At 59.5% G+C, this 107,386-nt stretch overlaps 3 protein-coding genes across 3 annotated transcripts; 2 read left to right on the top strand and 1 right to left on the bottom strand.

Annotated features, from left to right (window-relative positions):
• The first annotated feature begins 3,274 nt into the window (after positions 1-3,274).
• SPNS3 (sphingolipid transporter 3 (putative)) lies at positions 3,275-38,428 on the top strand. Its single transcript, XM_029082446.2, has 12 exons — positions 3,275-3,634; positions 9,002-9,067; positions 9,403-9,539; positions 12,912-13,063; positions 13,792-13,858; positions 14,826-14,968; positions 20,178-20,330; positions 20,726-20,915; positions 30,590-30,655; positions 33,736-33,834; positions 34,994-35,168; positions 37,335-38,428. Exons 1-12 carry the CDS (start codon positions 3,451-3,453, stop codon positions 37,418-37,420), a joined length of 1,518 nt encoding a protein of 505 aa, XP_028938279.1. The 5' UTR covers positions 3,275-3,450; the 3' UTR covers positions 37,421-38,428.
• Positions 38,429-51,262: 12,834 nt separating this feature from the next.
• SPNS2 (sphingolipid transporter 2) lies at positions 51,263-91,815 on the top strand. The gene is given in 17 exon segments (XM_029082447.1): positions 51,263-51,334; positions 51,336-51,642; positions 70,553-70,618; positions 76,253-76,320; positions 76,322-76,369; positions 76,372-76,392; positions 79,808-79,868; positions 79,871-79,948; positions 80,379-80,449; positions 81,794-81,936; positions 82,186-82,338; positions 82,469-82,658; positions 82,972-83,037; positions 85,931-86,029; positions 86,733-86,896; positions 89,167-89,212; positions 89,884-91,815. Coding segments are annotated over 16 exon segments (1,650 nt in total). The 3' UTR covers positions 89,210-89,212; positions 89,884-91,815.
• A 643-nt stretch (positions 91,816-92,458) lies between these two features.
• Positions 92,459-107,054, bottom strand: MYBBP1A (MYB binding protein 1a). The gene is made up of 27 exons (XM_029082309.1): positions 106,869-107,054; positions 104,392-104,487; positions 103,417-103,500; positions 103,018-103,092; positions 102,739-102,846; positions 102,153-102,343; positions 101,417-101,584; positions 101,184-101,301; positions 100,796-101,085; positions 100,597-100,704; positions 100,243-100,368; positions 99,362-99,568; positions 98,997-99,105; positions 97,772-97,868; positions 97,370-97,524; positions 97,107-97,196; positions 96,622-96,759; positions 96,343-96,507; positions 95,761-95,918; positions 95,450-95,584; positions 95,231-95,339; positions 94,802-94,933; positions 94,636-94,704; positions 94,239-94,352; positions 93,902-94,003; positions 93,677-93,801; positions 92,459-93,042 (listed from the first exon to the last, which is right to left on the bottom strand). The coding sequence occupies exons 1-27, from the start codon at positions 107,037-107,039 to the stop codon at positions 92,553-92,555; spliced, it is 3,930 nt and encodes a 1,309-aa protein (XP_028938142.1). The 5' UTR covers positions 107,040-107,054; the 3' UTR covers positions 92,459-92,552.
• Between the last annotated feature and the right edge of the window lie 332 nt (positions 107,055-107,386).

The following is a 107,386-nucleotide window of genomic DNA, read 5'->3' as shown; positions in this document are numbered from 1 at the left end:
GCCCCAGGGACTTTGGAGATCTCTGGCAGATATATCATCTTGAAGGATTTTGCTTGAACAATAACAATAATAATAATAACTGAGGGTTTAAAACTCACCTCCTCCACGAGGCCTTCCCAGACTGAGCTCCTCTTCTCCCTCTACTCCCTCTGCCACCTCCGCTTTACCTCTCCGCAGCTAAACCCTCTTTTTCCCCTTTTCCCTCTGCTCCTCCACCTCTCCCTTCCCTTCCCCACAGCACTGTACTCGTCTGCTCAACTGTATTTATTTCCATTGCCTTATTTATTTTGTTAATGAATTGTACATCGCCTCGATTCTATTTAGTTGCCATCGGTTTTTACGAGATGTTCTTCCCCTCGACTCTATTTATTGCCATCGTTCTCGTCTGTCCGTCTCCCCCGATTAGACCGTAAGCCCGTCCAACAGCAGGGACCGTCTCTATCTGTTGCCGACTTGTTCATCCCAAGCGCTTAGTACAGTGCCCTGCACATAGTAAGTGCTCAATAAATACTATTGAATGAATGAATGAATTAAGCACCTACCATGTGTCAGTCACCGTACTAAACACTTGGGGTGGATCCGAGCAAATCGGATTGGACACGGCCCCTGTCCCGCGTGGGGCTCACAGTCTTGATCCCCATTTTACAGATGAGGTAACTGAGGCACTGAGAAGTGAAGTGACATGCCCAAGGCCACACAGCAGAGAGGTGGTGGAGCCGGGATTAGAACCCACAACCTGCTGACTCCCAGGCCTGGGTTCCATCCACTACGCCGGGCCGCTTCACGACGTGCCATAGGTGAAAAGTTCTCTGCCCCGTGGTGGAACCCTTCTGGACACAGTAGGTGCCTATTAGAGAAGCAGCATGGCTCAGTGGAAAGAGCACAGGCTTGGAGTCAGAGGTCATGGGTTCAAATCCTGGCTCTGCCTCTTGTCAGCTGTGCGATTGTGGGCAAGTCACTTCACTTCTCTGTGCCTCAGTGACCTCATCTGTACAATGGGGATTAAGACAGTGAGCCTCACTTGGGCCTACGTGATTACCCTGTATTCTACAGTGCTCTGCACGCAGTAAGCGCTTTACAAATAACAACGTTATTGTTGAGCTCTCCTGGACATCAATCTATCATATTTATTAAGCGCTTTTTTGTTTCGGTGGTATTTGTTGAGCGCTTACTATGTGCAGAGCACTGTTCTAAGCGCTGGGGTAGATACAAGTTGATCATGTCGGCCACAGCTCACGTCCCACATGGAGCTCACGGTCTTAATCCCCATTTTACAGACGTTGGAACTGAGGCCCAGAGAAGCGAAGCGACTTGCTCCAAGTCACACAGCAGACAGCGGCAGGGCCGGAATCAGAACCCAGGTCCTCCTGACTCCCAGGCCCGGGCTCTATCCGCTAGACCAAACTGCTTCCCACGTTGCTTACTGTGTGCGATCGATCGATCTACGGTATTTATTGAGTGCTTTACTACGGGCAGAGCACTGTACTGAGCGCTTGGGAGAGTACAAGAGAAGCAACGTGGCTCAGCGGTAAGAGCCCGGGCTTGGGAGTCAGAGGTCATAGATTCGAATCGCGGCTCTGCCACTTGTCAGCCGTGTGACCGTGGACAAGTCACTTCACTGCTCTGGGCCTCGGTTACCTCATCTGTTAAATGGGGATGAAGACGGTGAGCCTCACGTGGGACAACCTGATGACCCTGGATCTACCCCAGCGCTTAGGACAGTGCTCTGCACATAGTAAGCGCTTAACAAATACCAACATTATCACATTCTTATTATTACGAGAGGAGGGGACACCGAGGCGGGAGACCCCAAGCCGGGACGTCGGCTCCCCGGAAACGCCAGGGTGGGATCCTGAGGAGGAACTGCCCCCGCCCACCACGCAGGAAAGGGGCGAGAGGTCACCGTATGGCGTGGGGGACACTCGGCGTTCCCTCCTCAAGCAGGCCTCGACGGCCTGCCCCACCCCGGCCTCCTCCACCCCCTCAACTCCTCCCTAGCATCAATTCCCACCCCATCTGCCCGGGCTTTCCTCCAGCCCCTGGAATAATAATAATAATAACAAAGACAATAATAATCACGAGGGGTGATTGTCAAGCGCTTCCTACGGGCCGGACGTCGTACTAAATGCCGGGATGGGCGCAGGCAAATCGGGTCGGACGCAGTCCCGCTCCCAGTCTCACCGTCTCAATCTCCATTTGACGGAGGAGAGAACCGAGGCCCGGAGAAGCGACTTGGGCGAGGTCGCCCAGCAGACAAGTGGCGGAGCTGGGATTGGAACCCGTGATCTCCCGCCTCCCAGGCCCGGGCTCTAGCCACTACACCATGGAAGCTGGCCAAAGCTCCTTCAAGGTGGCCCACGTGGCCACGGAGTCCCGGTTATTTCCTGTTAAACCCTCTAGACTCTAAGTTCCACCTCTACACTGTCAACGCCTTGCGGGCAGAGAACTTGTGTACAAATTCTCTCTCCCAAGCGCTTAGTACAGAGGCCTTGAACCCAGCAAGTGCTCAATAAATACAACCGATCGATCGATTGATTACAACACCCGCAGAGCACTGTACTAAGCCCTCGGGAGAGTCCGAAATAAGAGTTGGGACACCCGTTCTCTGCCCACGACAGGCTTACGGTCTACGGGGGGAGGCAGACCAGACAATAATTTAAAGAAGTAAATTTGGGGTAGGTTGCTGGTGCTCTCCAAGAGGTTGCTCACTCCGGTGCTCCCCAGGCGAATGCTCACCAAGGTGCTCCTCAAGAGATAGTCACTCCAGGGCTCCTTGGGAGGATGCTCACATCGGTGCTCCCCAAGAGAACGCTTACGTTGGTGCTCACTGAGAGGAGGCTCACCCCGGCGTTCCCCCAGAGAATGATAGCGCTCCCAGAGCGGATGCTCACACCGGTGCTCCCCAAGAGGATGTTGCTCGCTCCAGTGCTCTCCGGGACGCTCACACCAGTGCTCCCGAGGGGTACTCACGTGAGTGCTCCCCAGGAGAATGCTCACGTCGGTGCTCTTTCCTCCCAGTTGACTCACAGGACCTCCGAGGTCGGAAAAAACGGGTTTGGGTGAGGGTGGGGTGGGGGCCAACCCTCCTGCTCCCCATCACCCTATCGCCGCCCGATCTGATCTTTCCTTTCTGATTGCTCTGAGGTTTCCCTTCCGAACCCCCCTCTCCCCACCCCCGGAGACCTCCCGATTGGTGCTCGACCCGCTCTCGGAACCCGGCCCCCCTCCCCTCCACACCGCGGCCCCGGAGCAGGCCCCACCGCCGGGCGTGATGAAATCCGCATCCCGACGGGCGCGGAGATAAGGGACCGAGCGGCCTTCTAGGCCAAGGGGGCCTCACACACAGGAAGTGACTCCGTACTGAGCAGAGAGATCCTCCCCGGCCTCTCCGAGGGCCCGTCTCTGGACGGCGGCGATCGGCTGGGGGGGGGCGCGGACGGCCCCGGGACGATGTCCGACTCCGGCCTGCTGGGCTCCCGGCCCCTGGCAGAATACGGGACCGCGGCCTCGGGACCTGGAAGGACACCCCCTCCCTCGGCCACCTGGACCATCTCCAACAGGAGACTCCACTTCGCCGTAGCGGTGCTGTGCTACGTTAACCTCTTAAATTACATGAACTGGTTTCTCGTCGCAGGTAAGCGTCTTAGCGTCACTTGCTACTCGCTGAGCGTTACTCTGTGCCGACCCCTGTTCTGTGCTCCGGGTAGACACCGGGCCGTCGGACCGCAAGCGTCTTGTGGGCTGTTTATTCTCACACCGCACTCTCCCAGGCGCTCAGTACGGTGCGCTGCACACTGGAAGCGTCCGGTAAATGTGACTGAAGGAATGAATCTGGTTGGATGCGGTTCCTGTCCCACATGGGGCTCACGGGCCGAGGAAGAGGGAGAACAGAAATCTAATCCCCATTTGAGGAAACCGAAGCCCGGAGAAGTGAAGCGATTTGTCCGAGGTCACACAACAAGCCAGCAACGAAGCTGGGAGTGGAACCCAGGGCCAGAAGCAGCGTGGTCTAGTAGACGCAGCGCGGCTTAGGGCAGAGAGCCTGGGCCTGGGAGTCAGAGGATCTGGGTTCTAATCCCATCCCCGCCACACGTCTGCTGTGAGACCTCGGCCGAGTCATTTCACTTCTCTGGGCCTCAGTTCCCTCATGTGTGAAATGGAGATTAACACCGTGAGCCCTACGTGGGACAAGGACTGTGTCCAACCTTGTATCTACCCCAGCACTTAGTACAGTGCCTGGAGCGTAGTAAATGCCTAACCCATATTATTATTATTATTATTTTTAAATGGTCCTTTTAGTTTCAGGCTCACTCTCTTTCCCCTAGGCCACGCTACTTCGGCTCTTTCAGGCCGCTCTTCCAGAGGGAAGAGGAGGTGATGTGTGTGTGTAAGCACAGAAATGGGTGTATTTTGGAGGGATGCGGGGGAAAGGGTGTACACCGACTCTGCGAGTGTACCGGATCCCCGATCTTCAAATACCGCGAGTCGTCGCCGGGTGACGAATAATAATGATAATAATTGTGGTATTTGAGGCAAGCACCACACTGAGCCCTGGGGGAGATACAAAGCCATCAGGTCAGACACAGTCCTTGACCCCACATGGGGCTCACAATCTGAGGGGGAGGGAGAACAAGGATTTCACCCCCCCTTTTACGGATAACTGAGGCCCGGAAAAGTTAAATGACTTGCCCAAGATCCCTTAGCGTGCAAGTGGCAGGGCTGGGATTAGAAAGATATTTTCACCACACAGGCGTATGCACACTTATCGTACCATCTATCTTTAATCATTCAATCGGCGGTATTTATTCTTTTAACAGAGTGAGTCTTGGGAGAGCGACTGTAACTTCACCAGGGAGACACACACCCACATAGATGCAGATGCAGTGTTTATTGAGCGCATACTGTGTGCAGAGCACTGTACTAAGCGCTTGGGAGAGTACAATAGAAAAATATAACATTTACGGTCCCTGCCCACAGCAAGTTTACACCCTAGAGGGCTTTAAGACACGGACACAGATGTGCGCGCGCACAAACGCACATACACTCTCTCTCTTTTTCCGGGGGCCAGCGGGAATCTTGACAATGGAGAGAGGCAACGTGGCCTGGTGGCTAGAGCCCGGGCCTGGGAGTCGGAAGGACCTGGGTTCTATTCCCGGCTCCGCCTCTTGTCTGCCGACTGACCGTGGGCAAGTCACTTCACTTCTCCGGGCCTCAGTTACCTCAGCTGTAAAATAGGGATGGAGACCGTGAGCCCCACGGGGGCCAGGGACTGCTGGGTCCAACCCGATCTGCTTGTATCCAGCCCGGCGCTTAGTACTGTGCCTGGAGCATATTAAGCGCTTAACAAAGACCACAGTCATTATTAGTGGCGGGAGACTTATCATTTGTGGGTCCTTAATTCCCCCGGACATCGCTCTTTGTGGTGATTTCCATCTTTCTTGTCCCGTCCTGCCCCTCGGCCTCAGAGAAGACGGTACCACCGGGCAAGCTCCCCCGTCGGGGTCTGTCCGGCTGGACGGGTCACAGCCCCATCCGGCCCCGGGCCATCCCAAGCTCACCCCTCTAGACTCTAAGCTCAGAGAAGCAGCGTGGCTCAGTGGAAAGACCCCGGGCTTGGGAGTCACAGGTCAAGGGTTCCAATCCCGGCTCTACCACCTGTCAGCTGTGTGACTGTAGGCAAGTCACTTCACTTCTCTGGGCTTCAGTGACCTCATCTGTAAAATGGGGATGAAGACTGTGAGCCTCACGTGGGACAACCTGATTACCCTGTATCTCCCCCAGTGCTTACAACAGTGCTCGGCACATAGTAAGCGCTTAACAAATACCAACATTATTATTATTATTATTATTATTATTAAGCTCATCTTGGGCAGGGAACGTGTCTGTTCTATTGTTCTACTGTCCTCTCCCAAGCGCTCAGTCCAGTGCTCTGCACACAGTAAGCGCTCAATAAATGCAACTGACCGACCGCCACGGGTACCCATGCCCGGACTGCTCCTCGAGGCCCTGCCCTGCTTCGCCATTGGCATCACCCGGGTCCGTTTTCGCCTCATGTGAATATCGTCCTTCCGTGGTGTCATTACCACCGTTCATAGCAACAGTCTGGTTTGATAAAGATAGCGTTTCTCTTTTCTTTTTTCTCCCTTATTTTTACCTCCCAGGCGCTTGAGTTTATTCCGACTTTATTCTTCACGACCCAAGTGCACGGTTTCGAACAGAGCCCGGCTCTAAGTGCATCCAGGACAGAGCTCTGGGGGAAGCGGGTGACCTAGTGGGAAGAGCCGGGGCCGGGGAATAAAAGGACCTGGATTCTAATCCCGGCTCCGCCCTTACTTGCTGTGTGACCTTGGACAAGTCCCTTCTTTTCTCATTCATTCGTTCAACAGTATTTATTGAGTACTTACTGTAATAATAATGTTGGCATTTGTAAAGCGCTTACTATGTGAAGAGCGCTGTTCTTCACTCTTACAGGGTCATCAGGTTGTCCCACATGAGGCTCACAGTCTTCACCCCCATTTTACAGATGAGGTAACCGAGGCACCGAGAAGTGAAGTGACTTGCCCACAGTCACACAGCTGACAAGTGGTAGAGCCGGGATTCGATTCCATGACCTCTGACTCCCAAGCCCATGCTCTTGCCACCGAGCCACGCCGCTTCTCTACTGTGTGCAGAGCCCTGGACTAAGCACTTTGAGAAGCAGCGTGGCTCAGTGGAAAGAGCCCGGGCTTGGGACTCAGAGGTCGTGGGATCTAATCCCAGCTCTGCCACTCATCGGCTGTGTGACTGTGGGCAAGTCACTTCACTTCTCTGGGCCTCGGTTCCCTCATCTGTAAAATGGGGATTAAGACCGTGAACCCCACGTGGGACAACCTCATCACCTTGTATCTGCCCAGGGTTTAGAACGGTGCTTGGCACATAGTAAGCGCTTAACAAGTACCAAACTTTTTTTTTGTGCGGGGTAGAGTAGTCACTTCATTTCTCATTCATTTATTCAATCATATTTATTGAGCACTGTGTGCAGAGCACTGTACTAAGCATTTGGGAGAGTACAATATAACAATAAACAGACACATTCTCAACACGTCAGTACCCTCGTCTACAAAATGGGGATTCGGTACCTCTTCTCCCTCCTACTTGGACCGTGAACCCCGTGTGAGACTTGATTGCCGTGTGTCTACTCCGCCGCTTAGTAGATAGAGGTGCTTATCAAATGCCACAATTATACGGGTCAGACACGGCCACTCTGTAAATACGAAATGGCCAGAGCTGTGGGACTGTCGTCTGGGGGTGGAATTCAAGACGGTAAAGTGTCCTGGGGCATATAAAGGGTCCCGAAAAATAAAGTCACGGACTGTGGGAAGAAATCGGCACCCTCAGCTCTCGGAGGCCTAGTGGAGAGGGCCCAGAGCTGAGAAGCAGCGTGGCTCACTGGAAAGAGCCGGGGCTTTGGAGTCATAGGTCATGGGTTCGAACCCCGGCTCTGCCACTTGTCAGCTGTGTGACTTTGGGCAAGTCACTTAACTTCTCGGTGCCTCAGTTCCCTCATCTGTAAAATGGGGATGAAGACTGTGAGCCCCACGTGGGACAACCTGATTCCCCTGTGTCTACCCCAGCGCTTAGAACAGTGCTCGGCACATAGTAAGCACTTAATAAATACTAACATTAAGTCAGAGGACGTGGGTTCTAATCCCGGCTCCACCGCTCGTCTGCCGTGTGATCTCGGGCAAGTCACTTCACTGCTCTGCGACTCAGTTCCCTCATCTGTAAAATGGGGATGAAGACTGTGAGGACTGTGTCCGACCCAATTAGCTTCTATCTACTCCAGCGCTTAGTACGGTCCCTGGCACATAGTAAGTGCTTAACAAACACCAAAAAAAAAAAAAAAGACAAAAAAAACATAGTCCCAGCTCTGGTGCGTAGCCCTGACCCTCCCTGAGGTTCAGAATCTTCCTCTGTATAATAGGGATAAGATCTCTTCCTCTCCCTCCCTATTAGAAGCGGGCACTTGAGCTCAAGTTGATTCTATCATCCTGCAAGCTCCTTGTGGGCAGGGAGCGAGTGTGCTAATTCCGTCGTCTTGTACTCTCCCAAGTGCTTAGTACAAAGCTCTGCCCTACATTAAGAGCTCAATAAATACCATCGATTGATTGGTTGAATCCATCTCGCGCAGTGTAAACGCTTAATAGGTAGCATCATCATAGGAGCACTGAGGATGGGAGCGTGAGCAGTAGAAGTGGCCGTCGGGTTCCAGGACTCGGTTTTGTCTGTACTGATCTGGAGGGGGCAGAGGCAGCATTTGACAATCAAGCAATCGGCGGTATTTCCTGAGCGCTTCCAGTGTGCAGAACGCTGTACTAAGTGCTTGGGAAAGTACAATACGCCAGAGTTGGTAGACACGTTATCCCTGTCCCACATGGGGCTCACAGTCTTAATCCCCATTTTCCAGATGAGGAAACTGAGGCACAGAGAAGTTAAGTGACTTGCCCCAGGCCATACAGCAGACAAGTGGCGGAGGGGGGATTAGAACCCATGACCTTCCGACTCCTCGGCCCGGGCTCTATCCACTAGGCCGTACTGCTTCCTCTAATGGGTTCTCATCCCGGCTCCTCCACTTGTCGGCTGTGTGACTTTGGGCAAGTCACTTCACTTCTCTGGGCCTCACTGACCTCATCCGGAAAATGTGGTGAAGACTGTGAGCCCCTCGTGGGACAACCTGATTTCCTTGTATCTACCTCAGAGCTTAGAACAGTGCTTGGCACATAGCAAGCCCTTCACGAATACCATCGTCGTCATCATCATCATAGTAAGCACTCAGTAAATACAATCGGCTGACTAAATGAATGAACCAACTTGGTGCCCGCGGAGACAAGAGGGACCTGTCCGGCTGGGTGGGCGGCCTGCTGGCCCGTTCAGGTTGAGTGGCCACTTGCAATGTTCCTGGCCCTGGCTGGCGGCTCCATTTCCCGGGGGCCGCAGCTGAGGGTCTCTCCCTGGCGGGCAGGGGTCCTCTTGGACATCCAGAAGTACTTCCGGATCAGCGACAAGAACGCGGGCTCGCTGCAGACCGGTAAGGAGACAGGCCGCCCTGTTCCAGAGAGGCCGGAGGCCCACCCGGGCCCTGAGGGGTAAAGGTCCTACTGCTCCCTTTTCCTGCCCCCCGCTCCTGTACGCAGCCCTGTCCGTCCCCCCGCCCTCATCCCCGGGCCCGTCCCTTCCCCTGCCCTCCCACCCCGCGGCCCCGGCCCCATCCCTCCCCCTGACCCCGGCATTCGGAGGATGCAGAGTCTTGAATAAGCGGGGCCACGTCGAGGGCGGTTCTGCATGCCCACCGTGGGCAGGGGTCGGGCGGGAGCGGTGGTCCAGAGACGCCCCCTGACCGGGCCGGCTCCCGCCGGGTCGCAGTGTTCATCTGCAGCTTGCTGGTGGCCGCGCCGCTCTTCGGCTTCCTGGGCGACCGCTACAACCGCAAGCGAATCCTGAGCTGCGGCATCGTCCTGTGGTCCTGTGCCAGCCTCGCCGGATCCTTCGTCTCCGAATGCGTAAGGCCTCGAGGCCTCACGGCCACGCGACCCGTGACCCCACGATCCCCCGCCCCCACGGCTCGGGCGCTGGACCCGACCGGTCTGGTGTCTTGGACGCCGGACCCTGTGGCCCGGGGGCTCGGACACGTGACCCGCTGGCCTGACGGCTCGTACGCGTGACCCGACGGCCCGAAGGTTCGAACACGTAACCCGACGGCTCGGACACGTGGCCCGATGTCCAGATGGCTTGGTCACGTGACCCGACGCTTCGGGCACGTGACCCGATGGCCCAGTGGCCTGGACACGTGACCCGCCGGCCCGATGGGTAGCCCTCGAGCTGAGACGGTTAGCCGGGCTCTGATGTCCTTACGCCACCGAGTTGGGAAAGACTCTCACTTCATCTCTCTGTCTCTGCCTCCCTATGCCCGTCTCTCTTCGTCTCCGCTGCCTTGTGTCTGTCTCTGTCTCTCCATGCCCAAATCTCCATCTCAGTATCTGCTTCTCCGTCTCTTTCTGTCTCCCCGTCCCTATCTCTCACAGCATCTTCCTTGTCTGGCCCTCTCTTTCTGATGGCATTTGTTAAGCGCTGACTATGGGCCCAGCCCTGTACCAAGCACAAGATCATCACATCAGAAGAAGTCCCTGTCACACGGGCTAAGTAGAAGGGAGGACAGCGATCCAACCCCCATTTTACAGATGAAGAAGCTGAGGCACCAAGAAATTAAGAGGTTTGCCCAACGTTGCAGAGCAGGCAAATTGCAGAGCAGGGATTAGAATTGCCAGGCTCGAGCTCTTTCTACTAGGCCACACTGCTTCTCTCCCAGCCTCTCTCTGTCTGTTCCGTTCATTTCTGTCTCTGCTCTCTCTCCCGGTCATCTCTCACCTGGACCTAACTTTCTAAATTGGGCAGATTCTCCCAGCCAGTCGGGACCCGTTTGCTCGGTTCTCGGTGCCTTCAGCCAGCACTGAGCGTTCACTCCTCCCCCGTGGCTCTCATGCCCTTGAGCCAGGGCCCCTCGGGACTGTGGAGGAAGGGTTTGTGGACAGGGGTCCAAGGGGCATCCTTCACGGTGCAGGAAGAGGAAGCAGCGGGGCCTAACGGGTAGAGCGGCGGCTTGGGCGTGAGAAGGACCTGGGTTCTAATCCCGGCTCCGCCACTCGTCCGCCGAGTGACCTAGGGCAAGGCCCTTCACTTCTCCGGGCCTCAGTTCCCTCAGCTGGAAAATGGGAATGAAAACTGTGAACCCCAGTGGGACAGGGATTGGGTCCAACCTGATTAGCTTGTATCTACCCCAGTGTCCAGAACAGCGCTCGGCATATTAAGTGCGGTCGAGTCGTTTCCGATTCACAGCCACTCTGTAGGTAGATTTTCTTCAGGACGTTCTGCCATAAACTGTGACTTTTCTAACGGTTCTTCCGTTATCGTTGTTACGATCTCTATCCATCTAGCTGCTGGTCTACCTCTTCCACATTTCCCCTGCCTGGCACGAAGTAAGCGCTGAACAGATACAATTTAAAAAACCAAAAAACAAACGAGGAGCCCTCCAGGACAGAGTTCGAGCGAGCAGGGCTCCTTGACTCCAGGAAGCTACCGGAAGACGGAAATTAGGAGCAGAGCCTGCAATCCTGGGGCAGAGCCCGAAATAGCTTCTGTTGCAACGACTTCCCCTGTTGCGTCCCCGCGCACCCTTAATCGGAAGGGGGAAATGACGGGCCCTCAGAGCGGGGGGCTGCCGGGGCCGGGGGTGGTTAGCAAGGGGTCACTGTGTTGGTGAAATTCCTTTCCGGGAATGGAGGAGACCGAGCAGACGGCAGGTGCTTTTCCAGGCACGGCTGGTGCCTGCCATTTGCCCTTTTTTGTTGTTATTTTTTACGGTATTCGTTAAGCACTTACTATGTGCTTATTATAGGCATTGCTCTGTTGCCGAACTGTCCATTCCAAGAACTTAGTACAGTGCTCTGCACATAGTAAGCGCTCAATAAATACGATTGAATGAATGAATGCACGATTGCGTTAAGCACGGGGGTCGATACAAGCTAATTAGGTTGTCCCGAATGAGGCTCGCAGTCTTAATCCTTTTTTATTCATTCATTCAATTGTACTAACTGAACGCTTACTATACTAAGCGCTTGAGAGAATACAACAATAAACAGATACCTTCCCTGCCCACAACGAGTTCACAATCTAGAAGGGGGGAAGACAGATAATACTTTTACAGATGAGGTAACTGAGGCACAGAGAAGTTAAGTGACTTGCCTGAAGGTCACACAGCAGACAAGAAGTGGAGCCAAGATTAGAACCCAGGTCCTTCTGACTCCCAGGTCTGTGCTCTGGAACCAGGCGAACTATTTTTTTTTTTAATGGTATTTGTTAAGCACCTACTACGTGTCCAGCCACTGTTCTAAGCGCTGGGGTAGAAGTTAAATCAAGTTAGTCAGGTTGGTTGCAGTCCTAGTCCCAAAGGGGGCTTCCAGTCTAGGGACCGGGGTTCAAATCCTAAGTCTGCCGAATGCCTGTTGTATGACCTTGGGCAAGTCACTTCATTTCTCTGGACCTCAGTTTCCTCATCTGTAAAATGAAGATAATAATAATAATAATGGTGGCATTTGTTAAGTGCTTACTATGTGCCAAGCACTGTTCTAATCGCTGGGGAAGATACAAGGTCATCAGGTTGTCCCACTTGGGGCTCCCAGTCTTCATCCCCATTTTCCAGATGAGGAAACTGAGGCCCAGAGAAGCGAAGTGACCTGCCCAAAGTCACCCAGCTGACCAGTGGCAGAGCTGGGATTCGAACCCACGACCTCTGACTCCCAAGCCCGTGTTCTTTCCACTGTGCCACGCTGCTTCTCCAATTCAGTGCCTGTTCTCCTCCCTGCTGAGACTCGGAACCCCTTGGGGGACAGGGACTGTGTCTGGTCTGATGATCTTGTATCTTGTACTTCATCATACTCTCGCAGTTTCCGTTGTATATGTTTTCACTCCCGCTCCCTCTGGGGGGATGTTATTCGTGTCTGCCTGATTCCCTTCTCAGGTCGAAAGCTCCTCGAGGCCAGGGACCTTTTATTCTTTCCTTTTACTTGCCCTCCCGAATGTAGTGCTCTGCACATAGCGGGCACCCAACACAGGGCTCCGCACACAGTAGGAGCCCATCACAGCACCCCGCCCACAGTAGGCACCCAGGTCAGGACCTAGCCACAGTAGCTCAAAGTCTTCCCCGTCCAGTGATTCCCTGGGATGAATCCCGTCGGGTGGACAAACAGGCGAACCCAGACTCGATCAACCCACCAGTCGTTGCCGCCATTTCCTGAGCATTTACTGGGTGCCGAGAGCACTGTTCGAAGCCCCGGGAGAGTCCGAGAGTGACTTTGCTCTGGTTTGACCCCGTGCAGTGCTCCTGGCTGTTCTTCCTGTCGCGGGGAGTGGTGGGAGTCGGGGCGGCGAGCTACTCTACCGTGGCGCCCACCATCATCGGGGATCTCTTCGTCAAGGACAAGAGGACCTGGGTGCTGTCCATCTTCTACATCTTCATCCCTGTTGGAAGGTTGGTGTGTTTTGGGGGGGTGGGGTTAATAATAATAATAATTTTGGTATCTGTTAAGCACTTACTATGTGCAGAGCACCGTTCTAAGCGCTGGGGTAGATACAGGGTAATCAGGTTGTCCCACTAGAGGCTCACAGTTAGTCCCCATTTGACAGATGAGGCCCAGAGAAGTTAAGTGACTTGCCCACAGTCACACAGCTGACAAGTGGCAGAGCTGGGATTTGAACTCATGACCTCTGACTCCCAGGCCCGTGCTCTTTCCACTGAGCCACGCTGTGTGGTTGTGTGTGTGTGTGTGAGAGAGACACCCTGACACCACCCATTTTATTTTCTATGGTATTTGTTAAGCACTTACTAGATGCCAGGCACTGAGAAGCAGCATGGAATACTGGATAGAGCCCGGGCCTGGGAGTCAGAAGGTCATGGATTCTAATTCCGACTCTGCCACTAGTCTGCTGTGTGACCTTAAGCAAGTCACTTCTCTGGGTTTCCTCACCTGTAAAATGGGGATTCCCTCCCTCACCCAGAGCGGGGCGGTCGCCTCTCAGGCCCCCCTAAACACGGACACTACATCTGAGGCCCAGGACTCGGAGCGGGGGGAGGGGCAGGAGGGGCCGGGGAGGGAAGCGGGCGGGGGACATAAACCCCAGAAGACCAGGAGCCTGGATCCGTGTCCAGACCAGCCGCCCTGCGGAGAGCTAACCGGGGTCTCTGTGCTTTCGTTCCAGCGGGCTGGGCTACATCTTGGGCTCCACGGTGGCCCAGGCCAAAGAAGACTGGCGCTGGGCCTTTAGGGTAAGTCTCGGTTTCGTGTCCACCGCGGCCAGGGTGCCCCGTGCCGGCCGGTGATGACCCCCGTCCACCCTAACCCTGCTGGAGTGGGTGGGACGTGTCCTCGGCCGGCTCTGGGACCAGATGTGACCGAGGTGGCTTCCCGTCTCCACCTCCCTGTCTCCATCTCCTTCCTTCTGCCCCCTGAGTCTCTTTCTTATGTGTCTCTGCTCATTCATTTATTCGGTCGCGTTAACGAGCGCTCACGGCGTGCAAAGCATTGTACTAAGGGCTTGGGAGAGTACAGTAGAACGATAAACGGACACATTCCCTGTCCACCACGAGTTTACAGTTTAGAGCCTGTCTCTGGGCTCGTCTCCTGTACCTCAGTGACTCTTTCTCTTTCTTCCTCCTCCCCACCAGTAGCACATCTGACCAATATGTAGGTGCTCTGTTCCGTCAGTGAGCAGAAAAGTGGGATTTTTCTAACCTTCAAACAGCCTCCGTTACAAAGCCGTAGTCCTCTTGGCCACGGAAGTGGAATGAAATCGGATGGAGGGACCGTTGAGGAACCAAAACTTGGGCCTGGAATGGGTTCTTGCATGGCACGGAGGGGGCTATGACACCCCCTTCCCCCGAATCACCGGAAGGACTTAAGCACGCCCCCGACACCGTCGCTGGAGCTGGGGCACCCCTCCCTCTTGAGTCTCCGGTAGGAAAATCAGAGAACAGCAGGGCCTAGTGGAAAGAGCACAGCCCTGGGAGTCAGGAAGTCATGGGTTCTAATCCCAGCTCTGCCACTTACCTGCCGTGTGACCTCGAGAGAGTCACCTCACTTCTCTGGGCCTCGGTTGCCTCATCCATAAAACGGGGCCCAGAAGCCGAGTCTCTGGATCTTGAGCCCTGTGCTCTGTCCAGCTGGCCGGGTGGGGAGGTGGGGGAGGACGGGGGCAGGGGCCACGCTGGCGAGCCCCGGGCTTTGTCCGCGCAGATCATGCCGTCCCTGGAGGTGGTGGCTTTGGTCCTTCTGCTCCTGGTGGTACCAGACCCTCCCCGCGGGGCCGCGGAGAAGCGGAGAGCGTCCGGTCCTTCCCACAGCTCCTGGGCGCAGGATGTCAAGTACCTGGGGCACAAGTAAGTGGTTGGGCCAGACCTCCTTCTCTCCCCTCCCCGAGCCTGCAGGTCAGGGAAGACCCTTCCGAGGGGCTAGGGGTTGGGGGCATTCTGGTGGCGGGGGTGAGGGGCGGTCTGTGGCCCGCTAGATCCCCTGATTTACAATTCAACCGGAGAAGCAGCACGGCCTAGTGGAAAGACGGATTCATTCATTCAATAGTATTTATTGAGCGCTTACTATGTGCAGAGCACTGTACTAAGCGTTTGGGATGTACAAATCGGTAACAGACAGAGACAGTCCCTGCCCTTTGACGGGCTCACGGTCTAATCGGATGAGACGGACAGACAAGGACGATGGCAATAAATAGAGTCAAGGGGAAGGACATCTCATTAAAACAATAGCAAATAAACAGATGAGCCTGGGAGTCAGAGGACCCGGGTTCTAATTCCGGTTCTGCCAAATGCTTGCCGTGACTTGGGCAAGTCACTTCACTTGTCCGCGCCTCAGCTCTCCCACCTACTTAGACCGTGAGCCCCATGCGGGACAGACACTGCGAGAGAACGAATTCACTCGTATGCACCCCAGTGCTTAGAACAGTGTCTGTCACATAGTAAGTGCTAACAAATACCACTAAAAAAAAAATGGGGAAGACAGGCCAGCATGACTTCTCCCGCTCCCCCAAACCATAAAGCTCTGAATATATTATAAATATGTTATAAATTCTCCACGGTAATGTCTGCCTCCGCCTCTACACTGTGAGCTCGCTGTAGCGAGAACACGTCTGCCAACTCTACTGTACTGCAATAATAATAATAATAACGTTGGTATTTGTTAAGCGCTTACTATGTGCCGAGCACTGTTCTAAGCGCTGGGGTAGACACAGGGGAATCGGGATATCCCACGTGGGGCTCACAGTCTTAATCCCCATTTTACAGATGAGGTAACTGAGGCCCAGAGAAGTGAAGTGACTTGCCCACGGTCACACAGCTGACGAGTGGCAGAGCCGGGATTCGAACTCATGACCTCTGACTCCAAAGCCCGTGCTCTTTCCACTGAGCCAGGCCGCTTCTCTAAGTGTACTGTACGCTCCTAAGTGCTTAGCACAGTGCTCGGCGCATAGTAAGCGCTCAATAAATAGTATTGAATGAACGAAGCAAGAGCGACAAGGTGGGCAGAATGTGCCGCCAGGGGGCGCTGTTCCCCCGGGTGAGATTGGCTCGGCTGTGTTGGCGTTTGTGAAGCGCTTCCTATGTGCTGAGCACTGTGCTAAGCGCTGGGGGAGATCCAGGCTCATCAGGTCGTCCCACGTGAGGCTCACAGTCTTCATCCCCCTTTTCCAGATGAGGTCACTGAGGCGCAGAGACGTGAAGTGACTCGTCCGCAGTCACCCAGCTGCCAAGTGGCAGAGTGGGGATTCCAACCCACGACCTCTGACTCCCCAGCCCGGGCTCTTTCCACTGAGCTACGATGAGCTGTGTCATCGACGACCGACCTCCCACCAGCTGCCTCCAAGGGCAATCCATCAATCGATCATTGCTATTTATTGGGCGCTTACTATTACTACTAATAAGAAGTAATAGTAATAGTAATAGTAATAAGAAGTAAGAGAAGCAGCGTGGCTCAGTGGAAAGAGCACGGGCTTTGGAGTCAGAATCCCGGCTCGGCCACTTGTCAGCTGTGTGACTTTGGGCAAGTCACTTAACTTCTCGGTGCCTCAGTTACCTCATCTGTAAAATGGGGATTAAGACTGTGAACCCCACGTGGGACAACTTGATTCCCCTGTGTCTACCTCAGCGCTTAGAACAGTGCTCGGCACATAGTAAGCACTTAACAAATACCAACATTATTATTATTATTAAGAGTATTTCTTAAGCGCTTACTATGTGCCAAGCACTGTTCTAGGCGCTGGGTAGATACAAGGTCATCAGGTTTGTGCCACGTGGGGCTCTCAGTCTTAATCCCCATTTGACAGATGAGGGAACTGAGGCCCAGAGAAGTCAAGTGGCTTGCCCGAGGTCACACGGCAGAAAAGTGACAGAGCCGGGATAATAATAATAATAATACTAGTGTTAGTATTTGTTAAGCGCTTACTATGTGCAGAGCACTGGTCTAAGCGCTGGGGGAGATACAGGGTCATCAGGTTGTCCCACGGGAGGCTCACAGTCTTAATCCCCATTTTACAGATGAGGGAACTGAGGCCCAGAGAAGTGAAGTGACTTGCCCACAGTCACACGGCTGACAAGTGGCAGATCCGGGATTCGAACCCATGACCTCTGACTCCCAAGCCCGGGCTCTTTCCACTGAGCCACGCTGCTTCTCTGGGATTAGAACCCTCGTCCTCTGACTCCCAAGCCCCGGCTCTTTCCGTTAAACCGCGCTGCTTGTCACACGGCTAACTGCGTGCAGAGCGAGGGACTAAACGCTTGGGAGAGTACCCTTTCCCTCATAGAGTTTACATTCTGGTTGGGGAGACAGATGCTAAAATACCTTACAGAGCGGGGAATAATAATAATTAAGGTATTTGTTAAGTGTTTACTACGTGCAGGGACTGTACTAACCGACCGCGTGTGTGGATAGGAACGTAAGTGCCGAGAGACTCAGGGTGGGTGAGCATGATTAGACTGCGAGCCTGTCACTGGGCAGGGATTGTCTCTATCTGTTGCCGAATTGTCCATTCCAAGCGTTTAGTACAGTGCTCTGAACATAGTAAGTGCTCAATAAATAGTATTGAATGAATCAAAGTGCTTGGGTGCGAGGTGGGAGGCGGTGAGCACTCACATGCGTGGGCGACGCAGAAGGGAGGGAGAGTCGGGTTAGTGTTTAATCATATTTTTTGAGCTCCTACTCTTTGCGGAGCACTGTACTGAGCACTCGGGTGAGTACGACCTGACAGAATCAGCAGACACATTCCCCGTCCATAGCAAGCTTCCAGGCTAGAGGAGATGTGTACGGTCAAGCGCTTAGTACAGTGCGCTGCACATAGTAAGAGCTCAATAAATACTATTGAATGAATGAATTTTAGGGGGGCTCTGAAGATGGGAGGAGCAGTGGACTGTTGGGTACAAAGCGGGAGGATGCGGGCAAAGGTCCAACAGCGAGATAGACAAAATGGAGGCACGGGGAGCGGGTCGGGATTAGAGGAACCGAGTGCGCCAGCTCGGGGAGAGCGGATAGGTCGGAGGGAGAGAGCCCACCCAGTCGCTTACAGTAGGTTGGTGAGGAGCTTCTGCTTTTTTTATGTATTTTTTAAGCGCTTACTATGTGCCGGGCACTGTACTGAGCGCTGGGGTCGATAAAGCCTCATCAGGATGTCCCTCATGAGGCTCACAGTCTTCAGATGAGGGAACTGAGGCCCAGAGAAGTGAAGTTGGGGGCTCCGGGTCTTAATTCCCATTTTTCAGAATGGATACCTGAGGCAAGGAGAAGTTAAGCGACTTCCCCGAGGTCACGCAGCGGACCCGTGGTGGAGGCGGGATTAGAACCCCGATCCTTCTGACTCCCGGGCTCCGTCCGCTGCCGTAAGCGGGAATGATCCAGTGAAGCTCCCTCGAGCTGGGGCGGCTGAAGGGGTGGGGGAGAAACCTGCCTGAGCTTGAAGCCGCTGGGGGTGACAGCGTCCGCGCTGACGTTTATAGGATGCCTCGTGAAACCGTTGGAGAAGAGGATGCCCGGCACGGCCCGAACAACGGTGCCTTTGTCCTTCCCCGCCGGCTCCGGGCTTTAATTTTACAATCAAAACCATCTCACACCCAGAGCGCTCTCCCTCTCTCTCACCCAGGCTCCCACCCGGCCGCCTGGCCGACTGCCGCCCCCTTTTTTCTCTTTATCGTATTTTAATAATAATGGCGTTTGTTAAGCGCTTACTATGTGCAGAGCACTGATCTAAGTGCTGGGGAGGATACAAGGTCATCAGGTTGTCCCACGTGGGGCTCACAGTTTTAATCCCCATTTTACAGTTGAGGGAACTGAGGCGCAGAGAAGTTAAGTGACTTGCCCCAAGTCACACAGCTGACAAGCCGCGGAGCTGGGATTTGAACCCATGACCTCTGGGTCCCCAGACAGTGCTCCTTCCGCTGAGCCACGCTGCTCCTCGTTTTACATTTTATTTGTTAAGTGCTTACTATGTGCCAGGCCCTATACTAAATACTGGGGTAGACATAAGATCATCAGGTGGGACACGGTCCCTGCTCCCCGTGCGGCTCACGGTCTCCATCCCCATTTTACAGATGAGCAAACTGAGGCCCAGAGAAGGGAAGTGACTTGCAGTCACCCAGCTGACAAGAGGCGGAGCTGGGGTTAGAACTCAGGTCCTTGCGACTCCCGGGCCCGTGCTCTATCCGCTAGACCACACTGCTTCTCTGCCCCCTGGGAGGGGCAGCAGGATTCTGGTGGGGCAGGGGGCAAACCGAGGCAGGAGGCGGGAGCCGCGCAAGGTCAAGAAGGAAGTGCCGGAGTCCTGCCCTGATCCCGACGAGCTCCAGTGCTCAATCGATCAATCGGTCGGGAGGCCTCGACCGAGCGCACGGGATCAGCCGAACGGTGGGATTTATCGAGCACTTGCTGGGTGCGGAGCCCGGTACCGAGCGCTCGGAGGAGTCCAACACAACAAGCATTGGAAGTTCCGAGTCCTGCCCCGGAGGGACCAATTTCTAACGCGCCGATTGACGGCGATCGGTCCCTGTCCGGCCCGCCAGGCGCACCGTGCTTGACGGGCAGAAGCTCTCAAGCCCGGAACCCCCCCGAGGGGTAGGATGAACCCACATTTTCACCCCCATCACGGGGGCTACTGGGGAACCCCCTCCCCTCTCCGTTCCTCCCCATCAATCTCCTCAACCCAGGGGGGTCTGCGGCCTCCTCGGGCCCCTCCCTTGAACTCTCCGGTCCGGCTCAGCTCCCCTCACGCACGAGTCGCTCAACACAGCTCTCTTCGCACAGTAGCTACCCTACTCCCCTCTCCGCACCCAGTAGTTGCCCTGCTCTGCTCTGCACCCCCCGTAGGTGCCCAGCACAACTCTCGTCACCCAGCGGAGGCCCAGCCCAGCTCTCAGTCAATCATATTTATTGAGCACCTACTGGGAGCAGGGCACCGTACTAAAAACTTGGGAGAGGACAGGACAATATAACAGACTCATTCCCCGCCCACGGCAAGATCACAGTTTAGAGTCTCCGTGTCCGACGTGAACGAGTGAGGGAGGGGGTGGCCTTGACGTCTGCCCCTCGTCTCTACAGCCGGAGTTTCATCTGGTCCTCCCTCGGCGTGACAGCGATGGGCTTCGTGTCCGGCGCCCTGGGCTTCTGGGGGCCGCGGTTTCTGTACCAGGCCCGCTTGTTCCTCGGCCTGGAGCCCCCCTGCCTCCAGACGCACTGCGACTCCTCAGACAGGTGAGGTGCTCTCTCGGACGGCCGGGCGGGTAGGGAGAATGAGGAAAGGCACGAGGCCCCTAGAGGATTCTGCGACCAAGGTAGGGTTGCCCTCCCAGAGAGGGGCTAGAGACCCTCTTGGGCATCTAAGGCCCAAAGATTCCCCTTCCCACTTTCCAGGTGGGGAAACTGAGGCCAGAGAGAAGGGGCCGGCCCCGGTGTCCCCCAACAGGGAGGGGGCAGAAAGGTGGGCTTCCCGATGCCGCCCTACCGTCTAAGCGCCCACCACCCGATGACTTAGCCCCGTCCCCGGGGGGTCGTAGACCCGTCCTTCAATTGGCCACCGTTCGGGTGAGCGGACATCACTACGCGGTGACTCTTCCGTGTCCCTGACCTGCCCTCTTTCCCACCTTCAGCCTGATTTTTGGGGGGCTGGCCATCGGGACCGGAATCGTCGGGGTGATCCTGGGGGCCCAGGTGGCCCGCTACTTCAGGAAGTTCAGCCCCAAGGCGGATTCGCTCCTCTGCGCCATGAGCCTGCTGGCGGCCGCCCCCTGCCTCCTCCTGACCATCTTCTTCGCCTCCAAAAGCATCGTGGTCACTTACGTGAGTAATAATAAAAATCGTGGTACTTGTTAAGCACCTACTTTGTGCCAGACACTGTTCTAAGCGCTGGGGTAGATACAAGTTCATCAGGTTGGACCCGATCCCTGTCCCACCTGGGGCTCACAGTCTCCATCCCCATTTTCCAGCTGACACACAAGGTCACACAGCAGACAAGCGGCAAAGCTCGGATTAGAACCCAGGATTTGGGACTCCCAGGCCTGTGCTCTGGCCACTGAGCCACGCTGGTTCTGTGACCGCCGGGGTCGGGGCGAGGAGGAACCCCCGGAGGACCCGGCAAAGTGGGGTGGGCCGGATTGCCCAGGCCGGACCCTATTCAATCGATCGATCAATCAGTGGTATTTATTGAGCGCTTATTTTGCGCAGAGCACTGGACTAAGTGCTTGGGAGAGTACAGTACAAGGAGTTGGTAGACACGTTCCACTTATTTTTTGTGGCATTTGTGAAGCGCTTACTCCGTGCTGGCCACTGTACCTCGCGCCGGGGCAGATTCCCTGAATCCACCAATCCACACCCTCTGGCAGAGCGGCCCGGCGGATGAAGCTCAATCCTGGGGTTCGGGCCGGGTTCGAGCCGAGTCGAGTCTAGTTCTGGCTCTGCCCCCCGGCCTGCTGTGCGACCTCGGGCCACTCACCTCTCCTTGCTGGGCCTCCGTTTCTTCTTCTGTAAAATGGGGATAAGGAGCCCCCCCGCCTCTGCCCCCTGAGACTTGAATTCAGAGCCGAGGGTCTTCTCCCAGGTCCGCCGGGCACCGTCCGCTGGGATGGGCCGAGAGGTCGGCGGTCAGCTGGCATGGAAGGGGCAGACCCTGCTGGGGTGGTCATGGGGTTAATACCCAGAGGCGGGGAGAGACTGTCCATCAGTGAGTGATTATTTAATAATAATAATAATAATAATAATGTCGGTATTTGTTAAGCGCTTATTAGGCGCAGAACACTGTTCTAAGCGCTGGGGGGAGATACGGGGTCATCAGGTTGTCCCACGTGAGGCTCACAGTCTTCATCCCCATTTTACAGATGAAGGAACTGAGGCCCAGAGAAGTGAAGTGACTCGCCCACAGTCACACTGCTGCCAAGTGGCGGGGCCGGGATTCGAACCCGTGACCTCTGACTCCCAAGCCCGGGCTCTTTCCACTGAGCCACACTGCTTCTCGACCCCAGCCCCGGCCCGTCTTTTTTACGATCTTTATTAAGCATTTACTATGTGCTGGGCACCTTATTAAGTGCTGGGGTAGATACAAGGTGATCAAGTTGGACACAGTACGTGTCTCACCTGGGACTCATAGTCTTAATCCCCATTTTCCAGATGAGGTAACTGAGGCATGGAGAAGGACACACAGTGGACCAAGTGGAGGAGGCAGAACTAGAACCCAGGTCCCTCTGACTTCCAGGCCCTGGCTTTATCCACTAGGTCACACTCTCTCTTTACGGAGTGAAGGGTGTTTACAGAGATCCGCTTCCCTGAACCTCGGGAGCTCCCGGCTCTAACCGGAGAAGCAGCGTGGCTCAGTGGAAAGAGCCCGGGCTTGGGAGTCGGCGGTCATGGTTCGAATCCCGGCCCCGCCACTTGGCAGCTGTGTGAATGTGGGCGAGGCACTTCACTTCTCTGGGCCTCGGTGACCTCATCTGGAAGATGGGGATGAAGACCGGGAGCTTCACGTGGGCCAACTTGATGACCCCGGATCTCCCCCAGCGCTCAGAACAGTGCTCTGCACAGAGTAAGCGCTTACAAATACCAACATTATTATTATTATTAACCACGATTTTCTCTCCGGCTCCCCTCTCATGGGTTTCTGGGTCTGCCTGCCTCGTCAGAGATCTCTGAAAGCCCCTCCGGGGCAGGGACTGGAGCCTTGCGCTTTCTTTGGACGCTCTCAAGGCCCTCGCACAGTGCTCTGTACCCAGTGGGTGCCCAGCGCAGTGCCCCCACCCCCTTCTATCCCCCTTCCCTTCTGATCCTGTCTCCCTGCCTCTCTCCCCTATCTCTCTTCCCTTCTCCATCTCCCTTCCTCCCTCCTCCCATCTCCTTCCCAAATTTCCATCAATTCCCAGAGTGCCCTGGGAGATCGGTGGCTGACCTTCCACGCCTCCCAAGGACGAGACGGGGCAGGGCCGAGAGTTAATTGGGATTAATCTCCCCTCCCGGGGTGACCGGGTGTTCCTTCCCAGCCCATCTGGCCGGGGGGGAGGGTCCCCGAGGACCGGAGGCCCGGCAGAGAGAGGCGGCAGTGTCCCCTGACTACAGCGGGGACGACCCCGGCGGGGCCGGCTGGACGGCGGGGCCGAGCGGACGGTTGTCTCGGGTCAGACGGGCCCGGTAGTCAGAAGGTCATGAGTTCTAATCCCTGCTCTTCCACTTGTCCGCTGGGCGACGAGTCACTTCACTTTTCCGGGCCTCCGTTACCTCGTCTGCAAAACGGGAATTGAGACCGTGAGCCCCAAGGGGGACGGGGACCGGGTCCAACCCGCTTGGCTTCTAATCACCCACAGTGCCTGGCACGTAGTAAGCACTTTACAAATACCATAATTATTATTATTATCATCTGCATTTCCCCCTCCCCCAGGCCCTCCCCTCTCGACGCCTCCTCTCCCCTCCCCCAACCTCTCCCTTTCCCCACCACAGCCCCCCACCGTCAGCTCCCGTGTTGCCAGCTCAGCGTTTCTCTCCCCATCGTCCCCGCAGCTCCCTTCTTCCCCTCCCCCAGTTGCCGCCCCTCCTCCCCTCTGTCCAGCTCCCTTCTGACCCTCCCGGTTCCGTTTCCCCCCATCACCGGCGGGGAGGGGATCTCCGGGCTGCTGTCCCCCCCTCCCCGCCTGGCGAAGAGATGGGCATCAGGAGGGTCTCCCCGGGGGCTGGGGCTCTGGGGGAGGCCGTCCCTCCGACCCGGCCGACGGGCGAGGGCTCCCGGCCCGTTCCGTCCGCCTCCTTGCCTGCCCATTCCTCAAATTAGCGAAGTGATGGGGTTGGGAAGCTTAATTACAGTGATTCCCACTCCCCTATAACAACAGCGCTCTCCGCCAGCCTTCCTCACTCTAAAAATACCCCCTCCTTGCCAGGCGGGGCTTCCCCTGAGCAGCCCGGCCCTCCTGGGTCCAGCTTCTCCGGGGCCGGAGTCGGGGTCTGGGCCCACGCCTTCTGGGGGCTGGCTCTCCGGCCCCGGCCTCCTCGCTCCCCCCTTCAGCCGTGACCCTCGGAGGGTGGTGGTCCGGCCTGGCCGGTGGAGAGATTCCCGGCTCACATCGTGGAGAAGCAGCGTGACTCAGTGGAGAGAGGCCGGGCTTGGGAGGCCGAGGTCATGGGTTCGACTGCCGGCTCTGCCACGTGGCAGCTGTGTGACTGTGGGCGAGTCACTTCACTTCTCTGGGCCTCAGTTCCCTCATCTGTAAAACCGCGAGCCTCACGTGGGACAACCTGATGACCTGGATCTCCCCCAGCGCTTAGAACAGTGCTCTGCACATAGTAAGCGCTTAACAAACACCAACATTATTATTATCTAGGTCTGGGGCTCTCCCAAGCGCTGGGCACAGTGTCCCGTCCCAGCCGGTGCTCGGGCAAGGCTAGCGCCGCCCCGTGACCTCTCAGAAACACCAGCGCTGCTCCACTGGCTGCTCAGTAAATATCACGAGAAGGAGCAAGACATAGTGGATAGACCCCGGGAGTCAGAAGGTCGTGGGTGCTAATCCCAGTTCTGCCACTCTGTCCGCTATATGACCTTGGGCAAGTCACTTGCCTTCTCTGAGTCTCAGTTCCCTCATCTGGAAAATGGGGATTGAGACTGTGAGCCCCACGTGGGACTGGGACTGTGTACAATCTAATTTGCTTGTAATAATAATAATAATAATAATGTTGGTATTTGTTAAGGGCTTACTATGTGCAGAGCACCGTTCTAAGCCTGGGGGAGATACAAGGTCATCAGGTGTCCCACGTGAGGCTCCCAGTTAATCCCCATTTTACAGATGAGGTAACTGAGGCACAGAGAAGTGAAGTGACTTGGCCACAGTCACATAGCTGACAAGTGGCAGAGCCGGCATTCGAACCCATGACCTTCTATTCATCCCAGCACTTAGTACAGTGCCTGGCACATAGTAAGCGCTTAACAAATACCATAGTTATTATTATTACTATTACCAACACAGCAATCACCCAGTAGAGGGCTTTACATATGATAGGCACCCAGGACACGGTTCTGCAGGCTGAAGATGTCCAGTACAGCACTCTGCACACAGTAGGCACCCAGTCCACATTGTAGACACCCATGAAAATGCTCTACACAGTACAGCACTCTGCATGCAATGGGTGCCCAGGACAATATTCTGCATATGGTAGGCACCCAGTAATAATAACGTTGGTATTTGTTAAGCGCTTACTATGTGCAGAGCACTGTTCTAAGCGCTGGGGTAGACACGGGAATCAGGTTGTCCCACGTGGGGCTCACAGTCTTAATCCCATTTTACAGATGAGGTAACTGAGGCACAGAGAAGTTACACAGCTGACAAGCTGTGCAAGTACAGAGCTCTGCAGGCCTTAGGCACTCTGCATACACAGGAGGCATCCAGTACAGTGCTATGCGTGGAGTAAACACCCAGGACAGTGCTCTTCACCCAGCTGGTGACCAGGACAGCATTCTGCACACAGTAAGAGCTCAATTAATTATACGGAATGATCCGTTCTTGAGGAAGACGTTAAAGCCACCTGCCCTCGGCCTGCTCTTCCCCCGAGCCAACCAGCCCCTTCCCCTTCTGGGGTCACGGGCTGGGAGAGAGGAAGAAGAGGAGGAGGAGGAAGAGGAGGGAAAGGGGAGACCAAAGGGGGTGTCGCTGGTCTGTTTGGTGCTCCTGGCACCGTCTTGGTCCATCTGGGAGGCCGAAGCCTGGGCGGGGATCGTGGCCCGCACGGGCCGAGTTCAGGAGGGCGGGGATCACGGGCCGCGAGCACGGGGTTGCGGGGGCCGGATCGCGGACGAGACGTGTTCTTGGGGGAAGGGGGACGGGGATGGTGGGCCGTGTCCGCCGGCCAGGCAGGAGAAGGTGGGCTGGGCCGCCGAGGACTGACCCCGTTATCATCTCTCTCCCTACAAAATTAGGGCGACCAAAGGCGTACGGGCTGGCACGCGGCCCAGGGGCCCTCCCTCCTCCCCCGCCCTAGATTTGGAGGTCGCAGGTGGTGTGGCTCCCTCCATTCCGGGCCCCAACCCAGCCCCGGGGACCCCCCCGGCCCCCGGCCCCGTCCGTCCGGTGACCCCGGCCTTTAAGAAGGCCAGCCCACCGTATCCCCCCGCTAGTCCTCGGCCGCTCTCTCCGCCGATCAGCCCGTCTACAGCATCCATCCCCTGAGTGTCCGTGGCGTGCAGAGCACTGTCCCGAGCACTGAGGAGTGGACAATAGAGTTCGTGGACGCGATCCCCGCCCTCCGAGAGCTTACAGTCGATTACATGCGGAACATCGGCCCGAACGCTGGGGAGAGGACAGTAGAGCTAGCGGACACGATCTCTAGCTTCGAAGAACTTACAGTCTACTGAGTGCAGAGCACTGTGCTGAGCAGTGGGGAGAATACAATAGAATCAGTAGGCATGAACCTGGTTCTCAAAGAACCACTGAGAGTATTCGGGGATAGTAAGATCCAGTTAGAAGTAATCCCTGCCCTCAAGGAGTTAGCAACCTAGCACTCAGATAAGTGTTCTACGCTTATCTTAATTGATACAAATTGATTTATCTATTCAAGAAGGCTGGCGGGTTGTGAAAGACTTTTGCCTGGCTGACTCTCCCCCGTTAGATAATAACTGTGGTATTTGTTAAGCTCTTAATAGGTTATTCTCCACTGAGGTCATTGGTGTCACCTTTGAATATTAAGGGCAAATATAAATACATCAAAGTTTTGTGTGACTATATATGTATATAGTAGAGAGGGAGAGATAAATACTATGTGCATATATTTGTATGTGTGTGTATGTATACACACATACACACGTAAATATGTATATATGTATATATAATATCTGCATGTATGTATGTATATATAAATTCATTCATTCAATCGTACGTATTGAGCACTTACTGTGTCATATATACTTATATAAATATTGAAGCAGTGTGGCTCAGTGGAAAGAGCCCGGGCTTGGGAGTCAGAGGTCGTGGGTTCTAATCCCGGCTCCGCCACTTGTCAGCTGGGTGACTTTGGGCAAGTCGCTTAACTTCTCTGTGCCTCAGTTACCTCGTCTGTAAAATGGGGATTAAGACTGTGAGCCTCACGTGGGACAACCTGATCACCCTGTATCTACCCCAGCGCTTAGAACAGTGCTCTGCACATAGTAAGCGCTTAACAAGTACCAACATTATTATTATTATTACTTAGAACAGCGCTTGGCACATAGTAGGCACTTAACAAATACCATTATTATTATTAATAGTGTTAATAATAATGTTAATAATCATTATTAATATTATTATTCATAGTGTTCCAACCACCGGAGGAGATAAAATACAATCATATCAAATCCAAGCCCTGACCCACATTGGGCTCCCAGTCTAGGAGTTGGGAGAACAGGGACCTCATCCCCATTATACAGATGAGGAAACTGAAGCCCAGAGATGTTAAGTGACTTGCCCAAGGACACACAGCAAGCCAGGAGCAAAGCTGGGACTAAAACCCCCCTCTCCCGACTCGGGTCCTCCTCACTAGGCCACACCGCTTGTGACGTTAGAGCGAAAGTCCTTGAGATCTCACTGTAAGTTCACTGAGGGCAGGGAACGTGACAGCTAATTCCGTTGTATTGTGCTCTCCCAAACAGTAGTCTGTATATAGTAAGCGCTCAATAGATACCACCGATTGATTGAGCAGAGGGCAGGACCCCAGCCTCAGTCTCCCCACCTGTGACACGGGGGCCTCATCCCGCCTCTTGGAGTGTCGGACGGGTGAAGGGGAGAGGCGGGGTAGAGCGCGCTCAGCCGCTGCCCAACACCGGGCCCAAGAAGGCGGGACTGTCCTCCCGCGGCTCGCCCCGGCCCCCGCCCCCACTGCCGGCCCTCCCCAGAGGGGACAATTATGTCCTCTGTGGCAACTGGACCGTCCCATCCTCCCTTCCTGGCATTCCAGCTCGCTGAGCCACTCCAAAAATAACACGGGGCGTCCGGATCGGATTCCTTGTTTACAGATGGGGAACTTTCCCACCCCTCTGCGGCCTTCCCCGTCCCCCAGGAGTGGCCCGGGCTGCAGTCGGGCCTCCGGACGTCACGCTGCTTTTTTGACTGGACTCTGCCAACCCACGGTGGGGAAATGGGCTGGGCGGCGGGCTGGGCAGTAGGAGCAGCGGGGGGCAACAGGCGGGGCAGGGGGGCAGCACTGGCAGGGATGCAATGAACGGAGAAATTCTCCCCTTCTCCCCAATTCCTCGTCCTTATTCCAGGCCGGGTTTGGCCACGCAGCCTCATGGGGGTGGGAGGGGTTCAGGAGTGTCTTCTTGGGGTGGGTTGTCAGTTGGGGGTGGGAAGTCAGACCCCATCGTGTTGGGGTGTCAGGTGGGGAACTCGGACCCCGCAGTGTAGGGTGTCGTGGGGGGCTCAGACCCTGCAGGGTCGAGGGGTCGGAGAGGATCGGACTCTTGTTGGGTTGGAAAGGGGCAAAGAGTATCCCATTTGGGCAGGGTCACCTTTCCGAGAGCGGCAATTCTCCGCCGGCCCCCCAACTCTCATCGCAGCTTCTGCTTCTCCAGGGTCGGGGTGGGGATCGAATGCTCACCGAAAGCTAGAGGTGTAAAGGGGTAGGAGGGAAAACTCTCCTTCAAGCCCCTCCTCCACATTCCCTGGGGCTGATGGGTGTAGCCTGGGCCACTGAACGGAAGGCTCCTCCTGAGCAGAAAACTTCTTTGGAACTCTTCCAAAGTCCCCCCTGCCCTGAAAACTTTCTTCCGAACCCCTCCAGAGCAAAAAGCTTATCTAGATAGAGCCCCCCGAAAACTTCTGCATAAACCTTCCAGGGCGAAAAGCTTCTCCAGAGCCCCCCAAAAGCTTCTCCAGGACCCCTCCAGAGCATAAAACTTCTCCAGAGCTCACCTCCAAATCTCCAGAAACCCTCCAGAGTCCCTCCAGAGGAGAAAGCTTCTCCAGAACCCATAGAGCAGAAGGTTCTCCAAAACTCCTCCAAGGTGTGTCTCAGGAGCAGAATCAGCCCCCCACTGGGGCTCCACGACACTGGTCCCCCGTGATAAAAAGTGTTTTCCAGGCCTGGTCAGCGGGGCCCGAAGTCATCGGAGACCAGAGGCGGCGGGAGTCTCTTCCCTCAATGCCAGCCCCCTCCTTAACTTGAAAGCCCAGAGACCCTGGGCTTCAGGAAGGCTGCGCCGGGCTTCCCCCTCCAGGAGCCCCCAGGGCACCCCCAGCCCCTCCACCTGGCCAGAGCAAACGGGACCGACTTTCACGGACACGCGGGCCCGCGGCCGCGGCTCCGGACCGGTCATCCCCGGAGGGGAGAGTGAGGAGGGTCTGGGATACCTGGGTCTGCGGAACCACTACGGCGTCTCACCCCCGGACCCTTGGAGGTCCTCCGCTCCTTCCTCCACCTGGAAGTCTCTCCAAGCCCCTCTGAGCCCTCGGGGAAGACACGAGCCAAGCCCCAGTTTGGAGTGGCCACTGGGGAAGAAGGGGGAAGGTTACGGGAGTCGGGGACTTGGCTCCAGAAGGGTGGCTACCCCCTGCCCCAGTCCCCAGCCCCCAGCTTCCACCCGCAACCAGCTGCAGCTCCTCCCCCTCCACCGCCATCCGCAGTATTGGCTGCCAGGCTGACAAGATAATTAGGGCACTAATTGCCGCGCTGCCATCCAGCCCAGCGACGAGGGGGTTGGCAGAGTAATTGGCTTTTCTGCTCGGTGCGGAGCCCGGGCCCGGTGGCTAATTGGGGCCGCCCAGGACCGTCGTCTCAAAGGGCTAGGAGGGGAGGAAGGTCGGGAAGGGTAGGGGGTTTGGGAAAGGAGGAAGGCCAGAGGGTCAGCGGTCACCCAACCGTCCCGGGGCAGTGGGGAGCGGGAAGGGGACCCCCTCGGGGAGAAAGAAGGGGAGGCCGTGAGAAAGGGAACGCTCCCTTGGCAGGGGGCGAGGCTGCCCGGGAGCCAAGGGGATTGACCTGAGGCCCGGAAGGAGTCTCCAGAACTCTTCTGCGGCCCCGCTCCTCTCCTCCGTGCGCTGTGTGATCTTGGAGCTAGTGCTCCCTCTCTCTGGGCCTCCGCTCCACTTTTCCAGCTATAAAAGAGGGCCGGGGAGGGAGGGAACAGCAAAGAGTTTTTCCTGAGTCACAGGTCTGGGAGATAGACTTGGGAGGCAGGGGGTGGAGGCAGGGAGGTGGCAGGGGGACGGAGGTGTGGGGGCCTTTCTTCTGAAGGCCTCTTTGCCTTTCTTAGAGAAGCAGCGGGGCTTAGTGGAAAGAGCACAAGCTTGGGAGTCAGAGGTCGTGGGTTCTAATCCCAGCTCCGCGACTTGTCAGCTATGTGACTTTGGGCAAGTCACTTCACTTCTCTGTGCCTCTATAAAAGGAGGATCAAAACTGTGAGCCCCAAGTGGGACAACCTGATTACTTTGTATCTATCCCAGTGCTTGGCACATAGTAAGCGCTTAACGAATCCCATCATTATTATTATTATTATTCTGAGCTCACTGTTCTCCCTGCAGATCTGCCTCGGCCTGGGAGAACTCCTTCTGTCCTTTAACTGGGCCGTCGTGACCGACATCCTGCTGGTGAGACCTGCCTCCCCTCCACCCCAGTTATTCCGTGGGCGCCCCCCGACTAGGACCCTTCCATCTCCCATTCTGGGGGGTTTTTTTCCAGCAAAATAAGATGTCAGAAGGTCGGCTCCGGGACCGACCCTCCCTGGGCAGGTGCCGCCACATACCGGGGGCGCCCGCCGGCACACAATAATGGCGTCAGGAATTTGCTGAGCGCCTGGCTGATATGGGGTTGGGGGGGGAGTGGCGATGCACGGTACTGAGCGCTTGGGGAAGTGCCTCAGAAGCAGAGGCCTGACCACCCGAGGCCCCCACACTGGAACCGGGGAGACGGACTTAGCGCTCTCGGCCTACACGGCCGCCTCTCGACGCCTCCAGCAGGGAGCTGCGGGCCCCAGACCCCCACCCCGCCTTCACGCTTCCGGGACTCTCCCGAGCGGCCCGCCCGCTCCGGGAAGCCTTCCTTGATTCCGGCCTACGGTCCCAGGTTGGGTGGTCCCGGCAGCCGCCCTCCGCCATCTGGATCCGGTGACCGATTCGTTTATTTAGTCACCTCTTCATTTCTCCGTCCCCTGGCTGATGCCAGCTGGCTGAAAGCTTTTCCTCCCGCTCCCGCTGGGAGGGGACGCGTGTGAGAGAAAGTGTGTGTGGGATGGGGAGGGGGACTGGCGGCTCCTCTAGGATACAGTCTTTTAGTCACTCTGTACTTTTCCAAGGGCTTGTACAGCGCACAGATGGCACCCACTACATCATTCTGCACACGGTGGGCAATCAGTACAGCACTCTGCACACAGAGGGAGGTGTTCGATACAATGCTCTGCACATAGCAGGTGCTCAGTACAGTGCTCTGCACACAGCAGACACCCAGGACGGTGCTCTGCGCCCAGGATGCACCTAGAAAAGCACTGAGTGTCCCGCACAGCGCTCTGCACACAGAAGGGGCCCCTCTCAGCACTCTGCCCCTTGTAGGCAGAGTAGCAGTATGGCAGGGTGACTTCAGCACAGGCCTGGGAGTCACGAGTTCTAATCCCAGCTCTGCCACGTGTCTTCTGTGTGACCTCGGGCAAGTCACTTCACTTCCCTGTGCCTCAGTTACCTCATCTATAAAATAGGGATTGAGACTGTGAGCCCCACGTGGAACAGGAACTGAGTCCAACCAAGTTGTACCTAACCCAGTGCTTGGCACATAGTAAGCGCTTACCGAGTACCGCAATCGTTATTATTATCACTAGGCACCCAGCACAGCATTCCTCGCGCGGTAAAGACTCACGGAATACCTCCAAAAGGATGAATGAAGCTCAAAGAGGGGGAAATGAAAAGGGCTGTGTTTCTGTTTGAGTAAATAACTGTTTTGGCTTCTTGGAAACAAAGTATTTTAATGCTCTTAAAATTACCCCTTCTCCAGTCCCCGCCAAGCCTGAAGATGTCCCAGCTCATTGCGGTGGAAAATAATAGCAGCTTGCACAGGAAGCCCCCTGAGACAGGAAAGCCTGGAGGATTGGCAGGGGGCGGGGGGGACGGGGACACACCCTTCTGTCCTCCGGCTCCCCCTCCATCGCTGTCTTCAAGTCCCCCGCACCCCCATCCCACGTTCATTTCCGTAAAATCCGTGTAATTACCCCAAAGCCTTCTCTCCCTCTCCTTGGCCCCAAGTTCACCTTGGCATTTCAAGCTGTTCGGCTAAAATGTGCCGGATGTGTAATTACTGCACATTCCACGTGCCACCCAAGATAGAAAAGAACACCTCTCCTCGGCTGGCACCGGGCAAGCTGGAGGCTTCCTTTAACTCTCTCGTGCCCGGCCCCTGCCAGGGCAGGGTGATACCCCGCTGTGGGCAGGGATTGTCTCTATTTGTTGCTGAATTGTACTCTCCACGTGCTTAGTACAGCGCTCTGCACACAGTAAGCGCTCAATAAATACAATTAAATTGAATGAATTGGATTGAATAGTTGAATGAAAGAACTGAGTGCCCACCTCAGTGAGCTTCGGGGTTGAATGAAATCAGCTGACTGGAGCACCGGAAGCCTTCTTCTCCCGGGAAAATAGTCGGAAGAGAAAGTTCTCTGGGCCTCAGTCTCCTCACCTGTACAGTGGGGATTTGACCCCTATTCTCCCTCCCGCTTATTTTATTTTTTCTTTCATGACATCCGTTAAGCGCTTACTATGTGTTTCAAGCGCCGGGGTAGGTACAAGTTAATTAGGTCAGACACAGTCCCTGTCCCGCCTGGGGCTCACGGTCTATGTAGGGGGAAGAACGGGCATTTAGTTCCTATTTTACAGTTGAGGTAACTGAGGCAGAGAAGTGAATTGACTTATCCAAGGTCACACACAGCAAACAATCGGCAGAGCAATTGGCAGAGGTGGGATGAGAACCCAGGTCATCTGACTCCAAGACCTGTGCTCTTTCTACCAGGCCACACTGCTTCTTGCTTAGATCGTGAGCCCCATTGGGGTCAGGGACTGTGCCCCACCTAAGGATCCTGTCTCCGTCCCAGCACTCAGTACAGCAGATGGCACATAGTAAGCGCCTAATAAGTACCACCATTATTAGTATCAGAAAGTTGAGAAGCAGCCTGACCTGGTGGAACGAGCACCGGCCCGGGAGTCAGGGGATCTGAGTTCTAATCCAGGTCCGTCACTTATTTGCTGTGTGAGCTTGGGCAAGTCACTTCACTTCTCCGTGACTCGGTCATCTGCAAAATGGGGATGAAGACTAAGACCCGTGTGGGACACGGGCCGTGTCCAATCCGAATAGCTTGCATCTACCGAAGCGCTTAGTACAACTGGCACACGGTAAGCGCTTAACACGTTCCATAAAATAAAAAGGCAGAGTCCAGGGCAGCCCCCACCGGGGCACGCTCTGAGCGTCCCGGGCGACGGAAGATGCTCCGACCCGGAGTGGCGGTGGCGGGGGCCGGGGGCCCGGCACCAGGCAGGCTGGCCGGGGACGTGGCGGACGGAGCCTGCGGGCCGCTCCCCGGCTGTGACCCGTTGCCAACCGGGGTCAGGGGATGGAGGCAGTGGAGAAGCGGGGAGGGTGACCCGGCCCCGGCTGCTCCGGCTGAGATTCCCGAGTCCCCTCGGTGTTCCAGGCGGTGGTGGAAGCCAGCCGGCGTGGGACCGCCGAGGCCCTGCAGATCTCGGTGTGCCACCTCCTGGGAGACGCCGGGAGCCCCTACCTCGTCGGACTCGTAAGCCCCTGGACTACCAGTCCCCTCCCACCCCCGCCTCTTTCCCTGTCTCTGCCTTTCTGTCTCTCTGCCTCACTCTCACAGAAAAAGGTGAGCTCCATTCATTCATTTATTCAATCGTATTTATGCAGCTGCGTGACCTCAGGCAAGTCACTGAACCTCTCTGGGCCTCAGTTCCCTCCTCCGTCAAATGGGGAGAAGACACCTGGTACCCCTCCCGCTGGGCCCGGGAGCCCCATGCGGGGGCAGGGACCGTGTCCCAGCTGACCGCGACGCTCAATGTAGTGCTGGCTCATAGGAAACGCTGCATCGGTGCCTTATAACTAATTATGATTCTTATGCTACTGAGGCTCATTCACCAGGAAATGAGGTCAGGCCTGGTCTCTGGCCCCTGGTGGCCCCCCCGCCCGGGAAGTGGGGAGGGAGCCCCGGGGGATAGGGAGAGCAGAGCGGGGCCGGCGGTGCGTCGCCCCCGCAGAAGATGCCCTCGGAAAGGCAGCGTGGCCTAGCGGATAGAGCCCGGGCCTGGGAGTCGGAAGAACCTGGTTTCTACTCCCGGCTCCGCCGCTTGTCTGCTGCGTGACCTGGGGCAAGTCACATCGCTTCTCTGGGCTTCAGTTCCCTCATCTGTAAAATCGGGGTTAAGACTGCGAGCCCCATGTTAGGGACGAGCTCTGGGTCCAACCCGAATAGCTCGTCTCTTCCCTGGCACTGAGTACAGCACCTGGCACATAGTAAGCACTTAACAAATACCATTAAAAAAAGGCGTGGTCATCGGTCTTCAGAGGGGCATCTTAGAGAAGCAGCGTGGCTCAGTGGAAAGAGCACGGGCTTTGGAGTCAGAGATCATGGGTTCGAATCCCGGCTCTGCCACTTGTCAGCTGTGTGACTGTGGGCGAGTCACTTCACTTCTCTGTGCCTCAGTTCCCTCATCTGTAAAATGGGGATGAAGACTGTGAGCCCCACGTGGGACAACCTGATTCCCTTGTGTCTACCCCAGCTCTTAGAACAGTGCCCTGCACACAGTAAGAGCTTAACAAATACCAACATTATTATTATTAACTTGTGCCCACCCGGATTAGAGCATCCCATGGAGGAGGGGCTGGTCCGTGGAGGGGGCTTGGCCCCCACCGAAGCCATTTCTGTTTTCCCCCCGCAGATTTCCAGCGCCATTCAGAAGCACCAGTCGGATTCCTTCCTGGGGGCCGTCCGGAGTCTGCAGTACAGCTTCATCATCTGCGTCTTTGTGACCGCCCTGGGCGGCGGCTGCTTCTTCCTGACCGCCCTGCACGTGGAGGCCGACCAGAGGGCTGCCCGCGACGGGCTCGACTCAGGTAGCTGCCCGCGGACGCTGGTGGTGGGGCGCAAAATCCGGCCTCTTTCCAACATCCGGATCCGCCCGCATCCTCAGTTCCTCAGGAACTGCCGAGGTTCCGCATTCCACCCCGAGCTTCCTATCTGGCTCGTACTGTGGCCCTGGGCACCTCATTTTCCCCACCCGTCACACCGGGAAATCGGCCCCTCCACAGGGGTGAGGGGGTGGTGACTACCAGCCCTCAGTGGATTCGAGGGACTGAGGCGGCTTCGTTGGGTCCATTGGCTGGCCGATAATCGAGGCAGTGGATCTGGTCCAGGGGATTCGGAAACCAGTACATCAATAAATCAGTGATATTTAGACTGTGAGCTCGTCGCGGTCAGGGAACGAACGTGTCTTCTAATTCTGTTGTATTGTGATCTCCCAAAGCTCTTAGTACAGCGCTCTGCAGACAGTAATCACTCAATAAATATGATTGATTAATTGATTGACATTTATCGAGCACTTACTGTGTGTAGAAGATTGTACTGGGCTCTTGGGATATTATGATACAACAGAGTTGGTAATCAATCAATCAGTGGTATTTACTGAGCGCTTACTGTGTGCAGAGCACTGTACTGAGCACTTGGGAGAGTACGATAGCGGGGGTGGACACGTTCCCTGCCCATAGAGAGCTCACAGACTAGATGGGGAGACAGGCAGTAATGTAAGTAAGGATATAATAATAATAATAATGATGATGATGGCATTTGTTAAGTGCTTACCATGTGCCAAGCACTGTTCTAAACGCTGGGGTAGATACAAGGTAATTGTGATGTCCCCACATGGGGCTCACAGTCTTAATCTCCATTTTACAGATGAGGGAACTGAGGCACAGAATAAATCCTGTGGGGCTGAGGGAGGGGTGACTAAAGGGGGCACATCAGGAGTGGGAGAAGAGGAAAGGGGGGCTTAGTCAGGGAAGGCCTCTTGGAGGAGATTTGCCTTCAGTTAGGCTTTGAAGGTAGAGAGATTGTCTGTCGGATAGAAGGAGGGAGGGCGGTCCAGGCCAGAGGCAGGATGGGGGCGAGAGGTCGGCGGAGAGATAGACGAGACGGAGATTCAGTGAGGAGGTTGGCATTAGAGGGGTGAAGTGTGCGGGCCGGGTTGGAGTAGCAGAGCAGCGAGGTGGGTAAGGGGGGACGAGGGGATTGACTGCTTTAAAGCCAAGGGTGTGGAGTTTCTGTTTGATGTGGAGGTGGAAGGGCGACCGCCGGAGGTTCTTGAAGAGTGGGGAAACATGGCCTGAACGTTTTTATAGACAAATGAGCTGGGCTGCAGGGTGAAGTCTGGACTGGAATGGGGAGTGACGGGAGGCAGGAAGGTCAGCAAGGAAGCTGAGAAGCGGCACGTCCTAGTGGATAGAGCCCGGACCTGGAAGTCAGGAGGACCCGGGTTCTAATCCCAGCTCCGCCGCTTGTCTGCCGTGAACTTGGGCCAGTCATTTCACTTCTCTGTGAGTCACTCACCTCGTCTGTGGGTTTAGTGTTTGGATTAACGTAGTAGCAGTTTGGATGGAGAGGAAAGGACGGATTTTAGTGAGGTCGTGAAGTTGCCTTCCCTGAAGGAGCTTTGTGCTGGCCGTTGGGACGCCAGACGCTTCCCGTGTGCCGTGGGGCAGACGCCCCCTTCCTCCCACCCAGCCCCACCCCAACCGAAACCCTCCCCTGTGCCAGCTGATCCCGCGGTATGCTGGCCACCCTTTCCCACCGGCCGAGCCAGTGGCCTTCACAGGGGTATTCAATCAATCGCCTGGATGTGCGGAGCACCTACTATGAGGAGCGTGCTGTGCTGGACACTTACTACGTATTGAGCGCTGTCCTGGGCAACTACACCGTGCACAGAGTACTGCGCTTGTTTTTTGCCTTGCGCAGAGTGCTGTACTGGACATCTACTGTGTCCGGACCACTGCACTGGGTGCCTACCGATTACAAAGCCCTGTTACAGACACCTGGTCTGTGCAGAGTACTGTACCGGATGCCTACCGTGTGCAGAGCACTGTACGGAGCTGGGGGAAAAGGTGGCCTCGGAGGAAGGGAGAAACCCCTCGGGACGGCTCCTCGCTACAGAACGATTCTTCCTCCGGCTGCCGCTGCCCCTGCCGCCCGCCCCGTCGCTCTGACCCTGTCTCTCTTGCACCCCGCAGGGAGCGAGGATGAAGAGGGAGGGGAGAACCCGGCTTTCCTTTCACCCGGAGAGGATCGAGAGGCCCTGTTGGCAGCCGGGCCCTGAGCGAGAGCTCCCTTCCATCCAGCCGGGCTGGGACCGGCCCCCCGGCCCCCCGAGGCGGGGGGAGATCCCCCTCCCCGGCCCCACACCCTCCCCGGCTGGACCCCCGTTCCCCAGCTGGGGGAGAGGCCCTGCCCCCCCACAGCTGGACCCCCACTCCTCCAGCTGAAAGCCCCCACCCCCCACGCCTGGCTACACCCCAGCTTTGAACAGTTTTGGACCGTGCTGCTAAAGCTCCAGCTGAATGGGCATATGGCACCTCCCGGCTGTGTGGGGGGCGGTGGGGGGAGCAGCGGTGGGCCGGTCGCCGTGGAAACCCGGGGTACAGCCATCCTCTCTGCCCGTCCTGCCCAGCCCCCCACCTTCCCGGCCTCGGTCTATCTCCGGGAAGAGTGGAAGGGCAGAGGGCCCCTCCGAGGGGCATCTGGGACCCTCTGAAGCCATGAGCTGGACAGCCATTAGTCCCGGACGAGTCTTCTCTGCACCTGTGGCCGGCGGCCAGAGAAGTCCCCCGGGGGCTCCGCGCCCGTTTAAGGGGCTTTAAAACAGTCGCCGCTCCAAATCCAAAATGGCAGCCAACCCCGGCCCCCAGCACCCTCCGACCCTAGCCCACAGCTGTCCACAGCCCCCTCTTGGGACTGTTCAGAGGGGAACCCCAGAAGCCGACACCCCTCCTGCCAGTCTCCGGTTGGCCAAAGCCGGAGCCGGGCCGGGCCGGAAGGACAGCCTAGCGTGTGCGAGGCTGGAACCCCTGTGACCCCTACGGGCGTGCTCACGTGCTCAAGGTGAGGGGGAACTGGGAGCCCCCAACCTCCCTGTGCCCAGAAAGACCCTTCCCCCAGCAGCGATTCCCTCCCCATCCCCAGATCAGGGCCCCCCAGATTAGGACGGAGGGCAGAGTGGAAATAGTTCGGGCCTCCTGGCCCGCTGCCGTGTGCCCTGGGGCAAGTCCCTTAACCTCTCTGGACCTCAGTTTCATCACCTGTACAGTGGGGACAGTAGTCCCCTCCCACCTCCCCTGGATTCATTCAGTTGTATTTATTGAGCACTTACTGTGTGCAGAGCACTGTACTAAGCACTTGGATCTGGGGAGGATAAAACGGGATCTTCGATGTCAAAGGTTTTGGGGAACGAAAGCCGGCACAGATCCGAGGGATGAACGAAGGGCCCAGGCCCTCCCTCGGTCAGCAGGAGAGGACGTAGCTTCTGGTCCGACTCGGGGCAGGCGGTGGGAGGCCCGGGCAGGCCGGATCCGGACCGCTCTTCCTCTGGGCTCCGCACGGCACCGCGTCCTTCGTGGATCACGTCGTGGTTCCCCTGGGTGTGGCCTGAAAATCTGGGCCTGGGGGCTTCACAGCCCCCGTGTCTCCTCACCCTGCTCAACATCCGGGTCAGATAATAATCCAAAGCAAGGTTTAATGAATGGAGCGGATATTTCACCCATCTCTCAACCAACCATTCAGTCCTATTCCTTAAATGTCTCCTGAATGCACTGTACCATGCATCTATTGTGTGTAGAATGGACACTGTACTAAGCACCTATCGTGTACTGAGTGGGCACTGTTCTGAGCACCTACGGTGTGCAGAGCGCTTTCCTGGACACCTGCAGTGTGCCTGGGTATTTGTGCCTGTAGAGACATCTTTGTATAGGTTACCTTTATTGGTGTGTACACCTCTCCCCTCTGCTCTTTCCTTCCCTCCCTCTCTCCTTCCAGCCACCCAGTAGCCGGTTATCATCTAATAATAAAAATAATAACGGCATCTGTTGAGCTCTTACTATGTGTCAAGCACTGTTCTAAGCGCTGGGGTGGATATTCAATAGTATTTTTTGAGCGCTTACTATGTGCAGAGCACTGTACTAAGCGCTTGGAATGGACAAATCGGTAACAGATAGAGACAGTCCCTGCCTTCTGACGGGCTTACAGTCTGATCTTGGGAGACGGACAGACGAGAACAGTGGCAATAAATAGAATCAAGGTACAAGGTAATCAGGTTGGACACACTCCCTGTCCCACAAGGGGCTCACAGTCTCAGACCCCATTTTCCAGATGGGGGAACTGAGACCCAGAGAAGTGAAGTAACTTGCCCAAGGTCACACAGCAGACAAGTGGCAGAGCCGGGATTAGAACCCAGGTCCTTCCGACTTTCAGGCCCAGGCTCTATCCACGAGGCCAGGCTATTTCACGATCTAGTAAGCTCACTGTGGGCAGGGAATGTGTCTGTTTATTGTTATATCGTACTGTCCCATGTGCTTAGTACAGTGCTTTGCACACAGCAAGGGCTCAATAAATACGATTGAATGAATGAATGAACGAATGAATGAATCCATGATTGGCTAGTAGATTCCAGGCCCAGTGAGGACTAAGGTCCCGAGGCCCCTTTGGACCCTGAACCCGTCGGGCTGGAAGTAGCAGAGAAGCGGCGTGGCTCAGTGGAAAGAGCCCGGGCTTGGGAGTCAGAGGTCATGGGTTCGAATCCCGGCTCTGCCACTTGTCAGCTGTGTGACTGTGGGCGAGTCACTTCACTTCTCTGTGCCTCAGTTCCCTCATCTGTAAAATGGGGATGAAGACTGTGAGCCCCACATGGGACAACCTCATTCCCCTGTATCTACCCCAGCGCTCGGAACGGTGCTCTGCACGTAGTAAGCGCTTAACAAATACCAACATTATTATTATTAGCAGCTGGGCGACCACTGGGAGTGCGCACACAGACACACACACACACCCACCCACCCCCCAAAATACCCCGGGGTCAGTCCTGGCTAAGAGGCCGCCGGGTTTCACCGCACACCCCCTTCCATCCCACAGCCCCCCACTCCGTCAGTCCCCACCCCTCTGCCCCTCCCCACAGCCCCCACTCCCCAGGCCCAATCAGATCCTCCTTCCGGAACCCCACCCCGTCCCCCGTCCCCCCCCCCGCGCCCGTGTTCTGCCAGCTTTCGCACTGGGACCATCTCCATAAAAGAGCTGCGAATTGCCAATAAATCCTTGTAGAATAATTAGCAGCCTAACAGATCGTCATTAAATAAAGCGAGAGGAAATGGAATTCCTAGTTCTATTCACCAGTTCTTTGCAGATAGTGTCAGTGGGAGGGGCGCCCAAGGGGAAGGGGGAGAGCAAGGCAGGGAAGGGAGACTCAGAGAAATGGGGCAGAGAGAGGGAAGGGAGAGAACCACACACTCTCTCTCATCAAGATGAGCTCCTCGGTGGTGGTGATGCCAAGGGCAAACACACACAGTCCCCGAGCCCCTCTGAGGGTCTCTGGCGGGGTTCCGATAATCAGTGAGATATTTGTCAAGTGCCCACTACGTGCCAGGTGCCGGGATGGGTACGAGTTAACCGGGTCAGAACAAGTCCGGGTCTCATTCGGGGCTCACAGTCTGAGAAGGAGGGAGGACAGGGATTGGATCGCCATTTTACAGATGAAGGGACTGAGGCACAGAGAAGTTAAGCGATTTGCCCCTGGTCACACAGCAGGCAGGTGGCGGGGCTGGGATTAGAACCCAGGGGCTCTGGAGCCCAGGTCCGGGCTCTTTCGCCAGGCCACCCAGGTCCCTCCTCTGCAGTCGCCTGAAACCGACCAACGGGTCGGGGCGGGGGCACCCTCCGGTCCCCGCCGCCGATCAGTCAAGCTCTGCAGAACTCGCATGCCCTGCCCGTCCCGCCCTCCCCACTGAGGGCAGCAGATGGGGTAGGGTGGGGACGTCGAGGCCCGGGAGGGTTGACGTACTCCCCAGATCACCCCTCTAGCCTTTTTCAATTCTCAGTGGGGGCTCCTGAGCTCGTGACTCTGGGAACAACATCGCGCACGATTCCCGTGCCCGGGAAATCGGGCTGCTCTGGGGAGAAGTCTCCCCCGCCCCCGGATCCCCGCCCCCGGCCCCCTGCCCAAACCAGCTGGTGGAAGGTTCTGGGAGTTTGGAGGAGGGGGAGTTGTTCCATCTGGGCTTCGATTGCCTGCGGCCCCCGACAGAATTATCGACAGGATTATTGGCGGGATTACTGATGAAATTATTCAAGCAATTACCTGTGAGGCCTGTAAACCAGGGCAGTTCTCTCTGGGCTCCGAAGGGAGGCGAGGCACGAGGTGGAGAGGAGGGGAGGAGGAGAGAAAGCAGGAGCCATCGGAAATCACTGCCGGCAGAGGGGCTGGTGGGAAAATGGAGCAGAGGACACCGGGACGGGGGAAGGCGCCCGGTATCGAACGCGCGGGAGGAGCGGCACGGCAGAGTGGATAGAGCTCGGGCCTGGGAGTCAGAAGGTCATCAGTTCTAATCCCGGCTCCACCGTTTGTCGGCTGTGTGACCTTGGTCGAGTCATTTCACTTCTCTGGGCCTCAGTTCCCTCATCTGTAAAACGGGGATTGAGACGGAGCCCCAGATGGGACAGGGACCATGTCCAACCTTGATTTGCTCCTATCCATCCCAGTGCTTAGTACAGTGCCTGGAACGTAGTAGGTGCTTAACAAATACCATAATTATCATTGGGAGGAATTAACCTCTCCTCCCCTCCCCTTTCCTTCCCTTCCGCCTTCCCCTTCTCCCCCCCATCCCCTTCCCCTCCTCTCCTCCACTGCCCCCCTCCCTCCCCTAGTCTTCCCGCTTCCTGGCCTCCCCGGGAAGCCCACCAGCACCTTCCCCCGCATCCCCAGGGGCTTGGCGGTGAACTTGGGCCTGGTGGTCGGGTGGCTGGAGAGGCATCGGAGGAGAGAACCAGGCTCCGCTAGGCCAAGGCCCCTCTGTCCTCCGCCCGGGCCCTCCTCCCCCCAGGTTTTTGCAAGACCAACGGATGCCAGCCAGCACGCACCCTGGGATCCGAGCACGACCCTCCTCCCGGCCCCCGGCCCCCGGGGCCCCCAGCGTGCTCAGGCAGTCGACTGGCTGCCCATTCTCTCCCGGAGGGACCCCCCGAGCCCGGGGCTTTGGGGTTGGCACGGCAGCGGCCCCCTCGACCCCCGTCGGCGCTGACCCCGGGCGGAGCGGAAGACCGGCACCGAGCCGGCTGGGTATTTTGGGATGACCTGGGCAAGGCCTGAGCTATATTTAGCCACCTCCTCCGCTCTCCGCTGGCAGGAGGCGTCTGGCAGAAGGGGCCGAGGGACAGATTTGCCGAGAGGCCTCGTTCCCGGAAACAGCTTGGGACCGGCCGGGGTGGCAGCCGGCGCGCGGGGGACCGGCTGGGGCCCGGCACTGGCTCTGGCACCTGGAAACGGCATCTCTTCCTAGATGCCCGTGGGGCAGCCGGGTCGGTTGTGGCCAGGGCGGGACTCCCCAAGGCCCGGGCCGGGCCCCCACGGTGTCCGGGGATTTTCCCGTCCAGCGGGAGGAGGGATGGCAGGTCGTGCCTTTTTCCGGGCCCCGGTCCCACGCCCCTCCCGGTGCCCAGGCCCTCTCACCCGCCCACCGCACCCTCCTTCCTGCGGTACCCGTACTGGGTACCGTACCGGGAACCTCCTGTGCGCAGAGCTCTGTCCTGGGTGTCTACTGCGTGCGGAGCACTGCTCTGGGTGCCTACGGCGTGCAGAGCGATCAGCTGAGCACCTACGGTAGCCAAAGTGCTGGACTGGCCACTCGGAAGGGTGGAAGAGGTCACAGACGGAAGCCCTGCCCTCAGAGCACTTACGTCAACCAACAGAGGGAGACAGACACAAAATCGTCTACGGCTCAGGAGGGAAAAGAGATGGGGAAGATGGATAGGTTTGGTTTGGGTTTGGGGGTTTTTATGGCGTTTTTTAAGCACTTACTATGTGTCAGGCACTGTAGTAAGCACTGGGCTCGATACAAGTTAATCAGGTCGGACACAAGTCCAAGGCTCCCAGCCTCGACCCCCATTTTACAGACGAAGTAGACCGAGGCCCAGAGAAGTGAAGCCGCTTGCTCAAGTTCACCCAACAGACGAGTGGCGGAGCTGGGATTCAAACCCAGGTCCGACTGACTTCCAGGCCCGTGTTCTTTCCACGAGGCTTCGGGTTCAGAGGAGTCGCCTGGGCTGAGTCCTGTGGGAAAGGAGAGGCTGTGACCCTGCCTGACGGTCGGTCCCAGCTGGACCCCCCCGGGGTCTGTTGAGGGGACACGGCCCCCCCGCCCCCGCCCCGGGATTTCCAGAGGCGGGAGCGAGCTGGCTCCAGGGCTGAGTTCCAGGTCAGGATCAGGTCAAACTCTCTGTCCCCACCAAGCCCGGCGAAACAGACGTCAGCCCTGCTGGATGAGTCCGGGTGTGGGTGCGACGGCAGGTGCGTGCCGCCTACGATCGGGTCAGAGTGAAGGAACCTGTGTCCAGGTGAGGAGGGGGCCGAGAGGGAGGGGTCAAGACGGGGTCAGGATGAGGGGGAGGGAAGGGGTCCTTCCAGGGGGACCCTCTGCCCTTCAGTGAAGAATCGGACACATGGGAGTGGCTGCCACAGAGGCTTCTGGGAGTGCACAGATTCAAAGCCATCTGCTCCCTGAGGGTGGGGGACGGGGGGGGAGGGAGGGGAGGGGGAGAGGGGAAGTGGGGGATGGGAGCAGGGAAGGCGCGAGGGAAGAAGACGACTGGGCAGGTGGAACAGAGTCGTCTCTTACAACAGTCACTACCTCAGGGAAGGAGCGGGTTCCTCTTTCCAAACTGGTCATGGACTGACTCTCTGGGTCAGGTCTCTCAGGTGGGGGCGGGGTGGGGGGACAGAGAGAGAGAGAGGATGGGATGCGTGTGCATGGTTACAGGGGGAGGAGAGGTGAGTTCACGCGCGAGCAGATGATATATGTGTGTATATGTGGTGTATATGTGCTCCCAACCCCAGACCGTGGCCCCCGGCGCCTGTCCCGCTCACCCTCATCCCGCCCCGTTGCCCGGAGCCGTGGGTGATGAGTTCTGATGTGCAGACCTGCCTCCCCCCATGCTCAAACCCGCACCTGGGTCCCAGCTCCCCTCCCCCACCTCAGCCTCCGCTTCGGTGACCTCTCCTCGGGCCCACCGGCAGTGGCGACATTAGGGGTCCCTCCTCCATTGAGGGGGTGGTTCCTGGAGGCAGTGGGATGGACCTGGTGGTTCTCCTCGGCCTTCCGGTGGGGGAGAAGAATCAGCGGAGCCGAATGGCGGAGCGTACGGCCGTGGTTTGGGACGACAGGAGAACCGGAGGGCCGAGCCTCGCGTCATGTGCGGGAGGGAGGGCGGGCGGGCCCTTAATCATCGTGCGCGTGATGGTGAGGGGGGAGGTGGTAGAGGCTGGGGGCACCACAACGATTCATCACCTCGGCCGGAATCCATCCTCGCCGAGTCCGAGACTGTGACAGCCGGGCCAGAGGGGGCGGGAGGCGGCCCTCCGTGGCTCACCGGGGGCAGGCTCCTGCCTCCACGTCGGGAGTGGGGCGCCCGGACAGGAATTTAGGCTTGCAAAGTGATGCCCGGGCTTAGGGGCGGCCTAAGGACGTCTCCTCCCCTCCGTCTCTGCCTGCCCCTTCTGTACTAATAATAATGATAACTGTGGTATTTGTTAACTGCTTATTGTCTGCCAGGCACTGTACTAAGCGCTGGGGTGGATACAGGCAAATCGGGTTGGACGCAGTCCCTGTCCCACGTGGGGCTCACGGTCTCATTCCCCATTTTACAGTTGAGGCAAGTGAGGCCCAGAGAAGTGAAGTGACTTGCCCGAGGTCACCCAGCAGACAAATGGAAGAGCGGGGATTAGAAGCCACGACCTTCTGACTCCCAGGCCTGAGGTCTCTCCACTAGGCCAAGATGGTCTAATAGGTAGGCGGGCGAGTGGATGGACGAGGGGACGGGAGGTTGGGCCAGCGGAGTGGTAGGTTTTACTCTCGGCACCAAGGACGGACCCGTAGCCTCTGGGGGGAGGAAGCAACTCTCTGCTAGACACAAGGCACAGGCTCCCATCGTCGCCCCTCACCGCCCCCATGCCCAGGTGCCCCGAGGGGGTGAAGATGGGGGGGTGCAGAGGAGGGGGAGGGGCCGGGGCAGGGGCGGGATGTTCCCTGGTTTGCACTCACCGTCCCCTAGGTTAACCCGGTTTTGCTTCTTCACTGATGCCAAACGGGGTAGACCCGGGACGGAGGCATTAGAGTTATTTTTTTTTTAATGGTATCTGTTAGGCGCTTACTGTGCGCCAGGCGCTGAGCAAGGCGCTGGGGCGGTTACAAGCTAATCAGGTGGGACACCGTCCATGTCCCACGTAGGGCTCACGGTCTTAATCCCAATTTTACAGGTGAGGCAACCGAGGCCCAGAGAAGTTAAGTGACTTATCCAGGGTTAAATGGTTGTGTATTTCCTCCCTGCCCTCGCCCCGGTCCCCCCACGTAACCGAAGCCCCCCTTTTCCTCACCTCCCACTCCCTTCTGCTTCGCCCTGACTGGCTCCCTTTGCTCTTCCCCCCCTACCAGCCCCTCACCACTTATGTCCTTATCTGTCATTTTATTTATTTGTATTGACGTCCGTCTCCCCCGGCTCTAGCCTGTAAGCCCGTTGTGAGCAAGGATTGTGACTCTTTATTGTTACATTGTGCTTTCCCAAGCGCTTAGTACAGTGGTCTGCACACAGTAACTGAAGCAGCATGGCGTAGTGGCGAGAGCCCGGGCTTGGGAGTCAGAGGATGTGGGTTCTCATCCCCGCTCCGTCACTTGTCTTCTTTGTGACCTTGGGCAAATCACTTCACTTCTCTGGGCCTCAGTGACCTCATCTGTAAAATGGGGATGAAGACCGTGTGCCCTACGTGGGACAACCTCATTACCTGTATCTACCCCAGCGCTTAGAACAGTGCCTGACACAGTAAGTGCTTAACAAATACCAACATTATTATTATTATAATTATTATTCTCTGGGCCTCAGTGACCTCATCTGTAAAATGGGGATTAAGACTGGGAGCCCCATGTGGGAGAGACTGATTTCCTTGTATCTAGCCCAGCGCTAAGAACAGTGCTCGGCACGTAGTAAGCGCTTAACAAATACCATTATTATTATGCTTATTACTATTCATTCGTTCACTCAATCGTATTTATCGAGCACTAACTGTGCGCAGAGCACTGTACTAAGCGCTTGGAATGGACAATTCGGCCACAGATAGAGACTATCCCCGCCCAACGACGGGCTCACAGTCACTGTCTCTATCTGCCGCCCAGTTGTCCATTCCAAGAGCTTAATACCGTGCTCTGCACATAGTAAGCGTTCGATAAATACGATTGAACGAACGGATGAATAAACGATTACTATTAATCATAACTGTGATTGAATGGGCAGGGGACGTGACCGTTTATTGGTGTATTGTACTTTCCCAAGCGCTTAGTACAGTGAATAAATGAATAAATGGACTAATTAATTAATCAACCTGCAGTCCCGGGATGGGGGGAGGGAAGAGGGCGGGAAAGGGAACAGTGTGGATCAGCAGAGAGTTATTTTGTATCCTCCCATGACCCCTGGTCCCTGCCCCCCACCCCAACCCCCAACCCCGCACCCTTATCCTCTCTTCCCCTTTTCTTTCTCCCCCCTCTCCCCTCCTCCGTTTGGGGGCTTCGGAGGCCCACCCCGGCCCTCGCCCCTGGGATGGGGTTAGGGGGTCTCAGGATGCCTCTGCCACCGGGGGGGCATTGGAGGCCGTTTTCCCAACGGTGCACCCCGCACCCCAATTCCACCCCGGATGCCCCCATCCGGGGCCCCCCCGCCTAGCCCCGTCTGGGTTTAAAATACTCCCCGGAGCCGGCCGCGCTTTCACTGACCAGCCGTGCTCTCGTTTCCCTATTCCCCGCTTTCGTCCGTTTGCGCCACTTATTTGTCCCTTTTTTTAAAATGATATTTATTAGCGTTGACTATGTGCTAAGCGCTGGGGGGAGGGCGGATCCAAGATAATCAAGTCGGACACCCGTCCCTGTGCCTTAGGGGCATCACCGTCTAAGTAGGAGGGAGGACAACTATTGAATCCCCATTTTGCATATAATAATAATAATAATGTTGGTATTTGTTAAGCGCTTGCTATGTGCAGAGCACTGTTCTAAGCGCTGCGGGAGATTCACAGGGTAATCATGTTGTCCCACATGAGGCTCACAGACTTAATCCCCATTTTACAGATGAGGGAACTGAGGCACAGAGAAGTTAAGTGACTTGCCCAGTCACACAGCTGCCAAGTGATAATAACGATAATAATAATGATGGTATTTGTTAAGCGCTTACTATGTGCCAGGCCCTGTACTAAGCGCTGGAGAATGAGAGAATATGAAGAAGCAGCGTGGCTTAGTGGAAAGAGCCCAGGCTTGGGAGTCAGAGGTCGTGGGTTCTAATCCCGTTTCTCTCAATGGTCAGCTGTGTGACTTTGGGCAAGTCACTTCATCTCTCTGGGCCTCAGTGACCTCGTCTGCAAAAGGGGGATTAAGACTGTGAGCTTCACCTGGGACAACCTGATTACCTTGTATCTTCCCCAGCGCTTAGAATAGTGCTTGGCACATAGTAAGCGCTTAACAAATGCCATCATCGTTATTATGATTATATGAGGAAACTGAGGCTCAGAGAAGTTCACTGGAGCTCAGTGTTTCCTTTGCGTCTGTGCTCTGCCCTTGGCCCCACTAGGTTGTAAGATAATCAAAGACAAGGACAAGGAATGGGTCTTCTACTTTTACAATAGTGTCCCAAGCATCTAGTACAGTGTTCTGTGAGCAATAGGGACACGGTACAGTGCCTTGCACACAACAGGCACCTATTACAGTGCACTGCACCCAGTAGGTGTCCAATACAGTGGCCTGCACTCAAATAGCACTCAATAAATGCTGATGATGAGGATGATAAGCAGCATGGCTCAGTGGAAAGAGCCCGGGCTTGAGAGTCAGGGGTCGTGGGTTCGAATCCAGACTCCGCCACTTGTCAGCTGCGTGACTTCGGGCAAATCACTTCACTTCTCTGGGCCTCAGATCCCTCATCTGGAAAACGGGGATTAACACTGTGAGCCCCACGGGGGGCAACCTGATGACCCTGTATCTATCCCAGCGCTTAGAACACTGCTTGGCACATAGTAAGTGCTTAACGAAAACAAACCAATTCAGGGAATTTTGTTAAGCACTTACTATGTGCCAAGCACTGTTCTAAGCGCTTAACAAAATTCCCTGATGATGATGATGAGGGGATGGGAAAGGGGGCTGGGGGCTGCCCAGCGGGGAGCAGTGCAGGGTTCGGCCGGAGATTTGGGGTGTCGCCCTCGGTGGGGGTGACCCCCCCGGCCGGGCACCCACTGAGGGGGCGCGGAATCCTGACTTAGTGGGCCAGAGCCCGGGCTCTGAGGAGTCAGAGGACGTGGGTTCCTTCATTCAGTCATATTTATTGAGCGCTTACTGGGTGCAGAGCACTGGACTAAGCGCTTGGAAAGTACAATCTGGCAACAGAGAGAGACAATCCCTGCCCAACAACGAGCTCATAGCCTAGAAGGGGGAGACAGACAGCAGAACAAAACAAGTAGAGAGGCATCGATAGTCGCAGAATAAATAGAATTATAATTATATACACAACGTTAATAAAATAAATAGAATAATAAATATGCACGTATATACACAAGAGCTGAGGGGCCGGGGTCGGGGGATAGATCAGAGGGAGGGAGTCGGGGTGATGGGGAGGGGAGGAGGAGCAGAGGAAAAGGGGGGCTCAGTCTGGGAAGACCTCCTGGAGGAGGTGAGCTCTCAGTAGGTTTTTGAAGGGGGCAAGGTGTGGAGAAGCAGCATGGCTCATTGGAAAGAGCACGGGCTTTGGAGTCAGAGGTCATGGGTTCAAATCCCGGCTCTGCCGCTTGTCAGCTGTGTGACTGTGGGCAAGTCACTTCACTTCTCTGGGCCTCAGTTCCCTCATCTGTAAAATGGGGATTAAGCCTGTGAGCCCCACGTGGGACAACCCGATTGCCCTGTGTCTACCCCAGCGCTTAGAACAGTGCTCTGCACATAGTAAGCGCTTAACAAATACCAACATTATTATTATTATTAGTTTGATGTTCTAATCCCAACTCCGCCACTTGTCTGCTGTGGGACCTTGGGCAAGCCACTTCACTTCTCTGGGCCCAAGTCGTCTCATCTGGAAAATGGGGATTAATAATAATGACGGTATTTGTTGAGCGCTTCCTATGTGCCAAGCCCTGTTCTAAGCGCTGGGGTAGGTACAGGGCAATCAGGTTGTCCCACGCGGGGCTCACGGTCTTAATCTCCATTTTCCAGATAAGGTCACTGAGGCACAGAGAAGCGAAGTGACTTGCCCAGAGTCACACTGATAAGCGGCGGAGTCGAGATTAGAACCCATGTCCTCTGACTCCCAAGCCCGGGCTCTTTCCACTGAGCCTCGCTGTAGACTTGAGCCCCACGTGGGACAATCCCAGGACCTCCTATCTCCCCCGGTGCTGAGAACTATGCTTGGCACCTAGCGAGCGCTCAACATGTATATATCTTTAATTCTATTTATCGATTTTGAGGCTATTGATGCCCGTCTACTTGTTCTGTCTCGTTGTCTTTCTCCCCCCCCCCTTCTAGATTGTGAGCCCGTAGTTGGGTAGGGGTTGTCTCTGCTGCCAAATCGTACTTCCCGAGCGCCTAGTACAGCGCTCAAGAAATACGATTGAATGAATGAATGAATGAACACATGAATCATCATCATGATTATTGTTATTATTATTATTACAGAGGCAGCGTGGTTTAGCGGAAAGAGCTCGGGCTCGGGAGTCAGAGGTCGTGGGTTCTAATCCCGCTCCACTGCTTGTCAGCTGTGTGACCTCGGGCAAGTCACTCGCTACTCTGGGCCTCAGGTCCCTCATCTGTCAAACGGGGATGAAAACGGCGAGCCCTACGCGGGACAACCTGATCACCTTGCATCCCCCCGGCGCTTAGAAGCGTGCTTGGCACATGGTAAGCGCTTAACAGATACCAACATTATCATTATTATTATTATTATTGTTCTAGGCTGTTGACGCCCCCCGTGGAGCCTCCCCAGGGCAGCACGTGCTGGGCGGGCCGCGCCGCCTTCTCACCGGCCCAGGCGGAGGGAGGGGCGGCCCCTGGGGGCGGGCCCTTCCCTCCTCCTCCCTCCTCCTCCCTTCTCCTCCTCCCCCCTGCCTCCCCCTCTCTCCCACCCCTCCCTCCTCCCTCCCATCCCTTCCCTCCTCCCTCCCACCCCCTCCTCTCCTCTCCCTCCTCCTGCCCACCCCTCCCTCCTCCTCCCTCACCCTCCCTCCTCCTCCCTCCTCCTCTCTCCCACCCCCTCCCTCCTCCCTCCTCCTCTCTCCCACCCCCTCCCTCCTCCCTCCCACCCCCCTCCTCCTCCCCTCTCCCTCCTCCTCCTCCCTCCCTCCTCCCTCCCACGCCTTTCCTCCTCCCTCCCACCCTCCTTTCTCCCTCTCCTCCCCCCTCCCTCCTCCTCCCCACCCTCCTCTTTCTCCCTCCTCCTCCTCCCCATCCCTCCCTCCTCGTCCCCACCCTCCTCTTTCTCCCTCCTCCCCACTCCTCCCTCCTCCTCCCTCCTCCTCCCCCCGTCCCCTCTCCCCGCCCCTTCCCCCGCCCCCGGCGGAGCTGTCAGCTCGGCGGAGCGGTGCGGAGCGGAGCGGGGCCGGGCCGGGCCGGGCCGGGCCGGGGCTGGACATCCCCGGACCGTCGTCGGTCCGTCCGTCCTGTCCGTCCTGTCCGTCCGTCCGTCCGTCCGTCCGTCCGTCCGTCCGTCCGTCCGTCCGGCCCAGCAGCCGCAGCATCAGCAGAGAGCGCGGTGGCCATGGTGCGGCCTCGCTGATCCGGGACGAGCGGGCAGCGGAGCGGGACCGGCTGGGGAGGGGGGCGCCACCCCCGACCGACCCCCGGACCCCCGCCCCCTGCCCCCGCCCCCCGTCCCTGCCCCCCGCCCCCCGCCCCCCGCGATGTGCCTGGACCGCGAGGCGGCGGCGGCGGGCGTCGCGGAGGAGGAGGCGGCGGAGGAAGGGGAGGAGGAGGAGGAGGAGGAGGAGGAGGAGGAGGAGGAAGGGGAGGCCGGCGAGCGGCGCCGGCTGCGGCGGGGCGCGGATGAGGCGCGGACCCCGTGGTCCGGCATGTCCCGGCCGCCGGCCACCCCGGGTCCCGCGGCCCCGCAGCCCCCCGGCCCGCCCGGCCCGGGGCCCCCCGACGCCACCCCGGGCCCCCAAAGGCCCCAGAGCCCCCGGGCCCCTCAAAGCCCCCAGCCGCGGCCGCGCCCGCATCACCGCCGCCGCCATTCTCAGCGCCGGAAACGTCCTCAACTACCTGGACAGGTACACCGTGGCAGGTAACCGCCGCCCCCGCCGCCCCCGCCGCCCCGGGACCCCCGCCCTCCGCCCTCCGCCCTCCGCCCTGCTCACCACCCCCAGCCCACCACTCACAACACACAACACACAAACCCACGTCCTCTCTCCCCCAGATGCGCCCCCCTCTGTCATCACCCTCGGCCTCCCCTACCATCTCCCACCGCGCCCCCCTCCATCCTCACCCTGGGCCTCCCCCACACCCTCCCTCCGCGCCCCCCACCGTCCTCATCCTCGGCCTCCCCGGCACCACCCTCCTCATCCTCCCCCTCCACCTCCCTCCGAGCCCCCCACCATCATCCTCCTCATCCTCGGCCCCCCCCCCCAACCCTCTGCGCCCCCCGCCTCCATCATCATCCTCGGCCTCCCCGCCACCTCCCTCCGCGCCCTCCACTGTCCGGTCCCTCTTTGCGCTCCAGCCTCTCTTCTCTCTCGCCCCCCAGACTCATCCTCAGCCTCCCTTCTCTCTCTCCCCCAGCCTCCTCCTCGGCCTCCCCTCTATCTCCCCCAGCCTCACCCTCAGCATCCCCTCTCTATCCTCCGGTCTCACCCTCTCTCTCCCCAGCCTCATCCTCAGCCCCACCTCCTCTCTCCCCCCAGCCTCTTCCTCAGTATCCCCTCTCTACTATCCCCCAGTCTCACCCTCTCTCTCCCCGCGGCCTCCTCCTCAGCCTCCCCTGTTTACCCCCCCAACCTCATCCTCCCCTCTCTCTCCCCACAGCCGCACCCCCCTCTCTCCCCTCGGCCTCATCCTCAGCCTCCCCTCTCTCTCCCCCGGCCTCATCCTCAGCCTCCCCTCTCTATTCCCCAGCCTCGCCCTCTCTGTCCCCCCCAGCCTCATCCTCCCCTCTCCCCCCCCCCCCGACCCCAGCCTCACCCTCAGCCTCCCGCCTTTCTCCCCCACCCCGAGCCTCCGATCTCTCTCTGCCCGAAGGCCCCGGGCCGCCTCGTCTGTCGGTGCTTCTGTGTCCCGCATCTTTGTCCCGGCCCTTCGGTCCCCAGCCTGCCTGCCTCCCTCCCGCGCCCCCCGCCCCGTCCCTGCTCTTCCGCAGACCCCTCTCCCCCCGGGCCCCGGGCCCCGGCCCCCTCCCCCGCTTTCTCCTTCAGCCGCCCTCTCCCTCCTCCGCCTCCCACTGCGCCCCTCTCCCCTGCCCTCCTTCGTCCTCCCGCCCCTCCACCTGCTCCCCCGACCCCCGCCCGGGCCCTGCCCCGATGCCTTCCCTTCTTTCTCCCCCAGGGGCTCCGCCCGGCTTCTCTCGGCCCCCCCCCCCGCCCTCCTTTCTCCCCCTGATCTCCGCGCCGGCCGGCGGGGCTGGGCGCAGGGGCGCAGCGCAGGGTTTGCGCACACAAAAGGCCCCGGACTGCGGCGAGGACCGGCGGGGAGGGATGGGAGGAGGAGGAGGGAGGAGGGAGGAGGAAGGAGGGAGGGGTGGGGTGCGAGGAGCGGGACCGGAGCCCTGGCCTCCGTTGGTCAAACTGCAGCCTCGGGGGGTCAGCGGGCCGAGAGAGGGGCGTCCCTCTCCCCCGGGGGCGTGGGCAGGGCAGAGGCCGCCGGAGGAGGGGGCTGGGATGGGGGGATATGGGGAGGGGGCAAGGGCAGGAGGGAGGCGAGGAGGAGGAGGGAGGAGGGGTCCGGGGAGGGCGCCGGGGGTGTTTCGGCTCGGGTGGGGGTCAGAAGGTCGGTGGAGGGGCGGGGGCGGGGGGTCGCAGAGGCCTCTCTGTAGCGGCCAAACCGGGCTTGGGGCCAAGGTGGGGGCTGGGGAGGGGGCTCTGGGCTCCTCGGAGATGCCCTCGCCCTGCCTGGCACCGGGGGCTGCTCCGGGGACGGAAGGCCGGCCGGCCGGACGGGGAAGGTGGTGCCAGGGCCGGGCAGGGGGAGCCGCCTGCTGCCAGGGAGAACGGGGAACTTGGCCCAGCTCGGCTGGCACCCACTGCCCCGCGCCGGCCCCAGGACGCCCTCCCTTCCTCCCCCGCCCCTGCCCTCCTCCTCCTCCCGCCGCCCTCGCCGGCAGGGACCGAGGGACCGTCGAGGCGAAGGCGCAGTAAGGGGGGTTCTGGGTGAGCCCGGAGGCAGGATTCCCTATCCCTAAGGGCCGACGAGGAACCTCTCCCCTCGCATCAGAATCCCTCCTAGAATCCCACCTCTTCCAACTGGCCTTCCCCCGCCTCACTGATTTCCGAGCACCCCGGGTTGCGGCCGACTCTACCACTTGGCCACAGATTTACACCCTCCCCGGCCCACACGCCTATCTGTCCGCTTATTGATTTTTGATCTCTCTAGAGGTAGATATTCTTGTGTTTTCTTCCCCCACAGGGTGGAAGTTCCTTGTTGACGGGGAGTGAGTCACTTCTTTATTCCGGGAAGCGGCGTGGCCTAGTGGATAGAGCGTAGACCGGGAAGTCGGAAGGACCCGGGTTCTGATTCCGGCCCCGCGGCTTGTCCGCCGTGCAACCCTGGGCAAGTCACTTCGCTTGTCTGTGCCTCCGTCACCTCATCTGTAAATTGGGGATGAAGATTATGAGCCCCCTGTGGGTCGGGGGCCGTGACCAACCTGATTCTCCGGCATCTACCCCACCGCTTAGGACAGCCTTTGACACATAGTGAGCATTTAACAAATTCCATCATTATTATTATTAATACTACTCAAGTGCCTAAATACAGTGCGCCGCACCAAATGGGCGCTTGTCAAGTGCTAATGCTACGACTACTGGTACACCGAAGTGGATCCGGAGGCAGGGGGATGGACTGGATGACCTCTCGAGGTCCTGGTCAGCCGGGAGGGGCGTCTCCTCTGACAGACCCACTCAGGTGTCCAGGAAAGGGGGCAGGGTTTGGTCTGTGGCAGCAGGAAGAGCCAGGGGACAGAGACCCCCGCCTCTGACACCCAGGCCTGATCCTTGAGTGATGTGGCACCTTGGGCTGATAGTCCCAGAGCCCCTGGGCTATTGGACATCAGACCCTTGAGTCAGTTGTGCCGGCCCCGTCACCCCCTCCGCCCCAGGGTAGGAGAGGGAAGGCAACGTCTTCGCCAACGTGACACTTCCCGGTTGGACCTCGACGCCCCTCGAAGCCCCTTGGCCACGCTGGGCCACGTTGTGAGCCTCCAGCCCTTGGAGGAGGAGTGGAGTGGGGGGAGGGGGAGGGGTGGGAGGGGCTGCCCTTATCTTTCAGGGAAGCCATTGCCCCCCAGGGCAGGGAGCGGTGGGCAAATGAGATATGGAAGGGGTTCAGCCTCAGCACCCGACCAGCCCAGGACTCTGCCTCTATCAGTGGAGCCAGGATCCTGGGAGGAACTGGATTCGAATGGACCCCTACCCTTGTTTGTCAGGGGTGGACCACATTCCCTGTGGCCCCGAAACCCACTTCTCCCTCCCTGATTCCTCCCCAGCGGCCCGGCACGCACCACCCCGCACTCCTGACTCTCTCCCTCCATCCCTGACTCTCCCCCAGTAACCCGGCCTGACCCATCCGACACCCCTGGCCCTTCCCTCTCCCTCCCTGACTCTCCCCATGAGCTTAGGGGTCGCTTCGAATGACGGCAGAGGGAGGCTGGCCACCGAATAACATCCCCGGGGGACACGGAGGCACGCAGTGCAGTACCCGTGCTGGGTGCGGGCGGACGGTCACTCGGGTGTCCCACCGGACACGTGTCCGTTCCTCCCTGGAATGTGGTTCCCGGTGCCGTCAACGCTGATGTATTCCCCTCCGCCCCGGGACGGGTGACGAATCGCCCCGGGTCCCCGGCACCCGGCCAACCACCCGATCCGGCCCTCCCGCCAACGGGGCCGGGTGTGCCCGCCCGCGGCGTCGGCGAGGCCTCCCGGGGCCTGGCCTCCGGTGGCCACGCTCGGGCCGGGCGGGGGCACCGGTGGGACCGGCTCTCCCCTGGGCGGCCCCCGGGGCCTCGCCTGCAGTGGTTGTTTTTCCTCACCCGCAGGAATGAGGGAGCCTCCCTGCCCTGCCCGCCCCCGCCTGCCCCCACCCCGCACCCGCTCAGCCGGCTCGGCGAGGAGCGCTCACCGTCCGGGCGCCAGCGGGGGACCCAGCGGGCAGAGCGCGAGGTCGGGGGGAGGCGGGACGACCGGGGCACGGAGGGGGCAGGGGTTGACTCGGGGTCAACCCGGCGGCGGTCCGGAAATCTGTTCCGGGGTCCGACTGGCGGGTGGAATCTGGAAGGCCGAGATTCCGGGTCCTCCCCCACCTCCTTTCTGGTTTTTAGACCCCAGCGTCGATCCAGACGGCCGAATCCCCCCCCTTTCCGGTCTTTCCTCGTGGAGAAGGGGCTTCGTCCCCCTGATCCTCCTGGGTGCCCCGGCCTTCTTCGGCTCGGTTGGAAAACGGGCTCCCACTGTAGGTGGGGAGTGGGCATCGGCTTTGGTAGCGTTGAGGATGAAGGGCACCATACCGGGTGCCTGCTGTTTGTGGAACGCTAGACCGGACTCCTACCTACTCCTACCGGGCACCTGCTGTGCCATGTGCATTTTGGTTTTTTTGTTTTTTATGGTATTTGGTAAACACTTCCTAGGTGCCAGGTGCCACTGTACTAAGCACTGGGGTAGATACGAGCTGATCAGCCCGGACACGGTCCACGTCCGACATGGGGCTCACGGTCTCGATCTCTATTTAACCGATGAGGGAACTGAGGCCCGGAGGGGTGAGGAGACTCACCCAAGATCACACAGCAGAGAAGTGACCAAGCCGGGATTAGAACCCAGGTCCTTCTGACTCCCAAGGCCGAGCTCTATCCACCAGGCCACGCTGCTCCCTATCGTGTGCCCAGCGCCGTGCGGGGCTGGGTGCGAGGTCCTGTACTGGACCTCCGGTGTGCAGAGTGCTGTGTTGGGCACCTATTGAATGGAAGGTGCTGTGCTGAGTTTCTCCTGTGTGCAGAGTACCGTGCGGGGAGCTTGAGGAATCTTGGGAAGGAAGATACACAGTTCTTCTCCAGGAGCTCCTAGTTCCAAATAAGAGAACAAACATTGATATATTCACCTCTGACGATTAGCTGTAATGAAAAAAGCAGAGCAACCCCGCAGGAGCTGAGGTCACAGGCAGATCGCCTGACTGGAAGAGGGGAGAGTTAATCGGGAAGGGCTTTCTGGAAGGGGTGGCTTTTGGGAGACGGAGAGTGGGGGGGCCGCAGGAGGAAGGGTGTGAGCAACGGGTTGGCGAGGGGGGAGTCGAGAAGCGAGGCAGGGAGGAGCTGGACGTGGAAGGAAGTGAGGGAGCCAGGGCCCCGGTCCTTCTCCCGGAAGAGGAGACCCCCCGCCTTTCCCCGCTGGTCTGCCCGCACGTGGGAAGAGGAGGTGCAGCTCTCGCCGTCGGGGGTCCGGGAGCACCGGGGGAGGGGCCCGGCCCGGCGGTCCGGAGGTTGGAGGCCACGGGGATCGGCCGGCCGAGCCGGCCGGGTCAGAGGTCAGCGGTCCCCGGGCCTCGGCCGCCTTCTCCCGGACGCCCGGGTCATCTCGTCTGCGTGACTCAGCAGCTGGCGGCGGCCGTGCTGACGGAGCCCCCTCCCTCTCCGCCCGGCCCTCCCTTCCCGGACATCGCAATGGCCGTGGGGAGGGGGAGCGGCATCACGGGCCCCCGAGACCACCCACCGGACGGTGGGGACCCCGTCCACAAAACCCGCGGTGACACCGTGGCCCGGGTCACGGCACCGCTGAGGGGAACTGTTCCACCTGCAGCCCCTGCCACGGGCTCTCCAGGACCATAGCACTCCCGTGTGGGCTCCTAAGCAGCATGGCGTAGCGGATAGCAGAAGGTCATGGGGTGTCTAATTCCGGCTCTGCCGCTTAGAAGCAGCGTGGCTCAGTGGCAAGAGCCCGGGCTTGGGAGTCAGAGGTCATGGGTTCGAATCCCGGCTCCGCTACTTGTCAGCTGTGTGACTGTGGGCGAGTCACTTAACTTCTCTGTGCCTCAGTTACCTCATCTGTAAAATGGGGATTAAGACTGTGAGCCCCTCGTGGGACAACCTGATTCGCCTGTGTCTCCCCCAGCGCTTAGAACAGTGCTCTGCACATAGTAAGCGCTTAACAATACCAACATTATTATTATTCATTTGTCTCCTGCGTGACTTCACTTCTCTGGGCCTTGGTGACTTCATCTGTAAAATGGGGATTGAAACCGTGAGCCCCCTGTGGGACAGGGACTGTGCCCAACCCGATTTACTTGTGTCCATCCCACTGCTTGGTACTGTGGCTGGCACATAGTAAGCGCTTAACAAATACCGACAGTTATCAATTATTAACCCACCACGGGCACCTGCAGACACACCCGCACTCAGATACAGACAAGCCTCCACGCACATGGACACCCACACATGATACGTTACCTACAGATGCTTGGAAACACACCTACACATACGTGGGCCTGGAACAGGAACATTTCCACACGCACGCACACACACAAACACACATACGCACCCACGTGAACGTGAACAAAACGTTTTCCTCTGACTCGACGCGATCGATCGCATTTACTGAGCGCTAACTATGCGCAGAGCAGGTTTTTCCCCTTGACTCAATCTATCAATTGTATTGTTTGAGCGCTGTACTGGAGTGCTTGGGAGAGTACCAACACGGCGGAATTAGCAGATGTATTCCTGCCCATAATGAGTTTACGGTCTAGACAAACTGTTATTTTGTGCCCCAGGGTCTGGGTTGCAGTGGGGTAGAGTGGAGTGGGTGGGGGAAATAAGATCAGGGGACATGTTGGTTCATCCTCCTCCTCCCTCCGAGGACCCAGGCCTCTCCACCTGTAAAGGGCACCTGTTAGGTGCAGGATACTGTACTGGGCGTCCATTGGGTGCAGAGGATCCCTCCCCACTGACTCTCAGACCTCTACTGTCAGGAAGAAAGAAGTAAGTTGACTCCACGGGCCTGGGGAAAGGGTCCTGACTGACCCCCAACTCCCTGCCCACCTCCACCCTCTCGGCCTGGGCCGGATAAAGTCGGGTGGGAGATCGATAAAGTAGCGGGGGCTCTGGATAAGGGGACGGAAACCCTGCCCCTGCCCCATCTCCCCTCCCGACCCCGTGGACTGGCGATAGTCCTCAGGGCCAGGCCGGGGTCACCGGCAGAGCGGGTCCGGGTCGACTGGGACGGCGCAGTGCAGCCAGTTGGGGCGGAAACGGTTCTTCCCGGCTGATCCCGGTGCGCTGGTCTCCGACGGCCAAAGCCCTTGGTTCTGGGTTCTGATCCCCGTTCTGCCTCGTGTCTGCTGTGTGACCTTGAGCAAGTCACTTTCACTTCTCTGTGACCCTCAGTTCCCTCATCTGCAAAATGGGGATTAAGAGTGTGAGCCCTATTACCGCCCTATGTTGAGACAGGGACTGTGTCCAGCCCTATTATCTATGTTATCTACCCGCAGCGGCTTAGAACGGTGCCTGACACCTAGTAAGGAGTTAGCAAATGCCGTCCATTATTATGATTATGATTATGATTGCTGTCACCGCCCATTATTCCCCTGCCCCTGCGAGGAAGAGACGAGGGGCAGTCGGTCCCCTCTCCCTCGTTCCCGGAATTTTCCCTGGGCCTGTGGGCGGGGGCACTTGGCCGGACCCCGGGAGGACAGACGGCCATGTCGTGAGGGTCACGACATCTGGGGGGTGAGCGCGCCTGGCGGGGAAGCGCATTCTCCCCATTTCCCGGGGGGGGAAACTGTGGGTCAGAGAGGGAAAACTGGACACCCAGGTCACGCAGTATAGAGGGGGCCACAGCTGGAAGGACCCCGAAGATCCGCCCCCGTCCCGGGTCCCCGGCTGCGGGCGAGGGTGTCCCCCTCCCTCCAGGGGAACGCCGCCGCCCCCGCCGTCCCCCGCCCCCGGCCAACCCTGCAATTGCGGCCCGGGACCCACAGGCTCGGGCCTAAAAAATAGCACGAGGCGGGACCCCCATTCCTCCGGCCGCTGCGGTCACCGCCCGCTCCCCGCCCCCAGATCCACCCCCCGTCGCTCCCCAGACCCCCCGAAATTTTCACTCCTCACAGATTGTAGGCTGCAGGAGGCCGGGGGCGGGACCACCCTCCTCCCAACACAGAGCATCCCTCCCCCCGGGCCCTCCTCTCGGGTCACTGGGGAGACTCAGGGATAGAGGGGGGGAGGCGGGGGGCGGGGGATGGTCTGTGCTGGGTCACGGGGGACACTCGGGGATGGAGAGGGGAAAGAATGGTCCATGCTGGGTCACTGGGGAAGAGTGAGGGGTGTGGGATGGTCTGGGCTGGGTTACTGGGGGAGAGTCAGGGATGGAGAGAGGAGAATCAGGTGTGTTGGCTGGTCCGTGCTGGGTCACCGGGGGGAGAGTCAGCACCCGTAGCGGAGACGGGAATCTGGGCCGGATGCACCGTGAATCTGGCCGGGGCACGTCCCTCAGGGGGTGTTGGTGAAGGTCTACGGATGAGACCTCACGAAGACCTTCTGTCCGTCTGTCCGTCTGTCCGTCTGTCCGCTGTCGGCCCCACTCCGGCCCTGTCCTTCCCGCAGGCGGGTGTCCAGCAAGACTCGTCCTCCGCACCCCTGCTTCCCCTCACAGCAGCGCAGCCGGAACCGGTTCCATGTGGAAGGGAGCCGGTGGCCTGAGGGGTGCGTCAGCGCGGGTACCTGGCATGGGCACCTGTGTGTTTGTGTGTGTGAGTGTGTGTGTGTGCGCGCGGCGAGCGCGCTGTTGCACAGCCGCACGCCTGCATGTCCGTCTGTGCGTTTGCATGGGTGGTGCAGGCATGTGTAAGATTGTAAGCTCATCGAGGACAGGGAAGGTGTCTGGGATTGGGCCGGGAATGTGTGTCACACCTGGGAAGCCAGGATGGCGTAGTCGGAATAGAGCCCGGACCTGGGAGTCAGAAGGTCAGGGGTTCTACTCCTGGCTCGCCGCTTGTTGCTGTGTGACCCTGGGCAAGTCACTTCACGTCTCTGGGCCTCAGTCACCTCATCTGTAAAACGGGAATTGAGACTATGAGCCCATGTGTGACAGGGACTGTTGTCCAACCGATTTGCTTGTATCCAACCCCGGCGTCTTAGAACAGTGTCTGGCCCATAGTAAGCGCTATCAAGTGCCATTATTATTTATTGCTCTCCCAAGCACTTAGGACAGTGCTCTGCACACGGCGACCGCTCAATAAGTACGACTGAATGAATGAATGCATGCGCCAGCCTCATTAACCGGCTGCAGAAAAAGCTCCGATTGACATTAGCGCTCTGCGACTCCGCTCCCCTCTGCCCATCTCTCTCTCTGCGTCTCTCCCTGTCTCGGGGCGCGCGCCTTGCTCCCTCCTCCGTCTGTCCAGGTGCCCCTTTCTGGAGGTCTTCCGCCACCTCTCCTTCTCCCTGCTCTGTGAGCCTCAGTTTACCTCCAGTAGCACGGGGGCAGGGCAGGTGAAGGGGCCAGACCCCCGGGGAGGCGACCACCGCCCTGACAAGGTGACCGTCGAGTGGTCCTGAGGGGCGGGGGCGGTCCGGGAAGGCCGAGGGGCAGTCGAGCTCACAGGTTACTGAACTGGGCTCCAGAGGCCTCGTCTGCGCCCGGGGATCGGCCAAGCTGCCCGGCCTAGATCTTCCAACTGCCCTCCTCCTTGGAGCTGGACCGAGGAAAGCAGGGCAGACCGAGCCGCGGCCGCCAGCCTAACGCTTGACCTTTGAGTGACTTTGCAGCACGGGCATGTGTGTGGTGTGTGTGTACCTGGGGTGTTCGGTGTGTGCCTACACGTTCCCTGTCTGTTTGCAGAGAGTGTGTGTGTGTGGTGTGTACGTGATCTGTGTCTGCGGACTGCGTGCAAGATATGTTACGTTGTCATTAGCGGGTCTGCTGTGTAACGGTGATGCCTGAGCATTTGCAGGGCTGTCCTGGCGGGGTTTGCTGGCAGGATGGCTGCGCCGTGTGTCGCGAAGGGTGGGGAGCGGGGCGGCGGGCTTTGCGTGTCCGCATCCCCCCCCCCCCCCCCCCCCAGTCCGGCGGCCCCGGCCCGGGAGCTGCTCTGAGGGTCCGGGCAATCCGACGGCCCGGTGTGGTCGCAGCTGGCAGAAATGAAAAAAATGAGCTGTCGTCGCGGCCGCGGCCACCGGCGCCAAACCTCCGTCTCTAACGATCCCGTCGGGCCGGCCCACAGACCGTCTCTGGCCACGGGCCGGGCGAGCCCAGATCGGTCGAGATGGCTGATTGAGACGCCGAGGCTCCTCACAGGAATCTGGGGCGGGGGGTTGGCCTTTTCTGCGGGAGGAAGTGTGTGTTGTGTTGTTTGTGTTGTGTGGTGTGAGGGTGTGTTTGCCGGTGGCTTGGGTGGATACTACATGGGTATCCTCCGTGGACGTGTGCTTGTCCTGTGCATGTGTCTCATTCAGTAGTATTTATTGAGCGCCTGACGTGTGCAAAGCACTGTACTAAGCACTTGGGAGAGGAAGCAATAAGATAAACAGACACATTCCCTGCCCCCAGATGAGTTTAAGGTCTACGTCTGTATCTCTGTCCCTCCTAGGGATACCCAGAGCATGCGTTGTGTGTTGAGATGCAACGTCTGGGTGTGTTTGGGGGTGCGTCTCGGAGCGTGTGCATGGTGTGTGTCCTGACCTGGTACGATATATGGAAGTTTTGGGGGCGCCAATGTGCCTCTGCGGGAGTCTCGGGCATGCATGTGCGTGTTTGGGGTGCCCTGAGTTTATGCACGCGTGTGCCCTGGCATGCACGGGTGTGTGTGTCGCACATCCTGGGTTAATTCCTCTGTGTGTCCTGGGCATGCACATGTGAGAGTTTGGGGATGTTTGGGGGTGACCTGGGGTGTGCTCGTGTGCAGGTCCCGGGTACGGTGAGTGAGGGCCGTGAGGCCAGGGTGGCCCGGGGCCAGGCTCAGCCCCTCTGGCTGGGGAGTAGGCGCTGCTGCCTCGGCCCCCAGGGGCTGAGTGGGCTTTCTCTCACTGTCCAAGATGTGCGAAGCAGCGTGGCTTAGTGGGAAGAGCCCGGGCCGGGGCGTCAGAAGAACGTGGGTTCTAATCCCAGCTCCGCCACTTGTCTGCTCTGTGACCTTGGCGAGTCACTTCGGGGCTTTTCTGGGGCCTTTCAGTTTGCCTTCATCTGTAGACAGTATACGGGGTTAGGGAGTTGTGGGGCCCCATGTGGGACAGGGACTATGTCCAACTTGATTAATTTGTATCTACCTCAGTGCTTAGAACAGCACTTGGCAGATAGTAAGCACCTATCGAGTACCATAATAATAATTATTATTATTATTATTTGGGACGGGGACTATGTCCAATCTGATTAACTTGAATCTACCTCAGCGCTAAGAACAGTGCTTAGCAGATAGTAAGCACTTAACAAGTACCGGGATTGTTATTATTGTGTGGGCCCGGGAGCGTGTCCAACCTGATGAACTTGTATCTACCCCAGTGCTTAGACCAGTGCTTGGCCTACAGTAAGCGCTTTACAAGCACCATAATTATTATAGCAAGCCTCCCCCTCCCCGCCCCGCCACCCGCCAACCCCGGCTCTCTCCCAGCGACCCTGGCTTTCCCTCCCGGCTCCTCCTCTGCCATTTACGGCTCTCCGACTTCCTGCCTGCCTGTCCCTCGGAACTGGAGCGGGCAGGCTTTTCCGCAGAGGAAAACAAGAGGTTGTGAGTCACTGAGGCCGGCCGGGAATGGGGTGGGGGGAGAGGGGTCCAAGGGGGGCAGGGCCCGGGGCCCGTCGGCTTCTCACTGTCTGGCTGGAAAGCCACCCTAACCCGCCCTAACCGGAGGTGGGCAGCACGCTTGTGATGGGCTGGCGGCGGGGATGCCCGCCTTGGCCCATCTCCCTGTCTCCTGAGCCCCTCAGAGTGAGCGGAGCGTAATAGTAGTAATAATAATAAATCACATCTGTTCAGCGCTTACTGTGTGCCGAGCACTGTTTCTAAGCACCGGGGGTAGATACAAGGTAATCAGGTTGGACACGTCCCTGCCCCACATTGGGCTCGCACTCTTAATCCCCATATAAGCTGAGGTAACTGAGGTACAGAGAAGTTAGTGGGCTTGCCCAAGTTCACACAGCAGGCATGTAGCAGAGGCGGAATTAAAACGCATGCTTCTGACTCCCAGGCCCGTGCACTATCCACACGCCAAGAGTAGAGAGTGCTGCAGCCTAAACCCGGCCAGCCTGGGAGGTCATTTAGGTCCATCCCGCTGCTCCAGGGAACACCTGTCCTAGCCACCCTCAATTGCTTCGGCTGTGCTGGACGATCCAACGCCGAGGGGGTGGGGGCAGAGTTCAGCTTCTGCAAGGAGAGGCCTTTTGGAGGTGAGAGGGCATTGGGGGCCACCCACGTGAGGTTTGCAACGTGGAGGGAGAGCAGGGAGCTGGGGGGGGCAGGAGGCCTGGAGCCGGGAGCCCCTGGGCCGGCGGCACCTATCTTGTGTCTGTAGCTTCCTCTTGTATTCAATTCTAGCAGGAGCCCAGGCCTGTGGTTTCCGACGAGGGAAACCGGCGCCTTTTGACCTCCGGCTTCAAAAGTGGAGAATGTCGGGCATGGAAATGCTGAGGGGAGTGGAGGGGGAGGGGTTCATTCAATCGTATTTATTGAGCGCTTACTGTGTGCAGAGCACCGATCTAGCATTTGGAGGGGTACAACAATAAACCAGACACATTCCCTGACCACACAGGAGGTCCGCTGGGCGGGGGGCTTTTACAGTTACCCCCGAGAGAAACGAGTCACGAGGGGGCCGGGGGGGCCTGTGGCAGTGGGGTGGGAGGGGTGCTGCCGCCGGCTTGGAGTGCCCAAATCTCATCTGGGCAGCAGTGCCCAGGAAGGCTCCTGTCACATCTGATTGGCAGGTGGAGGGAGGGCAGAGACCACCCTCTGCAGCTGCCAGGGGGCTAATAATACATATGAACTGTGATAGTTGTTAAGCACCACTACTATTCTAAGTGCTGGGGTAGATAGTAATAATAATAATATATGGTATTTGTTAAGCACTTATTATATATCAAGCACTGTTCTAGAGCACGGGGGGGGGGGGGGGGGGGGAAGAGGGGCGGGGGGATATAAGGTAATCAGGTTGTCCACGTGGGGCTTCACGGTCTTCATCCCCATTTACAGGTGAGGGAACTGAGGCACAGAGAAGTTAAGTGACTTTTCCCAAAGTCACGCAGCTGACAAGTTGCAGAGTTGGAATTAGAACCCATGATCTGCTGACTCCCCAGACCTTGCTCTTTCCCACTAAGCCACGCTGCTTGTCATGCAAACTAACCAAGTTGACGTAGTCCTGACCCACGGGGCTCACCGCTTGGATCTTTATTTTACAAGATGAGGGTCACTGGAGGCATAGAGAAGTGAAGTGACCGGCCCAAGGTCATCCCAGCAGACATGTGGCAGAGGCAGAATTAGAATCAGGCCCTGTGATCCAGGCCCGTGCCTCTCTCCGACTAGACGACACTGCTAGGTCTTAAGCTCGTTGTGGGCAGGAACGTGTCTGTTTATCGTTGTCCTGTACTCTCCCAGGAGCTTAGGACGATGCTCTGCACGCAGTAGGCGCTCAGTAATGCGACTGCATGAATTCCCTTCTACAGGTGCTTCAATTTTTTGTGTCCGGTGTCCCAGTTTCAAGGGTCGCGGGTCTGGGCCGGTGGCCGAGACAAAGACCATCCGCGATAATAATAATGTTGGTATTTGTTAAGCGCTTCCTATGTGCCGAGCACTGTTCTAAGCGCTGGGGGAGATACAAGGTCATCGGGTCGTCCCGCATAGGGCTCCCAGTCTTCATCCCGTTTTCCAGATGAGGGAACTGAAGCCCAGAGAAGTGACTTGGCCCAGGTCACCCGGCTGCCCCCGGAGATGGGGAGAAGGGATTCCGAGTGACGTCATCCCGCCTAAGCTTCGCCGTGACGTCATGGCCGGAGAGGGCAGAGCGGGGGGCCGCAGCCTCATCAGGTGACGTGGCACCGGGCCTATTTATTGCGGGCCCCTGCCCCGTGCGGGAGGGGAACGTTGTGCGAAGCGCTAGCCTGCTTGCTGCCCTCCCCGGTCAGAGGTCCCAGCGCCCGGGTTGGGTGCGGGAGGTCCCTTCCGATGCCCTTTTCCTTCCAAGCTGTGCGACCCCCGGGGCGAACGCTTGCCTTCTCTGGGCTCGGGGGCCCGGGGCGGTAAAGCAAGGACCTGGTGGGCGTCCCGCGGGTCGAAGGCTGCGGCTTGGCCCTGCGGGGTCCGAGGAGCGGTGGGCCGGGCCGGGCCGGGCCGGGGGAGAGGCGTGGGATGGGCCCGTTATCTGATCCGCGCCTGGGAACCCGCCGCCACCTGCAGGGCCCGAGGCTAAGCGGGGGAGAAGACCGGGGGCGGGGGGCAGATGGCAACCCAACCGCCCCATCCGGGCCCGGGAGGGCAGTGGGAGCCGGCGGGGACCCTGGCTTCCCACGCCACTCTCACCCCCGGGACGCGGCGGGCGACCTCTTTCCCGTCCTTCCCCTCCTCCCGCGGAGGGAGGCCTAGCTGGGCCGGCGGAGGGGCAGGAAGGGCAACCGGGATGGTCAGGGGGGTGGACTAGCCCCTGCCCCCTTCATTCAATCGTATTTAATAATGATGGTATTTGTTAGGCGCTTACTATGTGCCAAGCACTGTTCTAAGCACTGAAGAAGATATCAGGTTGACCCACGTGGACTCACAGTATAAATCCCTATTTTTATAATAATGTTGGTATTAAGCGCTTACCACGTGCAGGGCACTGATCTAAAGGCTGAGGTAGACACAGGGTAATCAGGTGTCCCCACGTGAGGTTCACAGTCTTAATCCCCATTTTACAGGTGAGGGAACTGAGGCAGATTGAAGTTAAGTGACTCGCCCACGGTCACCCAGGCTGACAAGTGCAGAGCTGGGGATTTGAACCCATGACCTCCCACTCCCAAGCCCGGGCTCTCTCCACTGAGCCACTCTGCTTCCCATTTAATAATGATGGTATTTGCTAAGCGCTTACTATGTGCCAAGCACTGTTCTAAGCACTGGGGAGGTGCAAGGTGATCAGGTTGTCCCACGGGAGGCTCACAGTCTTAATCCCCATTTTACAGATGAGGTCACTGAAGCCCAGAGAAGTGAAGTGACCTGCCCAAAGTCACACAGCTGACAAGTGGCCGAGCTGGGATTCGAACCCACGACCTCTGACTCCCAAGCCTAGGCTCTTTCCAGCGTTTACTGTGTGCAGAGCACTGTATGAAGCGCTTGGGAGAGGACACTACAGCATTGAATATTTCACATTCCCTGCCTGCAACGATTAATCCCTCATCGGTATTGACTCAGTGCCTACTTTGTACAGAGCACTGAAGAGTGCGAAAGAGTTAGTGATGATAATTGTGGTCCTTGTTAAGCACTTACTATGTGCTCGCCACTGTACTATGTGCTGGTTGGAATACAAGCAGATCGGATTGGACACACACCCTGTCCCACATGGGGCTCACAGCTTTAATTCCCGTTTTACAGATCAGGTGACTGAGGCACAGAGAAATGACTTGTCCAAATTCATTCAGCAGACGAGCGGCAGAGCCGGGATTAGAGGCGATCGCTCTCCTCAAAGGGTTTGGTCTGAGTCAGAAGTCGTGGGTTCTAATCCCAGTTCCTCCACTTGTCAGCTGTGAGACTTTGGGCAAATCACTTAACTGCTCTGTGCCTCAGCTCATCTGTAAAATGAGGATCAAGACTGTGAGCCCCACGTGGGACACCTGATTACCTTGTATTTACGCTAGCGCTTAGAACAGTGCTTGGATTTAGTAAGCGCTTAACAAATACTATCATTATTATTATTGTATGCAGAGCACTGTACTGAGCACTGGAGAGAGTCCAGTACCGTTAGTAGAGACACCTGATTACCTTGTATTTACGCCAGCGCTTAGAACAGTGCTTGGACCTAGTAAGGGCTCAACAAATACTATCATTATTCTTGTATACAGAGCACTGTACTGAGCACTTGAGAGAGTCCAATACCGTTAGTAGACGCGATCCCCGCCGTCGAGAAGCTTACAATTTAGCGGGGAGACAGGCAGGATGGCAAAGCGGAAGGGTCAAGATTCTCCTGGCTGAGAGGGGGCAGAGGTTAGAGTTTACAGCTCCAGGAAGGGGGTAGTCAGATGAATGTGGAACTGTTATCCCTCTCCGCCGCCCCCCACCACGCCAGTGGAGGGTGAGCACAGGGGATCCTGTTCCCCAGGCTGGGAAATGTGCAGCCGGGAACACCAGGAGGTCCAAAGGGGTGGGAAAAGATCCATGGCTGAATAATAATAATGTTGGTATTTGTTAAGCACTTACTATGTGCAGAGCACTGTTCTAAACGCTGGGGTAGATCAGGTTGTCCCACGTGAGGCTCACAATCTTCATCCCCATTTTACAAAAGAGGGAACTGAGGCCCAGAGAAGTGAAGTGACTTGCCCACAGTCACCCAGCTGACAAGTGGCAGACTGGGATTCAAACTCGTGACCTCTGACTCCAGAGCCCGGGCTCTTTTCCACCGAGCCTCGCTGCTTCCCCAATCCCCTTTATCCCTGCTTCCCCTGAATGTCCGTGCTGGGTCACCGGGGGAGATCAAGGGTGTGGGATGGTCCGTGCTGGGTCACTGGGGGAGTCAGGGGTGTGGGATGGTCCGTGCTGGGTCACCGGAGGAGAGTCAGGGATGGAGAGGTAAGAGTCAAGATGTTGGCTGGTTCCTCCCTAACCCTGAGGGCGGCTGTCCAGGAAAGCAACCGGGATCCGATTCCTCAGTTTTGTTTGTTTCTTTTAATGATATCTGTTAAGCACTTACTCTGTGTCAGGCGCCACCAGGGTAGATACAGGCCGATCAGGTCGGACACGTTCCATGTCCCACAAGAGGCTCCCGCTCTTACCTCCCATTCTGCAGATGAGGTAGCTGAGGCACAGAGAAGTGAAGTGACTTGCTCAAGGTCACACAGCAGACAGGCGGTGGAGCCGGAATTAGAACCCAGGTCCTTCCGACTCCCAGGCCCTCGCTCTATGCACTAGGCCACGCTGCTTAAATTCTGTCCTGGGACGGTCAGGGGCGGGGGAAGGAGGCTCTCGTTCTGGTGTCCCGCCATGGGCACTCCCGTGGATAATAATAACTGTGGTCTTGGTTAAGCGCTTGCCGTGTGCCAGGCACTGTATTAAGCGCCGGGGTGGATACAAACCAAACGGGTTGGACACAGTCTTTGTCCCGCACGGGACTCACCGTCTTAATCCCCGTTTTAGGGATGAGGTAACCGAGGCCCAGAGAAGTGAAGTGACTTAACCTAGGCCACACAGCGGGCAAGCGGCGGAGCCGGGGTCCTTCCCCCTCCCCTGCCACCCGGCTCCGGCCCCCTTGGCCCGAGGGGCGACCCCCGCCCCGAGCCCACCCCCCCCCAGCCGGCCACCGCCCTTGTTTTGGCGAGTTGCGGGAATCGGTGCGGGGCGGCGGGGGCAGGAAGGAGGCCGGTCCTCGGGGACCCGTCAGCCGGGCCCGGGCCCGGGGAAGCGTGACCTCCCCGGCGCCCGCCGACGCCGTTATCCGCTTGTCGCCATGGAAACCTCTCGTTGGGCCCCCATCCAGCGGTCGTCAGGTGAGCGGGGACGGGGGGAGGGAGGGAGGGAGCTCGGATGCAGACCATCCAGGGCCCCCGCCCCCCACTCCCCCACTCAAATACACTTCCCTAGGCTTGGAGGCCCAGCACGTCCTCGTGATGGGGCGCCGGTGGGCGTGCAAAAAAGGAGAGGGGACGAGGCGTTCTCCCAGCGGCAACGCACCGGTCCAAACGTCGGGAGGGTTTTGCGGGGGGGTATGCCGCCTTTCTAACGTGGGGAGGGGGCTGCGTCACTTCTCAAGCGCGGGAGGGGGGAGGTGTGACTTCTAAATGTGGGAGGAGGGGCGAGGGATGCCTGAGGTTCTCGATGGGGGGCCGAGGGTACCCAGGGACCCGGGAGGGTGTGCTGGGGGAGGGGGACGGAGAGCGGGTGACGTTCTAAACGTGGGTGGGGGGCAAATGTCCCAGGTCTGAAACGCAGGGGGAGGGTGGATGTGTGACGTCCTAGATGTGGAGGGGGTCGGATAGAGTCGCTCACACATTCTGCGGAACGGAGAACCCCGAAAGGAAGGAGGGGGTGGATGTGTCGTCTTCGCCCCAGGAGAGAAGGGAATGATAATGGCAACAAGCGCTTACTATGTGCAGACCAGCGGGATGGACCCAAGGCGCGGGATTGGACACAGTCCTCATCGGATCCGGGCTCCGAGACTGAGGGAGGGAGAACTGGGATCTCCTCCCACTTTACAAATGGGGAAACTGAGGCCCACAGCGGTGAAGTGGCCTGTCCGAAGTCACGCAGCAGGTCCCCGACTTCCAGTCCCCTGCTCCTTCCACCGTCACAATCGATCGATAGTACCGAGCGCTCATTCCGGGCAGAGCACGCCCTAAACTCTTGGGAGCGTCCGGTGGAGTTAGTTGACAACGATCCCTGTCCTCAAGGAGTTTACTGTCTAGGCGGGGAGGCAAACGCTGAAATCATTTACAGTTGGGGGAAGCGATAATGTTTAGTGATGCATCCCTAAACACAGTGGGGTAGGGCGGTGATGGAGAAGTGAGGATCTCAAGAGTTCAGCTGGCCAGGAAATAAGGGGAGAAAAGGGTGGGAAAGTGAGAGATGAATCAGGGAAGACCTCGACGGGGTGGGTTTTTCCGGAGGGTTTTGAAAGAGGGGCATGGTTCGGGGAGGCTGAGGGGCATGAGAGGGGTCTCTCCTGCTCTCCTCCGCTCCAGCCCCTCCAGCCCAGCTCTCTCTGATCACCTGCCCGGGTGTGGGTCAGCGTCTCGATCGGTCATTCGGGTCGTATTTATTGAGTGCTTGCTGGTAACGGAGCACAGCATAAAAGAGTTGGTAGACACGTCCCCTGCCCACAACGAGCTCACCGGTCTTCCCTCTGCCCCCAGGGGTCTTACTGGACATCCAGCAACACTTCGGGGTCAAAGATCGAGGGGCTGGCCTGCTGCAGTCAGGTAAGGGTCCGGCGAGATCAACCCCCTTCCCCAGCCTGCGCTCCTCCCCTCCTCCCCATCCCATCCCTCGATCCGTCACCGGTATTTACCGAGCGCCTCCCTGTGTGTAAAGCACTGTGCCGAGCGACGACTGGGGCCAGGGTGCTTGACGCCTCCCGTGGGCAGAGCTCTGTGCTGAGTGCTCGGGAACGAACAATAAAAGCCGGGGACACGGTCTCCGTCCTGGAGGAGCTTCCAGTCAAACGGGGTGAGCCAGACCGACCCGGAGAGTAGTGATGATGATGATGGTATTTGTTAAGTGCTTACTGTGTGCCAGGCACTGTACTAAGCGCCGGAGAAGATACAAATAATCGGGTTGGACACAGTCTCTGTCCCACAAGGGGCTCCCAGTCTCCAATCCCCATTTTACAAGTGAGGTTAACTGAAAACACCAGGAAGTGAAGTGTTTTTGCCCAAGGTCACCCAGCAGGCAAGTGTCTCAGCTGGATTAGAATTCAAGGTCCTTCTGACTCCCGGGGCTCTAAATCCACTAGGCCAAGCTGCTTCTCCAGGCCTACCATGGGATCCAAGGGGAAAGCAGAGCTAAGGACCGGAAATGACCAAAGGGAAACAAGAAATGAAGTCAATGGAATGAATGAAATGAGCAAACGTAAGCCGTGAGCGCTTGGGGGAACCTAGCAGGGGAGGCCTCCCGGAGGAGGCTGGAAAGAAAGGGGCAGGGGCCACTCCCTTGGCATGTTGTGAGGGGTCCAGGAGAAAGCCTCCGGTGTCTTTAGGACGTGTGTGGTCCGTCTGTCCCCCTCCCAGAGACAGCGTGAGTGACGGTCAGTCCTCTGGGGGGACTCCCCGGTCAGCTCCCGAAGGACCCCGGGTCAGGCTCCGGGGCTCCGTTGCTGTTGTTCTGTGGTTTCTTGTGCCAGGCGTGTCCCGTCTGGCATGTGGGTCAGCGTGACCCAGCCGGACCCCCGACCTAGCGCATCTCCCCGACCCCCGATGTCCCTGGGGCCGATGCCAGTGGGGCAGCCGGACTGAGATGGCCAGGGGGAGGAGGGGGGAAGCAGGAAGCTGCCCATCCACCTGCTCGCCCGCCTGCCCTCCTGCCCGCCCACCCGCCCGCTCACCCAGTCCTGCTGGGACCGTGTGGGGTGGCGCTGGGCCGGAACCCGCGGGACTGGTTTCGGAGCCAGTGAGTCACCCCGCCTGCACGCCCTGCCCCGGGGGTCCTGCCGCCGTCCGGCACCCGATGCCCAGCGCGGGACCCGGTCTTCGGCCCACGCTGCTGCCTGAGCTGGCCGCCCCACTGATTCACCCTGGCATGCTGTTGGGAGCTGGACTGCCGCGGCTGCGACCGAGGCCACTGTGGGGAACACGTGTGTGTGTGTGTGTGTGTGTGTGTGTCTCCACCTCAGCCACTCACACCTAATTGCCCCATCCTCCACCCGCTCCTCCCTGCTTGCTCCCCTGTGTCCAGCCTCTGGGAGCGTAGGGCCAAGGTGGGTGCCAGCTCCACGGTGGGACCCCTGTAGGGCAGAGGCCCCTTTATTCCCCCACACTCACCTGCAGGCGCTGGGTGCGGGCCCTCCTTGCCCCTCCGTGGGAGACTGAGGCTGGACGGTGGGTAATGATGTTAATGAGGGTGAATTGCTTTTGGATCCTGTGATGAAAGGCTCAGCGGGGCCCCTCCCTGCCACAGGGTGGAGAACCAGGGGCGGTTCTGGGCAGCGGGTCAGGGCACGCCCCCAGGAAGAGCAGCTGGGCAGCACGTCTGGGGGTCACCCGTGGGCAGGGCTGGGCCCGGCCAGGAGCCGTCCCACAGGTCCCCAGCTACCCTCGAAGACAAAGCCGAAGGTGGGAGATGGCGGTTGCTCGGGCAGTGTTTTCAGTGGTGGGAGTGAGTGACCGGGAGCCATCCGCAATCTCTGGCCGGTTCCCCCGGAACCCCGCAGCACCCCTGGCCACAGGTGAGAGGGACGACATCTTGAAGACTTTGCCGGTGGTCACGGCTCGATTCGCCTCTGGGAGGGAGATCTGGTACAGTAGACTTGTATCTCCTGGGATCGTGACTGGGATGTCCCGGAGGGCGGATGGGGCGGACTCCAGACTCCTGGGAGCCCGGTTCGAGTTTATCACCCTTCTCTTCCCACGGCCCCGGAGGGGACCCTGTCGCTGGGCTGACTCAGCGGGTGGCCCTGAGCCGCTCCCTCCCTGTCCCCCGGGCCCACACCGGCCTGATAAGGCTGGGCAGGCAGGAGCCCAATTAGCCCCAGATGAAAGGGCTGTACTGGGGTGTGGGTGCGGTCCGGAGGGTTTAGGAGGTAGATGGGGAGTCTGGAGTAGGGGATGGAGAGACAAGGTGCCTGGGGGGGGGGGGGTGAGCACTGGGTGGACTGGGAGGGAGCAGGTCCTGGCCGAGCTCTCCCAAGTGCTCGATACAGTGCCTTGTGCCCAGGAAATACAATTGATGACGACAGAGAGCCCTCATTCATCCCCCTGTGTTTTTGTCAATCAATCAGTGGTATTTATCGAGCGCTTACTGCGCGCAGAGCATTGCATAAAGCACTCGGGAAAGCACCGTACAGTAGAGTTGGTAGACGCGAACCCTGCCCACAAGGAGTTTAGAGTCTAGAGGGGGAGATAGACATTAACATTGATTATAGGGGAAATGTCGGAGTGGAAGGACAGATGGGCGCTGTAGAGTCGGAGGTGGGGTGAACGTCAAAGTGCTTAAAGGGAAGAGATCCAAGTGCAAAAGGCGATGCAGCAGGGAGAGGGAATAGGGAAGGGATGGGGGCTTTTGGGTTAGGGAAGGGCTCTCGGAGGGAGTTGTGTTTTTAATAAGGCTTTGAAGGTGAGGAGAGTGGTGGTCCATCAGAATGAAAGGGGAGTGAGTTCCAGGCCAGACGGGAGAACGATGGCAAAGGGCAGCGGTGACACGGATGAAGTACAGTGAGTTGCTTGGGTTTGGAGAGAGGAGTGGTGCGGCCTGAGTTGAAGTGGGAGAAGATCGGGAAGTCGCAAGTTCCAGTGTGCCACTGAGTCTCTCAAACTAGGGCAACCGCCTTCCGGTCCCCTGTGGGGTTGGGGCCAATAGCGGGCTGCCTTAAGAGCACATTTTTCAGGACGAAAGAGCAGTAGGTCTTTGTGAGGCTGTACTCTGTGGTCGTCGCTGCTGGGAGCATCAGAATGCGTCCTCAGCGGCTTGGTGTCTGGCTTGGGCGCTTTTCGGGGAGGCCCCCCTGCTGCCCACATCCAGAAAGCCACTTCCTCTTTGGGCTCCTGGGATTTCTTCCCCTCCCAGCCACCGCCCCGGGAGGGTGTGAGAAGAGCGAGGGATGGCAAGCATCTGGCCCAGCCTACAGGAAAACCCCAGCAGGTACCACCGGGGATGGGGAGCCGAGGGGTCCAGGGCTGAGACCCACCAGAAGACAGCCCCCGCAGGTTTGGTAAAAACAGCCCAGGCCGCGATGGAGGAGGATTGCCGGACTGATGGACCGGCCGTCTCTGTCCCCCTTGGGGGCCTGGGCTGGCCGGGTTGGCCAAGGCTGCCGGCCAGCGCCAGCTCGGGGGAAGACTGGGCCGGCGGATCCTGTGGGCGGGGCTGGGGTCTGCGACAACAGTCTGGGTGCCCTCCCGATCCGGAAGCTGTGAGTGGTGGGGTCTTCGAGGAGTCTGACCCTCTGACCCAAGGAACCCTCCCCTTCGGCCTTTCTAGCTCTGCAGCTCTGAGCCCTGACTCCCTCCCGGGCCTGATGGCTTGGGTGAGGGGTGGTGCAGGGCGGTGGGTGGCCGCCGGCAGGCCTGTCCGCGGAGCCGCAGAATCGACTGGCTTTGGACCAACCCTTCCCGTGTCCCTCCTGCCCTCTCCACCCCGCCCTGCAAGCTGTTTCCTCCCCTGCTGCTGGGGTCGGGGCTGGGGCTGGGGTTCAGGCTGGGATGGGCTGGGGCCGGGCCAGGGACTTTTGTTTCTTGGTTTTCGGGGGATTTTGACTCTCCCTTCCTGCCCTCAGTTCCAGGAGCGGACATCCCCCGCAGAGGGGCTGTGCAAACCCTGGTTGTCCAGCCGCTTCTCGGGGAAGCCCTCGGGGCGGTAGCTGGGACACTGGGCCGGGAAAACCGGGGCCAGGGAGAAGGGGGGGTGGACGCCAGGGCCTGGGCCGGGAGGAAGTTCACCCTGCCCCAGAGCCAGGGGTACTTGATTCTGCCCCTCTCGCCAACCCCTCCCCAACCCTCTGGGGGTCTTGTTCATTCATTCATTCATTCAGTCAGCCGGGGGGGGGAGGGGGAATCGGAGCACAAATGGGGCACAGAGAGCCCCCCGACATAGAGAAGCAGCATTGCCTAGTGGATAGAGCACGGGCCTGGGAATCAGAAGGTTCTATTCCCGGCTCCAGCCACTTGTCCGCCGTGTGACCTTGGGCCTTGAAATGAAGTCACTTCACTTCTCTGGACCTCTGTTCCCACATCCATAATTTGGGGATTGAGGCTGCGAGCCCCATGTGGGACAGGGACTGTGTTCAACCCGATTTCCTTGGATCCACCCCAATGCTTAGTACAGTGCCTCGCACACAGTAAGCACTAAACAATGCCACGATAATTATTATTATTATCATTATTATTTCACAGGTCCTTGGGGCTGTTTGATAGGGAACAGTCAGGGCCCGGGCTTGGGGAGCCCCGGCCCGGCAGGGGAGTGGGTCAGGCTGAGGTCGTGGTTGGCAAAGGGTTTCGGTGGGCACGTGAAGTAGGGGAACAGGAGAGCCATGTTCACCCAGTGCCCCCCACCCGTAAGCCTCACTTCTGCCCCCTCCCAGCCTCACCGGCTCAACCATCCTGACGCTCCTCGTGCCGGGCGACGGGGCTCTCCGAATCCCCGACGTGTCGTCCCCACGGCCCTTCCGGCTGCCCCGTCGTGCCCCGCCCTGCCCGGCTCCGGCTCCCCCCGGCCCTCCGGACCGGCACCGCCCTTAGCTCCAACCACACGCTGGACAGAAAAAAGCTCCGGGCGGAGCCGGCTGGGTCCACCTGGGTCGGGGCGAGGCTTGTCCTGTGTGGGAGTCAGCCTTCCTGGCCTGTCACCGCAACACCACACCTGCACACACCCAGCGGGCCTGTGTGTGCGCGTGTGTGTCTGTGTGTTTGGGGGAATGTGGGGAGAGGGAAGGATGGCTGGGGAGTCTTCCAGACTCCCCCTGAGAGGATGACCCGTGACCTTCGCTGTCCCCTGATTTAGGCGGTTGGTGGGGGAGAGGGGTGAATCTGTGCGTGTGCCCAGGGGCTGGGGGATAATAATACTATTATTAAGGTTTGTGTTAAGCGCTTACTATGTGCCAAGCGCTGTTCTAAGTGCTGGGGTAGATACACGGGCATCACGTTGTCCCACGTGGGGCTCACAGTCTTAATCTCCATTTTACAGATGGGGAAATTGAGGCCCAGCTTGGCTGGCCAGCCTCTGCTCTGTGTGTGTGTGTTTGTGCCCAGGGGCCAGGGATATGGTTTTGCTGGCCTACCTCTCTGCTTTGTGTATGTGTGTGTATATGTTGTGTGTGTGCGTGGCCGGCTTCAGCTGTGTGTGTGTGCTCGCGTGCACTTGGCTCACTCTGTCTTCTTGGCGTTGTCCTCCCCCTGCCCCCGCAGTGTTTATTCTGCAGCTTCATGGTGGCGCCCCCATCTTCGGCTACCTGGGCGACCGCTTCAACAGGAAGGGTCATTCTGAGCTGCGGGATCTTCTTCTGGTCTGTGGTCACCTTCTCCCAGCTCCCTTCATCCCACAGCAGGTAGGGCGAGGTCCAGGGGGTCGGGAGGGCCAGAGCGGGGTCGGCGGGGAACGGAGGCCGGGGCTTGGAGGGCCTGACCGTGGGTCAGAGGAGGCAGTGTGGACCAGTGGGGAATGCGGGGCTGAAGGGTCGGGGTGCCAGCGCTGGGCCCCGCTGGCTCCAGCTGACCCTCAGTGACCTCGGGTCCGGTTGCTCCGGAGAGAGAGCGGATGGCCGAGTCTGTCCAACCCCCCCGACTCCAGGCTGGACCCTCTGCCCATCCCCCCTGCCTAGCCAGGTGGGTCAGTGAGGAGGAGCCGGGGCAGACCCGGAACGGCATAGGGAAGGAGCAGACATAAGCCCTGGCCTCCTGGGGCTGCCAGCTGAGGTAGACATGGCACGTTAACATGCGCATACACATGCTTACACACGCAACATACGTGTACACTCACCCATTCTCTCCCTCCAGCTGCTCTCTCTTGTTCTCTCCCCTCCTTCCTAAGGGAACTCCCACTGGCGGGAAGGGTTGGGGGCTTGCAGGTTCCCTGACATCAATCCCTGCCCCCCACCCCATCCTGGTTCAGCTCCATCCTCAGCAAGAGGGCAGTGGGAGAGGGGCAGGCGTGGAAAGGGTCAACAGACCCTTTTCTCAGGCTCTCAGAAGCCCCCCTCCCCGCCACCCCCAACATCAAAGCCCTCGGGTCACCCCAGCCGCCGGCCCACTGGTACCGCCCCCACCCCCCGGGACAGAGCCGCCTTTATGCCAGGAGGCGGGGGCGGGTGCTTTGGGGGGTGGGGCTCTGGGTAGTGGGATCCAGGTGGGCCTTTGACAGAAAGAAGTGGAGTTGGATGTGGACCCCGGGGTGGTGGGGGGGGGTCCCTCCCCTCCTCCTCCCACTCCCCCGTCCGGCCCCGAGACCGTGCTCGGACAGAGCTGGCTGTAAAGACGACTGCTTATTGGTGTCCCTCAGTTTCGGGAGCCGGGAAGCTGCGGTACTGAGGTCCCTGACTTTTAGAGAAATGAGGCCCCAGGAGGAGGGAGGGAAAGAGTCCTCCAGGCCTCCCCAGAGCCCCAGGACCCTCCAGGAAACCTCAGGACCCCTAGGTTGAGCTGGGCCCTCTGGGGAAGAGGGTTCAGAAATGGCTTCCTCTCTCAGGCCTCTCTCACCCCAGACCCACCAGGCTGGGCCTCCAGACCCCAGGTCAACCTCCTTCAAGCGCCTCTCTGTGCCCCTGGGGTACAGAGCCCCTTGGCCGAACAGAAGGGTGGACAGGTGGGAGGGCGGGCCCCACCACAGGAGCTGGGGGCAGGCTAGAGAGGTCGAGGCGCCAGCCGTCGGGGAGAGCTTGGTCCGCGATCTGGGGAAAATCCCCAGATATCCCAACTAAACTAGGGAAAGACCCCACTCGGTAGAGGGGGTCAGGGCCAGGGGTGGGGGAAGGAGCACCAAGTACTGGGGGTGCGTTTGTGTATGTGTGAGAGACAGACAGACAGACCACCCCGACCCCACAGGTGTTTGCTGAGAGAGGATGAAGGAGGGGTCTGAGTTTCGGTGTTTTATTCGGCTGAGGGCCGGGCAGAGAGGGGACAGACAGACTGCAGGACTGCCACAGCCAACTCCAAACCCAGCTGGGGTGTGTTCCTTTGGGGTTCCACAGCCCTGGCCCCGGGCAGGTGCTCCGGGATTTGCGGGAGTGGCTCCTTGCCCCCATGCCCCAGCCCCCCTATCTGGCCCAGGACTGTGGAATTGCTTTGGCACTCTGCATGGGCCCCGTCCGCCCACATTCTTGCAGGAATTAGAGGGGTGATCGGATGGCCTCTAATCCTGCCCTGCCCTGGGGGCCGCCCGCCCTGAGACTGACGGCGGGAGAGGAGACTGACCAATCCCCTGGGGGCAGAGCAGCCCCGGCTCCTTGCTCCCCTGCCTTGGGGCTGCCCCTGGGACTGACCCCAATGAGGAATGCCTCTGCCCCCAATCCAGGGGTGCCAGGCGCTGTTTGGGCCTCTCCTCAGACACCTGGGGCAGAGTGGGGTTGGAGAGGTCTCTGCAAGGCAGAGACTGGGAATGGGAGCAGTGGATTGGTTCGTTCAGTGTTGGAATGAAGGCTGGGGTCCAGTTATGGGGGATCAGAGAATGCATGTGGCATCAATGATAATAATGTTAAGTGCTTACTGTGTGCCAGGCACTATGCTAAGTGCTGAAATGAAGATGAGAACCCCCCAAGCCAGTAACTTCGTCCCAGCCAGTCACCAAACCCCAGTGCCTCAAAACCCTGGGGACACAGAGAGGAAGCAATTCCCCGCCCCCCTGGCCAAAACTCCCTTCCCCCTCTCCAACCCCCGGGGTCTGCTGGGGCAGAGCTCAGAGTAGATCAGACTGGACCAGTGCCCAGAGGACAGACTAGACCCTGCCCATTCTCCCCCCACTGCCCGACCTCAGACCTTCTCAGTTCAATTCTCCCCTCTCTTTCCCAGGTTCCCTTTCATTCATTCAAATGTACTTATTGAGAGGCGCTTACTTTGTGCAGAGCACTGTACTAAGCACTTGGGCAGTACAATCCAGCAACAAATAGGAGACAATCCCTGCCAAAACAGGCTCACAGTCTAGAAGGGGGGAGACGGGACATCCACAACAAAGTAAACAGGCATCAGTAGCATCATTATAAATGATAAAAGAATTCTAGATATATGCACATCATTAATCAAAATAAATAGAATTATAAATTATAAAATATGTACATATATATACAAGTGCTGTGGCAGCCGGGACGGGGGGTAGAGCAAAGGGAGTGAGTTAAGGTGATAGGGAGGAAAGGGGGAGCAGAGGAAAAGAGGGGGTTTAGTCTGGGAAGGCCTACCCTGACCCCCCCCAGGAGCAGAAATGATCCAGGAAGAGGGATCCCCCTTCTTCTTGCCCCACGCCTGCTGTTCTCTCCCAAGCGCTTCAAGTATAAGCACCCAGTTGGCACTCAGTAAATAGTATTGATTGACAGATCTGATGCCCCCACTTGCTTTAAGATAAGATGGGGTGATCGGACTTGGGTATCAATCAATCGATTGTATTTATTGAGCACTTACTATCTGCAGAGCTCTTTACTAAGCGCTTGGGAGGGCACAATGCAACAGAATTAGCAGTCATGTTCCAGTACTATAATAGCAGGCCTAGAGCATTCTCTGCAAGTATAACTTGCATCCCCGCCACCCAGAGTAGCTTGCAAAACCAGCCCATGTGTTCACGGTCACCGGCCACCCAAACCCACTGGTCCTTCCAAGACAGAGGCCTCCTGCCAACAGCGCCAAGGTGCCCAATGGACCCGTGAGCCCCCCAGCGGGAAGGGGATGGATGCCGGCCTGAGGCGAGGCCGGGGACCTGGATGGGAGGTGGTCCCGGCCCAGCCGTCTGGCAGCGATCTGCTCTCCCCTCTCGTCCGGCAGTATTTCTGGCTCCTGGTCTTGTCGCGGCCTGGTCGCATTGGGGAGGCCAGCTATTCCACCATCCCCCCACCATCATCGGCGACCTCTTTACCAAGAACACAGGACCCTCATGCTCCTTCTTCTACTTCGCCATCCCGCTCGAAGGTAGGGCTGGACGGGGACCTCTCGGGGAGTCTCCGGGGGACGGGGGGCGATGTCGTTGGGTTGGGTGCGGGGTGGATGGCGCTGATGGTTGATGGCAGTGATGGTGATGATGGTCTCGGTGGACTGTTGACGTTGGGGTGGGTGGGGGTCAAGCAATCATCAATCGATGGTATTTATTGAGCTCTGCCTGTGGGCAGAGCACTGTTTTAAGCACTTGGAAAAGAACAGTATAGCAGAATTGGTAGAAGTGATTCATTCGGTCGTATTTATTGAACGCTTATTGTGTGCAAAGCACTTACTGAGCGCTTGGGAGAGTACAATATAACAATAAACGGACACGTTCCCTCCCCGCAACGAGCTTACGGTCTAGAGATGGTGATGGTCTGGGTGGCCTCCCTCCATGAAGCCGAGCACCCGATCTCTGTTTGCAGTGGCCTGGGCTACATCACCGGATCGAGCGTCAAGCAAGTGGCTGGCGACTGGCACTGGGCTCTACGGGTAAGGCGGGTCCCGCCGGGGGTGGGCCACCGGACACAACCCTAGGGCCACGGTGGCCTCGGCCCCGAACCTAGATTCAGGGAGGTGGGGAGGAGGCGGGTGGGTGACGAGGAATGCTGAGGTGGCGTGTGCTCGGGACCCCGTTGACCCCATCCGTTTCTCCAGTGGTGATCGGGAGCGAGGTCATCTCACCCATCCCCCTGCCTCAGACCAATGGGACTCCATTCCATCTCAAACCCACTGTGGGCGGGGGCACCCCCCTTCGGAAACCGAGCTTGGGCGGGGAGCCCTGGGCAGAGGTAGGGAGTTGGACTTGATGACCCCTGGAGGGCCCCCGGAGAGCCGCCTGGCCGGTGGGGGTTGTGAGAGCTCCAGCTTGGCCTCAGGGACAAAGAAAGGGAAAAGTGCATTTTGCTCTGGCATACTTGCCATGCGCCCAGCCGCCGCAACCCCCGCCCCGGCCCCGCCCTGGGCCCCTTGTGGGGGGTCCCGGAGGGAGATGAGGGCATTCCCCTCCTCCCCCACTGACCCGACTTCCCACAGGGAGCAAGTCTTCTCAGAGGGGACTTCCTGCTTTTAGGAAAATCCTTTGTTCCCCTTGTCCGCCTGCTTCCGCTGCCTGGCCTGCAGTTTCCTTCTGCGCGGCCCCCATTCCCGCCTCCGCTGCCCCCACCCCTGCCGCAGGGGGAGGGGCCCCGGGCCCCACGGCAGGAAAGGGCCTCGCCGGCCCTGCTCCCCGACCTCCGACCCCGCGGGGACCGGGGCCGCCCAGAGGCGTTCTTGTTGTTGACCGGTCGGATTGGGCTGCCAACTTTCCTCTCCCCGCTCTCCTCCCCCGGCCCCCACCTGGCCCAGTGCAGTTGGGCTAAGATGTCTCACCCCTCCCCGCAGGCGGCCAGTGGGCGCTGACCGCAACCATCCCGGGGGAAGGGGGGGAACCTGTGGGATCCTCCCCCCAGCGACAGCTTTCTCTAGCCCCTCGGCACCCTCTCGGACACTCCTGGAGGCCGTTCCTGTGAACGGGCGGAATCCGCAGGGCCGGGGTCATTTCTGCCGTCCGCGGAGTACACCTAGGCCGAAAGCTCATTGCGGGCAGGGAATGTGTCTGTTTATTCTAGTGTACTCTTCCAAGCATTTAGTACGATGTCTGCACACCGTAAGCACTCAAGTACGGTCGAGTGAATGAACGAAAGAGTCAGTGTATCGAGAGGTAGAGCCAAGGGGGCATTCCCTCTGGATCACAGCTGGAGACGATCTGGCCTCCTCTGTCACCAGGCTGTGCCATCCCCCGTGACCTGTCCATCCTCACCGACCACTGCCTCCCTCCCACCCCACCGTCCGCAGGTGTCACCGGTGCTGGGTATGATCACAGGGACCCTCATCCTGATCTTCGTCCCAGCTGCCAGGCGAGGCCACGCTGACCAGCCCGGGGTGCAGCTGAAGGCCCGGACCTCGTGGCTCAGGGACATGCGGGCCCTGATCCGGAAGTAAGGGGGCCTAGGTGCCAGGGTCGGAGGGGCCGGGCGGGAGGGGAGGTCGGGAGAAGAGCCAGACCCATTGAGAACCTTGCCCGGCCTTGCAAAGGAGGGCCCGCCCGTCCCAGCCCACCCTCCCCCCGGGCGGGGATGGGGGCCGAGGGGCGGGGCCGGGGGCAGAGGGCCGGGGGCAGGAGCGACCCGACCCGGGGCTCCGCTCTCCCCCACCCCACCCCCGGCTCAGCTCGACCTCGCCCGCAGCCGAAGCTACGTGTTCTCATCGCTGGCCACGTCTGCCGTCTCATTTGCCACGGGGGCCCTGGGCATGTGGATCCCGCTGTACCTGGACCGGGCCCAGGTGGTGCAGAAGACCATGGACACCTGCAGCAGCCAACCCTGCAGCACCAGGAACAGGTGCCAGGGCCGGGCCCCGCCCCGTCACCCCGTGGCTCCCACCCCCCGCCCCCCGGCCCCTTGGCCCACCCCCTCCCGTGCCTCCCACCCCCGTCCCCCTCCCCGACCGCAGGCATCGTTGTCCCCTCAGCCTCATCTTCGGGGCCATCACCTGCTTCACCGGCTTCTTGGGGGTCGTGGCCGGGGCGGGGGCCACCAAGTGGTGCCGGCTGAAGACCCAGCGGGCGGACCCCCTGGTATGCGCTGTGGGCATGCTGGGCTCGGCCATCTTCATCTGCCTCGTTTTCGTCGCCGCCAAGGGCAGCATCGTCGGTGCCTACGTGAGTCCCGGCGCCCCGCGATGCCCGCCAGTGCCCCCGACAGCGGCAGCGTCCGGGGCTCCACACGCTCCGGACACTGCGCCCTGGGTTCTGGCTTTCAAGCCGAGGTGGGCTGGGGTAGGACAGGATGGAGGGGGTAGAGAGGCAGGTCTTTTCTTGCCCACAGTTCACTCTGGAGACTGTTGTCCCCAGGGGCGGGGGAGGAACCCATCTGGGACAGTCTGTGGCCCTCGGCCAAAGTGGCCGGAGGGAGGCGGCCCGGCTGGCCCGGACCACCCTGCTCCAGCCCGCCTCTCTCCCTCCCTCCGGCTAGGTGTGTATTTTCATCGGCGAGACCCTCCTTTTCTCCAACTGGGCCATCACGGCTGACATCCTTATGGTGAGTCCGACCCCTCCCCTAGACCTCCTCCCCTCCATCACTTTTAGTATAACCAACTTTCAATTTAAACCGTCGAATTCAGGGGGCGGGCCCGCTCCAAGGCTCCCTGGGAGGCCGGGCCGGCTTCCTCCACCCCGGGGCCAAGGGAGTCTCACGCGAGACAGGGCAGTGGTCAAAGGGGCCCCCAAGGACCGGACGCGCAGGGCCGCCGTCCCCGCCGTCTCGCGGCCCGAAGTGTTTACGCTGCCATTGTGTTGTTCCCAATGACACTACACGAGAGGGAGAACACTACACAAGAGGATGTTTATTCAGAGCAGTGACAGTGCTGCCCTTATCGATTTGGACAGAAGGGTGGGAGGGAGCGTGGTGGCGGGGCACCAAGCGACGCAGGGAGGAGTTATCTTGAGAGAAGAATCACGGGAAGTGGACAGAGGCGATTAGGCAGGAGCGAGGTGGTTCTCCTCTGCCCATCAGAGAGCCGGGGGCGAAGCCGGGGACCGGGACGCCCATCCCCCCTCGCACCGAGCAGCCCGCTCAAGGGGCCGGGGGCTAACCAGTCCAGCAGAGGAGGCGTTGGGGACCACTGCTTCACAGCACGGTGTGGTGGATAGTGCATGGAACCCAGTGGATACTGGCCCCATCGCCCCCTCAGCTGGGACTTGGGGATCCCAGCCCCCTCACCCTCACAACCGGGACCCGGCGACACCGGCCCTGTCGTCCCCACAGCCGGAAGCCGGGGATCCTGGACCCATCGCCCCCACAGCTGGGTCCCCAGGGTCACCGGCCCCGTTGCCCTCGCCCCGCTCCCACCGGGACCCCTCTGTGTTGCCGAGTCCTGGGGGGCAGGTGGTAGAACTGGGGGTGGGCGCGGCCTGACCGGGGCCAGGAAACAGGCTGGGAACGAGAGCAAGGGATGGGAATTGGGAGAGGGCTGACTCGGCTTCTGGGCCGTGTGGCACGGCCTTGGCCCGGGGGTCACTTTCCTCCAGGGTTGGCAGCGAGGTCTTCCCTGCTGCGTCTGCTGCTGCTGCAGCGGTGGCGGGAGCCCCGGGGCCTGGGGCCCACGGGAACGAGCGGAGGACGGGTGGGGGATGCAGGGAGACTTGGCCTCCAGGCTCTCGTTTCTGGGAAGGCAGAGTGGTTGGGGGCAGGAGCACCCGTAACCCAACACCTATCATTACCGGAGCCGGGGCTGGGGCCGAGGGGCAGGACTAGGGCGGGGGGAGGCGGGAAGGCGCCAACCTCTGGCCTGCTCTGCCCACTGCCAGTAGTGGGGGCCCACTGGGGGAGGAACAAAGGGTGGTTATCAATCCCTCACCCCTCTCAACTCCTTAAATGGGCAGAGAGGTCAGCCTGGGCAGCCCCCTCCCTCTGGGCACCCCCTGAGTACCCCAATCCCAACCACACCACCGGCAACGTCAGTTTGCCCTCCTGTGGAAACCACATTATAATGTTGGTCTTTTGTTAAGCGCTTACTGTGTGCAGAGCACTGTTCTAAGCGCTGGGGTAGATACAAGGTTGTCCCAAGTGAGGCTCCCAGTCTTCATCTCCATTTTACAGATGAGGTAACTGAGGCACAGAGAAGTTAAGTGACTTGCCCACAGTCACACAGCCTACATAATGTTAATGTCTGTCTCCCCCTCTAGACCGTAAGCTCGTTGTGGGGTGGGAATGTGTCTATTGTTATATCATACTCTCCCAAGCGCTTAGTTCAGTGCTCTGCACACCGTAAGCGCTCAATAAATACGATCGACTGGGGTGGGTGGGAGGATCCCGTCCTGGCCCTGCCACTTCTCTGCCTTGTTACCTGAGGAAGTCACTTCACTTCTCTGTGCCTCGGTTTATTCATCTATAAAATGGGGAATTCAATACTTGTTCTCCCTCCTACTTCGATTGTGATCCCTGCGTGGGACAGGGACGGTTTCTGACCTGATCACCTTGTATCTTTCCCAGCGCTTCAAGCAGTGCTTGACACCAGTGCTTAACAAAATACTATGATTATTTGATTACTATTATTGGTATTAGGAGTAGGTGCCCTCCCCCCACCCCCTACCTGGAGGATTGTCTCCTGCCTGGAACCCCCTCCCCCTCCACTGTGCTCAATCCCCTCCTCTTTTCTTTCAATCAATCGATCAATTGTATTTATTGTGCACTTACTGGGTGCAGAGCGCTGTACTAAGCACTTGGACGAGTACAGTAGAACAGAGTTGGTAGACAGGTTCCCTGCTCACCAGGAGTTTAGGCAATCTAGAGGGGAAGACAGACATTAAATTATGGTTACAGATATAAGTGCTGTGGGGGTGAGGATGAGATAAGGAGGCAACGTGGCTCGGTGGAAAGATCCCGGGCTTGGGAGTCAGAGGTCATGCGTTCTAATCCCTCCTCTGCCGCTTGCCAGCTTTGTGACTTTGGGCAAGTCACTTAACTTCTCTGTGCCTCAGTTACCTCATCTGGGAAATGAGGGTTAAAACTGTGAGCCCCACGTGGGACAACCTGATCACCTCGTATCCCCCCCAGCGCTTAGAACAGTGCTCTGCACGTAGTAAGCGCTTAACAAATACTCCCATTATTATTATTATTATTATAAGGGGTACAGTCTTTTCTGATTTGCTTCAGCAGAGTGAGAGAGAAAGTGTAGGGGGGTGGGGGTCCTGTATTTCCTTCAGGCCAGCAACCTCAAGGACAGGGACCACTTCTCCTCCCTCTGCCCCTCACCCAGGTGTGTGTGTGTGTGTTTCTCCCCCCCGTCCGTCCAGCCCTTGTCTCCCCGTCAGAGCGGCAGGCTCTCGAGAACCGGGTCGTGTCCGTTCCTCCCCCACCCCATCCCTCAGCTGGCCTGGGGCTCCGTGGGCAGCCTGAACACAGCCCCCCGTTCTGTCTCTCTCCCTAACAGTACGTGGTCATCCCGACCCGCCGTGCCACTGCTGTGGCCCTACAGAGCTTCACCTCCCACCTGCTGGGCGACGCCGGCAGCCCCTACCTGATCGGCATTGTGAGTGCCCGGCCGGGGGCCTGCGGGCGGGGGTCACGGGCGGGGGCGGCAAGAAGGAGGCCCAGCAGCTCCTGACTCCAAAATGATTCTGTATACCACAGTGAGACTGGGAATGGCTAGGTGATTTTATTCTCCCCACCGGAAAGGTGGGCACGCTGGAGGCTGGAGAGGTTGAGGAACTTGGCCGGGGTCAACCGGAACCCTAGAGGCAGAGCTGGGACTCGAACTCAGGCCTCGTGACGCTCAGCCCCAAGCTCTGCCCACCAGGACCCATCCCCGAGGCAGACTCTCGGGGCCCTGCTGAGAATTGAGGGGGGCTGGGTTAGGGTGCTTCCCTTGGCATGTGGCAGCAAGGGTGAGGACTCCTCGGGGCAGACTGGGCAAAGGGAGGCCGAAGAATCAGATCCGAGTCTCAGCTCTGCCCCCGAGTCAACTGGGGTAACGCACTGAAACTTCCTGGGCCTCAGTTTTCTCATCTGTTAAGTGGGGACCGTAGGATCTCTGCTCTCCCTCCCTCATCGTCGTCGTCATCATAGATCTTCCTGCCGGGTGGCCTCGGGCGAGTCCCTTGATCTCTCTGGGCCGTTTCCCCAGCGGGAAATTGGTGCCCAGGAGTGGGTGGGTCTGCGTTGGTTCTGAATGTCCAAATTGTCACTTCTTGCTGTTCCCCGGCCCCTCCCCAACCCCCTCCTCCGGCCCTCAGATCTCAGACCGGATCCGCCAGAGCACGAGGGAGTCGGCCCTGTGGGAGTTCCTGAGCCTGGGCTACGCGCTGATGCTGTGCCCCTTTGTGGTGGTCTTGGGGGGCGTGTTCTTCCTAGCCACAGCCCTCTTCTTCCTCAGCGACCGTGCCAGGGCCGACCAACAGTAAGTGCCCCCGCCTCCTCTCGTGATCCTTCTCCCCGCCGCCCCGAGGCTTCGCAGGGGTGGGGGGTCCCCAGGGGATCCCAGGCAGGGGGCGCCCTGGACTCTCACTGGCTCACGCCCAACCCACTGGCTCTCTGGCCCCAACGGGGAGGCGGAAGGACCGTCCCCCTCCCAGGCCGCCCTCCCGGCCCCCCACCCCGCGGGTCTGGCCGGGTGGGAAGGCCGGGGCCGTTCGGCCGGTGGTTCCCGGCCGACCCGCGGCCCGTGTTTTCCAGTGAGAGCGGTGCAGCTGACCACCGGCCCGGGGGCCCCGACGGCCTCTCTGAAGACTCTTCCACTTGATGACGAGGAGGCGCTGGGGTCAGTCAGAGTCCCGTCCCCGCCAGGCCTCTCGGCCCCCGGCCACACCCGGCCTGACCCCGCGCCGACCAGCCATCTGCACCTAGGCTCCGTGGGGCCCGTCGTGGGCCGGGTGGACACAGGGCAGGGAGAGGGATTCCTGTTGCCTGGCCTCTCCTCCCGGGGGCCTGCGGCCTGGTCAGCCAGCGGGAGGCGAGGTGGGGGAGAGGGAAGGGGAGGGAGAGAGGGTGGGCCAGCAGGAAAGCGGGGTGGCTACTGGGCCCCGGAGGACAGACCTCTCCTCAGGGGCTCAGGGCTGTACACCGACAACGCATGTGGACGAGCAGGACCTTACGCCTCCTAATAATAATAATAATAATACTAATATTAAGTGCTGACTATGTGGCAGGCACTGTCAACCCAAGACAGTCGGGTTGAACCCAGTCCCTTTCCCACACAGGGCTCTCGGTCTCGATTCCCACTTTACAGGTGAGGCCCAGGAAAATGAAGTGACTGCCCAAGGTCACACAGCAGACGTGACAGAGTCAGGATTAGAACCCATGATCTTTTGACTCCCAGGCCTGTGCTCAAATTCCCAGCCTCAACTAGATCCGCCCTTTCCTCTCCACCCAAACGGCTACCTTACTGCTACAGGCTCTCGTTATATCCCGGCTAGACTACCGTGTCGGCCTTCTCTCTCACCTCCCTTCCTCCTCTCTCGCCCCGCTCCGGTCTATTCTTCACTCCGCTGCCCGGCTCATCTTCCCGCAGAAACGCTCTGGGCGTTTCACTCCCCTTCTTAAACAACTCCACTGGTTGCCTATCGACCTCCGCTCCAAACAAAAACTCCTCACTCTAGGCTTCGAGGCTCTCCGTCACCTCGCCCCTTCCTACCTCTCCTCCCTTCTCTCTTTCCACCGCCCACCCCGCACGCTCCACTCCTCCGCCGCCCACCTCCTCGCCGTCCCTCGGTCTCGCCTATCCCGCCGTCGACCCCCGGGCCGCGTCCTCCCGCGGTCCCGGAAGGCCCTCCCTCCTCACCTCCGCCAAACTGATTCCCTTCCCCTCTTCAAAACCCTACTTAAAACTAGCCTCCTCCAAGAGGCCTTCCCAGACTGAGCTCCTCTTCTCCCTCTACTCCCTCTACCACCCCCCCTTCACCTCTCCGCAGCTAAACCCTCTTTTCCCCCTTTCCCTCCGCTCCTCTCCCTCTCCCTTCCCATCCCCTCAGCACCGTACTCGTCCGCTCGACTGTATATATTTCCATTACCCTATTTATTTTGTTAATGAAATGTACATCGCCTTGATTCTATTTAGTTGCCATCGTTTTTACGAGATGTTCTTCCCCTCGACTCTATTTATTGCCATCGTTCTCGTCTGTCCGTCTCCCCCGATTAGACTGTAAGCCCGTCAAACGGCAGGGACCGTCTCTATCTGTTGCCGACTTGTTCATTCCAAGCGCTTAGTACAGTGCTCTGCACATAGTAAGCGCTCAATAAATACTATTGAATGAACTATTGAATCCGTGCCCATGTGCATCCATGTATATGTGAACTCTAGCAGACCCCTGTGAAACAGACCCAGACGTGTACACAACGCCCCCCGGCGCACACACGCACGCCCCCTCCTCCCCCTCCCGGTGCCCCGCCTCGCTGTGTGACCTCGGGCAAGTCACTCATCCTCTCCGGGCCTCAGTTTCCTCCTCTGTAAAATGCAGGGAAGGGCCTCCCTTCTGGAACCCCACGTGAGATAGGTACTGGATCCGATCTGAGCATCTTCTTTGTGCCCGGGGTTTCAGCTCATCCGTGCCCCTGGGTCTTGGGGCGTTTGTGTGCCCACAGATGCTTATGTCTGCTCCCTTTCCCCTTCCCCTCCCGTGGCGGTTAGCGGGGGACTCAGTTTACCTCTCCTTTTCTCTCTCTCCCACCCAGAGTGAATCATCTGATGATGCCACCCGCTTCCGTCAAAGTCTGAGAGGTAAGAGAGGCCGTGCCGAGGGGCGGACACGGGAGGGGGGTGGGGGCGGAGATGGAATGAGACTGTAATCAAGTACAGTGGCATTTGAGTGCTAAAGTTACACATGGAAAAATGGGAGAGTATAAAGATATGTACATAAGTGCTGTTTTTTATTTTAATGCCTATCTCCCCCACTAGACTGTAAGCTCCTTGTGGGCAGTCTACCAATTGTATTGTTTTGGACTCTTCCCAAGTGCTTAGTACGGGGAAGCAGCGTGGCTCAGTGTAAAGAGCCTGGGCTTCGGAGTCAGAGGTCATGAGTTCGACCCCCGGCTCTGCCACTTGTCAGCTGTGTGACCGTGGGCAAGTCACTTAACTTCTCTGTGCCTCAGTTACCTCATCCGTAAAATGGGGATAAACCGTGAGCCTCACGTGGGACGACCTGATTACCCTGTATCTCCCCCAGCGCTTAGAACAGTGCTCTGCACATAGTAAGCACTTAACAGATACCAACATTATTATTATTATTACAGTGCTCTGCACACAGCACTCATTGCAGTAGTTGAGGTGGGATGGGATAAGTGCTTGGCTCTGAGCTCATCCTCGGTGTGTCTCCAGGGGCGGAGGGCTCCTGGAGGGTTTCCCAAGGGGAGTTTGGTCCCCTCACCCCGCGTTTCCTTCCGGGCCCGCAGGTGTCCGCAGGACTCAGCCGCGAAGGAGGTGCAGCTCTCACGGGGAGGCATCAGCCAGGGTCAAGGTCCGGAGGAGCCGGCCGCAGCAGGGGAGGGTCCTGAGGACCTGGCGTGGACGCGGAGGTGCGTGCAGGCTCACCCCTGGCCCGCCCGCGTCCCCCACTGGTGGAACAGTCTCACTTCTTGATCGATTCTTGATCGATTCTGCCGGATCCGCACCACGGCGCCCGGGGCTGCCTCCCCCTCTCCTCCGCCGACACCCCCATCCGTCCAGCCGTCCTCCAGGGAGGCAGACCGGAGCCCCTGAAGCCAGCAGCCCTGCAGATTCTGCTTGGAGGGGCCGGGCGAGACCCTCGGACACGTGGCCCCCAGCCAGGGACCGCGGCTAAAGAGACAGACACACACCACACCTCCCCCTCACCCCAAATCACCCAACTCCCACACTACCCTTTGCCATGGCCTGGGTTTCATGTGTCAGGCCCTCCGGGACCGGGACTTGTGGCCAGGGCTGCGTGGCTGCGGCCGGGGAAGGGGCATGTGTCCGAGACCTCTTCCGTCCTCCGCGGGGCCGGCCGCTTCCGGAATTCTGCGATGCCCCGCTGCTCAAGCTGACTCGTCTCGTTCTCGGGCGCGAGAACCGGGCTCTGGGTGGATTTGTCGTCGGGGAGTCAGTCCCCGTCTCGACCGGGGCCTTCTGGGCGGACCGTGGCACAGCGAGCAGGGGTTCGGTCAGTACGGGGCTCTGCCAGGGGATTGGATCCCAGGACGCTGTTGGGGTGAGGCTCTGGTCCCCCCTTCCCAGAGTAGCAAGATGCTTGGAGTCTTCCCAGAGGTCAGAGTTGACCGAGGTCACCGTCCCCATTGGCAGGCGGAAGCCCAGCTCTGCCGTGTGTTTGGGGGCTCCTTGTGGGGGGCCAGCCGGCAGGCTCCAGAGCACTGGGCTGGCCCTTTGCTGGTTGTGGAGCACCGACTGACCTGGAATGCAGGAGTCCGTGGAACTAGTTCAGCAGGGGAAGGTGTTTACACACATACACACCCACACAGGCCCACTCACCTTCTCCACATTAGTGTCACATACGCACACCCCACCCCCGCCCCCCGTCTTCACTTCCACATCTCATAATCTCTGGCCAGGAATAGGGCATTTTGCTCTTTCCTCTTGGACTTCGCAACAACTCTCCCAAAGATTCCCTTTTTCCTCCCCGCCCGATCCCAAACTGCCCTTTGCCTCTTCCATTGTGCAGGCCCTATTGAGAGGGGGGCGTTGGTTGGACAGATGGTCCGCGCTGGGTCACCGGGGGAGTCGGGGGGTCGGATGGTCTGTTGTGGGTCAGCGCGGTGCTGTTAGAGATGGAGGGGGGGAGAGAGGCGGGGAGCGGTCCTGGCTGAGTCACTGGGGCAAAATCGGGGATCTTACCTTTCCTCCGTTTTCTCTGAGCTTGTGAGCGGGAGGGGGTCGTCCAGGTGTGTCGGCCAGCTCCAGACGGTGGGGTCCGGGTGTGCGGAAGAGATAGGCCCTGGAGCTTGGGCCGCATCGCTCCCGGCGGCTGGAAGCCGTGACCCCAGGGCAGGGCTGAGAGCGTGGGGCGGCCGTGGTGGAAAGGAGCTGAGGCAAGGAGGACACTGTCCCTGCGATCGTCCGTCTGAGCGGTGGGCACTCACGGGCGCCGGCCAGGGTAGCGCACGGGCCCTGCCTTTCCCGTGTACCGGGCCGGCCCACGCAGTTGTCGGGGGAGGCTTGTTTTCTTGTTGTGCAAGAACCGGGTATAATGGTTTTCTGACTTCTCTCAGGAAGTACACGGCGATTTTATTTTTTAGAGCTATTGATCGTGAATATAAGTATATTCACGTATAAGACAGAGTATAAGACAGAAAGAAAAAGCCAAATATATTCCTTTATGTAAGTTAAGAAATAAAAGTATTTAAAACCAGGCCCAGGCTGCCCGTCTGGTCCCCACACGCCCAGGGGGTCCTGTCGGGTCGCAGTGGGGCAGGGAGCAGATGGTCCAACTGCTTTTTGGGGTGTTCCAGTTTGGGGGGTGGCCTTTTCCCCCACTGTGGGTAGCGGAGGGAGGGACCATTGCCAACAGAAGTCACCCCAGCCAGGGGGCACAGGGTACAACTAATATCAACTCCTGCCCCCAAACTTAAGGGAAGCAGCCTGGCGTAGGGGATAGAGGACAGGCCCGGGAATCAGAAGGTTACGGGTTCTAATCGCCCTTCTGCCGCTTGTCTGTTGTGTGACCTTGGGCAAGTCGCTTCACTGGGCCTCCGTTACCTCATCTGTAAAATGGGGATTGAGAATGTGAGCCGCACACGGGACAGGGACTATGTCCAACTCGATTCACTTGTATCCACCCCAGCGCTTAGTACACAGCCTGGCACGTAGAAAGCGCTTAACAAATACTTTATTATTATTAACTGGTGGTGCTTTAACAGGCCTTCCCCAAGCAGCGACAAGCGGGGACACCCAAGGGGCAAGAATCGGGCCATTGTGCCCTCCTGACCCCTGCCTTGTCCCCACCCTGGGCTCCCTTGGGCAGCTGCAGAGACAGCAGGGAATCCACACGCAGGATCTGTGGACACCATCAGTGACTTTATTACCATTTTGGTGCAAAACCAAAAATAGATCTTTCCCTTACAAAGAAGCCCCTCTTCCCCCCCCCGGCTCACTGTCCAGCCCCCTGCTGCTGCTCCGCTGGCGGCCGCCGCCGCTTCTTCTTGGCCGGGGGCCCTGGGCTCACGCTGGCCGGGACGACCTTCCCGGGGGGCCCCGGCTCAGCCGCGCCTCCGTTCGCCTGGGCCTGGTTTTTCCGCCGCTTCTCTCGCCGGGCCCGGGGCTGCGCGGTCGCCGGTGGTCCGTCCGGGCTCGGGGCCACACCATTCTGCAGTGGCTTCTTCTTCTGCCGCTTCTTCTTCTTCTTCTTGCTGGGGGTGGGGGGCTGCTCTGCCGCCGCCGCATCACAGCCGGGCCCCGTCGCCTCAGCCCCAGGGGCACCCGGAGTCCCGTCCCCCTGGGCCTCGGCCCCCCCGGCCGCCTTCTTGCGGTTCTTGCGTTTCTTCGTCTCTGGCAGGAAGCCTTTCTTCCTCTGCTTGGCGCTGCCGGCGGCGGGGGGATCCTTGGCTGGGGCGGGGCACGTTTTCTCCTTCTTGGGGCGCCTGGGGACAGATCACGGGGGTCAGGGCCACCCCGGTCCGAGCCCGGACCCCCCCAGGCGTCGCCCCTCCGGGCTGGGTCACGGGGGCAGGAGCGGGATCGGGCGGATGAGCGACCCCGCGTGGGGTCGGAAGACCCGGCCCGGCCACCCCTCGCTCGGCCCGCTCCTTCCCTTCCAGCCGGTTCAGCGGGCTACTGGGTCCGGCTGACAAAGGTCCCCTTCGCCCAGCCTCTGAAGGGGCTCCCCCGCCCGCCCCCCCAGCCACACCGAGCATCTGCCTCCCGGGACCGGTGCCTCGGAGAGCTGTCGGCCAGACCCCGGACTTGCTGAGAAACCACCCTGCCACCCCGTATGTGGTATCTGAGAACCGCTTGCTATGTGCCAGGCGCTGTTCTAAGACCTGGGGTGACTACAAGCAAATCACGTTGGACACAGTCTGGGTCCCACAGGGGGCTCACACTCTCAATCCCCATTTTACAGATGAGGGAACAGAGGCCCAGAGAAGTGAAGACCCTTGCCCAGGGTCTCCTGGCAGACAAGTGGCGGATCCAGGATTAGAACCCAGGTCCTTCTGATTCCCAAGCCACGCTCTATCCACCGTACCGCGCCCAAATCTCCCCCCGCGGCATACGTACTGAACTCCCAGGAGCTTCATGGCCTGCCAGAAGAGGTCATTGAGGCGGATGGAGTTGCCCAAACTTCCGCTCTGCTGAAGGGCCCGCAGGGCCGCCAGGGTCTCCTCCAGGCCGATGGCCGATGCCTGCCGATGGGGGCGGATCAGGGACCGGAGGGAGAAGGGGGCGGGGCCGGGCACGGGGGCTGTGGCTGGGGGTGGCCGGGGCAAAGCACCCTTTTCGTACCTCCTTCTTCACTGCCTTAATGAGGAAGGCGATCAGCTCCAGACGGTTGATCTCCTTCTGCTGGTCGACTTTCACCTCCGACTCACTCTCGTTCTTCAGGCTCTACGGGGTCAAGGAGTCCGACCCTGTGGCCGTCGCCCACCCGTGCCCTCTCCCATTTGCCCCCGGCCCTGGGGCCAAAGAGCCCACGCCCGTGGGGAAAACTGAGGCTCGGAGAGGATAAGGGACTTACCCAAAGGGGTCCCCGCCACTCCGCCGCCGGCCCCCTGCCCCCGTCGGCGAACCCACCCCGGCTCAGTGTCTCGGCGGTGGTCCCTGGGCCGCCGCCCCGGGTTACCTGGGTGACTTGGCCGACGCCCTCCCGCAGCAGTTCCTCCCACTCCGCGGCGGTCATGGACAGCTTGAGCTCGCGGTTCTGCAGGGCCTTGTGGAGCAGCACGCAGGCCTGGCCCTAGATCGAGGAGGGGCCCACGCCTCGGGTCAGAGTTCCCCAGCTCCCCACCAGCAGTCTCAGGCAGCGCCCCAGAACCCACCTCCACGCCCCTCAACTTGGAAGATACTGCCTGTAGGAAACGGCTGCTCTGCCGACAGCCTTGCAGGTAACATCCACCCTCACCAGCCCATCTGCTTCTGCTTCGACCCAGCCTGCCCCTGCCCCTTGGAAGGCAACATCCCTTCCCTCCCTCCCTCCCTCCTTCCCTCTCCCAGCAGACCGTGGCCCGCCCACTCCTCACTTGTTGGTGTTGCCGGGCTCCGTCCGTGATGCACGAGGTCACCGTGGTCAGCAGCCGCTTGCACACAAGCTGCGGGAACACGGCACCGGGGGGGGTGGGAGCGGGTCAGGATCTCCCCCTTCCCCAGGCCGGCCCTCTCCCCCTCGCCCCCCGTGTAGACACTCACCGGGTGGCGGCCGAACAGGTCGGCAAACATGGGCATGGTGAGGGGGCTGTGGCGCTTGGTCAGGAAGAGGTTCAGCGCCATCCTGTACAGCTCGGTCACTTTGGGCAGGTCCAGGCAGCCCATGCTGAGAGCCTAGGGTGAGGCGAGGGGCGGGGTCCGGAGAGGAAACTACAGCCCCCTCCCCGAGACCCCTCGGGTGCAGGGGCCGGGCCAAACTTTGCTCACCGCTGGGGGAGCGTAAAAGAGGGCGAGGGGGCCCATCTGCCCCCAGGGGCCGGTACGAAGTTTCTCGGTACGGACAGGAGACTGCGGCCGCGGGATGGGTGGGTAGGTGGGCCGGAGAGAGCTCAGGGGCACCCCTAAAGCGCCTGGATGCCGGGTGGGGTCTTTAGGAGTCCTCGGAGGGGCAGGGGGCGCAGCGACGCTCACCTCCTCCACCTGGGCGGCCTTCTTTGCCTTCTCGGTCTTGGCCGGCGTGGCGGCGGGGGGCTGGTCACTGACGTTGCCCTTGAGGACGCGGAGCAGGTACAGGGAGGCGCTGGATAGGGGGAAAGGAGAGGTCTGAGAAGTGCCGGGGCGAGCGGCCCCCCACCCCTCCGACACACCCGCCGCCCCGCGCCCGTCGCCCGCCCGATGCGGGGGACCCACTTGAAGCAGTAGAGGGCGACGGAGGAGTCGGACTGCCGGCAGGCTCGCAGCACCAGTCGCCGCAGCAGCTCATGCAGCTCTCCGTGCCGGGCGCCCACGCTGCGGCAGTACTGCTTGGCCCTGCACAGCTGGTTCCTGCAGGTGAATGCCACCCCGGGGTCGGCCCCTCGCCCGCTGCCACCCACACCCCGGGCTAAGCGCCGGGAGGGGGTCCCGGGGAGAGGGGGCAGGCAGCCGGGAAGGACCGTAACCGACCGGGCGGCGAACGGCCCCCACCCTCCCCACCGCCGCCGGCCCGGTCGGCCGCTCACGTGAAGATGTAGGCCGTCTTGCGCAGGAACTCCTGCTCCTGCTTGCCCGCGTCCGAGCTCATGCTGCGCTCGATCACGGTGAGGAGCGGCTCGATCAGCTCCAGCACCAGGGGGTTGTCGGCCTGCTTAACCAGGACCACCTCCACCAGGTCCAGAACCTACGGGCGAGCAACGGGCCCCGCCGTCAGCGGCCCCGCCGACGCTCCCCGCCCCCCGCCCGGGAGCCGGGAAGCAGCGTGGCCCAGTGGAGAGAGCAGGGGCCTGGGAGTCAGAGGACCCGGGGTCCGATCCCGGCTCTGCCGCTTGACTGCAGCGTGAGCTGGGGCGGATCACTTCACTTCTCTGAGGGCTCGGCTTCCCCAGTGGGGATTAAATCCTACTCCCTCCTACTGAGATTGAGAGCCCCCACGCTGGCACCTCCCCGTCCCGCTCCTGCCCCTTCGGGGGATTTGAGGCCCGTCCCCCTGGGTGGTGGTATTGCCCTGAACTGCCACTCACCGGGCAGCCGGTGGTCCGGGGGGGGGGGGGGGTCGGGGTCGATCCCCAGTCCCGCCCCGCCCCGTCCACCCTCCCCACAGATACCTTGATCTTGAAATCCCTCCGCAGGTTCTTCTCCTTCCGGATCTTGTCCTTCTCATCCTTCTTCGCCTGGGCCCGCAGCTTCTGCTCGGCGAAGAGGCTGGAGAGGTTCTTGTCCAGGGCCATCATGGCCTGGTCACTGAGCTCCTCGTCACTGCCGTCCCCATCCTGGGCCGAAAGACCGTCGGCCGTCAGCCCCGGGGATCGCCGCGCCCCACCCCCCTCCACGAACCCCGGCCGCCGCCACAAGATGGGGTGGACGCGGTCGGCCCCGACACCCACCGGCATCTTTCCGGCGTGCAACACGTTCATCAGCTGCTTCCGGAAGTCCTCGTCCACGTCGGCATCCCGGGCCTCGTCCTCGCTCTCCGTCCCCGAGCTGTCGTCGTCGGATGAGTCGGACCCTGCCTCGTGCCGGTCCTGTCCGTGGCGGCAGTGAGCTTCGGCGCCCACGCTAGGCCTAGCCCGTGCGGAGCCGGGCCTCGGGCGCCCACTCCCGCCGGTGCCGGACGGGGGCGAAACCGGTGGGAACCCGCCTAGACCCGCAAGTCGTTTCGGGGGACGGGGCTCCCTGAATTCCCTTAGGACACGAGCGTCCTGCTGGAAGGACCAGCGATACCCCAGTGGGGCCAACTGGGCCCCGACCCCACAAAGGAACTGTCCCGTGGGCTGCCTGTCCCAGGGGAGCCGAGCCGAAGGAGGGGACGGAGATGCTTCCTAAGGCTGGGTCGGAGGTCAGCGCCGCCTCCCTCTCGCCCGGTCGGTACCTTCTTGGCCACGGCTGCTTTCTCGCTGCTCTCCTCCGTGACCACCACAGGGCCTTCCTCGCCGTCCTGGTTCTGGTCGGGGTCGAGGACCTGGAGCAGGAGCGGGGAGAAGAGGAAGGGGTCGAGTTCAGAACGGGAGCACGGGAGTCCGGGGAACTCTCCGACGCGAGCAACTGGCCCGTTTTTTAAGAGGAGGAATCAGAGCACCCCGGGGGGCCCCGAGGGCCACGTCTGCCCCCTGCCCGCCCCCCCGGGTGACTCACGTCCAGGATGAGCTGCAGGGCCGAGCGAGAAAGGTGAGGGCAGATGCGGGCGAAGACGCTGCGGGCGACCTGGCGCATCAGGCGGCTGGGCTGGGCCAGCAGCGACAGCAGGATCTCCACCACCACGTCCACCCAGCCGGGCTCTGCCGCTGCGCCTACCACAGTCGCGGGCGGTCAGGGGCCGGCGGGGGCACCGAGGCCAAATTGGCCAGGCCGGCTCCCACCCCCCGCCATAAAGGGGGACAGGGTGACCCCCAGGATCGGACCCATCCTGTCCGAACCCACGCTGCCCAGCACAGTCCCGAAGACGTCTCTCTGCACCCGACGGCACCCAGCACAGTGCCCTACACCCGCTAAGCGCCCAACACAGCACCCTGCAACTCCCACCGTGCGGGTACTCACCCTTGGTGCCCGCCTGGGCCTTTTTGGTCTTCTTGTCCAAGGCTTTCTCGATGCAACCGTGAAGGTCGCCCAGCAGCTCGACGCACTCCAGGGGACTCTGCGGCCCGAGACGGAGAATCGCTGACGGTCCCCCGGCAGCCGCCGCCCACCCCCACGGCCCCCAACCCACACAACGGCTTCCCCCGAGGGCTCCCCGCCAACTAGGGGGACCCTACCGACAGCAGACCTGGCCCGCAGGTTCACTCCCCGGGGCAAGAGAGGAGCCACAGGGGTGAGTCAGTACATGCCTGAAAATCCGGCCCCGCCGGCCACGGGCCGCCAGAGCAATAGCTGGGGCATGTGCGGGACAGCTCAGAGCCTGGAGCACGTGAAGGGCGGCTCATCCCCTGAGACGCCTGCTCGCCCCGCTCAAAGCCCGTGAGTCCCGGCCGGCGAGGGACCGTATCTTATCTGAGCCTCCCATCTACACTCCGGAGCTCAGCACAGCACTGGGCATAGAGTAAGCACACCACGCCATAATGATATTGGCAACGAATTCACCAGCCAGGAGCCCTGGTCACCGGGCAGCCTGGCAACCTAGTCCACGGCTGGGCCCGAGGGAGAGCAGGACACCCAGGGCGTGGCATCTCCGATCGATCAATTTGTACTTATTGAGTGTTTACTGTGTGCAGAGCACTGAACTGAGCGCTTGGGAGAATACAATATAACAGAGTTGGTAAACAAGTTCCCCGCCCATAGCGAGCTTCCAATCTACAGGAGTCAGACATTAATATAAATAAGAGCCGAGTCCATCTTTCATGGACCACTTAGGTCACCGTCTCGCCCCGAGGCAAGGGGCCAGATCCGATGACCTCTGAGGTCACCCCAGGTCATCTGCCCCCAAGCCCGGTCCCCTTTTTTCTTTTTTTGTGGTAGATGTTAAGCGCTTATTTGCCAGGCGCTGGGGTACATAGTAGTTAAGCATTTACTATGTGCCATGCACTGTACTAAGCGCTGGGATAAATACAAGCTAATATGGTTGGACGCAGTCCCTGTCCCAGATGGGGCTCAGTCTCTATCCCCATTACACAGAGGCACAGAGAAGGTAGGTGACTCTGCCCCGGTGACACATCAGAGAACCGGAGGAGCCACTACTAGTCCGTCTGACCTCCAGCCAGGCCCGTGCCCTACCCACTCGGCATGCTGCCTCCAAGCCCTCGGCCTTCTGTTGCCCGCGCCCTCGTACCTTGAACAGGTGGATGCCCACGAGGAGCAGCAGCAGCTGGAAGGCGGAGCTCTCCGCCCCCCAAGCCTCATCGTCTTGCTTCTGCAGCTCGCCCGCCGACTTCAGCATCCTGCCCGGACACAACTATGAGGCCGTTCACGCCGGGGACCGAGAATCCAGTCTCCCCGCGACCACCCGGACACGGATTATCCGCCCTGTGGCTTCTCGGCGCCGGTGAGCTCTGGCCGGCGGCGAGCCTGCTCCCCTTCCCCAGCCGCGGCTCTCCGGCCGCCCCCGGGAGATCCATCGTGCGGGCCCCCCGGCGCGGCTCCCCTCCCCGTTTCTGTCTTCCCCCCCGCACCCTCCACGAGGTCCCGCCGTCTCACCGGTCCCAGGCCTCTTTTTGGTCCGCAGTGAAGGGCCTCACCGCCTTCACGTTCCTCCCGTGGGAGAGCAGGAAGTCGGCAAACTGCACGAGGCATTGGATCCAGAGGCGGCCATCCAAGGTGACGCCCTGCACGTGCTTCTCCCGCAGGCGCACGGCCTCGGCCGAGTCCCCCACCACCAGCAGGTTGTTGAGGTTCTGCAGCAGGCTGCGGAGGGAAGGGGGGCTCAGCCGGGCTCAACCCGGTTCCCCACGCCTCCCGCCTTCCGCCTGCTCCCCACGTCCCAGCCCAGCATAACAGAACACGACAGGTAAAAGCCTCTGGAGCCCCCCCAGGCCCACCCTTCCTGGGGCTTTCTCCAAGAGTCTGGGAGGCACCACGGGCCGGTTATCCTCCTGGACCCCGGCCCTCGTGGTTAGGGGCGGACTCTACCCCAGTGACTCAGCATGAACCATTCCACGCCCTGACTCTCCCCCGCTCCATCCCTGACTCTCCACCAGTGACCCATCACGGACCACCCCACACCCGACTCTCCCCTCTCCATCCCTCTCCCCCTGACTCTCCCCTCTCCCCCCGTGACTGAGCCTGGACCATCCCACATCTTGACTCTCCCCTCTCCATCCCCTCTCCATCCCTGACCTTCCACCAATAACCCAGTACAGGTCACCCCACCTTCCTGACTGGCCCCTCTCCAACCTTGACTCCCCAAGGACCCGACACGGATACTTGTCCCCGGGTCAATCCAAATCCTCCCAGAACCAGCTGTCTCACTTCAGGAACGACGCTTTGGGAAGAGCTACTGAGCCCAACCCCAGCGGCTCTCTGCAGACACCAAGCCCCCCTCTCGCCCATCTCCCCTCCACCACGGACCACCCTTTCACCTGAAGAAGGAGTTAGCGATGACCTCCCGGGTCTGTTCGTCCAGCGGGACGGACAGCTGCCGCTCTGTCTCGGGGATGTCTGCGGTGGGCTTCTTCGTCTCAAAGAAGGCATGGAAGAAGCAGAACCTGGAAGGAGGCCGAGAAATGAATGCGGGGGTTCAGGTGCCCCCTCTTAGACAAGACTTGCAGGGGGGTCCCACCGGCCTGGGGGAGCCACATTTTTGAAGCACTCTGCCTTAACCACCCCAACGTGCCTACACCCTACACCCCCGTGGGAAACGGGTCTACGGAGGCTCAGTGAATCCTCCAAGACCACACCGGGGCTGTTGCGGGGGCCGGGCCCAGCCGCCCCACCTGGCGATGCCCATCACGTCGGCCTCCTCCATCAGCTGCGGGTACTCGACCAGGCTGACCAGCCGTGGGATGAGCCACTTCCTCAGCCGGAAGACGCTGTGCTGCCCCCTGTTGCGACGGGGGTAAGGGGGACCTCGGGTCAGAACCGGCACCGGGCGGTTCCCCCGTCCCCGCCGCCCCCCGCCTCCAACGAACTCACGACAGCTCGTTCTCCTGGTTCTTCTTCTGCCGGTCGGTGGTGAAGTCCAGGCAGCTGTCCAGGTCGGGGCTGAGGAACATGTCCTGCAGCCAGGCCACGTAGCGGCGCAGGGCTTCCGGCCGCAGGTGCCGGACCACCCTCCAGAGGCTGGGCACCACCGGGTAGGCCCGGTTGGTCAGCATGGAGAAGCCGGTCAGCACGGTCAGCTGCCGGTCTGGGTCAGCGCAGCCCTCCAGAAAGGCGCCCACGTAGGCCTCCATCTCCGGGGCGAACTTGAAGCGGTCCGGGAGCTGAGGCGACGGACGACGGATGCCGGCGCCCCGTCAGTCCCCGCCCGGCACCGTGGAGACCCCGCCCCACCCGCCCGGGGAGGGCCGCGGCCACCTACCTGAGCGGAGACCACGTGGTTGCCGTAGTGCCGTAAGACGGGACTGCGGAGGACCAGGCGCAGCTGGGCCAGGGACAGCAGGGGCAGGGCGCTGCCCAACAGGCGGTAGCACATGTAGCTGAGGGGAGACGAAGGGGGTCGTCGGCACGGCCGCGGGGACCTCTGGGTGTCGCGCCCCCGCTCCGCCCATCAGGGAGCACCGAGGAGTCGACCCGGGGGGCAGGGAAGCCCACCTGCTGGGTCCCGCCTGGTCCTGGAGAAGGCCGTTCTCCACCACTTCCCTCCAGAAGAGCTCGAACGCCTTCTCCTGCAGCGACACCCGCAGCAGGTCCAGCCCCATGGCGGGGAGCGTCTTCTCCTTCTTCACCGACTTGGCCGCTATCTTCAACAGCTCCAGCAGCCTGAGAGGTGGGGAGGGGGTGGCGATGGGGGGCAGGGGGGACTCAGCCGGGCGTGCTGACGGCCCGGCCACGCTCTGTCTGCGGCCGACCCCGGGCCGGAAACACTGGATGGACCCAGAGAGGTTGGGATAGGCCCAGGGAGGAGCATCCGTGCTGGGTCACTGGGGGAGAATCCGGGCGGAGAGGGGAGTCGGGGGTGTCGGATGGTTCGTGCCGGGTCACCGGGGGAGATTCAGGGATGCAGAGGGGCGAGTCGGGGTGTAGAATGGTCCGTGCTGGGTCACTGGGGGAGGGTCGGATCAAGGTTGTGGGATGGTAGATCCTGAACCACGGGGGCGGGTGTCCGGCATCCCGGTGCCCGTCAGAGACGGTCCCGGCCGGCCCGAGGGGCGGAGGGAGCATCACCCGGGTGCCGCGGGGTCAAAGGCAATGGCCTTGGCTGCTCGCGGCCTCTCGGTCCCCTTTGCTCTGAGCCCCCTATCGTCAGTCTGGGCCCTGTTGACCCTACCCCCCATCCTCCGTCCGAGCCACTCTCGGCCCCACCCTGCGGCTCGGCCCCCGGCCGCACCTGGGGATGTTTTCCTTGGTGAAGATGCTGGAAGAGCCCAATAGCTTCTGGAGCTTCTTGGGCTGCAGGACGCCGGGGAAGCGCTGCAGGCCGACCAGCAGGAGATGCAGCTGCTCGGGGGAGTTCAGGGCCGACGTCAGGTCCGTCCGCAGGACGTCCAGCAGGACGCTCTCAAACACCGCCTCCGGGACCTGCCCGCGGACCGCCAGGGAGATGCACGCCCGTGAGCTCTTTCTCCTTCCCCTGCCCCACCACCCTCTTATCTCTGGGGACGGGAGAAGCCCCAGGACCGGTGCTGACTCCTCCCAAATTCCAGGACCTCGAGCCTGAGTTTCTGGAGGGAGAAATGCTCATTCTGGCCTCGAGCATCTGTGGTGGGGAAACTGAGGCTCAATGACTGATCCAGGGTCATGCAGGCAGAGGGCAGGATTCAAACCCGGGTCCACGCTGAAGGGGAATGGGCATCCCCAACCTCCCATCCCGGGACCGGACCAACAGGGCTAACATAAGAAATAGGCCGCGGGCGAGAGGAGAAACGGGGCTTCGGGGCAATGGCGGGGGGGGGGGGGTGTCTCCCCGCTCTCACCTCGGAGAGGATGTCGACCAGCGCCTTCCTGGGTTGGTCCTGCAGGTGGCTGCGCTGCTGGTCCAGACGCTGCAGGAGCTGGACGCAGGTCACCAGGGCCCTGTGGTCCTGGAGGCAGAGTGGACGTGAAGCTTCCCTCGGTCCCGGACGGACCCCTCCTCATCCCTGGTGGCCCAGGGCGGCCTCCAGCCCCAGGTGGGGGAGTGCTGGGGGATCATTCGGCACTGGGGGCCGCCCTCTCGCCGGCCAGGGATCACCCCCCGGGTCCGGGGCACTTACCTTCACCAGCCGCCCCGACTGGAACAGCGCCAGGACCCCGAAGAAGTTGCCGAAAGCAGCTCTCCGTAGCAGCTTCTGGAGAGCCGACGACAGGTACAAGGGTTTAGGGCCGTGGGCCGGACCGCGGGACCCCAGGATCTCCAGAAACCAAGCCCCGATCCGTCCTCCTCCACCACACCGGGCAGTTCCTCTGGGCAAGTGGGGAAGGGGCAGAGCGAGGAGGGGGCCTCGGCCGGGCTCCCCATCTTTGCCCTCTGGCAGGCCCAGGGCTGGGCATGAGGGGCAAAAGGACCAGGACCTCGTCCCTCAAGTCTGTCCCGGGCTCCCCCGCCCAGACCACCCGGACAACCCTCCACAACCCCTCCAGACCACCCCCGCGTCCTCCCCGTAGAGACCGACCTTCTTCACCCTACTGAGGTCGTGCTGCTCTTGGATCTGGTCCAAGACGCTGGACAGCGGGACCTCCTCAAAGCACTGCAGCACCTGCGGGGCAGACATCAACTGGAGGTCAGTGCCAAGTCCCGGGCGGCCCACATAAATTTTCTCCCGGTGAGCCCAGGAGACCGCAATCGAGTCCCTTCAACCCCTCGGGCCTCAGTTTCCTCCTCTGTAAAATGCAGAAAACCACCCGCCTCCCCCGCTCTCGCTGGTACGTTGGGAGAAGGGAACGGTGCCAGAGAAGCAGCGTGGCCCAGTGGAAAGAGCACAGGCCTAGGAGTCAGAGACCTGAGTTCCAATCCCGGCTCTGCCAACTCCTTGTTGTGTGCCATCGGACAAGTCACTTAACTTCTCTATGCCTCAGTTTCCTCAACTGTAAAATGGGGATCCGATACCCGTTGCCCTTTCTACTTAAGACTGTGAGCTCCATGCGGGCGCAAGACCATGTCCGACCTAATTAACTTGTTACTACCCCAGTGCTTAGGAGAGTGTCTGACACAGAGTAAGTGCTTAATAAATGCCATAAGAGAAAGAGAAAAGCTCCCAAGGGATGGGCAGGCTACCTCCTGGACTCCGCGGAAGCTTCCCCCTCCTTAGTACAGTACCTGGTACTTACTTCCCCCTCCTTGCGCTTAGTACAGTGCCTGGTACATAGTAAGTGCTTAATACAATAATAATAATATTAATTTAGACCAGTTGGATTAGAAGCTGGGCTAAACCCACTGCCCTTTGCGGTCCTGGACACCCCCAGTGCCTGGGTCACTGCTCTGAGAACCCGGCACCCACCCCCAACCCTCCAAGGAGATCACAACCCAGTGCTCTCGGGCGCTGTCCCCTTCCTCCTGGCCGCCTCCCACTGTTTGTTGGGCCCCGGCTGGAGACGTCCATCACAGGGTCCCTCCGGGGTGTCCACCGCAAGGTCCCACCGGCGCTCACCTGTCCGAGCGCCAGGCTGAAGCCGGGCCGGGCGGCCTCCCGGGTAGCCGCCAGTCCATTGATGAGCCGCTTCAGGGTATACTTCAGTTCGTCGCTCTGAAAAAGGGGGAGGGGGGCTCAGACCTCCGGAATCCCTCCGGCCCCCCCCGGCATCCCTCTGGGCCCTCCCCGCGCAAACCCGCCCGAGGCCCTGGTGCGGCACTGGGCAGGGGTCCCCGAGAGGGGCAGAGATTCACCATTCAATAGTATTTATTGAGCGCTTACTATGTGCAGAGCACTGTACTAAGCACTTGGAATGTATAATTTGGCAACAGATGGAGAATGGCTCCGGGGATCTCGGCCACGTTGCTTCTCATTATTAAGCGTTTAGTACAACGCTTTGCACGCAGTCAGCGCTCCATAAATACTACTGAAATACCATCGAATGAATCGAGACCTTCCAGTGCGCAGACTATTGTACTGAACGCTTAGGAGAGGACAATACAATAGTAACAGTCGCCCCCGGGGTCCCTCGAGCCGAGAAGCAGCACGGCCTAGGGGCCAGAACCCAGGCCCGGGGAGTCCGAGGGTGGTGGGTGCAAATCCCGGCTCTGCCACTTGTCTGCTGGGTGGCCTTGGGCAAGTCACTTCCCTGGGCCTCCTTTCCTTCATCTGTAAAATGGGGATGGAGTCTGGAAGCTCCTCTGGCACCGCTCACCTCACTGTCCCCCGTTCACACCTGTTCCGCCGTCGACCCCTGGCCCACGTCCTCCCGCTCTTCCTCACCTCTGCCAAACTCTCTTCCCCCCTTCAAAGCCCTACTGAGCGCTCACCTCCTCCAGGAGGCCTTCCCAGACTGAGCCCACCCTTTCCCTCTGCTCCCCCTCCCCTCAGCACTATGCTCATTTGTATAAATTATTACCCTATTTACTTTGTTAATAAGGTGTACATCCCCTTGATTCTATTTATTTTGATGATGTTTTGTTCTGTTTTGCCCGTCACTAAGCAGGGATTGTCTCTATCTGTTGCCGAACTGTACCTCCCAAGTGCTTAGTCCAGTGCTCTGCACATAGTAAGCGCTCAATAAATACTATTGAGGATGATGATGAAGCCCGGGCAGGGACGGTGTCCAATCCGACTGGCTTCGACCCACTCCGGCGCTTAGTACACTGTCCCCAGGGAGGGCTGAAGAAATGGCATGATGAGGAGGAGGAGAAGGAGGTCATGGCCATGGGTTCAAATCCTGGCCCCGCGACTTGTCAGCTGTATGACTGAGGGCAAGTCACTTCACTTCTCTGTACCTCAGTTCCCTCATCTGTAAAATGGGGATTAACTGTGAGCCTCACGTGGGACAACCTGATGACTCTCTCTCCCCCGGCGCTTAGAACAGTGCTCTGCACATAGTAAGCGCTTAACAAATACCAACATTATCATTATTATTCGCTGTACCTCAGTTACCTCATCTGTAAAATGGGGATCAAGACTGTGAGTCTCACGAGGGACAACCTGATGACCCTGTATCTCCCCCAGCGCTTAGAACGGTGCTCGGCACATAGTGAGCGCTTAAATACCAACGTTATAGAAGTAGGAGAAGAACGAGGAGGAGGAGGAATAGAGGGAGGAGGAGGAGAAGGAGAGGAAGGAGAAGAGGGAGGAGGAGGAGAGGGAGAAGGAGGAGGAGAAGAACGAGAAGGAGGAGGAGAAGAGGAAGGAGGAGGAGAAGAGGAAGGAGGAGGAGAAGAGGAAGGAGGAGGAGGAGAAGAGGAAGGAGGAGAAGGAGCAGAGGGAGAAGGAGCAGAGGGAGAAGGAGGAGGAGAAGAGGAAGGAGGAGGAGGAGGAGAGGGAGAAGTGGCAGAGGGAGAAGGAGGAGGAGAAGAAGGAGGAGGAGGAGGAGAGGAAGGAGGAGGAGGAGGAGGAGAGGAAGGAGGAGGAGAAGAGGGAGAAGGAGAAGAGGGAGAAGGAGGAGGAGGAGAGGGAGGCGGAGGAGGAGAGGGAGAAGGAGGGGGAGAAGAGGAAGGAGGAGAGGAAGGAGGAGGAGAAGAGGAAGGAGGAGAGGAAGGAGGAGAGGAAGGAGGAGGAGGAGGAGGAGAGGGAGAAGGGGCAGAGGGAGAAGGAGCAGAGGGAGAAGGAGGAGGAGAAGAGGAAGGAGGAGAAGGAGCAGAGGGAGAAGGAGGAGGAGAAGAGGAAGGAGGAGAGGAAGGAGGAGGAGGAGAGGGAGAAGGGGCAGAGGGAGAAGGAGGAGGAGAAGGAGGAGGAGAAGAGGGAGAAGGAGAAGAGGGAGAAGGAGGAGGAGGAGAGGGAGGCGGAGGAGAAGAGGGAGGCGGAGGAGAAGAGGGAGGCGGAGGAGGAGGAGAGGGAGAAGGAGGAGAGGGAGAAGGAGAAGAGGGAGAAGGAGGAGGAGGAGAGGAAGGAGGAGGAGGAGAGGGAGAAGGAGAAGAGGGAGAAGGAGGGGGAGAAGAGGAAAGACGAGGAGAAGCGGAAGGAGGAGGAGGGGTGACCTGTGTCCGTTCCCTTAGGTAGGCGAGCAGGCCATCGGTGGCCCGCAGACGCAGATCGCTGTGCGGACTGGCCACGTCCCAGAAGAAGTCGAGGAAGCGGCGGTTCTGCTGCAGGTCCCGGGGGTCCCCGCCCTGGGGAGGAGGAGGAGGAGGAGGAGAAGCCGCCGCCATGCCGCCCCGCGCACGCGGCTCCGCACGTGTCCCGCCCCGGCCACGCGCACTCAGCGCGCGCCGCCCTTCCGCCTCACGGCGCAGGCGCGGGAGGGGCACGGGGGGGAGGGGCCGCCGCCCTCCCTCCCTCCCCCTCCGCTCCCAGCCCCGCCCCGCCCCTCCCCCCCCCCGGCCTGCACCCCGGCGCTGCAGAGCGGCCTTCGGGCCCCCCGGCGGGGGCGGAGCGCGGTAGAGCCACCAAACCGGCGGTGCAGAACCCCGTATAGCGAGCTGACTTGGGGTGCAAAACGCTCTTCAGGCCGCCTAGTGCGTGCAGAGCTCGGTAGAGCTCCGACTTGTTCATTCCA

Source organism: Ornithorhynchus anatinus, chromosome 17 (genome assembly GCF_004115215.2).
Source record: "Ornithorhynchus anatinus isolate Pmale09 chromosome 17, mOrnAna1.pri.v4, whole genome shotgun sequence".
In the NCBI taxonomy this organism is placed as follows: Eukaryota; Metazoa; Chordata; class Mammalia; order Monotremata; family Ornithorhynchidae; genus Ornithorhynchus; species Ornithorhynchus anatinus.
Note: the sequence above shows the minus strand (reverse complement) of the source record. Positions and strands in the feature narration are given on the sequence as shown.

Excerpts from the sequence above, each read along its gene's own strand:
- SPNS3 (XM_029082446.2), top strand. The coding sequence starts at position 3,451 with ATGTCCGACTCCGGCCTGCTGGGCTCCCGGCCCCTGGCAGAATACGGG. Across the intron at positions 9,540-12,911 it reads GATCCTTCGTCTCCGAATGC|TGCTCCTGGCTGTTCTTCCT; the intron begins GTAAGGCCTCGA and ends GACCCCGTGCAG. Across the intron at positions 13,064-13,791 it reads ATCTTCATCCCTGTTGGAAG|CGGGCTGGGCTACATCTTGG; the intron begins GTTGGTGTGTTT and ends CTTTCGTTCCAG.
- MYBBP1A (XM_029082309.1), bottom strand. The coding sequence starts at position 107,039 with ATGGCGGCGGCTTCTCCTCCTCCTCCTCCTCCTCCCCAGGGCGGGGAC. Across the intron at positions 94,353-94,635 it reads GAGCCCGGCAACACCAACAA|GGCCAGGCCTGCGTGCTGCT; the intron begins GTGAGGAGTGGG and ends TCCTCGATCTAG. Across the intron at positions 94,004-94,238 it reads GCGTCGGCCAAGTCACCCAG|AGCCTGAAGAACGAGAGTGA; the intron begins GTAACCCGGGGC and ends TTGACCCCGTAG.